This window comes from Schistosoma haematobium, chromosome 4 (genome assembly GCF_000699445.3).
Source record: "Schistosoma haematobium chromosome 4, whole genome shotgun sequence".
NCBI classification, from domain to species: domain Eukaryota; kingdom Metazoa; phylum Platyhelminthes; class Trematoda; order Strigeidida; family Schistosomatidae; genus Schistosoma; species Schistosoma haematobium.
This window is the reverse complement of record NC_067199.1, coordinates 31,456,205-31,600,383: the sequence shown is the minus strand read 5'-3', so window position 1 is coordinate 31,600,383 and position 144,179 is coordinate 31,456,205. Positions and strand designations below refer to the sequence as shown.

Genomic DNA, 144,179 nt, shown 5'->3' with positions numbered 1-144,179 from the left:
CTCTTCTCTCAATACCGGGAAAAGTCTTCAACAAGGTATTGTTAAACAGGATGAAGGACTGCGTAGACGCCCAACTTCGTGACCAACAGGCAGGATTCCGTAAGGATAGATCGTGTACAGATCAAATCGCAACTCTACGGATCATTGTGGAACAATCAATTGAATGGAATTCATCACTCTACATCAACTTCATTGACTACGAAAAGGCATTTGATAGCGTGGACAGAACAACACTATGGAAACTTCTTCGATACTACGGCGTGCCTCAGAAGATAGTCAATATCATACAGAACTCATATGATGGATTACACTGCAAAATCGTGCATGGAGGACAGTTGACAAAGTCGTTCAAAGTGAAGACCGGTGTCAGGCAAGGTTGCTTACTCTCACCCTTTCTCTTTCTCCTGGTGATCGACTGGATCATGAAAACGTCAACGTCCGAAGGAAAGCGCGGGATACAATGGACATCTAAGATGCATTTGGATGATCTAGACTTCGCAGACGATCTGGCCCTTCTATCCCAAACGCAACAACAGATGCAGGAGAAGACGAACAGTGTGGCAGCAGCTTCAGCAGCAGTAGGTCTCAATATACACAAAGGGAAAAGCAGGATTCTCCGATACAACACAGAATGCACCAATCCAATCAAAATTGACGGAGAAGATTTGGAAGATGTAAAAACCTTTACGTATTTGGGCAGCATCATTGATGAACAGGGTGGATCTGATGCAGATGTGAAGGCGCGGATCGGAAAAGCAAGAGCAGCATATTTACAACTGAGGAACATCTGGAACTCAAAACAACTCTCTGTCAACCAACACCAAGGTCAGGATTTTCAATACAAATGTCAAGACAGTTCTACTGTATGGGGCAGAAACCTGGAGAACTACAAAAGCCATCATCAAGAAAATACAGGTGTTTATTAACAATTGTCTACGCAAAATACTTCAGATCCATTGGCCGGACACTATTAGCAACAACGTACTGTGGGAGAGAACAAACCAGATCTCAGTGGAGGAAGAAATCAGGAAGAAGCGCTGGAAGTGGATAGGACACACATTGAGGAAAGCACCCAACTGCGTCACAAGACAAGCCCTCACATGGAATCCTGAAGATCAAAGGAAAAGAGGAAGACCAAAGAACACATTACGCCGAGAAATGTAGATAGACATGAGAAAAATGAACAAGAATTGGATGGAACTAGAGAAGAAGGCCCAGGATAGAGTGGGTTGGAGAATGCTGGTCAGCGGCCTATGCTCCATTGGGAGTAACAGGCGTAAGTAAGTAAGTAAGTAAGGATACAGTAATGGCATTTGGTGTGAGAGGAAAAAGGGTTATTTCAGAATGAATATCAACTCTAATGCAGGCACATCCTGCTGACAAGTCCCAAATAGAACAAAAATGCTTATCCTAAAATTTACTCCCAACCACGTTTCATCTATTCTATACCAACTTATATCATAATGGCTATATTGATATGATAGGCACAGGATGAACATATGCTTAGCGATATTGACCGACTCTCAGTTGGAATATAGGCAAAATGATGATTTATATCATTTCAATTTAAATAAGTGTCGAAAGTTTTAACTCAACTACTCTGAGTAATCTACTATTAGTTTTCTTACTTGTAGTTAAATAAAAAGCGAAGTTTAGTAGATCTTACAGTTTATTATTTCACTCACAACAAAGAATGACTGTAATTAAATATTTTCTAAAAAGTTGAGTAACTAAACTAACTGCTATATAGAAAGTCCATTATGACTTCATATCAGTGAATATCATGTCAAGATGTTACGCACATTGGGATAAGTAACAAGTACCGTTTGCTTCAAGTAAAAAGTGTTTCTACAGTTTTACAAGAAACTACAATTATGTAAATGTACTTACTTCCTGTGCGTTTATTTGGTTAATTACTTCAATTTCTGTTAATTTGGTTAAACCAACAAATGATTTGCATGAAATTGTTGATGCTAATAGATACAATGGTTGAACATTTGGTCTAATTTGTGCAAACATCAAGCAATGTCCTTTTGTATTCAGCAAATGTATCTTTGGTATGTGCACAGATCACGTTGTTCAGGATGACAATGAGGAACACCATAGATGTACCGTGATTCATTTTCTGTCTGCATCATTCAATGTGAAAATATTTAAAAATTGAACCTAAAAGTAGGTTTCCATGTAGTTTTACTCTATTTTATTATTGATGAGAAGCAGAATGGTTAGAATATTACTGTTTGTTCATTTTGTTAATTATTTTCGAAGTCTTATCTACTCTCAAGATTCTACAGTCAACCCAGCTACATAAACCTTTGGTTTCATTAAGACCAGTAGTGGGCGTCATCAGTTCGCTGATGAAAAGCCCTTTCTAGATTATTTAATTGGATGAAAATATGGATATTCTAAAGTGACTGTCTTCAGGAAAGCAACACGCTCAAACAAATATTTAAATTATAAGTCCTTACTCTTCATCAGTGCAAACATACCACCTGTCTCAAATCTTTGAAGGAAAATAGTCGCAATGTTAACAAATGAAAAGGAAAAGAAATGGGAATTAATGAGTTTGATCAAAATTCTTAAAATAAATAACTATCTGAGAAATTTAGTCCACAAAATAGAAAATAACATTCAGTATGACTGCTATATTCGTGTTGCTTAGTACTTATACTTTCAAGAAATCAGGAACCACCACGATTTCTGTGATGTGAAGTAAAAACACGGAAGACTGTTACAAGTGAAAACTTATTCACCTCTAAACATATTGAAGACTATTTGAAAATGCTCTCATTCAAATAGTGATTTATGCACACGTCACATATATGAAATTATGGCAAAATCTCATGTTGTATGTCATGCTTAACATAATTCGCGTTAATTTAACACAAGAATATCAGATCTTGTATAAACATCACACTAAAATAAATCAATGTTACACTAAGTAAATTAGAACACTGAAAATAAGACTATTACAAGGAATAATTAACAGATTGAATTAAAAAATGGAAGTAATGTTAAACAAGAATCATGATGAGTTAAAAATTGTAATTTCACCTTTTCATCCCATTATATAAGTGGCAGATAAAGTACTTTCCATAGATGGATTATAACAATCGTCATCCCATATAGACGATATATATCTAGCCTAAAATCATAATGGTATTGTAAATGCTACATCAATGCATTTTTTTACAATACCTGAAAAGCTACAAAGCAACCTTGTTCAGGCGAAAAACAAAAATACAAGATAATTTACAAGATGAAACACACTCGACAAATCTAGGGAGAAATCAAGTTTGGAAGAAATGAACATTGTAGAGCTTTCGTTAGACTAATGAGGAATTCAGTAGAACTTTATAATATTTGGCCATAGGTTCACACGCTATAAGATTAACCAACATTATTAAATTGTTCAGTAAGACTTTGAAAATCACAAGGAGAATCTCATGGACGAAGTACTTTACATAGAACTGCCTTGGTAGAAGTAAAGGGTTAAGACAAAATTCCACTTGGTTTCGACACACTTCCCTTACAAACTGATATTGTTAACAAAAATGTTATCATAAAAAAATTTTACTATATAAACACATGTTGTTTTTGTACGTTTACCACATCTAACGATCTACACCAATCTGTTTTCTTCAGCAATTCATTCATTTCGTAACGTAGAATCACTTCATACAGAATAACTTTGATCGAGTTACTATGTATGGGCTGATATGTTTATAAATTATGACGTATCATTACTTTCATAAAGTTACTTGAATTAAGTAACGAAACATCAGTTCTATTTACTACTTATCATTTTACTTAGTTTTCTTATATGTAATATCCTTCGAAGCTTTTGGAAAAATTTGTTAATCATCCCAAACTATTCAAAGTCTTACTTGATATTGCCAGTCACTATTAGCTGATTCATTGTATTTAAAGTCAGTTCCTATTGTTTATGTCTCTGTCGTCATGAAACTATAACTACAAAATGATCAAAAGTTTTCATTATGGGATTTTTATTAGTAACCTGGTCATCAAACTAAAACCGTTGTACAAATTTTACTTTAAAATAATGCAAACTTCCCTAGTTTCTTACAATTTTGTAATTAAAACTAATTTATATTACTGAAGACACAAAAGATTGTTGTGTTAGTACGTAAGATTAGAATGAGAAAAAAAAGAAAACTAAGACAAAATCACGATTCTGTATTATATCAGAATATAATACACCAAGTTGTATGTTACTTTCACACAAAATTGTTCTATACAACTTTTACAATAAAAAAAGATGTACGTCTATTTTTGTTATTAACATTGAATATCCATTTCAAGAAAATCTTTTTTTGGTTTTAATTCGAAAGTAATCACTAATTATATTTTTCTTCGATTTCGTGACACAGTACGATTTTTATGTAATTAGGTTTCTCTTCTTTTTTCTTGTTAATGTTCACTGCATCATTGTTTTGCTGACTGATTATTAAACACTAATTTAAATTTCAATGGTTAAGATCATGAATCAGTTGAAGCTAGACTATCATGGAAAACCTGGAAGCACTAGACGGCCGTTTCGTTCTATTGTGGGACTCTTCAGCAGTGCGCATCCACGACATCGCCCACCCCTGAGCCGGCATCCAACGGTGTTAATGTCTAACTTCAACTAATCCACGAAATCGAGTGACACATCCTCCATTGTTTTCAGGGAGTTACTATCTCACAACAGACCTGGTTGAACTCCTCTGGTCAGTGGTCTAGTGATTAAGTGCTCGCGCGAGAAACCACTGGGTCCTGGAATCGAATATCTCAGGGGGCGAGGTCGTGGATGCGCAGTGGTGAGGAGTCCTACAATAGAACGAGACGGCCGTCCAGTGCTTCCAGGTTTTCCATGGTTTTCTAGCTTCAACTGACTCATGATCTTAACCATTGAAATTACTATAATATCCACAAAACCCATCTGATACTAATTTAAATGTTTGATTTGTTTAGAACACGATTATTCTATCATCATTAAATGAAATTTCTTTTCTTTAGATTATGATTTCAATGAATCGTTCTTTCTTACAGAATAAATCTTTATCATACATTGCTTTTAAGTTCAGTAATGCATTATGACAATTTTAAGATGTTATATATATATATATATATATATATATATATATATATATATATATAATAACAATTGTACACAAATTACGGCGAGACTCTAATTTATGGACGAGCCAATCAGAGGCGTTTTAGAGATTTCAAGATTACGCCGCCAACTTCAGTGCTTGATGCTAACGTACGATCGGTTCACATGGAATTTTGTACAAAACTTGATAATTGAGCGGCTATAACAAATAAAACGGCAAGACTATAATTTGTGAACGAATCAATCAGGTATATGGTAATAGATCTCGGATTTTAACGTGAAAGCCTTTCATCCATTTGGCTAAATGAGTTTCTGGCATTATAGCTGATGTCAGTTCGTGATGAAAACCCCACATATATTTCCTAACTAAGGCAAATTACGACGATTATTGCGAACTGGATAATAAAAGCACCAGTAACAGTGGCTGCAGCCAGGTACTACAATGTATACGGATGTTTGGAGAGCGTACAGACTCATACATAGGCTTGTTTATGTGCATCGTGTCGTTATCCACAAGTAGCATTTTGTGCACTCAACAACCGGAGTGCACATAAACAATATTGAAACTATGTGGTCGAGGCTGAAAGAGTTTTTGAGACTTTATCATGGCTCCAGATGACGAATATTCTGTAGCCGTATGGATGATTTCCTCTACTGCATGCATTACGATTTTAGAACCTCTGAACCTCTTTCTAACCTTGACAAGTTTTTGAACCACGTATAAGAAGCGTATCCACTTTATTTCCTTGGTTTTGCATAACATATTTTTACTCTATACTGACTGTTTGCTGATTGGCTAATATTTCTCAAAGTCGCTTAAGATTCGTTCGAAGGTCGCCCATAAATTAGAGTCTCGCCCAAATTTCATAAACGACCAATTCATCCGTAAGAAATATATGCACAAGTTAAAAAGACTAAGTGGGCATGTGAAGTTTGAATCAAACATAGTCACATATAGTACACGCTGTGAAACGTAATCTTTTCAAGCGAATCATTCCCTATAGTTATCTTTGACATGATGGAAAGAAAAGTCAATTTTCGATTGATTTACTCATTATGAATTTAGTTCAAAATTACTTCCGTTTTGATTCAATGTAATAACTACTCAATGTAGTATTTGTTTTCTTTTCTCGTATGATATTTTATTCTGTATAATATACGATATTCTCGTATTCCATTGACATGAACTATGCTCAGTATGTGATTTTTTATAACTGAGTATTTTTTATATATGTGATTTCATCCTAATTATTAATCAAAATGGGTGTACGAATCAATATATAAATGAGTGTACGTTTGACTAGAATCGTCGTCGCCGTATTTTGGGGTTAATAAATCATCACTTATGCCAGTCTTTGTGTTCTTACTTTCGCGTCGTGGGAATCGCAGAGGTCCCTCGTTCCGAGCATAAGTGATAAGCGTTTCTGACATAACAATCAGCGACGACCAGATACAAAATGTAGCATTGAAAGAGCCAAGACGATAAGCATTCAAACTACAAGTTATAACAATCTTAGAGATGAAACTGCAGATAAGTATGTTCAAGTAATGAGGACGTCTACATTTACGGATGTCAGTTCCAACTGTAAAACGTATCTCAGTATTGCGTCGTATTTATTAATTATTTTGCAGAACCTAAAAGAATATTCAGCTTGATTAATTGCTGTCTATGGTAGTAATAAATTCATGATATATGCAAAATGACTGGTTATCTTGTACTACTGTAGCTCCCTATATGCGCTACAAAAGTATACTGAAAATACAATGCGACACTATTAATAATGTTTATTTCCATAGTTACTAACAATCAAATGTAAAATAATGAGTTCACTGTTTGACATAGTTTGAATCTTTTCGGACTCCGAGAGAGATATTTCTTCTCAGTCATCCAACTGACATCTATGTCAGCAATGTTTCACTAAAAAGACTAACCCGTTGAAGGACATTATATATCTGTAGAAAAATGAACATTTACTGAATAAAAGAATCAAATTTCTTCCACATTAGTCTTTTATAGAACTAAATTTGCTAATATGTGACTTCTGTTGTACTTCAATATCTTGGTTATGAGAAATACGCGTAAGTAATTTATCAATTTCCATGACGTGGAATATAAGTTCAATAAACTAGGAAGTCAAATCAATGAATGTAAAATAATTTTTTAGCTCAATAATAATGTTCTACATTCCAAGTTAGTCGCATGCTAAATTGAAATATAAAGCAAGAAGTAATTAAGTATAAGGGCAGTAGTGTTAGTTTTCCAATGTTATATTGAAAGCATATTTTGAATATACAGCCAACAAACTACTAGTTAAGTATTTCGACCTAATTATATCTTTAAAATGAATGAATTGACATTGAAATAATCATGTTTCATTGTCAAACACTTACTTACTTACTTACTTACGCCTGTTACTCCCAATGGAGCATAGGCCGCTGACCAGCATTCTCCAACCCACTCTATCCTGGGCCTTCTTCTCTAGTTCCATCCAATTCTTGTTCATTTTTCTCATGTCTATCTACATTTCTCGGCGTAATGTGTTCTTTGGTCTTCCTCTTTTCCTTTGATCTTCAGGATTCCATGTGAGGGCTTGTCTTGTGACGCAGTTGGGTGCTTTCCTCAATGTGTGTCCTATCCACTTCCAGCGCTTCTTCCTGATTTCTTCCTCCACTGAGATCTGGTTTGTTCTCTCCCACAGTACGTTGTTGCTAATAGTGTCCGGCCAATGGATCTGAAGTATTTTGCGTAGACAATTGTTAATAAACACCTGTATTTTCTTGATGATGGCTTTTGTAGTTCTCCAGGTTTCTGCCCCATACAGTAGAACTGTCTTGACATTTGTATTGAAAATCCTGACCTTGGTGTTGGTTGACAGAGAGTTGTTTTGAGTTCCAGATGTTCCTCAGTTGTAAATATGCTGCTCTTGCTTTTCCGATCCGCGCCTTCACATCTGCATCAGATCCACCCTGTTCATCAATGATGCTGCCCAAATACGTAAAGGTTTTTACATCTTCCAAATCTTCTCCGTCAATTTTGATTGGATTGGTGCATTCTGTGTTGTATCGGAGAATCCTGCTTTTCCCTTTGTGTATATTGAGACCTACTGCTGCTGAAGCTGCTGCCACACTGTTCGTCTTCTCCTGCATCTGTTGTTGCGTTTGGGATAGAAGGGCCAGATCGTCTGCGAAGTCTAGATCATCCAAATGCATCTTAGATGTCCATTGTATCCCGCGCTTTCCTTCGGACGTTGACGTTTTCATGATCCAGTCGATCACCAGGAGAAAGAGAAAGGGTGAGAGTAAGCAACCTTGCCTGACACCGGTCTTCACTTTGAACGACTTTGTCAACTGTCCTCCATGCACGATTTTGCAGTGTAATCCATCATATGAGTTCTGTATGATATTGACTATCTTCTGAGGCACGCCGTAGTATCGAAGAAGTTTCCATAGTGTTGTTCTGTCCACGCTATCAAATGCCTTTTCGTAGTCAATGAAGTTGATGTAGAGTGATGAATTCCATTCAATTGATTGTTCCACAATGATCCGTAGAGTTGCGATTTGATCTGTACACGATCTATCCTTACGGAATCCTGCCTGTTGGTCACGAAGTTGGGCGTCTACGCAGTCCTTCATCCTGTTTAACAATACCTTGTTGAAGACTTTTCCCGGTATTGAGAGAAGAGTGATGCCCCTGTAGTTATCACACTTGCTGAGATCGCCTTTCTTCGGTATTTTGATCAGAAGTCCTTCTTTCCAGTCTGTTGGTACTTGTTCCTCATCCCAAATCTTATTGAAGAGAATGTAGAGCATCCTTGCAGTTGCCGCTACGTCTGCTTTTAGTGCCTCTGCTGGGATGTTGTCCGGTCCTGCCGCTTTGCCACTCTTGATTTGTCTGATGGCCATGCTGATTTCTTCAATTGTTGGTGGGCCAACATTGATTGGGAGGTCCGTGGGTGCTGCTTCGATGTTGTGTGGGTTCAGTGGAGCTGGTCGATTCAAGAGTTCTTTGAAGTGTTCTACCCACCTGTTTTGTTGCTCTTCAATGTTGGTGATTACCTTGCCTTCCTTGCTTTTCACTGGTCGTTCTGGTTTGTGGCGATTTCCAGAGAGTTTCTTTGTCGTGTCATACAACCGTCTCATGTTTCCTTCTCTTGCAGCCTTTTCCGCCGTCGTTGCTAAATCTTCCACATATTTACGTTTGTCGGTTCTGATGCTCCTCTTCACTTGTTTGTTTATTTCCGTGTATTCAGCTTGTGCCTTGGCTTTTTCTGCTCTTGTTCGACTGGTATTGATCGCTTCCTTCTTGTTCCTCCTTTCTTGAATCTTATCCAGTGTACCAACAGTGATCCATTCCTTGTGGTGGTGCTTTTTGTGACCCAGGACCTCATGACATGTTGAAGTGATTGCCTCTTTGATCCCCTTCCAGTTGCTCTCCACAGTAGTTCCTTCTCTATTGAGTAGATCATGAAAGGCCTGGAACTTGTTGCTGAGGACTATCTTGAATTTGTTGAGTTTGTTAGTATCCTGGAGAAAGGCCGTATTGAACTTTTGTGATACTGTCTGCCCCGTTGTCCAGTGCTTCTTGAGTTTCAATTTCATCTTGGCGACCAGTAAGTGATGATCTGATGCTATATCAGCTCCTCTCTTGGTTCTCACGTCCTCTATAGTCCTCCTGAACGTTTTGTTGATGCAAATATGGTCGATTTGGTTTTGTGTAGAGTGATCCGGTGAAGTCCATGTGGTTTTGTGTATGCGTTTATGTGGAAATATGGTGCCGCCTATGACCAGCTTATTGAAGGCACATAGGTTTGCAAATCTCTCACCATTTTCGTTTCTTTCTCCCAGTACGTGTCGTCCCATGATGTCTTCATATCCAGTGTTGTCCGTTCCAACCTTGGCATTGAAATCTCCCATCAGAATGGTCAGGTCCTTTGTTGGGCACTTCTCGATGATTGACTGCAGCCTATTGTAGAATTGATCTTTAGCGTATTCATTGTAGTCATTGGTAGGCGCATAGCATTGGATGATGTTCATTGAAATGCCCTCTTTCTTTGTTTTAAACGAGGCTTTGATGATTCTTGGTCCACGAGATTCCCATCCTATAAGTGCATTTTGCGCTTGTTTGGACAGCATCAATGCAACTCCTTGTGTATGTGGTGCATTTTCTTCTTCATGGCCGGAGTATAACAGGAGCTCTCCTGTAGTTAGTCGTTGTTGTCCAACTTGTGTCCAATGTGTTTCACTGATCCCAAGTACCTCTAGGTTGTATCTTCTCATTTCTGCAGCAATTTGGAAGGCTCTTCCGGTGTCCCACATTGTACGAACATTCCATGTACCTAAATAAATGGTCGCTCTGATTGTCAGAACGGACATCGGCCTCGTAACTTCCGAAGGAATTCGGCTTTCATCATGAGGCGTCATAATTCTTCTAAATGAAGACCTTCTGACTCCCAGGGCAGAGTTTAAAAGGTTTGAATAATTTTTTCTGGTTAGCGTTTTTTAGTGAGTTAGTTTTCTACGGGATGGGGACGCTAACCCCATGCCCAACCCTCCTCCTTTATCCGGGCTTGGGACCGGCAGTAGCCCCCGGAGGGACTCCAGGCGGAGTTATTACTTTGTCCAGTTAGGGAATAATAGTGAGTTCGGATTCTGGAATGAGTATCAACGAGTATGCATATGCATACAGTGACGAGTCTCAAATAGGAACAAAGACGCGTCCTTTATTCTACTACCAGTTGTATCTTATCTATTCTATATCATTACATTTTGTCCGATTAGTGACTCCTTTCAATGCTAAGAACAATTCAAAAATTGTTACACCTGAGATTTTAATTACTTATGAACACATTTCATCACAAATGTAAACAAATGGATATATAATTAGAGAGAAGTATGACTTATGTTGTACCCTTACTTTATTATATATAGGTTATATAAGTTTTAAGAACTTATATAACAAGTATTTGTTTGATAACTATGAGTGGTATTCATACTGTTACATATGAACCTCAAGATAAAAAGAAATAGAGATTAGAAATGTATACAGACTTATAAGAGGAAATAACAGGAAAATCAAAGCATATAGGGATAAGATATATAAAGAGGTCACCTATTCAAGTATAATTCAGTAATTTAGAGATATGCTCAATATATATATCAGTGGGACCAACTTTTTACTCTAATAATATGTTCCATATTATCCATCCATTTGTTTTTGAACTACTTTAATTTTGATTAAATACTTTCAAATGGTGACCTTGTCCTGAATTAGTAGAAATCAATGTAAAAATAAAATTAATATATCAATGAAATAAATTTTGATTTGTATATAAAATAATGCATGTTTTGCTCTATTCAATACAAATAAACGACAAAATGTGTCTTCATGAAGAAAGACCATTTGGGTAAAAGTTTCGAATAAAACCATTAATCACTAATCAATACTAGGCGAATAAGTTTGTTATAGATTGAAAATGTCCAGTGAAATACTAGTTATTTGAAGTGTGACCAAAGATTTGGAAATCAGGTATTCTTTATGTTATAGCTCCGTAATAATTACATAATGTCCACATGAATGGAATATGTACAGTGACATCAACTTTTTATTGACAGTGATAACGAAACGGAACTGAGAACTGACTCAGCATCCATAGTTTTTAAGCGTCAGAAGATCCATTTGTAAACCAATCATTAAAAATCATTCACCCTTATTTTAATTCATCTTCTTTATGAACGACTTTTAGTTGCTTAGATTTTTCTACTTATTCATAGTAAGTAGCTGAAGTGTTTTAAGCAAAATATCATGACTGCTATTATGTGAATTCTCATCAGTATAAGACATGAATAAGGTGTTAGTATTAGTTAAATTCCTTACCCTCAGACTTCCCCTTGATATACATAGTTATACAGGTCAAAAAGTCAATGATAATGAGATGGTAGAAAAGTTGACTATAAAGAGCGATAAGCGGTACAAAGATTTGAGTGTTTGTAGAGTCAGGAGTTAAAAGACTACTAGGTAAAACAGATTTTTAAAAAAATTGAATCGATAACTGAAATTTTTATTATACTACAATGCAAAACTCGTGCTTAAACTGCCTAGCTATATCTGTATTAGATAACAGATACAAATAAAGCTAAAAAGCAATGTCTGAAGACACGTACAAATAAATTTATTTATAATATTCAACAAACCATGGGATGAAAGTCTTGTAAATAAGAAGTGTGAGGCTTCTCAATCTCCTTTCAACAGTCACAGGTTTGTATAAAAATTAATTTTTATATTGAATTATGGGTTAGGTTTAGACGAGATTAATAACGCTTAGTGTATTAATCTTTTAACAAAATGTAACGACACCTAACTGGAATATACTTTATTCTAAGTACTATAATACATATGTGAAAGCGGCTAGCAGTCCACTTACTTAGTTTTTCATTAATATATCCGAATTCTGAAGTTTTTAATAGTAGGCAGGTTGGCATTAGCATGCTTAAATGGGATTGACTGGGTTATAGATTGATTTAGAAAACGAACAAGGAATTATTACTTTAAAACAATTAAAACTCAAAATAATGTATAGTAACAATCATGATTTATTAGAATTTATCATGTTCAGAGTTCATTTACTTATTAAATTTTAATCATCCTTTTGTGATTTTATTTCTTGAAACTATGATCTATACCCTCATATTGTTTACTAATCAATTCCGATTTAATGTAACAACTTTTTTTATTACAAATAGACATCAACTACATACTTATTTAGAGAATATATAACTGTGAACTATTATTACTGGAAGAAATGTAAAATAACAACAAAGCAATAAATATCATTTTGATGGACTTTTGTTCTCCGAGCTGGATAGTTTGGTTGTGAAGCTTTCATCGTTCCTCTGTACGACATCATCAGTACAAACTCCAAGTAGGAGTGAAGTTTTCGAATTTCTCCACATATGATTCACAGGACAAACTGTCGTTCAGAAGATGTAAGCTTCACGACCAAACTATCTAGCTTACAGAACAAAACTCCATCAAAATTATCCATCTGAGCTACAAATTTCCATCATCTCAATAAATATCATTATTTTGTAGACCTTCACAGTTCTTCAGTCAATAAAATATACCAATGAAAGTTACTTCTAAGTCCTTATCTTTGATATATTCATAAAACTTTTATGAATCATTATGTTTTCAAAAATCTATTCTAACAATGAACCCAAGGTGGGTAATCATGTAACGGACGAGACTATAATTTATAGACGCACCAATCAGATTTACGATAACAGGTATGGGATTTCGGTACGAAATTCTTTATCCATTTGGCTAAATAGCGTCTTGACATTTTAACTGATGTCAGTTCGTGATGAAAACTCTAAATCAAATTCTTAACCTTAACCACCAACTGCACATCATAATTCCAATTCCCAACATTAGTTTATAACCCTCATTTAGTCCTAGTTATTAGGTGGACACTCTCAAGGTCACATTATTGTCGCTTAACGATCGTCCATAAATCATAGTCTCATCATAATTTTCAAATTAATAGAATCTATTATTGAAGGTATCAGGCAATTCTATCTGTTTTCCATTTGTTATTATTATTATTATTATTTTCCATTCACAATTTAAAAGTTAGCGTGTAAGATAAAAAACAAAAGAACAAATAGGATAAGATAAATTTTCCAATGTCAAAATGGTCACTTTCATAAATTTTTGTCAATTATTTTGTAAAACTTCATATTTTCATAATAAATTTCATCATGAATAAACAATAGCTAATAACCAATTGAAAACAAAAAAAGAGTGAAAAGTTGTTTGGTTAAGTAGCTTGAAACTTAGTATCATTGATCATTTACAATAAATAATAGTGAGTATTGGATATTGTTGTAACTTTAAGTTGGGTCGATTTTTTACCCTGTGCTAATTGTTGCGTCCTTGACTGAAAGATTAGAGAGCAGCGTATTTATCGACCGATTACAATGACACGTAAACACGTACGGACGGCCTAGAGTCTCGATTGGTCCCGCTTCCCTGTCTAGCCCAGCCAGTTGACTCCAGAATACAAGTCACAACCTCTGAGATATGAATCATTGTATTTCAGACATACTCTGTTTATATACTAACCAAACAGACCACGTCGTACCATAAAAATAGAAAACAACATCTGTACAATATTTAACGAATGAAATAGATAATGGTCAATAGGGAATGTCCATTTAACGTCCAAGGACATCATTAGACTTAACATGATAATGATTGGCACATTATTCTGCATCCATAACAGATATCTTAGATCTTAAGTCAAGCACAATATCATTGCGCAGTATATTCGGATTTCATAATGTACATGAAATATTATTAATGATGAATTATATTCTTTCCTTCCTTAACTATTGCGTAACCTGATATGATAATAAGGGTCTCAAATATATTTATGCTGCAATCTTTTCCATCCTTCTATAGACATATATTTTCCATATAACTATAAATACAAATGATTTCTTCGAAAAGAAAATTTTCTTCGTTGAATTCTCTTTATTTTCTTTCTATACTTTGATTAACAAAACAAATTTTAACTTCATACTTGAATTTCAGAAAATTCATCTTCATGCTGTGGTGGCATTTCAGTCATGCATAATGAAATTTAATTATAATAACTATTTAAATAGAAACTTTTGAGACAAAATAACTTAAATGACAAAGTTATGACTTGAATCTAAGTTTTTTTTTCAAATTCTTAAATACTGAATCCTATTTGAGTTTGAAAGATTTAATGTGTTCATTTCAAACTGTCATTGATTGGCTATTAACTGTTGGAAAACAGAGTTTAGTTAGTAAACGTATTCGTTTAACACAGGTATCTAATGAAAAGCTTTATTCTGACAACTTAGTGCTCATGGTTTATGACTGGAAACAGATTATTCAACTTCCCAATGTAATTGTGTAAAAAATGCAGTAGACACAATTATTTAAGCTGGTTAATTTCATGGTGAATACAATTTGTAATCAAAGTGCGATTAAAATTTCAGCATATTTACTTGAACGTGTTCTTTTGATGATGCTACTTTACCTGAGTGAGTGGATCAAATGTGGGACTTCATTTGCTTTCTAGTACAAGGTTATTCGTATAGTAATATATTTGGTTGGGGTAGATACCGAAATACCTCATAAAAGTCCGGCGCTGTGTACTGATTCGATCAAATATGACTAAATTTCCCAAAAGTAGATCATCTTACATTAATATAGATTAAAACTTTTCCAGAGTCAGTAACTTAATTTGTAATCTAATCAATACTAATAATCCTAGTGAAAACTGGTAAATATGAATGTCGTTTCCTTCAAAAACTTTTGTATCGTTCTTCCGGTTTCCCTTAGCTTTTTCACATTACATATGTGAAATTTTGAGTGAGAAAATATGTCGTTTAGTCTAACATTCTATTACTCTGAGATTATATATTTTCTTTTTCTGTGTACGTTAGTGATTATGATGTCATAAACAATATTGTCTTTCTCTATTGACAGACTATTGAGATTACTTCGAATGCTGAAATAATATACTTGTTATAATTAGTTAGTTTGATTTTTGCACAGGATTATTTATAGCTATCTAGCAAAACAGCATGCTATCATTATTGAACTAAGTAAATTTAGACCTTACCAAACAGTTGATTCTTAAGCGTAGAATTGTTCATAATGAGAAACGAGTTCTCATTTATGCTTCACTATAATAAGTCAATGTAATTTTAATTAATTCGTTGAATCATCACTAGTTGGTTTAAAGTCAGATTCATATTTTTTGACTTCATCTAATTTGTGACATTGATTATTGAGCAACGCATTCGTAAACAGACTATACAAAGATAAAACATAAGTCCGTGAAAGTATTATTATAGTATATAATATATCACTTGTATTACCATATATATGAAATACTATTGGACACCATGAAGATAACACTTATTCAATGTCATTGCTTCCTCCTTTAATTATGCTCTGTTCATCATAACTTTATCTTTCAGTACTTGATGTAGCTAATACCTATGAAGGAATGTTTTTACTTATATTTTAAACTAAATGAATAGTTTGAAACATGTATTTAATGACGGTAATGAAATCATTAGGACTGTGTTATCTTGATTCAATCTTCTTGTGATATGTACCAATAAATTATATATGAAGAAGACGTGATTGATCTAGTTTTGTTGAAAGTACTTGACAGGAGGATTTCGATTTATATTTCATGACAAATGTTACTTGACTTGTCTGAAAATTAAAGGGAATAAATACTGCAATTAGAATTCGAAGAACGTATCGTTATTACCAGGTTCATAATTTAAGAAAAAAATATACGTATATCAATACTTAGTTTAGTTATCTCTTTTTCAATATTCTATTAATTAATTTTTATCAGTTTGACAATGCTTTATCATAAATTCTGTAAAGTTAATTATACTAAATAACATATCGGTACAAACATGTTAAACTTATTCATTTTCTCCATAAACTAGGAATGTATTTAAACTACATTTCTGTGTGTATCAAAGAAATGATATTTTATTATTCTATTTATTATTTTATGTTTGGAAATGTAAAACATTTTGTTATTGAATATAGATTATATAATTCGAAAGTAACATACAAAGATTTATTTCAATGGTTAAGATCATGCGTCAGTTGAAGCTAGATTATCATGGAAAACCTGGAAGCACTGGACGGCCGTTTCGTCTTATTGTGGGACTCCTCAACAGTGCCCATCCACGACCTCGCCCCCTGAGAGATTCGAACCCGGGACTTTCTGGTTTCTCGCGTCTGTCTGTTTCTCGGAGTCTGTTGTGAGATATCAGCTCACTGAAGACAATGGTGTACGGTGGTGCAACTTCATGGATTAGTTGAAGTTAGACATTAACACCTTTGTATGCCGGCTCAGTGGTCTAGTTGGTTAAGCTCCTGGCGCAAGACTGATAGGTCCTAGGTTCGAATCTCGTGGAGTGCGGGATCGTGGATGCGCACTGCTGAGGAGTCCCATACTAGAACGAAACGGCCATCCAGTGCTTCCAGGTTTTCCATGGTAGTCTAGCTTCAATCGACTCATGATTTCAATCTGTGACATATTTGATATTCAATGAAGCCTAAGTAGATTTTATTTGAAACATACTGTAAATATACAAACCAATAAATAAAATAAAATAGAAAAAAAATTTAAAGAGAAAAAAGTTTTTTCCGTTGTATTTAGTTTAATTTTATTTTTAAAGCAAATAAAAAAACAAAATAAAACGAAAAACAAACGAACTTTAAAGAAACATCTAGCAACAAATAATAAGAAAAATTAATCTATAAAATGTATTTCTACTTGCGTGATTCATTTTATTTTTTTTCGTTGCGTTTAAGGTAAATAGGCTAAACTCTATTTCTGTTAGATTTTAATCAAAAAGTAAAGTAAAATATGTAATTTTATTATTGAAAATAGAAATTGTTGATCAAACTACCGTTTAGCATTTGTATTCTAGCGACATTTATTAGTAGTATCTTCAGTAGTCTTTTATTGTATAGTTGGTGTTAAATTCGTTGGTGAACATCAATTATGGGAAATAATTAAAAAGTTAAAGATGATATAGACAAATTAACAAAATTATAGCAAAGTTGAAATCATTTGGTATTGTTTTACTTGTATCTTCCCATTGTTAATTAGAACTGCAATTGATCAGTCTCACGTTGGCATATGTGCATCCTATGCGGACTGCCTCGATATGGACTTAAGTCACAAGATTTTTAAAGCAAAGATGGATAGTGGCTATCAGTGGAATCCAAGACGTGCGTTTCGTCCTATTTGAGACTCTTCAGCTGGATGTACCTGCATCCTAGATTTCATGTTCACTCCGGGACATTTTTGAATTAAAAACAAATTAAGTGATTCCTGAATAATAATTAAACTTTTTCTCCCCAGGAAAACCGGTTTTCTAGAATTGTAATATACGCTGTCACTAGTTGAATTTTAGGAGATTAAAAATAAATTTAGAAACTTTTCATATGAAACACTGATACTATTATACATTTTTCAACCTACTTTTAATTCTCCATATATCTCTATACCTACAAACGTACTATACCATGGAGTTTGGTTGTTTAATTACGATTTTTTAATCGTTACTATCAATAATACCATGATCATGTGCTCTAAATGGATTTAAGATTGCCAAAACTATCCTAAAAGTGTCAAATCAGTTTATCATAATAGTTTTTGTAATCTTCTGATATATTAGTGTGAACTTTGCAAGTTCCGTCTCACTCTTAACAAATGCAGCTTATTTAGTACATAAATAACTAAACCTTTTTGGTCATTGTTTTCAAATAACTAAATATAATTCCTGTCGATAATAATTATTGTGAATAATAATAGTTGTTATATTCAATAATAAAATCTAGAATGATCTTTGATTGGAACAGTATGGTTGTTAGCATTCCGTGTGGATATAATATTTAAATCATAAGAAGTTATCTTTCACTCAATGACCAAATAGTGTAAATATCAAGTAATCATATGTTTACAGATTCATTGTAAGTTAAATTTCATATGTTAAGAATATGGAATATTCAACTTCAACCTTTTTATCGTTGAAGTGATTTGGTAAGCAATGTTAGACTGAAATCAATATATGAAATTGATCGTCTATGACAGGCAATCACATCTTGAAGACCAATTATATGAGTTATTTAATTAATTATTTCTATTGGTTATACATGCTTATTTGTGTGATTTTGTGAATGTTTTCACAACGTACGTTATTGATTAATCGAGTTCAATTTATATAAATATGTATGTTAATCTGACCAGAACTAAATCATATACAAAGTATTGTGTTCATGTATTATTTTTATTTGTTTCGGAAGGCTGAATAAATCCATATTACCAGTCCTTATGTTTTAATTAGACATTATTGGACTTGGAGTTGTGTAGTGAACAAGAACACAAGTAGGGACAACGGAATGTATTTGCATACACAATTACAGAATGTGTTAGTAAAATGTCAGAACCATATAGTAAATACTTCATTAGCGAAATGTTAATCAATCGTCTCAAACTTCATTGTTCTTTCGTTTCCACAGCAATCATTCTGTTTTCGTCCTCTTTTCTTCCAACTTTTTAACTTTCTGCCGCCGAAAATTTCACTTTTGATTGATGATATATACTACTTATATGTGTCGACATCAGTAGCACACACCACAGTTGCAATATCAAGCACAGTTTAGTTAAGCACTCTTCAGAGGTAATATTTCAGGCATAACATGAAAGATGATTAGCTTTCATCACATTTCTAATATATAATGTACATGTTAAACATTAATAAACCTTTTAAATTTTGTATTGCATTTACATATATATTGAACAAAAAAATATATTCCCCAGTGTGTGATAAAATACTACTGATTAAGAAATTGTTAAATTTTGAATATATACCCAAAATTATATACACTCAGAAATCCATAGTTTCATCATTAAATGTAATTGCAACCTTCATGATTGCATACTGTGCGCCACAGTCTTCTCTTAGAATTGAGAAACCGATGAAATTTAAACACGCTTACTTAGTCAATGAAATAGATTAAATATTTAAATGTTACAATCTTATGTAAACAGGTAACATTAAAAAAAGTCTAGAAAATGTGGAATTCAACCTTTAAGCATATGACACTACTTATTTGAATACATGAAGAAACCAAATGAAAAGATGCAACAATAATTAAGAGAAAAATAGATTTATTAGATTTGGTTTTTCTGAGTATAGCAAAGGCCAACAGTCACATTTTTCCGTGTTACAAATTTTAATAATTATAGTTATAAAATTATTAATATTAGACCCCAAAGTACGAAATATAACGGAAAGCTTGGATGCAACTAGACGATTTTCATTTTGCAGATGACCTAGACCTTCTATTCCATACACACCAATAAATGCAGTTGAAGACAAATAGTGTAGCAGCAGCCTATGCATCTGTAGGCCTCAACATACACAAAAGAAAAAGAAAAATCCTCAAATACAACATTGAGAACACCAAACCAATCACACTTGATGGAGAAACTCTGGGTGATGTGGAAACTTTCACATATCTAGCGAGCATCATCGATAAACAGGGAGGATCTGATGTAGATGTAAAGGTAAGGATAGGCAAAACAAGGACAGCATTCTTACAGTTGAAGAGTATACGGAACTCAAAACAACTATCAGCCAACATTAATATCAGAGTCTTCAACACGAACGTCAAGACGGTTAAACTATACGGAGCTGAAATACAGGTATTTATAAACAGTTGTCTACGTAAGATACTCAATGTCCGTTGACTAGAAACCATCAGCAATAGCCTACTGTGGGAGAGAACAGACCAGCTTCCAGATGAGGAGGAAATTAGGGAAAGACGTCGGTGGTGGGTAGGACATGTAGTGCGGTAATCATCAATCTGCATCACAAGGCAAGCGCTAACTTGGAATCCTGAAGGGAAACATAAAAGAAGACCAAAGAACACACTACGTTGGGGGTTGGAAGCAGATATGAAAAGGATGAATAGCAACTGGAAACAAGTAGAAAGGGTTGTCCACGACAGAGTTGGGTAGAGATCGCTGGTGGTCGGTCTATGCTCTTCAATGAAAGGTAACAGGCATAAGTAACTAAGTAAGACTCCAAAGTACCTTAAGTAAATCATGTGAGCTAGTCTATTCAGACTATAAACAATATTAGTCCCTGAAATATTAAAATGTAGATTTCATCTGTTTACAAGTTGGCTACCGACCACTGAATTGTCTCAAACTCAAAAAGGGACATTCATTTATTGTCTATAATTTTTCAATGATTCATTATATGATTTCGACGGGTGATAAAAAAATCAACTTTCAGATACATATTTAGAGAATATAAAATGGTCGGTTGTTATAACGTTTTAAAAAATCAGCATAACGAAATATCATTCTTATGCGTAATAATAAAATTTCGATTATTTAGTTACAATAAAGATTATTGATTAATGCTAGGAATTATATGTCACTTTATTTCGTAACCATGTGTTCTGGAATTAAAAAAATACACATAAATATGAACTTAAACTAGGAAATAAAAAACGTTTTCGTCAAAAATCGAACTGGAACTTCATCAATGAGAATATAAGTTTGTATTTGACAGTATGGAGATTTGTGGAGATTGTAGTAATTTCGAAGTTGAATTCATTAGTCGATATGAGCTAGATCAACATTGAAAATCCGGAGGCAGTGAATGACCATTTCGTCCAAGTTCGGGACTCTTCAGCAGTGCACATCCACAATCTTACATGCAAGAATCGAATCCAGGACTCTCGATCTCAAGCGCGAACACCAAACCTCTAGACCACTGATCCGGCATCCAACATTGTCAATGTCTAACTTTAATCGATCCATGATCTTGTGTAACCCCTCATAAGTTGTCTAAGGTGGATAACTGTCTACCCGACATGAACTAGACTCTACTCACTCTACTCTGGTGAGCACACGATTATTATCAGAATGGGAATTTGTGGAGGTTGTAGTATTTTTAAAGTTTAATTCACGAGTCCATCTAAACTAGACAAAAAAATGGATGACAAAATACTCTTCTGCCTTATCATTTATGTCAGAACTATTGATCAAGCTGCAATTTTTAATGGAGTAGTCAAATAAAGCGACAAATATGCAAAAATAACATTAAGTTTTATAAATCTCTGTTAATAAATTCTCGTTGATAGGTATTATAAGGACTGCTCTTGGGTGAACTCAAGGAAGCTCTGAAAGATCCAAACATATCCCATCCAATCAGTTATTTGGAATAAAATTCTTTCTCATTTTTATTTTGTCTTCTAATTTGTGACTTGGAGGGTTCAAGTGTTCATTTGCTCAAGTTGTACGCTTTATAGCCAAAATCTAATCTCTAGATATAACATAATATGATGTTAACAAAATATTCAAACAAAATCTTAGATTACTAAATAGACGGATGAATAAATTAGTAAAGATTATTCAAATCAGATTATTCGTAAAACCTATTAAAGTTAATTGAGTTGCAAATAAAAACCTTTTTTAATAGTATAAAATTAAATTTTCAAGGAAATTTACTCAAAATTAAAACAAAACAGTTAAGAATTAAAAATTCCACATCAAAACACAAACTAAAGGAAATTGTTTATCAATTTTGGTCATTAGGATGGAGAGTATTCAAAATAGATTATTTCGTATGAGTAAGTATGGTTAAGGAAGTAAGATGTGTAGTGTGCTTTGTTGTGTTTGTCAATAAATTTATGATTATCAAGTTAAATGAGCAAATAAAACAAAATAAACGAATTAAGTAAACTATGTCTAACAAATTTATGCCGAAAATAATATAATCCGTGCAATATATATATGTCCAAGATGAATTATTATGATGCAGGATAGGAAATTTAGTTTGTATTTAGTTATTCTTCTCCTTCACTCGAGAATTGAATATGTAGTTCCAGGCTATTTAAATTTGTGACTATAATTCCGAATTTTTGTTGTTGTTGGTTGAATTGATAATTATCCTCATATTTTAGGTAACTTTTCACTTCACAGCATTTCATAGATTGCTTAGGATATACAATAGATGATAGAAAGATAATAATGATAACCATATAATGTGGTCTCATACATCTTGTTACTTGATAAGTTTAAATATATCAAAAGCAATAAGATTCCCAAGACAAGATCAATTCACTGAATCTTAAAGTTTTCCTTCAGCTGTTGTTTGAATTTCACAAGTTAAATTCAATCACTGACTGTTTCACTTATAATGTAGGTCTGTTGTCGTAAGGATTGTCAAAAAAGTATGTAAATCTTATCAAAGCTCTCGCAACAAACATTTTTCCCCTAAAACAGTAGTTTACATTTTCAAATCTAGTCAGTTTGCATTATAAAGTTGAACTACATTGAATATGATTATTCATTGAGACTTTGAAAATTGTCCTCAAATCTAATATCTACTGCACATAAGAACACTAATTAAATTTGAATGTTTTTGTTAGAATTCATCTTCTTTCCTAGTGTTTTGTATGTAAAGCAAACGATATCTTGCCGCATTCATCAGTATGAGCATTCTTTTTATGAATGTTGCAAGCAATTTTTCAAAGAAGTCAGCTTGTACATTCTTTATACACTTTATGAATAACATTTTTATTGTATAAATTGCTTAAATGTGTTTCATCATCCAAATCATGAGTCGTTTAACCTCTCAACAATGTAATTATAAAGCGACTAAAGCAATTTATTCATCTATATATTTAAGTAGAACCTTATTCAAGTAAATTACTGAAATGTTAGTTCACTTCAATGAAAACATGATTAAACTAATGGAATCTAGACTATGAAAGAAATGACGATTGAATTTAAGCGTTCTTTTTGATATCAGTTATTTTTGTTTGTTTTTAAGTTGAAAATTTATACTTAACTTGACGGCCAGTTTAACTTTTGACAAGATTCACCGAAATCAGTTGATTTATTATACATATAAAACAATGAATAATAAAACTCCTTTATGTATGTATGTATGTATGTATATATATATTTCTTTCTAAATACCCTAGAAAAATAAATAATACCGACAAAAAAGTACACGCAAAGAAGAACGAATTCAATTCATTCGGCTATGCTCTTATTTATTATTTTTTCGCAACACAGTGTTCAGTTGTCAAGGTAACAAGAATATTTTAAACGTAAACCAATTCGATCATGGAAATTAAGTCGTAAAGCAAAATAAATAATTGAATAATGATATGGTGTAAACAAAATTTTTAGGGATTAAAAATTAACTTGATAAGAAATGATCTCTTCTTTCATTCATACAAGTTACTTTGTCAAGTGATCACATGAAAAACGATATGTATGACGTAAGAGATGAGAATATCACATGATACATATATTGTACACTTAGAGTATATGCTAACTGATGAAAACTGTGAGAAAACTTATGTGAAATAGTAGGCAGTTATTTTATTACATTAGAAATAAAGTTTACTTACTCCTGTTAATCCTCGTGGAGGAGCATAGGCTGCTCACTAGAGAAATAACGTTTACTGTAATGTAAAGATTTGATCCTAATGAACAATTGGGGAGTTTATAAATATAGGTTTAAGGTTAATGATTGGTTCTTATTTGTTGAATTTATTCAAGTATTCCAAAGCATGTACCTGATGTATTGGGTTTATCGAATGAACAAATAAAATTGATAAATATTCTAATTTATAACCTCTGTCGTAGGACTTTTATCCATTTCGTTTGATAGATACACGTAAATCGATTTATTTGGTAGAAGGTGATGCAGAATATATATATTTAAAGAATGTTACTGCCAACTTGATATCAAAATATACATCTTTTAACTCCAAACATGACTTTATACATAATCTATAATTACAAATATCTATGACAATACCATATCTATAGGAGCATATTATTTGAAAAAATGAGATGAGGAATTCAAATTCCACTTTACTTGCATTAGGTTGCGCAGCCTCAGCAGCAGTAGGTCTCAATATACACAAAGGGAAAAGCAGGATTCTCCGATACAACACAGAATGCACCAATCCAATCAAAATTGACGGAGAAGATTTGGAAGATGTAAAAACCTTTACGTATTTGGGCAGCATCATTGATGAACAGGGTGGATCTGATGCAGATGTGAAGGCGCGGATCGGAAAAGCAAGAGCAGCATATTTACAACTGAGGAACATCTGGAACTCAAAACAACTCTCTGTCAACCAACACCAAGGTCAGGATTTTCAATACAAATGTCAAGACAGTTCTACTGTATGGGGCAGAAACCTGGAGAACTACGAAAGCCATCATCAAGAAAATACATGTGTTTATTAGCAATTGTCTACGCAAAATACGTCGGATCCGTTGGCCGGACACTATCAGCAACAACGTACTGTGGGAGAGAACAAACCAGATCTCAGTGGAGGAAGAAATCAGGAAGAAGCGCTGGAAGTGGATAGGACACACATTGAGGAAAGCACCCAACTGCATCACAAGACAAGCCCTCACATGGAATCCTGAAGATCAAAGGAAAAGAGGAAGACCAAAGGACACAACACTATGGAAACTTCTTCGACACTACGGCGTGCCTCAGAAGATAGTCAATGTCATACAGAGTTCATATGATGGATTACACTGCAAAATCGTGCATGGAGGACAGTTGACAAAGTCGTTCAAAGTGAAGACCGGTGTCAGGCAAGGTTGCTTACTCTCACCCTTTCTCTTTCTCCTGGTGATCGACTGGATCATGAGAACGTCAACGTCTGAATGGAAGCACGGGTTACAATGGACATCTAAGATGCATTTGGACGATCTAGACTTCGCAGATGATCTGGCCCTTCTATCCCAAACGCAACAACAGATGCAGGAGAAGACGAACAGTGTGGCAGCAGCTTCAGCAGCAGTAGGTCTCAATATACACAAAGGGAAAAGCAGGATTCTCCGATACAACACAGAATGCACCAATCCAATCAAAATTGACGGAGAAGATTTGGAAGATGTAAAAACCTTTACGTATTTGGGCAGCATCATTGATGAACAGAACTAGAAAAGAAGGCCCAGGACAGAGTGGGTTGGAGAATGCTGGTCAGCGGCCTATGCTCCGTTGGGAGTAACAGGCGTAAGTAAGTAAGTAAGGTTGCGCAGACATGCAACAAAAACCTAAACTTGTCAACAATCATCTGATCATGAGTGAGAAGTTATAACTAGTAAATTTTGGTAGACATCCAAGATAAGTGAAGAGATCAGAGTCTTCAATATGTTCTATCGTTAAGATCAAACTAAGCAGTGATCTAGACCAGCCATGTGATAAAACTTCAAGAATCATATGTTAAACACTAATACATTGTTACTTAAGGGATTTAGAAGATACTGTATTTTTGTCAGTGCCCTAATTGGAAAATATTGTGTCGATTGAGCAGTATAAGTCAATAAATGAATGTTCAATGAACAACATCTAAACGATCAGAAGAAGAATAGTTCATCTCTAGAAGAATATTTATTATAAAATTAAATGAAAATTTAACCAACTGGAAAACTATCAATTCAGATCATCTTTTACTGTTTACACAAGCTACATCGAAATTTCGAAAGTAAAGAGTTTCGAAAAGATTTACATACTTTTTTAACAATCCTCATGATAACAGATCTATATTATGAGTGAAACAATGAGTGATTCAACTTGATAAATACAATCTAATTAGAACTAACGAGCAATCAATATGATAGCCATGTATTTCTAGATAATTCAAATATTTGACTTATTCCAAGTATTTTGAAGAAAAGAAAATAACAATGAACCAAATCATCATTATAATGTTTTATTTATATGAGATTTCAAGAAATTAATCAACTACAAATTATTAAAATAAAATAAATTATAATCTTAATTGCATCACAAATGTATTAATAGTAAATGATTATAGTTTTAATTGCCAATTCACAATGACATTCAAAATGAATGCTAATTCATGATATTACTTATTTGTCATTAACTATACAAATGAGAATGTGTCAATTAATATTGAGTTACTTTCTCCTTTACAATATAACTAATGAATAAACTGTGGTATTATCATTTTATGTTGTTTTTCCAACTTTGTATAAGACATATTTTAAAGTTCATAGGTAGAACAGTAGAAAAAAGAAAAAGAAAGAGAAAGCAAATTATGAAAGATTAGAAAACAAGACAAATGTCATCACTAAGATTCAATATAATGAAGTAATGAAGAAGTTTACAGAGAGAAAGAAAAAGTTAACATCAACTTTATTTAAACTAGTATTCTATTAATATTCTATTGATATATGTATTCTTTGTTATCTATTCACAGTATGATAGAAGAATTAAATAAAGAGAAATGTTAGAAAAAATAAGAATTTTTTACAAACACTTATAAGAGTATAAATGATAAATGAAATGAGATACTCTAAATAATTGTTTTGTGAATTTTATAATGAATCTTTATTAACATTTTAGTTGCTTAAAATAATTCTTTTATTAAATGTGTAAACTGGAAAAAACACATTATTGACAAGAAAAATAACACAACCAAAATAATAATAGGACTCCATATGCTAAGAGGTATTATTGATTTTCCATGGAGTATTCGTTGAGAGATTCTTTTTTATCTTTCATAGTTGATGGTTTTGCTATGGTTATAGTAGTAGTAGTAGTAGTAGTAGTAGTAGTAGTAGTAGTAGTAGTAGTAGTAGTAGTAGATGTGGTTTTACAACAGTTATTGAGATTATTTGTTGTTTGACTACGGAATGGTAAACGTAGATTAGAACAAACATCAGCTGCAAAAGATGCAATTTTATCTTTCGGTTCTTTAGGTAAATGTTTATTCACAGTATTTTTCATGGCAGTTGACATAAATATCATTGTGGATTGAATAAAGTCAACTCCTGCAGATCCAGAATTCAATTTACTCTTCAACTGCTTTGTATCCGTTAGTAATGATGATAACGATGAGAACTTTTCAGTTTCTTGTCTAAGTAAATAAAAAAATAAGAAAGTTAAGTGATTAAATACATAGACATTTATGTGCAAACCGTTGAACTACTGACAATCATTGAACATTGTAGTATTACAGATCAGTATTCTTTTGGCAGTTAACTTCACGAGGTTATGGGATATTGCTACCAAGTACATCTAGTCGTTTGTGCCAAGCAGAGCGTCACCGAATTCATTAGGTGTCATTTACTAATTCATATCTATGTAGTTAGTGTTCAACCAGGCTGAAACTTGGTTTGGAGTAAAACTCTCTGCTGTTTTCATTTGTTTAAATGAGGATTTTGTTCAAAATATAACATTAACAACACTTTATATGTAGATCAATTGCTAAGAGACATATAAATAAAACTAAATTTTTCCTTTGATTTTGAACTATACAATTTAACAAGATTTTATGCATCTCAATGATAATAGTAATCCTAGTCCACTCGATTCATTTAACAAAGTAGAAATCTTAAAACTTTGATTATGATTTCAAAAGAGACTATCAGAAGTCACTTTATATCATCAAATGAATTCAGCTGGACATCCAATAAAAGCTAGATGAGAGTTCAGTCATGTTTCAAACGGAACAGGCAGATGGTGTTTATTCATTAACACATTGGCTGGAATTAGGAATATGAATTGATTGGTACGACCTCGACGGATCAAACACTGCTGCACTCTTATACCGTCTAGTCCTATGTCACACCTTAATGGATTAGTCTGACTTTCGAATAGAATGATTAATTTGTTATTTCTATGTCAGTATCCTCACGTACTATCACCTGGTTACCTTTATATAAGCGTGTGTGTACATCACTTAGTGTATTCATCACACATCTTCAACTTATTTTTCTGTCTGATTATAACCAATGTGTGAGGCTTTATCAAATCAAGTTGGTACGCTTACTTTCTCCGTTTCGTTTTGCTTCTCATCTTAACGCCTGTCTGAGTAGACGATTACATGAAATAAATTCACCTAACTTAATTCTTATTGTTCTTCTCACTACCAACGTCGCTCAAACGGAGTCAGCCTAAATATAATAAGCGGAGTCAACCCGAAAATTTCTACCCATGACATGTTCATTTATACGTTCAAATTGGAGCCAGATCACGGGCCACGCTAAAGTGGCGAGCTTGCCAGGATGCAAAGTGTGTGAAATTATTTAGCACTGCGACAGTGCTCTTTGAATACGGGGTAGCTATGTAGTGGGTTAGAAACTTTACGTTATCTTGGTCTGATGTTTGTGTTATTACTTATTGTTGTTAATTGCTTTCGTTATTCAACGTGAATGCATTTTGTGCGCTTGCTGCGTTGTTGGCTCATATTTTCTTAGTTTTTTCTCTTTATCAGCTCTCCTAACACACACTTCATAGCATGCTCCTCTAGTACACGGAGTACCTTCTGACAAGATGCGAACCGCTACACGATCACTAACAAAAGAAGGATTTGGAAAGTGTTGGCTCCAAAATTAGCATACGTGATCCCGTCAGATAGATACCAGGTGTCAGTGGTAGTGCCCTTAAATTGTTAAGCTATTACATATAAAATTACTAATAGGAAGCCCGTTTATGACTTGCCTCAAACAGTCGTCAATCGGGCATTGTGGTCACGCTCTCAGATTACCAAGACCATCCTTAACCGTTTTCTTTGGAGGTACACAAAGAATAAATAAGTTTCTTTGGTGTGGCCAACCGGGAAGTGATAACTATTGTCATTCTTGTGACTGGATTCGAGATCCCTTCGTTCACAGTTAAACGTCAGTAGTTTCATATTAAGCAGAAATAGATGTCTAATAATCATTCGTTGTTAATTATTATTCTTGATTAGAGCGATTTGTCGTAAATATTAAAGTGTACAACAATTACAACCTCACTATTCTTAAAAAAAATTCAGATACTTTTTATGAGCATTTGGTTAAGTTCAATTGGTCGTATCTGAAACACTTGAGATTACCAGATATTTTACAATGAACTACTTCTAACAATTGTATCCCACTCTTCACATAGTAATGATAATTAACACGTAATTAAATTTGTTTTATTATTGTGCTTTAAATATTTCTGTCAAAATGGTAGTTAATCACAGAGCAATCAACACAAGAAATTCTATAACAAGATAATTGACTAACTTCATGAAATTTTAATTACAAACTAGGGAAATGTAGTTTATGAAGGGAAACGGAAAAAAAGACCGAAGAACACACTGCACCGTGAAGTGAAAGCAGACATGAAAAGGATGAATGGAGACTAGAAACAACTGGGAAGGATTGTCTGGGACAGAGTTGGATGGAGAATGCTGGTGGTCCGCCTATGCTCCTCTACGAGGGGTAACAAGCGTAAGTACCGTCTGCAATGTGTGTAGTCTACCATTTTTAACATGAAGTAGACTCCTCATTATGATGTCAGTTCTATCAAGTGTTTAAAAAAAATGCTAAACTAAGGAAACTTTGTTTTTAAACACGCTGGACTTGAAATGAATATGACTGATAATATCATATGTCGATAAAAGAAAAATAATTATTTTCTCATAGAATAAGAAGTTTGAGAATAAAGTTTCTAAATAATTTACTATTTTGACAGGACAGTAGGAAGACGGTTTCAGTCTAAAATATTTGGTCATACATGCTTGTCAATGTATTTTGTACGAAAGCTAATGAAGGTCAGTCAAATGAAAGTCAAAGTAAACATAGCGATAACTGTCAGTGAGAGAAAAAAATTAATATGATATGGGAACAATTGGTAATTTTCACACTAACATAGACCGTGAAAGGACTTAAACATTATTACGACAGATTCGAGAAGGATTTGTGAGTAGCCACGGCATCTACAAACCTTAGGATTTGTCCTTGAAACTTCCTGTCTAACGCTTTAAAAGCTGCATCAATGTCAATCTTATACCCGCTTCAATTATTTAATTCGGAATCAATGAACATGGTTTTCTACTTCCGGAGAATTAGAAAATAAATTTTTATGAAGCCATTATCCATTATCCTAGATTGCAAGATTGCTCGAAACCTAGAGCACAGATACATCATATTTTTCAGATCAAAACCTTTTTCTCATTGTTTTATAAAAATTTATAAATGGGACTAATTGGTTTGTTTCAAATACTGTTTCTAAAAGCGTAATGACAAAAATGTATTGAATAAGAATATTTACAATCAATTTTGGAGTATGTCCATCCATTTTCACAAAACTATTCACTTAGCGTGCCAAAATAAATGACTGAAACTCACTATATAAACAAAATGAGTCAGTAGAATGAAAATGTTTCAGTTAATTCCCATTTAATTATCGATGCAAATTCAACCACAATAATGTAATAGCAATGATGACCGGATGTTCATCATTTCTTTAGCAATAATTGACCAATGTTGGTAATATAATCCACTGGAATCCAATTCATTATTTAAAAAGTATCTTACTGATTGTAAAAAGAAACTAGATTATTATAGATACCAGTTTCTGTAAACTTAAGGTAACGTACTTACCGAGTAGTCTTAATTTAAGGTAAATACAACATTTCAACATCTTTTAATCTACATCTTTTTTACTAACTAATGTCAATTAGGTATACAATTTACTTTGAAACCAATAAATGCACGATAACTGCTACTAAATAAATAACTTTTATTCTAAATAATGGAAAGGATTCAGTAGAATTAATTTACTCTCTCATTCAATTATCCATTGGTTTCATAATTGAATAATTCATCTTAAAATAAATAGAATTTTTTTTTTGCATTGTAAGTTGTTTTTAAAACAGAATGTAACGAAACAGTTCATGAATAAGATTAGACTATATATATATATATATATATATATATATATATATATATATATATATTGATGTTATAAATATAGAACATAGTATTTCAACGAAATGATGATATAACAGTAAAATAAAATTAAGCTTTATAATAAAGCATTTATTAGCCTTTATAATTTGTTAAAATTTCCATCACAATAGAGATGAAAGAAAAAACAATTGCATTCTAATTGACAGTTTTATCAGCATTCTATCTATTCTCTCAATATCATTTTTTTTTCCTATCTTTCTAATTTATTTTTAAATTATGGCATTTATTTTTAGGCTAAGGATTTACTTATTATTATTATTGTTTTAATAGTGAGAGAGGGAAAGGAATATTTTCCCAGTAAATTAAACATTGTTTTCTTTTTCTTTTTAAACAAAAATTCCTGACAAGACGTTCATTCTCTCGCTTCATATTTTTTTTGGCAACAATCTAATTTCGTTTTAAAACAGTTGTGTTTTCTTTTTAAATATGGACGCTTATATATAGATTTCTTTACAGAAAAAAACAAGCAAACTAATTTACCCATAAATCCTATGATAATTCCATTTAAATGTCTATTTGAGATAAAAGAAAACAATGAATAGTGGATGTGAATTCGGTTTGGTTTAAGGTGTACACTAGTATTTGATAAATTTATAGAAAATTTACAGTGTATTATTGTTAATATCATCAGTGAAGATTTCTAATTCCTTGTTGAATTAGCTTTGTATTGCTTGGATGTATAAAAGAATTGTATTTTAAATGGAATACAGATTGTATTTGTCGTCATACTTGGGATTTATCATCCAGCTGTATTTGTATTTTTGTTGACTTTCAGATTCAGACTCTATTAGATTGAAGCAGATATTCAGAGAAGGTGAAATTTTCAGAAATGTTCTAAGGAGAATTGTTACATTTTTATTGTGTAACCAATAAATACTTGAATTATGGTTTTCTGATATTCTTCTAATTATACGCTTTTATTTGATTCAAACATTACTATTATCTACTTTACCGTTTCAGAATTATCAATAATTAATTATTAACCTGATGATTCTGTTTTTTATCATTTATAACTTAGTTATTTACAAATCATGATTTCTGTTTTGTTCTGTTATGCGGATTTGTAATCACTGTATGTAGTTCTGATTTTCTGAGTAAACCTGATAGTAAAGAATAGAGAATAAGAGAATGTTTATTTGTTTACTATGCTCATATTTTGAATAGCTATTTTGGTTAGAATAAGCTGATCAAACCAATTGGATTTAGGCCAATGTTAACATTAATATGTTACTGGTAAAGAGAAAAGTTATTAGTCAGAATGGCATAAAGCGAACTAGTATTTATCAAGTAACCGGATTATGAGTACAATTATAAGAAGCTAAATATAAAATAGACTCCAACTCAGTAGATATACAGTTTAGTTCTCAATGATAACCGTGAGAAAAAATAGTCCTATATTTAGCAAAACTTATACATATATATATAAAGTTTTTGAGAGCTATCGTGAGCCAATAGTATAGCGAATAATATTCTAATGGAAAAGTTGATACGTAATATGTTTCAAGGTTTAGTGGAGATAAAACTTAAATGCAAATGCATTCCAAATAGAACAAAATGTGTGAACTAGATAACATTAATAGTCCCTATACAAAATATAGGTCCTTAATAACTACTCTTGAAATAAATCCTGAATATACACTATGTTATCAGCATTTTTTTAATTAAATGTATCTATATGTACGCAGAAACCTTAAAGATGTTATTAGGAATACTAGGCAGTTTGTAGGCTTATAATAATAAATACTGTCATTTATAGTACAAGAATAATCTACAACATTTGTTCATATACTATTAAATAATGCAAAATTTAAACTTTATACAATAATAAAGCTCTGTAATCGAAAATTCCTGTTAGTCAATTAGGATCTGTTGAGGACGTTAGATCCCTAGGTGAACTCGTAATCGCTTCAAACATAGCAGGATTACTTTTTATCTTTTGAATAAAAAACAATGAATGACTAAAAAAAGTGTATATTTTAAAAGTAAACACAACACATTCTCACTATATTTGATACTTACTCTTGAATAACATTATCTGGTTGATGTTCAGTAAACATTGTACTATGAAAACATTTTAATGAAGATTCACCAGATTGGTTATGAATCTTAATAGATTGATAAATTTCTTGTAATAGGTTTGAAGGCACCTGATTTTGAAATCGTATGATAAGATATTTTTGAATAAATTCATCGTAACTGTAAGATATTTAAAAAAATATATAAGGATTATTGAGACATTATTCAATTAAAGGAGGAAACAATAAAGCAATTATTAATAACCATGTATACTGAATTGAATATTAAAATATGAGGCAAGTGACTGTTGAATATATACGGAGACAATGGAAACATTTTGAATAACAAGATAATAACACGATGAATGGTGTAAAAAATGGACAATTACATTCATTATATCATGTCTAAATCTTTCAGATCTAGATTGATTGTTATCAATAAATAAATAAAATATTTCCTAAATGTCATTTTTTTGTGTAACATGGATGAATTGATTTAGTTCAGCAGTGAATTCTAACAGCAAATGCTTTATATAGTTTAAACAAGTTTAATTCATATACATGAATTAGTTATAAACAGAAATTATAATGGTCTTCCATTAGTAAACTAAATGAATTTATACATAGTGTACAGTCAATTATATTTATAAAACGTTTTTATTTAGTGTTACAAAGTAAAAGGGTATATAGAAGATTTAAAACACAACAAATGAAATGAATTTCTGTCATCCCAACGTGTTTGTTGTACTTGTTGTAATGAATGGACAGAATTATTTGTAGGAAACATTTGGAATGATTGAATAAATAAGATTGTAAAAATCAGTTAATGATACTATATTTCATGATTGATAACAGTTATTTAAATTTTGTTTAACTATAGGTATCAACACCAAGGTTGGACTTGATGGTTTCAAATAAATTGACATTGGGTAGAAAGTTAATAATAAATTTATTTTTTGTTATATCCCAATAGGTGGAGAAAATGCATTTGTGACGTTTCGCGACTTTATGTAAGCTACTTCTTCAGAGTAGATAAACAACTGAATTTCGATTGTACCAAATACATTATGCATTGTTTCATTTGTACCATTTAAACTTGTGTTGATTTAATTCAATTATTTACTTACTCTAAGGAAGAAGCTTATTTTAAGTCACGAAAAGTAGAAAACACAATATTTCTACTCATTCGGATATATATTTATTACTAAGTTTAATTATGAATGATAAAAAATAAAATTTAGAATAGTCACATTTGTTTTAAACAACTCTGCAGAATGAGTAAAAATACGTATTTGAAATCTTGTTTAATTTAATCGACATTATCATTTTCAATTAATCAAAACTTTGAACGCTATAATTGTAACGAAACAATTAATTTATTGTGCTTGGTCGCTTTGTAATTATCTAAACGAAAATAAAACTGTTCAGGAATCCTATGAAAAAACCAAAATGAAAACTAAGTGCGATTTTATTTACAATGGATCGACTGTGGCTAACGGTGGGTATCAGGTTTATCGTTTGATCTGAGTTAGGACTGGTCCTCAGTGTTAACATTCATATCAAGTAAATCTGTCCAGGATGTACGAATTGATTAATTTAAAGAACCGAAAAACTCAAACTCTTTCTAATAATGATGTGAAATAAAATTTTAAATAAATGAAGTGAATGTTCCACAAATAATAAAGATATGTCTATCATAAAATATTTAGTTTAGGAACGCTAAAATAGATTATAATTTTGATAAATCTAGATAATACGGTGAAAATACACAATTTATATAACTGATGTGACATATTATTATTAAAAAAACTAGACATACTGTTATATAATTAGAAAAATAGGTCCCCCTTGATAAATTAGTACATAAGAGAAAACAAAGATAATTAGGAAAAAAACTGCATGAATTTTATCCTTCTGGATATTAAAACTAAACATTCATGTCATAAGTAACAACAATAGGCTTGTTAACTGGTATGGTTTTTACTTATCTAACACCTACCTTCTTGAAATTAGACCCCAGCCTATGTTCAGCTGAATCCTCAACATCAAAAGACATAGAATTGGTTATTTTGTAAAATATAATTAACAACTATGAATAATAGTTTTGAAACTGAAGAAAAATATTATGTTCACTTGAATCCATATGAGATGAGTGGAATTCCGATTGTTGCATGACGTTCTCATAGGTTTAATTTAGGCAACATTTTCCTCGAAATAATTACCATGGCAACTACATAAATAAATAACATAAATGGAATACTCCTCACTGGCCTCAATAAATTATACTATCCCTAAGTATTTCGTTTATATGATGATCTTACGTTTTTTAAAAAAGACATATTCTCTATCCTTCTTGATTAGATGATCAACACTTCGAGACACAGTCATAAACAGGATATGCATAGACAATTTCTGTCGTTCTTGTGTTTGGAAAATTTTTTTCTCATCCTGTTTTTTTCTCATACTTTAATTTAAATAGATTTAGAAAATCAGGCAAAGAATTTCTTACTTCATTTATCATTGTTTTCATTTCTCCACTTTTTTTTCTTTTTTCTTTTATTGTATATCCATGCTCAAAAAAACAAGTTGATTTTAAATAAATGGCAACGTAAATCTTATTAAATTGATGAATTTTAAAGCAAGAATAGGTAACTAAATAATAAATGAATTAGTTTGTTTATGAAATGAAATTTTTAGAAAGAAAACAGTAAATATTTTCTTTTTATCCAATGAAAAACAAACAACAAATGGTTGACTGAACAAATAAGAAAAAGGCATTCATAAATAATTATTCAATACACAATTTATTATACTGAATTAGTATATTCTATGAAATTTTGATAATGTAAATATGGAATAATACGTATATCTGTTAGAAAAGCTTATAATGAATCAGTCAGTCAGTCAGCTACAACGTAGAACCAGGCACATATATGCATCGGTCTAAGTTGTAATACCTCATCAACACAACAAGATGGACACCGGATTCATAAAAGTAGTTAATTCAGAGGTGGTAATATATAAAAGAAAGATTGCAATAAGGATATGGTACAGGAAGAAAAAATTAGTTCATAGAAAGAAAGAATTGAAGCGATTTTAATCTCTTAGTTTAAGGGAAGACAGAGAGTGTATACACCAACGCCATTGTGATTGATTCTGAGCCATGTCACCAAGAGTCTCCAACGATTGGTTAGCACAGTCACGCGGACTCCAACCAAGCAGTCTGCATATCCCAACATGGTTCAGACTAGAAGTTAGTGACTTCAAGTAGATGCCACGTTCTCGTTTGGCCGCCCCTAACTTTCTTCCAACCATCCCCAACTCCGGTTAGCATTGCACGACGTGGTAATCGGTGTTCAGGCATACGTAACACGTGGCCCAACCATCTCAGTCGATGAAGATTCACAACCTCATCAACTGATTTAACATCATTCCCTAATACCCTGCGTCTAACTTCATTATTACTTACCCGGTGATCCCAGCAGACACCAGAAATATTTCTGAGGTATCTGTGGTCAAATACTAATAGCTAACGAGTATCTTCTACTCTTAATGGCCATGTTTATAATGAATAGGATTAAGACAATAGTATTATATTCATTTCTTTTTCGATTTCTAAGATACTTTTGTGTTTTATTATCTTACATAGTTATAGCATTTGTTCTATACACTTCGGCAGTGCCTCCTCCCTGTACATTGGGCTGTCGAACTCCACCATCAACCGCTCCGTGACTGTCTCCCATGTCGTCTTTCCGCCAGCACCGTCCAAGCTGTCATATACAGCCTTTTCCCTGCCTCTCAGCAGCGTCCCCAGCACCACCATCTTCGCCCCCGGCTCCTTCACTCCCGCCAGCCCCGCCACGGCGTCAAACTCCTTCAGGAAGCCCACCACATCTCTGTCCTCAAATTCCTTCGGCCATGGAATCTTCATCCTTAGTGGAGGCGGCGACATCAAATGTAGTGAAGGTGAACACAGGTGAGGACAATCGAATTATATTTAGCACAACATTACAGAATTACTTGGTAAAATAGAAAAACCATACTATAATATCTAATTTGCGAAATGTTCAATAATTGTCTCGAACTTCATTGTTCTTGCATTTCTATACTAATTGCTTTCTATTCTTGTTCTTCCTTTCTTGATCTTCTCAATCTTCTGCTGCCAGAAATTACATTCCTGACCCACGTTATATACTACTTATGTCAATGTAAATAGCACGTACCATACTGTTAGTTTATAGATATGGACTTAAATGATAAGAAATAATGTTTAACTAGAATTAAAATATATAATGTAATATCTAGCTTATGCTAAAATGAAATTATATACGACATATTTTCATGTTATTACATTGTAGAAAGTTGAAAAAGTTGCAGATTCAAAATTCGCACTAAACAGTTAAAAAGTGAACATTATATTGTTCATAGCCATAGAAATGTTTAAACGTTTTATAGTATGTTTAAATGCTTTTAACTTCAAGAGTTCATTAATAGTTAATCTGTGATTAAAACATTTGCTTAACAATCAATTATTTTACTTCTTTTAATATCATGAATCTTTTTCACAATTTAGTAAACACTAGAAAACTATTAATTATCAAAACAGTGTAAAGCGTTAGTTTCTGATATTTTGTCATTAAAATAATACATCTACGAGAGATAATATTAATTATCTATAATATAATTTTAAAGAATTGATGCGTAAACATTTGATGGTAAAAAACACACTGAAATTTAATATTTTCAACTAAAGTAATCAAGCTGACGTGACCATGGAACCGTTTAAAAAGAAATTAAACTAATTTCTTATTTTATAACGATATTTTATATCGACCGTATCCCTCAAAGATTGTTTTTAACCGATTAGTGTCAACAAAAAAGTTTTTTACAGAAACTACATATTAGAGGTAAACAATTGGATGTAGGTAAAAAGGAAAAGATTGGCTAATTTGTTTGTTTTTTTCCTTAAAAGAACCATAGGTTTCTTTCATATTTCAACTTGCTAAAGTGAATCAATATAGTTGCATATTAAACTGATCAATGGTTAATTTTAAGGAAACTGTGGGGACACTATAATTCATGGACGAACTAGTTAAGCATATGATAACAGCTCTAAGATTTTGGCACGAAATTCATTTATCCATTTGGTTAAATAGCTTTCTGTCATTTTAGCTGATGTTGTTTCGTGATGAAAGCCTAAAATCTAGTTCCTAACCCTAACCATCAACTGTGAATCTTAATTCTAATTCCTAACACCACGTGATAAGCCTCATTTAGTCTAAGTAGGCGGTTATTCTCAAGGTTGTTCATAGATTATAGTCTCACCGAAACTTTTATAAGACAAATCTGTCACTAACTAATCAAAAACACATCATTTGTAGCCAATTGCTCAATATTCCAATACAAAAAATGAATCAATTAAAGAATAACACTGATGGAGTCATATGTACGATTCCTTCCTGACATCTCAATATGATTTTTTCCGAACAGTAAATTAACACAAACAGAAATGCAATTAACCATACTCAAATAATATCATGAATGTATACACTTGAATGGTCTAGGTCAATAAGTTTATAATTTTACAACCTTTATGATGTTTGATATTGTAACTTATAATAAATTCATTTCCAACATTCTCTCATATTTAAACGATTAGTACTTTCTGAACTCACTTGTACACTTCAGGTTTATATTCATAAAAATGTAAAATACCTACAAGATTGTTTATTTCATAGATTGTTTCTTATTCCGGAAACAATAACATTTTTATTTCATGTTAACCAGAAACGATTGAACAACTGATTGTATATGGCGACTTTAATTCAATAAATAAATTTTTAGGCAGTTTAAGCAATATTTCATTACTAACTTTTCTCAATAATTTACCAAGATGAAATACAATGATTTCCCATCAGCTTTAATTGCATAGACTAAAACTGACCATAGTGAATTCTAGTCCAATTCATTCAGCTTAGTTCTGAAAACATTTGAATTATAAATTAAAGTAAATCTAGTCTCTGATGTTTAATAAATTATCTAAAGATTTACACACATAATCCATTAGTCTCATTGATTAAATGTCTGTAGAAAAAAATTTTTCAGTTATTATGTGTCATCCCATTATTTAATTTTAATAAGTATTATATGCGTTATATTCTTAATAGTCATTTGTATTATAGATGAATCTTAATGAAAATATATTTTCCATTTATTATTGGACAAATTAGAATAATAGCTGATAAAAACCAATGCTTGATCAATAGAAAAACTGCTAACCGAAAAATTGTTTACTTTGTGGCTGATAAACTATTATAAATGTTAATTTAACAGAAATCGAATATATTTTGCATCATATAGCAATGAGTAAGAATTCGTTTAAAATATAATAACCTTGATGAGTTTATTAGTATACAGGAGCCATGAATACTATTGAATTTGTAGTTCCACATCACGGATTAAATTTAATTAGGCACTTACTGATAACCTGGAAGTAACGAGCAGCTATTTCATTCTAGTATTAGATGGTTTCACAGTGTGTTCACTACCATGACTATTGTTGAACCACCAACCTTTGGAGCTCTCATTTAATTCGCAACATTCAAATCATTGAGTTGGTATTTAATGACGTACACATTTCTAAATTCAGTCTACTAGCAATATCATATGACCGTAATTCAGCAGCATTGATAATACTTGTCTCAAGCTGAATGATTAGGATCTGTGCTCACGTGAATTTATTCACGTAGAAAAGTCAATCACTACATTAGCCAAATTGACTCAGTAGATTCAATCATCTCCAAGAATAAATAACATGAAGGTTCTTGCTGATTAGTGCCTAGCTTGTTAAAATTGAATGAAACGTAAAAAGTTTTATGGGTGGAACAAACATTAGTTGCGTGTAACCATAATGATCGGTGAAATTATAATTAACTAAATTTATAAAGTAAACCTAAAGAGCAGATATTCAGTAAAAAATAGAGTAAGCTAACCTATATACTAATTTATTTGTATTGATTGTTTGAATTTTCTCCTCGATGTTTAGGGATGCAATCGGTATTCGTTCATTCATACAGGTCGCCTCAATAATGTCATTGTTAGATGCATTTTATAAGCAGGTTTAAGTAGTTGCTGGTAGTGAAATCAAGAAAGCGTGTTTTGTTACATTTAGGACCTATCATCTGGATATACCTACAGCTCAGTCGTAAATGTCACACCGGTACTCGAATCCTGGTTGTTTTTCGCTTCAGACGCCCAACGCCTTTTCCACATAACCATTGACTTATGAGATGAAGTGAATTTTAATTCATTTGCATTGGTTGCATGAATGTTCCTGTTGATGTCATGTATATCATTAAAAAAATCATGGTCAAATCGCAGTTCATGCCATTAACAATGAGCCGAGAAAAAAATCTATAATATCCTTTAAAAGATATATTCGTTACAACCAATGCGAAGAGTACACCTACCATCAACTGATAAATCTTAGTTTTCTTAACAAATAATTCGAATTTTATAGGAAGAAAACACACTAAATATTTTAACTTTTAATCAGCAAGCGTTTAACTGAAAAAAGAACCAATCAAAAATTATATTTAAATTGCGATGTTGTTCAATAAAATGATATTTATACTATGCTACACTGATATCATATTTGAATCAGTCAACATTACATATTTTTCGATTGAGATCATGAACCGAATAATTTTAGACCACCATTGAAAACTTGGAAGCACTGAACGGCCGTTTCGTCCTATTGTGGGACTCCTCGGCAGTGCGTCCACGACCCCGCCTGTGGGATTCGAACCCGGGGCCTTCATCCTCGCGCGCGAACGCTCAACCTACTGCACCAGTGAGCCGGTATCCAGTGGTGTTAATGTCTAACCTCAACCAATCCACGAAGTTGCGCGACCATCTTCCATTGTACTGAGGTAGACACCTGTTTCTACCCGACACGAATTAGCTCTACTGGTCACAGCTTCTCACCAGAACTTCAAGAATTTTCTCACGAAGCTAGTCACTGGTGAACACATGATAATTATCAGTGGTCTAACATCAATCGATTCATGATCTCAATCAAAAACTTAACAATCTCCACAACCCCTAAACTGATAATTACATATTTTATTGTGACATGACATTTTCAACAAGATTGATCTAGTCTACAAAGTATAACTGCAAACTAAAAGGTAGAATTAAACAAGAATAGACCCTGTTTGTTTTCTAATATTAATAAAACGTTTGACATTAGATAAAGCAACTACCGAATCAATATTTATTCAGTCAGTCAGTTACAACGTAGGACCAGGCACATACATGCATCGGTTACGATACATTGAACTTTTTGTCATTAAATCTGAAGCGAGTTTTGTCATTTAAATAAGCTTTTCCAAAAAGTTACCCGTTGTTATGTATTCATAGTTGAGTTTGTTGACAACTGAATTCCAATTCATTTATAATTCAATAGGGGTGAGCTTGCCACTTGACTTTATAAATTTCGGCTTCATTTCAAAGCGAGTAGTCGGTGCATAATTCTATGTCCCGCTTTGGAAAAAAACAATTACTCTGTCTTCCTTGATGTGTCCTATTTACTTATCTAAATTTGATATGTGATATAAACTTTTAATGAAAAACTCTTTACAAACCTTCAAAACTAATTATTAAGTATATTCACAAACTTCACAATAATCTTTTTCTAAAATAAATGCTGTGGTGAATGAAAACTCAGGTACTGTAAATCAATTCATTGTTTCATGCAAAAACGCACAGCGCTTTTGTAAAATATGGAAATCATATATTAAATATATAAGTTGAACATCTTCCTTCGGTTATCCTTTACATACTCTAACATTTTTCTAATCCTTCTATTATTCCGATTGCTAGGTGTTTTGCTTGTCGTTCTCTTTATTTCAATATTCTAACGGTAAGCATTTCAATTCCTATTCCTGCAACATGCTACTTTTATCTATATACATAAGTGGTGAAAGACACAATGTCATTATGAATTAAGAACTATATTATTTTCACTTGAAAGATTTTAAGCAATTAATACGAAACACTTCTAAATAACTAGTACTGTTGAATGCTTAAGCAACTTGGCCACATATATTTCACATATTATTTATGAAATTGCTGGACGTTTATTCATTAATAAATAATTATTAACTCGATTAGAATTTCATAGTTGACAAATTTAATTATATTAATGATTATTCTACACTAGGAATTAATTAATTAATTAAAGTAATTAATTTAACAAATTGAATAGGCATAGTTAATTAAATGTTTATTTCTCTTTAAATCATGAAATGATCGGTATTAGACCATCATTGGTAACCTGGAACCAGTGGACGGATATTTCGTCCTAATATAGAAATTTTCGGAGATACGCATCCACGATACCGCACCAAAGGGACTCGAAAACAGGACATTCGATCTCGCACGCGAACACTTAAACTTCAGACCACTGAACCGCAATCCAATGGTGTTATTGTTTAACTTTAGCCAATCCACGATATTGCGCGACCATCCTCCATTAACTTCGGTAACTGCTCCACACCTGACACGGTTGAACTCCAATTGTCACAGCATTTGACTAGGACTCTGAGAACAGTCTCTCGAAGCTAGTCACCAGTGAGCATATAATAATGATCAGATCGTTGAGTTATGATTATGTTCATCAAGCGATCAATGTTAGACCACCATTAAAAACCTGGAAGCACTGAATGACCATTTCGTCCTAGTATGGATGCGCACTGTTGAGAAGTCCTACACTAGGATAAAACGGCTGTCAAGTGCTGGTGGTCTAACATTGATCGGTTCATTATCTGAAATAATACTCAACAATCTTCACAACCCTATACTGAACTTTATTTCTTCCGTTTAAAACATTATACAATTTTAAATAATATATTTTACTTACTTTATAGATGTCTCTTTTAATAATAATGATAATCTATGAAAAAATTGAATAACTGTTGGTTGAATTATATAATAAAACACATTATGATGATATTCACATAATATTGATGAATTTTCAATTGAAATTATTATCTCTGTAGGTGAATTAAAACAAGTTCCAATTGTTTTATTAATTGGTTTAAGAAATATGGTCAATAGATTAATTAAATCATTATTTTCAATTTGGAAATTACATAGTATTTCATTATGATAATTAAGAATGTATTTGTCGATAAGTTTATTCATTATCTGTGGAAATGTTTTTCTTAAAGTTTCTTTCCATTCCTGTAAGGAAACAAAATTTAGGAAATTTGCAATGTTTAGAAAAATTCTAAATTTTTTTCCAAACAAATAATTTATTTAACGATTTTAATGAAGAAATTCATTATCATTGAGTATCTAACGTTTATTTATTTTGAGACACATATATCAAGAATATTAAATCAATAGGTGTTTTAGTGCAAATGATGAGAATAATCATGAATGAAGAGGCTGATAGGTTTTGAGTTCGAATCCCGCAAGGTGTGGTCGTGGATGCGCAACGCTGAAGAGTCCCAGAATAGAACGAAACGGCCGTCCAGTTCTTCCAGGTTTTATATGGTGGTCTAGTATCAATTGACTCATGATCTCAACTGTTGGAAATAAGGAAGTCATTGAACTTATAAATAGGAGCATATGAAAAATATTTTTCTATTTAGCAGTTATTAATTTATGATAATTTAGCAAATATGAAACTTAATAATTACACTTATTCGATGACACTAGCTGAAGAATAGTTACAGGATGACATGAACGTCGTAGAAATGAAGGTGTGGGGAATGGACTATTATACTGTGAGTAAAGTTGTCACTTATCAACGATACAGAATGTTGTATCGTGCTAAATCATGCATTGTTGACCATCAAATCTCAGCCAAATATTTAATAGGTAATTTCTTTTCCCAAACACATCAAAGCGTTGTGATTGATTCAGTGTAGATTTGAGTACTTAGTAAGATAAAAAGATGACGACTGCTTTCCGATTGTCGACCGTTCTACAAATGATACTAGTTTACTGCAAACTGGTGAATGCTGGTGAGCTGCCTATGTTCCTTCATGAGGAGTAACAGGCGTAAGTAAGTAAGTAAGAATTAAGAAACTAATTTGCATTTGATTCACAGGACTGTTTTCTATATTTTCATCAATAAAATTTGTAACAAAAAAACCAATCATTTTTTCTACCGATAAATAAATCAGTTACCATGATTTTTATTTTACTTAAATGCTAAAATAAACATTGAGCATCGCTTTTCTTTTAACTTATATGTTAACAAAAAGCGTATAAAGTCTCGTATAATAGAATTTCACTAGTTACATACTGAAATCATGATTGCTTTGAGTAATAATTCAATCAAACAGTTTTGTTAGTTTGCAGTTATTTCTAATTAATAAGATGATAGAACAAAATATATAAAAATTATATATATATATATATATATCGACACTTTTATGGTTCTATCAGAATAATAGTTTGTTTGTAGCAAGACAGATATCCTGATATATCAATAAAATGTTTCAAAAAATAGTTTATTACCATTACGCATCGATAATAAATGAAAGAATACTGAAAGAAGGAAAAAGTTGATAAATGTTATATTCTAGTTCAAAACTCTTCAGGAAAAATAGTGAATGCATGACTTTACAATGAAAATAGTGAGACCGTAAGTTAACTAAACTGATATTCACAGTGTTGTTGATTTGGGAATTTCAACACTATCATCTGAAGATTATTTGTACAAACAAGTTAAAAAAACATAACATCTGCTTGTTTCTTTAAAGTTCCTGCAACTGGTGTCAGTTCGTGACAAAAACCAACTGATATTTGAACGTACCTTCAGAAAATGCATCATAAAATTACTGTCTTCATTTATTTTCGTGTTAGGATTACGACAAAAAGTACATCAATGTTTTCATGCGTGAGAGATTTTATTCTCCTCATGATATCAAGGGCTGCAACACATTAGTCTTTCTAAGTATTTAAAAGATTTACTTCAAAGCTGCCGTCTATTCACGTTTATTTATTTGAGCTGTGTCCGGGATGCTGTTTTCATTCTACTGTTATTTACACTGAGATTCTAGCAGAGTGTCCTGCTATTTAAACATCGACGCCCTATCCATCGGGCTACTGAGTTCAGATAGTCACTGGCTTGTGCAACTGACATGAATATGATTTATAAGAGTTTGTAAGTTTACTATGCACAAGTATCGCATTTTGAGGAGATAGGTATCCGATTCAAATTTCAGTGCATATATCAACTGTTGGATGTAAATACGTCCATTTGAGCAGTCCTAATTAGAACAAAGCGCGTGTCCTGGATTTCACCAATCGAATTTGTTTTAAACTAGTTTAGTGACATAAGAAATTTTCTGACACAACATAATGATTTTTGTATATAAAAAAGCCACACAAATGATAAAATTATCTCCAATTACAACAAAATATAAATAAACCGCATTATATTACATAACATAGAATTAGGGACGCTGAGTTTAAGAATTAATGTTGGTCACAAAAAATGTATTCCAACATAAATTTACAAACGTGACGTTACTTCTATTCAGAGATCTTTTATTTCTAATAAAGGTACTACTCAAGCAAACTGATCATCTCGGTAGTCTGGTAAACTATGGAACATGATAAATGATTACTTTAAATCTTCAGAAATTTCCCTTTTAAGAATAGCAATCAGTTTATCATGATACTTGGTCGTAAGTTTGAGTGATGAATTATTTACTCCAACAGGTGTCTTTCAAAAAAATTATCCTTTTTCAATTTATGGAGTAATTAGTTTAAGTTACATCAAGAAAAACTAATCATGATAACTTCAAATAAAATGATACTTTAAACTTAGTAGACCTGTACAGAGTTCCAACTACAAACCTTCATATGTTCTTCACATCATAAATGATATTGCAGTCAAATAAACAGTAAAAAAATGAACCGAATCGCCACTCATAGTAACATCCATTTAATTAATAAGATGACCAATGTTACCATTAGACAGTAATTTAGCCTATTTTATGTTTCAAATGTAAAATAACCATCTATGAGTTGTGGGATATGAATATCGGTGATCCTATAAAATAAGATCCATATTTTTTCACATGTTGAAATAGGAACTGAAAACCGTGAAGTCCAATTAATGTTGTGTTTTTTTTCTTCACTTAAATGGTACCGTGAAAACTTTGTTTTCACTTATATACTAGGAAAAATATTTTCCTTCTATCAAGAATAATAACCAGTTTCCATATCCTATTTTAGCGCAATTTAATCCGATGGGAAATTTTAATCGGACAGCAACAGAGAATGATATGAACCTAGTTCATAAATCAAATATTGAAAATATGCTTTGAGTTTGAATGAAAATAACTGAAAGCGAAGAATAACTCTTTACATTTTTTAGTAATTTAAAAAACATTTCTGAGAAAATGACATCGTTTCCTTATAGACTTCAGTAGTTAGTCATCCTTTATAAGCGAAAAATAAGAGAAATGAAAAATTTGTAGATTAAGTGAATGCTTTTAAATGTGTTATGTTCACTGTTTTTAATGGCCTAATTATGAAGCTTTTTATCATTATTCTAAACAATACTATCAGCAAATACTCTACGTAAGATTTGTCCATATTATGTACAGATTCCAGTGATTGTGTTTTCCTGTATAAAATATACTGTGTCATATTATAGCCCATAGTTTTCAATCTCTACTCATAAAATGTTTAAACAACCAATAAAAATGTATACTTCACAAAATCAAACTTACCTTAATATTCTTATCTAATGATATCAATAAATTATTCACTTGACTTAATGTTCCTATTACACGTGCTAACCGTATTAGTACATTTCTGTCTACATTCAATAAGTTTGTTTTAATTTCAATTAGATCATCAAAATTACTATTTGATATTGTGGTTGTTGTTCCTACTGATAATCTTGATGATGGGGTCGATGTTAAATTTGACAGAAAATATGAATTCATTGGATTAAATAATTGTTTGAATTCTTTCAGTATTTCATCATTTACATAATTATTTGTATAACCGAACCAATATAAAATACAATAGATGATATTATTAAAAACAATATCAGTTAAATTTTTAAAACATTTTATAAGATTTTCATAATGAATAAATAATAATTCAATATATATAGATTGTTGATAGTAATATGTAATTTGATTTATATTATTATCAATTATGTTTGTTTGTTGCTGGATAGAATGATTATCATCAGTTTGTTGTAATGTAACATTCCAATTTTTCATACATTTGTTATATTCATTAAAACATATATTTTTTAACATAATGAGAAAACGTATAAAAATGACATCTAAACGTCGTGTATATTCATAAGCTTTGTATAATTTTAATAATAGAGATTTATATGAATCAGGTATGGAAATATCGAAATGGTGTACAATTGATGAGATGCCTGTTGAAATAGAAAAATAAGAAAATAACAGTGGAAAAGGAAATAGTTTGGAAAAAAATATTCATTAATGAATTTAAGAAAATAATATGCTGTAAAATGTTTAGTTTAATTGAGACCAAGGATTATTGAAATAAAATGATAAAGTGGATACGATAATTGTATATAACATTAAATATTCCACCTTTTGAACAAACATTACGTTTATATATTTAACTAACATATTTTTTCAAAAAACACTTATTTAAAATTATAACATATTGTAGAAATCTGAATTATACCGTTGAATGTTTAGTAACATTATCGGTATCATTCACAGGGTTAGACTTGATAATTTCGAACAAATTAAGCACTGGTTAGATCGGGTTGACGAGTCACATACAGGGTGAAACCTGTGTCCTGAATTCCCTTGTTAGTCAGTATCTATCTCTGCTTATAATGATCGAGTAGAATGTTAATAATAAAACAATTATATACTTTTCTTAGTAGGGAAGCATTAAGAGAGCTTTTAGAATCATGATAAATGAATGAATAATAAATCTTCAGATTTGTCTGTAAAGTAGATTAGAGCGAATATAAACTAACAGCTATGATAAATATGTTAGATTCCCATACCATTATATTTGCATTCATAATATTGAACAAGATGCATTATTTATTATAAAATCTAGCTTAAAACGTTTAAAATGTAATTGCTTATAGTGAATTAATTGAATGTCATGTTACATTATTTCGGAAAAATAATTTATTGGCCAGTAATATCTTCTTTATTGTTCATATAAATTTACAACAGTTGCTTTCCATTAAAAATAGGATTAAAATAGCTCTTAGTTATTGACAGATTTAAAGCTTGTTTCCATTGTATTTATCCTAATAAAAGTGTCCAAAGAACACAATCATTTATGTACTCTTAAACAATTCTCTCTACATTTTGACTCATAATTATTTAATTTAGTTTAATCAAATTGTTAAATTGTTTTGTGAAATGAAGAAAGAAACCCCGATTGTCTTCTTAATACATCGCAGTGTCAGTGATTATTTTTCAAAAAGACAAATTGAAATTTATTACATAATTCCAATGTAAAGACAATTTTAACCAACGATTAATTCAATTTTATTAACAAGTGTTATACAACATGAATAAAATTAAAATGAACTTCTTTTGATGATGTGCTTGTTCTTAATTAAATCCTAATTAGTAATTAACCTTTTCAAGATGACGATCAAGAAGTTACTTGAAAATCCAAAACACATTTTACTTGGAAATAAAATTTTATTATTTTTTTCAAACAAATAAGTTTCACTTGTTGAAATCATGAGGCAATTGAAAACAGACCACCATGGAAAACCTGGAAGCACTCCAAGGCCGTTTCGTCCTAGTATGGAACTCCTCAGCAGTGCACACCACGATCCCGCACCCCGCGAGATTCGAACCCAGGACCTATCAGTCTCGGGCCAGGCGCTTAACCAATTAGACCACTGAGCCGACATCCAACGGTGTTAATGTCTAACTTCAACCAATCCACGAAGTTGGGTTTGAATCCCGCGGGGTGCGGGATCGTGAATGCTCACTGCTGAGGGGTCCTATACTGGGACGAAACGGCCTTCCAGTGCTTCCAGGTTTTCCATGGTGGTCTAGCTTTAATTGACCCATGATTTCAACAAGTGAAATTTCTAAAAATCTCCACAAAACCCATCCTGATAAATGAGTAAGTGTTTGATATAACAAAACAATAATGTCTATAAAAATGAATATCATTTGAAAATTATACTTTGAAACTAGTAATCTATTCACAGTTGCCTTAGATATTGTCTGGTAATCGGTAAAATTTAGTTGAATTAAATGATCATTTTGCTACGAGAAACAAATGATCGTCTGTATTGGTTGTTTGAATCTTACCACTGACGTTTAAGCCTGCAATTGATCACTTTCTTCTTGGTATGAGTACATCTGGTGTGGATTGCCTCAATATTGCTAGTGAGTCACAAACATTTTAAGCAGAGATGGATGGTGGCTAGCAATAGAATCAGAGACGAGAGTTTCTTCAAGAGTTGATGTTCACCCTCCGATATGATGGAAAGAAAAGTCAATTTTCGATTGATTTACTCATTATGAGTTTTGTTCAACATTACCTCCCTTCTAATTCAATGTGATGATCAGTCAGTGTAGCGTTTGATTTGTTTTCGCAGTATGATATTTCCTTCTGTATAATATACGATATTCTTGCATTCAGTTGACATGAACTATGCTCAGTAAGTGATTTGTTATAACTGAGTATGTGATTTAATCCTAATTAATAATCAAAATGGGTGTATAATCAATATATAATTCAGTGTATTTTAGACTATTGTGATTCATTATTATTATCATCGTCGTCGTCGTGTTTTGGGGCTAATAAATCTTCACTTATACCAGTCTTTGTGTTCTTACTTTCGCGTAGTGGGAATTGCAGAGGTCCCTCGTTCTGAGTATAAGTGATTAGCAATTGCGACGACCAAATATAACACCCTCTATCCCGACTTATTGGCTAAGAGAATAATGCTATGTCATTTGGAAAGAGCAGTAACAGTTTCGAGTCCCGGATTGGACATCACTTTGGTATTCGGGTACAACCAGCTGATTAGTCACAAACAAGTCTTGGATTCCTCTTCTAGTAAACATCCATCTTGCATTACAAATGATCGTCTGTTCACTTGGTTGTTTATAATGGATAAATGGAGTTTATTAAAGGCTACGCAAACCATTTATTACATTTATTAAAAATTTAGAGAAAAAATAATCACTTTAGCAAATATATTTCATTCAGCAAAACATCTTTAAGATAGTCTCAAGGCACTGAAACCATTGGAAAATAAATTTGATGGTTTTAATGTAAAAATAACGTTCACTTATCTATGGAATAAGATTACGACAGCTGTTCAACTTAAGATAATTTCACAGATATCTATTATATCCACTATACATACAAATAGGCAGTGAAATTACTAGTAATATAACATCTGCTCCGTGATTAGAATGATATCATATCTTGATGATGCAATTAAAGCTGTTATGAAAGTCTGTAATTTTTTTTGAAAAATCCAAACGTCAACAAAATTAAAATGAATCCAGTAGAAATTCATATTCAGAAATATAGAAGGTAACAGTGTTTAGTACAGAATAATAATATAATATGATAAAATAGATAAAGTATGAAGATCTATTTCAATGGAAGTTAGTTTTTGTGACATACTAATATCAACTGAAAAGGTATTAGCAAACAGAAAACGTTGCGAAGAGGGTTGGTTAAAGTTTGTAAATCAGTAACAGTAATCAACTAAATAATTTACTCAAATTCACTTTGTATTGTTTGTTTGAAACTTGTCATTGATGTTTAGGACTGCAATCGATCAGTCTCATATTGGCATATGTGCATCCTGTACGGATTGCCTCGATATTCCATTCAGTCATAAGCATTATAAGCAAACATGGATGACAGCTAGGAATCTAGGACGAGCTTTTCGTGCTACTTGAAGCTATCAGAGCTCAGTAGCAAAGTGGATAACGCGTTGGAGTTTGAAGCGAACGGTATTGATTTCGAGGCCCGGATTGAACATCAACTCTGAGATGCATGTGTGTACGTAACACAAATAATTCGAATTCCATAATTAGTTTTTAATATTAACTGATATTGGTTTCGTCAGAAAAAATATTTATCCAATTATCGACCAATTGGTTTTTATGATGTTAACAAAGCTGTAAATAATTCTTCAATTACTTTCTATATAATTTTTGTGTAATAAGTCAATGAAATACTCTTAATCGTTATTCAGTTGCTAAGTATGTTAGTATATGTCTAAACAACTGAAATGTAAAATATCGATTGGGAATTATAATTTACAATAGCACATTATACGCTGTTAATCCATAGGTAATAGTTGTCTGCAATTTTGATATTTATTACGTAATAGTTCTATGTGTTATTTATCTAAACTGACAAATTATATTTGTAATAATGTTTTAAGCTATTGGAAAAAAGTTTACTTCTGGATGAGAATATTACCTGTCTTTTGGGCATTATAAACAACACACCAGTATATTATTATTGTTCTGATAAAAAAAAATTAGCACAATTCAGAAAGATCAGTAAAAATGAACAAGGTACTTTTCATATGTGACATTACTGTATTGGCATTTAGTTTTCGGTTACCATTTCATAAAATAAACCGATCACGATTTGTTGATACGATAAAAAATATGAATGACGACAAAAGAGTGGGTTGCTTCATATTAGTCGATAAGTGATTTAGCAAATGATTATAATTTTATAACAATTATTAAATAAACGATTCCATGAGTTGCTTCAAAGTTATGATTTTAGGAATTTTTAAAAACGGAGAAATCATAGAAGGAGATAAGTAAAGAATGTTAGTTTTAAGTGCGTTTGGATAATAGCTGGTATTTGTGTTTAGCATACACGTTTCGCCCAATTTGAAACTCATAACTTAGATGTATCTGAATCCTAGCGAATATGTTCATAGTAAAACTCGAACCCCAAAATCTGAAAGCCAATATCAAAACAATCATGACAGAATGCACGTATACTAATACAAATTGGTTAATCCATGTTCTTTATGATAATCATGAAATTTCATATTCTCACAAATATTAAAGAGTTTTGACGTAAGAGTAAAAAAGAGCAAAGGTGTAAAAATTTCAAACAATTTTATTATTGTGTTAAAATGTGGTTTACAACAAGAAATACAATGAACATGTGTTAGTCAAATGCACAAACCATATAGACCAATTAGTGTGGCAAGAACTGAAACACTGATTTTAATTCATTTCTGGTTAAACGAAGTTATTTGTTTTTGTATACTGTAAATGCATACTTGTAAATCCGACTAATATAGAACTAAACACAATGGAAGCATATAAATAGTTAGATGTAAATGTACTGTAAATAAGCATCTAAATATAGAACAAACTGGCAAACTAAAACTGAACAAGGCATGATGTAAAGCATTGAGTATAAATTTGTTTCTCCCTAGTCAGGTTAACATAAATCTGAAGAATTTTGGAACAGTGGATTTGTGGAAGATTTTATCTATTGCACAGTTATTAACTACTGGTTAAGCGTCAATAATTCGTGAGTAAAAAAGTTCGTTACATAAGCTGACATCAGGTAAAGAACAGTGTAAAGTCGAAAGGTGTTGAACACTTGTTTCACTCTGATACGAGGCTATGACTGATAGATTTGAGTTATCTGAGGATCTAAAAAATTATCCGCCAATATTCGTGTATGGTGGAAGCTCTACAAGAAAAACTAATTAAAATGGAATAATATACAATAGACTTATATTCAGTGGTCATAAATTGTTATATTAACTGAGAAAATTGTAGGTCCTGCACTCTTTACATAATTCTGTGGTGGTTACTTTCAAATGTTCAAAGTTAATGCTTCTAGGGTTTTCCATGTGTTTAAATGATTTTCAATCAGTTTCTTTTGTAAAGCAATGTCATATAATTGAATGTTTTAAAGTTTCAATCAAGCTGAATATTGTTTAAGGAATTAACCTGAGAATAATTCACTAATTAGCGAAATCCTGTTAATATGTAGCGTTTCTCATAGACTACTATTCAGTTCACCTGTTATTTGTCTACCTGACTCTCCTGCGCTTACTACTTCAGTATTGGCGTCCAGTTAGTAATTCATGCGCAGCGTAGAACTCGGCACACATATGTTCAAGTTTAAATTGCCATGATAAATCGCGGATTAGTACCAGAGAACATAAAAATAAGTATAGGGGGACTTAGGGACTGAGGTTGCTAGGAAAGATAAAAAAATGACACCTACGCTACTGCGAAAGATTTGGAGTTATATCCCACGAATTCACTAACATTTAGTTACAGCGTTTGTGTGGATAGCAACCAGGTAGTCTTCACCTATATATAAGATCAGTTTAATTCTCAGTCACGTCGTCGACTAGTTCAACCTCTCCCAGCACTACACATCGCATGTCAAGGTAAGTAGTTGTTGTGTATACGTAATAAACGTTCCAGACATGTCCGTTGATAAAGGTTCATTATCTCATCAACCGATTCGCCATCTTTCCTAATTTATCTAGATCAGCTTCGTAAGATCAACAGATTTAAACACTTTAGCGATTGCGTTTGCCTTCAGTGTAACAATAAAAGTGTCACGACACAAAGTAGTTTTGAAGCAAGCTCTTCATTAGTTAGAGTTTTTTAAATCAATTAGTTGTGTGAGTTTAATCTAAATAATAAGAACCAATGAAGCCTATACTAAATTGATGAAGTAAATGTGATCATCCAGACAAAGAATGAACTGTATAGAAATTAGCTAAAACTGTTACAAATAATATGGAGACACTAAACTTTAATGACGTGATTGAATAATTTTTGACCATAACTGACGTTGTATTAAATCTTCATGTAAGTACATTTAATTTGAATTTGGGAACCTCAAATATATGCTGAAAATTTAAACATGCCGTGTATTTAGTTTGCTATCATTTTAAGGTTATCCATTTTCCAACTGCTTAGACATCGATATAATTGTTTAGTATCTAATGTTTGAATTAACCATCAAGTAATGTGTAATAACTGCATTCTTTTCCTACGCTTTTTCATGTAAAGCCAACAATTTATTGTTATGTCAGGGAATTAAAACTTAGATAAATACATCGTAGTGATTAATAGATTTCAATAAAGAGATTATTATTTATTCAACTAGTCAGTAGTCATAAAGAGGTAAACATTAGGATTCTTTTCCATTTTAAACGATCCTATTCTTTTTCTTTCAAATAGAGGAATTGGTATATTTTACCATAGAATATTTATAGCTTATTACATTAAGTCGTTTTATTGAATACCTATCAAAATTTTTCTCATCTACATAAATTATAAAAAGAAATTATTTCCGTTCATTGGAAATTTACAGTACAAACTACAAAGAACCTCTATCTTGTGAATATGATATTGACAATAAACACACATATACATACATTTTACAACCTCTATACATACATCGGATTAAAATGTGCATAACAGATGGAAATATATTCTTTGCAATAAAGGTAATATAATCATTTAATACGATCAAGCAACCTTTCTAGTATTGGCACTAATAAATTTTTAAAAATGACTTTAAGTCTAATCCATCCGATCATTATAATCTCCTATTCAAACAAATATATATTCGCACAAAATAAGATTATTCACGTATCGATTAATATAAGAAGGATGCATGAAGAGGAAAATAAATTAAAAATAATTTATTTCCATTCCTCGTGAGTGGGAATTTAATTTTCACAACGGGGAATAATAAAAAGAAAGATTATTACTTTATTCTTTTTCCTTCAGTTTCTGTTTTAAAACAAAAAAAACATAAGGTAGTGGAAGAAACTTTCATTTTTGCTTTGGTTAGTTAAAACAAACAAAAAATAAGCGAAAGTCTCATTTGCAACATCAGTTAAAAATGAGAAAAAAACTCAACGTACACTTAAACGTTTTTTTCTCGTCTTGTGCTCTTTACTTTTTCCAAAATCAGTATTACACAGATGATCAAACATAAGACCTAAATGTCTTGCAGGAAGAATGTGTGAACGCAAATAAATCTAAGCAAAACCGGAAAACTTAATAAAACGGGATTCATTACGGGATTTGGGTATTAATGGGTGAGGAATGTGATAAATTAGCAAACTAAGGCATAATAGGTACTTAGTAATTCTATTATTGGTCTATGATGACAGCTTTTATTCAGCTACAAAAGTTCTGTTTATTTATTAACCATACAAAATTTTTTTAAAGCATAGTATGTTAGCATGATAACAAATAAGAATGTATGGAACTTAAAACTCGAACAGCTGAATGCGTCAATAACAAAAAAATCAAATTACAACATTCAATGATTAAAACACAAATACAACAAACAATCTCTGGATGTCGTAAAAAAACAGTTCAAAAATTTCAATACAAAACTCATTGAGTTTATACATTGTAAAAGCGGGTAAATATATGCAGGAACCAAAATCATAAGGAGTTATTCAATTTTACCTAAGTATATAAACAATTGTTCAGTTAATTTAAACACTGCTACATTTAAAATAACGTGCATATAGAATATTCAGTCCGTTAACTAACAACCGATAACAAATAATGGGCTGAATAAATTCACAATCGTAGACAAATGTAGCCTTCAATTTGGAATATTCCAAAAGAGCAACTTTAAACAACCACTCAGATATTTTTTTTCGAGAAATTCCTACAGGATTCTTGCACATGTAAATCATTGACCACCAAACTTTTTGTACTATAAAGCAGGTGTATGTTTCGATAATGTAATTGGAAGACGAAGACTATCAGAACTATGTGATATATTAGCGCAGTACATTTCGAACAATCTGATCACACATATACTTGTTAAGGGCATTTATATATAAAAATAAAAGGTCAACTAGACTGGAAACGGGGTAAGAGGAGATAAGGATAATGATAAGAGTAATAATAATAATGTGAACACAATTCGAAACCTAATCACTCTGGATAACAAGCTAATATTACTGGGGAAGGTTTAGGGTGAGAACGAACTCTTTTTGAATACACAAAAGGGGGTGCGAATTTTCGTATAGCTAAGGTTTCAATAAACCTTAGTATACGCTCTTTTACAACATCACTAAAGCTGAGTTAAGATAAATCTTATGGCCTGTTTCGATTATATGTTTAGCAATAGAGGATGATTGATGTTTAACCTCTGCTCTTATTGGGTCACTTGATTGTATTTGTTTCTGCAACCACTTTGGTACATGTTCACACACCCTAATTTAGAGATCACGATTGCTCCTCCCTATGTATGTGTGATCACACACACATTTAAATTGGTAAACACAGGGGGATGTGACACAATCGTTTTCATGTCTTTTAGGTTTTGGATGAAGCATGCATCTTGTTCTTTCTTTGATAATGACCTTTGCTGCGCAATACTTTTTGTTGATAACTGATTTAAGCCTTTGTTTCAATAAAAGGCCATTTGAATCACCTCTGAATGGTAAAGTGATGTAAAAAGACTTCTGTCCTACCAAGGCTACAGTAGGTCTTACTGTACCACGAACTTTCTATCTATTTATGAATTTCAGTGGATAGTCATTTTCCATTAATGTTAAATTTAGCAACCTAACATTATCATCAATGGCGTCATTTGTACAAACACGATTGAGTCTGTTGAAAAATCACCTTATCATACCATGTTTGTATTGCACAGGGCAATAACTATAATAACGAAGATACTAACCTGTCCATGTTGGTTTTCTAAAAATAGATCGCTTGACTGAGCTATCTTCTCGTCTACTCAGAAGTATATCTAGGAAACGAAGCTGATCGTTCTTCCCCTCTTCACATGAGAGACTAATATGGTTTTGGAGAGTGTTAAGTTTATTTAATAAACAGTACATATCCTCTTTTCTCTCACAAACAACTAAGATATCGTCCACATTACTCTTATAAAATGACATGTTTCCGATTAGGTCATCAGTCTGATTTTCAACATGTGCCATGAATACATCTGGTAATAATGGTCCTAGCGGACTACCCATAGCAACTCCATCAATCTGACGAAAGTATTCACCTTCAAAAGTGAACTGAACTTTTTCAGTACATAATAGAAGTAAATCTTTGGAATTTTTAAAGGGACACATAATTTAAGATTGTTTACAGATATGTAATCACATAACATATCAAGGGTTTTTTTCAAAGGTACATTTGTAAACAAGGAATTCACATCAAATGAACACATTGTCTTTTCCTTGATATTAATGTCACCTAAATGATCGACCAGTTCAAAAGAATCCTTTAGAGAATACTTACATAGATGTCTTCGAATAGGGTCCAACAACTTTGTTAACCATTTAGCCAGGTTATGTGTAGGTGATCTGCACATTGATAGAATTGGACGTATACGAACGTTAGGTTTGTGAATTTTAGGTAGTCCATATGTGTATGTGATAAACCTAAGGAATCTTTCAATCCATCTCGTAAATATCATCTAAGAGTGCATATGAGACTAAAATTTCTATATTAACTACATGTCTTTACGATTAAGCAATTAACAGTGCACATAAAGAATAACACAGTAGTAAGAACAAATATACTAGTTGCGATATTTCAATGAGTAGAAAATTGTACTTATGACGTTTCGTATCCTAATGTAAGCCACTTCTTCGAAGTAAATAAAACAATCGAATCTATTACAGTGAGTTTGATCGTAGCATTTTGTTAAACTGAAATTAAAACTTCAGATTTGTTTTTATTGAAACTGTTAGTGATTTTCAAAACACTTATATTTCAGCTCAGTGCACATTAGTTAATTTTTTGATACCGTGAGAGATTGGATTAATTTGCGAATTATGTAAATTGAATCATGGCGTTTCCTAGCTTTTTCATTTTGCAACCAAAAAGTCAATATTCTCTTATGTATAAAAAGATTTATAAATCCGAAAGAAAAACTACCTTAAAATGGATAGAATATGAAAATTAATTCACAGCTAAGGAAATTACCGAAAGCAAATATTGACATAGTAATGATATTATAAAACATTGAGTGAGTAACAGTGAGAAACGAAACTACATACACCAGCTGATGAAAAAAAAACTCTCGGTATTTTTTAGAACATAAACACTGGAGAGGATGAAAAACCAATTGCAAGTAAATAAATCAAAAACAAAGAACTAATGCAAAACGTTTTTTTTTTAAGGAAAAAACCAATTCATGAAATACACCCCATTTATTTGCACTGTTATTTATCTGGTAGACAGGGAACAAAGAAACTATAATCGGAAGTAAGGTTTCGTTAAAAAAAATAAATCACTATAAAATGTGTATGACAGTGGTCAATTTTCTAAATGTGATTTCCCCCTCGTAACAATTTTTCAATGGTATAAATTTTTTACCATTATTGTAAATCATTTTATAAAACTTTGAAAGATCTAATATCTGATCTTTTAAAATAAAAGTATTCTAGAAAAAACTGTATGACGTAAAACAGAAATTAGAGGAGAAAGTAAGTAGGGGAGATGAATCGATATATATATATATATATATATATATATATATATATCAACCCACATACTTATATTTCGGGAGTGGAGAGCGTTGTATAAATAATCCAGTATTATCTTAAAGGCGACTACCAAATACTGAACTTAATAAAAAATAGAATCATTTAAATCAATTACAGTTCTCATTGTTAAAATTAAATTGTTCTACTAAGTCACTACTCAGTACCGTGATAGATGTATACCAGTAAAAGTAGTATACTTGGGAATAGTAACTTTTGAAATAGCTGATAATAAATCATGGTCGTATCTTTTATAAACCATTGAATGTATCACGCCTTAGTGTTGATAAAGTAACTGAAACTATATTTATCAATTACGTAAAGTCTTGATCTGGCGAGACTACAATTTATGGACAAACTAATCAGATCTAAAATGGCGAGTCTCGGATTTCAGCGCAAAATTTTTTCATCTACGTGGCTAAATAGCATTTTGGCAATATAGCTGATGTTAGTCCATGTTGAAAACCTTAACTTTAATTTCTAACCCTATCTTCTTATTTCAAATCTCAATTCTGATTTCTTACACTGATATATAATCCTCTTTAGATACTATTAGGTTAGTCGCTTTTCTCAAGGTCACTTTGGCGTAGCTCAAAATTTCATCTATAAATTATAGTCTCACTCTTGATTTATATGTATATACATAACTAGTCATTTTACTTTCTAGCAGCAAATACTTGTAACACTTTATCGCTTGTTAACTGAATAAAGATTAATTTAATTGAAAAGTAATTTGTCATTGTTAAAAAATATTCACAAGTACAATCCATGAAGATGTCATTGACAATCTAGTAATGCGGTTAACATGGAAAGTCTTCATTGTCGACTACCAGAAAAAGCTATCGAGTGATATATATTAAGATTGTGAATATGATAATTGCTTCATTTGATATCTTTAGGGTAAGAAAGCATACATCTCATTAGTTCCTACTATGTACTGTTTAAAATGCTAGTATTCATCGAGTCCCTGCTTTCATCCATAATATTAATACTGCTAATACTCTTGTACATATTCTGATAATCTCATCTCCTTAGGTTAAACAAAAGCTTAGAAATAGAATATAAAAAGACACCAGTCCAACCGTCTACTGATCATACAATAAAATATAAGTAATAATCCGTCGTATGATAATTCCAAACGTTATACTTCTGCATTATCCGTCCTACCATATCACTTCGCATTTTAAACTAATTACGTTAATAAGTTATTAATTAGCTGACTGAAACAAAAATTCTCTAAGAAAGTGAATATATTCGTAACATAGATATAAATGCCAAGGAAGTGAAAATGAAACTAGCATTCATTTATAAAAGTAATTGATTTTAGTGGTTGCTTACTTACATTAAAAGAAATGATTAGAAAAAATGTAGTTTTACGCATATCCCTTTACCCTCAATGGATGCAATCATTAACTTTACATATAAATCAGTATGCGTGAATGGATCACTGCTGGCATTTAAGAGTGAATATACAAATAGATTAACTGTCAAAGTGAAAATGTAATATTCTGAGTGCATAATATAGAATATAGAGGTTCTTGAATAAGAAAAGTCTTCATAACATTATTACAAAGATCAATAATATTTATATTAAAACTTTTACATATCGACTAATGAGAGCAATTCAACGTTATTATAGCTGGAATTCAACTGCACACGCTGAATCCAAGTTAATCACATTAGGTCGATACTTTAATGTTCAGACATTTCAACATTGAATTATGTGTAACAAGGTTGCTAGAACTTCAATCTTATTACTAAAATATTAATAATGTTGCTAAAGTGTGTTTTGTTAGTGAAACATATCTTTAAAAAGGCTGAAGTATATATAAAGGTGTCATATTCTTCAGGATACGGAAACCCAATCCAATCCAGTCTACTTTTCAATCAAGATATTATTGTTTTGTGACTGAATTATGTCCAAAACAAGACAGATAAATGTCTCTATAGTTAAGACATAGTCATACTTGACACTTTCTGGGACAATAACTAGTATATGTGGCTGACTGATTGTTTTCAAAGAAATTATATGTTACAATATTTTATTTTATTCGATTAAATCAAGTAATATTTTTTGTCACAGAAAAAAACATTTTCTTATGAACTATCCACTAACTGATCAGTCGAAGAATCTTTCTTGTCGTATTGTTATTAAAAAACGTACTTGTTCCGCAAGACACTAAAAAATATTTGTAATTTAAACAATCTGTTAAATGTAAACGAATTATTAATTGGAAGTTTTACGACATTTATTGACAACATCTATTATTGAATTCATTTAGACAACCATTGATAGTCAGGGTACGGTGAGAATTTCTTTCATTTACTTCAGTGACTTCTCATCACTGTTCGCCAACAGTTTCACCGGGATCAGATCGGTTTTTTTCAAATCTTTGTAAAGTCAGAATTACCTTAATATCCTGACCTCAGATGTTTGCACTTTTGAATTCAGTCCGGTTACAGTATTCCTTAGCCGTTACCGATTAGTATAAGTGATCTGATCCTTTTATTCAATATAATTGAACTTTATGAGCAATAATTTTCAAGATTTCAAGTTATCCAGCAAGAATTGATCTAATGTGCAAAAAAATAAACCGAACAATTTTTAAAAACATCTCATTCTAATAGCAATTATATATATATATATATATATATATAACACGTACTTGCATAATTCGAGTCTAATTGAGGTAGAAATTAATTTCAAAGCGGGTATATTTAAAAAAATTACTGGAAGTTCTTATAAACTGACATCTTTCTGTTCTGATACATTTTATTATTGACATGTATATCGAGATAAACATTTATTTATATTGGTTAGTGCCAGATGCCACTGTGGGTGGTGAATGCTTACTTTTTTATTCACTCATTTTCAATAAATGTGAAGTTATTGAAAGCGCTTATTCAAATTCGTGCCTAATAAATTTATGTACTTCATACAAAAATTCACTCAGATTTTGGAGAAACAAACTAAATTTTTTATTGTATGGTAACTAAATAGTGATCACTGCCATGTATGTTAAGTTATTCTTACTGTTGATCGAATTCTATCAATCAACTTCTAATGTGGCTAATAGTTTATGTGAATTAAAATCATTGACACTATGTTGAGATGTAAAGTAGTTATTGGAGAAAGTCTACAAGAAGTCTGTCGAATAACATCACCTTGAAAACTCAATTTAAATAGACGTTTAACACTTTGTTTTATATCATTAATATCATTCTTTGTACCAGTTAACTATTCATTATAATTAAGTAATATATTTCAATATTTCCCACTATAGTTTCTAATCTATATAAGAAATAACTAACTTAATGATTTCCAAAAACAGTATCAAACTATCAGTGCCGATATGTTTTTTTACTTCTCCTGCCAAAAACAGCAAGAATAATTAGTAATGGTTGCACAGTGAATTTCAACTATTCACAAAATTAATTACCTACTATTCATTCGTTATTTCATGTCGTTCATCTCAAATATAATAAAATTATTAAGAGGTCAAATTAAGGTCATTAAGTTGTTTACGTATAAAAACAAGAGTAAGTTATATATACATATATTTATTTATTCACCCATTAACATAATTACTTGAATTGATTATACGTTGTTGACGTTTTGTGATTGCCCTACAAACCAGATAACCGTCATTAAAACACAAATAAATAAATATGGCAGTAAAAATTTTGAATTAGATAATATTGGAGACATATATACAAAATACATGAGTTTAATAAAAATAAGTTTATTTCCATCTATTTGAAAAAGACCAAACCTTGTTCATTCTAATAAATTCAATAGTCATGATTGGTTTAGCACTGAAAAGTGAACAACGTTCTCATTGTCCAGTTCTTTAATGTTGATCGAATTATATTGCAAATGTAATATGCCCACCCATTCTAAGTGACTCCGCATCGTACACACCATGTTGACATATCAGGCGGTATAATATAGTCATCAGGAAATCATAGAGCTAGGTTTCGTGGTATTCGATACTCATCACTAAGGTATACCCCTAGTATCAAGGAGATCGATGACCCCTGCGAGATTCAGACCCACGTTACCTGGCTTCAAAGTTTGAGACGTTAACGTTGGGACAAATAAGTGACCGAGAGACGTACAACTGATTGATCACTGAGTGGTGATCATGGTCATGTTTGGTTATACCGCATTTTAATCCGAAATTCAAATTTTACGCAAATCATAAATCTTTATTTGATGTTTGAAAACTAAGAATGCCGCAAGTGCATCTCATCATCGTAAACCCATGTCATACATTAGAGCGGAGACTGGGCATGCCATACTATACAATTACCAAGTTTTTACCCAGTTACATTAGACTTTCACCAATAATTTAGGTAACAATATATGATAACCAGCATACTGCATTATTAAGTGAATTTTTTAACAGCGACTTGGAAGATTTTAGCATGAGTCATACACAGCTAAAAATAACCCAGGTTTGCTGAATATTCCAAACACATTTAGTGAATGTATGCAAGTGAATTAAATGTAATCTCTCTATCTATTTATCTGATATATAGTTAAATGATATCAGCTTAACAACTTATTCAGTATCATAACACAAAACCTAGAATAAAGTAAATTATTTGCGGAATAAATTTTCTGACATTTTACTAGTCAGAAAAGATTTGTTCGAAAAATCCCACTATATTTTTTCGGATCACTCAAAAATCAATTTTTTTTTACCTGACACTATTATGAAGTCCAAAAAAAAATAAAACAATTTAAGCATGGACTAAAATTTTGAAACGAGTAATTGGTTGAAATTTCCCGTAATTAAATTGTCAAAATTGAACAATGAACGCGGCTGGTTACTAAATAAAAGATAAATGAAACTGATACCAATCAAGAAAAAAGCAATCGACTAGAAGGATTAAAACTCTCCAGGTTCATTTGTATTTCTATTTAACCAATTGATCAAACGAGATGAGTTAAACGTTTTTCTAATCATAAAATTGGTGAATCAAAACCCTTGTTTCATTTTATTGAACAAAAAATCATGAATGAAAGCAAAGTAGGTGATTTAACACTAAAAAAAATGAATTTCAATTATTTAACTTATTTCATTTCATATGTTGTCGAGACTCATCATGAGTATTAAAAGAAACTAATTAACTTAGTAATAATAAATATAACAGTTATACTCATCTTATTCACTATCGTATTTTTGATTTCGGCATAAACTTTGAAAAATTGTGACAGAATTCCAGCTTATAAGTATTTAACTTGTGAATATGCTGAAAAGATGAGTACAATAGTTTGTAAACAGTGATTAACTGCAATTCATAGTCATGAGCAACAATTCATGATATGTTTTGTTTTAATGTCACTGCTTTTCATTGACGAATAAACTTGATATGTAAATTCCATATATAATGGCCTATTTCTTTAATGGACAGAGGAGGAAGTAAATACATGAACTGCCATGAGATTACTTCTTCAGTCCCTCAGTAATTATATTTACGATAGATTGTAAACATTTTATAAAATCGATAATGTACACGCAAATGACATAGATTGAATTAGTGAATTAAAACTATTTGAAATCGGAAAATTTACAATATAAAGTGTATGTTTGAAGAAATGTTGGCCCAAACGTTTGATCAGTCCTCCGGTTTGTGCTCATTTAAAGGTATTAATGCAATTAATTGAAGATGTAAAAATTTTACTATCCGTAAATTATAACTTTATCAACATATATCATGTAAGTAGTAACTCGAGCTAAATAAATTAAATGTGTACTACTTTATCCGCCGAAAATAATTCACCTCAAATAACTGCCCATTTTTGTTAAGAAGTGATATTACCTAACAGACAATAATTTTACTCATACAAATGAATAAACTTAAATACGCATATCTATACATGCACACATGCATATGAAAAATATATCTGCCAAAATACGGTCAACACTATAGCCGTTCAATAATAAAAAAAAATTAAGTAATCTGATATATTTATGGACTAAGGAAGGAGTCGTTATATGAAATAATCAATAAAACTTGAGGTGACAGAGAAAATTTGAGTTTGTATGAAAACACTTATAATTTCTTTATTCTTGCTTTGTCAAGCGCCTACCAACAGCAGAGAGAGAGATTTATTGAGTGAGTGAGTGAAAGATAGGGAATTGCTAGTACAAAATAGTCGTAAAGATGAAAAACTAAAAATTTATGATAAAAATGGTAGAAAGGAACGAAAAAATGACTTGATAAATGACCACAGCTCTAATATCTTTTCATAAGATACATAGTCAAATTATGCAGATTTACAATTAAAACAACCGTGTTGTCTAGTTCGGTTGAATAAGTGATATACAACTTTGTGAGATTAACCGTCTGGTTTATCTTAGATTCAAACAAGCCTTATCTAACTCACAACTAGTAACTCAACCATGATGTACATGTAAGGAAGCGAAATTAAACACTTATGTAAACATGTTTCTTGATACATAAAATATTTAATAATACACAGTGTCTCAATAAGCGACGTAATGTTGATATGTTAAAATAATTTCTGCATTAAAAACATTTTTACAAACAATATATAGTTTCCATAGTAAGGCTTATCGATTAGTTTGACAGAATATGACACGTCTCTCATCTACAGAAGTACATACTAATGACCACTTCATGGATAGAACCCAGGGTTTCTAGGTCGAGTGACGAGGGAGTTATTAATAGACTACTGATTTGAAATTTAATGTCATACGTTCCCAAATTCTACCGCTTTACAATATGGTAGAACATCACCGAATACCATCTGTAGGTTCGTTACGCTTGGTGTAGGTTAGCTTCACAGATTGGGATTCCTGAACTTCATTGGCGAGGGCCTGAATGTGAATGCCACATACTAGAACGAAGTAGATATCCAGTGTGTCTTGGTTTTTAAGAGTTTTCTAGTTGTTGTAAACTACTAATTGAACCATAGTCATCAGTCTTTTATGTTGACTATTTAGTAAATTAACTACTATCCCCTTAGAAATTCGAATTTAACCTCATTACCTGATAAAAAAGACTATTTTAAGCCTAATTATAATTTATTACCCAGTACTGAAATACACTTGACCATTTAGACAAGTCTTTTAATACAAACGCACCAACTTGCTGTAGGAGTAAATTACTGGCTGTCAATTCCGATTCATAATGTCTTAATGTAATTATTCACAACTTAACTAATAAGGTTCCGTTCAAATATAACTAATTATGAACGGTTACACTTCAGCATTTAATATCAAATGCTTGACTACTGTAGTTAGTCTAAAATGAGTAACCTATTCAAGGATTGTTTATGAATGACTAACGCATGATATGCGTAATAAATTACAGACGGGTATTATTTTATAAAATAATCATGTATTAATTACATTATTCAGGGTATCATGCATTTGATTTATTTATAGTAACAAATCCAAAATCACTTACAAATTACAATGTCTATCCAATTTATTCATTTTATAAGTCAAATAGTACAGTTTGTTATACATCTTTTCATCACATTTTTCGTTTGTAAGCACTTTTAATTGTTTTAGAAACAGTCTATCTCTATCGCAAAATTTTTAGTAGCTGAAGTTTTCAAATTGTCTTGTTTCAGAGGTTTTTTATCTGTATTTATCTGAAAGCCAATTTGAAGATTACTTGAGGGCAATCTAAGATTAAATTCTTACCATTTCCGAATTCCATTTTCATACATTCAATAACAATAACTTTAATACTGGTTTCAAGTCATAAATATTCAAATGATTAAAACCGTCAGATTTTATGAGATTTCTTTACTTCAATTAAATACACAAATACAAGAAATCTTTCATTAGTTATGATTATCATGACCAAAGGGAAATAATTTATTTTACTGATAAGCAACGTTTAAAACTTTTGAGATTGTAATATATTTTGAAATACTATTAGTTTTTTTTACAGTGAAATAATTGAACATCTTTCTCCTATCCTAAATGTTGTCATATAATTCAGCAAAAAGAAAACATGGTGAAATTTATGAGTGAAAATACGAAAGTTAACCTCTCTCTCTCTCTCTCTCTATATATATATATATATATATATATATATATATATACAGCATGAAAAAATCAATACTAGGAAATAAGTAAGGTTGACGGTTGTAGAACGACCCGAAATAATTTTTTTCTGTCGTTGAATAAATAATATCATTTATTTCAATAATGATATTTTTCTTGAAAGTAGGTGAGAAAATCAACAGTTACACCCAAAAGTAATATATATATATATATATATATATATATAATATCAAGCAAACAAGATTCTACATATTTCTTTAAGGTAATGTCTAAGTATATGGTCATCCGGTTAAATAATTATCTACTTTTCTGATTTGTATATATTTAAAATACATTTGAAGGATAACTAACATAAGTCAGTTTTAATATGAAATAAATAATAATGACCAAGTTAAGTCATGTATACATACTTACCGACGAGGTTATCAAAATTATTGCACAACTTAATATTAAGATGTTTTCACTTCATAAGTGATTAGTTCGTTCTATAGTCACTAGCTTAAGAATTTTCACATATAGAGTAAATAATGGTATACAGTGTTTTATTATAAAATTGAGACAGCATTAATCATTTTTCATCAATATGATAATGGCAATTCATCACGTTTAACACATTTTATTGAAACTGACAGGCCATTAGTTCTTAAAATGTATTGGCTAAGTATTATAACAATAGTGTTTTTCTTGTTACACATCAGATCTAATGAATTAGATACAATATTTTTATATAATAATGAAGAATATATGATAAAAAGTAGTAGCGTGGTGTATACTGACAAATTTAAGTAGTGTGTAGCATGAATAGGAAGTGGAAAAATTCCCAGCAGAAGATTGAAATAAAGAGAACAAGATGAAAACGATGAGTAATCGGAATAACAATAGAATCAGAAGAATGATGGAATATATAAAGGAATATTAAAGGGAGATGTTCAAAAGATATACTTAATGTATGAGTTTCATATTGTACAAAGGTACTATGTGATTTGGCAGAAAAAAATAAATTGGTTTACCGTACCTAATCTCTCGTTCACTACATTAATACATAGGAAAAGAAATGTAAGCCAATTTAATGTCGCATTTTATTAGTTTAGATTTTGCTTGAATGTTTGAATTTCAGAAATTTAAAACTAATAACAACACCAGAGAAAATAAATAGAACAGTAAGAATGGTAGTAAAAATTACAATTATTCATTAAACAAATATCTTAATCACTTTTCAGTGTAAATTAATTCTTCTATATTGTTCAGTTTTCCAAAACTCTTCTGTTTTTTAGGCTTTCCTCTCATTTAATCGAAGTATTTTCTATGTTGAGAAATATTCGTTTATTTGCATATTATTATTACTTATAAGTTTGTATATAGACAGTCTTCCACCATGGTTACATGAATTCACAAAATAGCATCTGTTAACAACCGATCCTAATCTCCAAGGGTATTTACAAGCTTTCTAATCATTCTTACGCACGAGTGAAACACTATTTGACGACCGAAATAATAATGAAAGGCTGTTTGCATTGAACTTTCTCATAATGGATTTTCTGAAGGGTTATATGAATTATTCAAAAAACCTAATGCAGTAAGGTGAACAAAAAATATTCTTCACTTCTTTTCTTTTACTATACCTTCATTTTCCGATAATTATTTCGTATTTATAGACAATCAAGCGGCCCGTAATTATTTAACATTTTATTAATAAAACAGTATAAACTATCGGTATCGATTTCATTTTATGAGCTATATCCTTGAAATGCCTATCAATAGCCTGACATGTTCGTATAGACAGTATACGTTTTCCGTAATGAGTAAACTCACTAGTTGATTGTTATTTGACTTATTTTTCTCTATAAGTGCTAATTACAAACAATCAGTATGTACGGATAAGTGAGCAGTTAAATACCTTCTGAGCTGATAGTAAAAACGTCTTAGCCATAAACCTATATATTGTTTGTATTACTATTATACAAGGATTCTGACGTTTCAATGAATTTAAAATTAAGCTGCTAAAGTTTGAAAATTTTTAAATCAAGTCTAATTTTATACTGTTAGCCGTATGAACAAGATTATCAGAATATGTGACGAATACAATCTTACTGAACCAAATCTATAGTTTTCTTTGACATCATGAACTGATCTAAGTTAAACAATCACTAAAAAACCTGTAAGCAGTAGGCAGGGATACGATTTAGTAAAGGACTCCTCAACAACACACAGGAATCAAATACAGAACCTTTGGTCTCGAGCACAAACCCTTAAACTCTAGACAAAGTAAGCCGTCATCCAACGGTATATATGTTTAAGCTCAGTCGTCCGAAAAATTAAAAAAACCAAGTTTTTTTTAATAAAGAATATAAAACTGGAAAATATTATCAAGTTATTTCCAAAGGAAGCTTTGAATGAATCCTCGAAAAATAAATCATTCTTTATGTTCTATACAAAATTAAATTCTAAACTTAGAAAAATCTGCACCACTAATTATTTTCTTCTTATTTGCTTCATTCCACACCTAATTTATTTGTTTTATTCCAATTAAATAAAAATCATATTTACATCCCTCCTCCCAAAAAAAAGAGGTAGAAAATGTTTTTTTTTTGCTTTTATCACCACGTATTTATAGAATTTAGTTTATTCAACTTATTTTTGTCCACAAAATAGATTATGAGCAACAAATAAAACTAAAAAAAATTGGAAAAATTTGTTGATCAGTAAGTTCTATATATTATTTTGTATATAGAAATTAATAGGTTGTTTTCATTTTTCCTAATAAATAATTTATTGAATTTAGTGAATATAAACAATATTTAAAAGAATAGATTTATGAGGAAGTTGAATTCAATAATATAATCAACCTATTTTAAGTCTATAAATAAAACTGGGTTGTATCCATAAACTTCTAATAATATAGATATTACTAATGACTAAAGATATTGTTTGAAAGAATTTATTATTATTATTATTCTTGGCTTTATTCAATATCATATTTTTGGTACAATATAGTATTCTCAACACAAAGTATTTCAACAAGTTTCCGTTTCTTACTTCTTGGTCGACCCTGACGATAAATATTGAGTGATCGCCAGTTAGATGTTAGCAGTTCAGTAAATGAATATCTGAATAATGTATATTCTTTTCTCTACATATTGCCAGCGACCACATTATCTCTTATTGGGCTTTTTGTAACTTTGACAACGAAAGGTTGTACACTTTTCGGAAATGCACCAGGATAAGTTATGCGATTAATAGACATAATGATATATTAAAACAAACAAAAATAGATAACTTGTTGAAATGTCTAGATGACAGGAACAGGTAGCCCAGATGCTCAAGCAGGCCGCCTATAATCGATTTGTGTTATTTGTTTCATCTTAAAGGATAAGCAGTTTAGACTAAATGACGTCTACTGAATAGCAACTGAACGATAAATAATTAAATTCAGTTTTATTATATGATTAACATTCACTGAGATTTTTATGCTTTGCAAAAAAAGAAAGATGTTTACTCTAAGATCTTGTCAAACACCGTAGCGTTATTTAGTTAGCATTATCAATTTATTACTCTAGATTGAAATTTGACTGAAAAATGTTTCTCTATCCTTTATTCTCTCATTATTCTTTGATCTGTATGATTCCACACTTTTAAAAATCACCCTGTCATCTGCAGTTTATACCTGTGTAAATTATATATAATAATTATGACCTCGCTTTGATCTCTTTTACCGGAGGCAGAAAGCTTCTCCAGTTCACTCTCGTTTTAGTCATAAGGACTGCTTCAAATCGATTCGGGCTTACAAAGATTTTTAAAACAATTTTCGAAACATCTTAACTTTGTGGACTACCTGACAGTAATAAGTTCTATTTTCTATACTTGTAGTATCTACAAGGAAATGAACATCTACGCAATATTCGTTTACTGTAATGTTCAGTCTAAAGCAATATAATAAAAGTTAAGTTGAAAATATGTTTAGAGAATACAACTATCGAACAGTTTCAAACTGTAAATTTCATACACTGAGGAATTCAGACAGAAGAATATAAACTGTACTCATATTATGAAAAGATAGAGCGGGTGTTCCTCGCCTTTTGTGATAAACTAATTCCAAAATTACGTTTTTATTATATTATATATTCACTTTTTCTTATCAAAATGTTAAAATTGATGGAAAACTTTGGGTGATTAGATCCAGTTTAACAAGTACTCGATCCAAAGCTACATTTTTTGCAAGAGCTACTAAGCAACCCTAAATCGAAAGTTGAAGAGCGACATTCGTACCTACTACGAGTTAAATAAAGCCATTGAATTTAGCCACAAAGTCAACCTTCAACTATACAGCACGTTCAAAGTTTAAACTTCTTACTATGGAATCATTAAAAACAAACAATTCCGAAAATGCACAATGCGAAATTTTTACAAGTTTAACAAAATAGCTTGTTATGATAAAACTGTGTCAGTAAAGGATATATTCCTAAGTATATTTTTGCATTCAAAACTGTAACTAGTATTTAACAAAATCTATACATATAAGTAACAGGTACGTAAAAGTAAGAGTGACATTCGAATCACTTAAAATCATTGAATTACACCCACAGTGACTTGTTCATTGTTTTTCGCACGCTGTCTTGAAAGATTACCTTTTCTTAATGACCAAACTTCTAGTTATTTATTAAAAATTCAAAAAGAAATGGTTAGTAACAAGTATTTATGTATTTCAAATGATGTGATACTTCAGGAGAAAAGAATCTAGATATGAGAATAATCTTCATCATTAATTGATACATAATTTAGAACCATTAAACTTAAAAAGATTAAGATAGAAATCTGTTCCGTCACAGTTTCTGATTTTATAATATCATATACGCGTGACTTCATTACGGATAGAATCTAATGTATCAACACGTAGAAACATTATTAAGCTGACGAGTTGGAGATTACTAGGTTACAATAACAACTACAAACAATTCGTAATACAATAAGAAAATATTCAATAATGATTGTGATACCGTGAGTCAATCAGACATAGACCAAAAGATGAGAACACATAACCGCCCAAGATGTAACGGATACTCAAAAGAATGTCTCCAATTTTTAAGACATAAAAGTGCTTTTTTACGAGTGGATGTACGTTTGTTCTCTATTCGGTTTTGCTAAATAATAATACTCTATCTCGATCTCTTTATTCAAGTAGCTGATCTGGGGTCGAATATAGGTAGCCAATATATCTAGATCAGGCCCGGACGACGGCACAACATAGATGATTATGTCATATTAGTTACAACGAAAAATTTAAACAAATATCACACACTTTTATTAATATACAAATACATAGCTTACCTGATGCTTTTATTTCATTTTGTATCAACGATAAAATATACATCCAAGTTTGTTCATCATTAACAAATAATTTCGTCATATAAGTAATTAATTCAATGATTGAATTTATGTCAGTTATAATTAGAAATGCTTTGGAGCCCCATAACCGCTGTAAATTCATTGTAATACAACAGTTTTGACATTTATCAATATTACGAGGACAAAATGATGATTGCGTGTCAGAAGTATTGACTGTATTTCTTTGAACATATATATTGTAAATTGAATATAATGAATTATGATTTAAGTGATCACATGTTTCATGAGAAACTACATTATTGGAAAATGTAGTCTCTGAGGTATCTTGTAAATTATAGTTATCACCTGTTACAGAAATTGTGTTCTCGTCATTTTTCTTCAATATACACTCGAACATTTGATGTTCTATTTAAAAAATAACAAGAGAAATAGAAATAAACTGAACTGGATAACATCTTTTTAGTAAAACAAGGATAAAAAAGTTTTAATTCACAATGGTATCAGAAAATACCGTGTATTATACCTGTTATAACGTAAAATACAGAAACGCTTGCAGTTTTTCAGTGGAAGACAAATATAAACAAATTTTGATCATTGTTTATAAATATTTACCCTAGCCTATAAAATTAAATATCTTGGTCTTATATGAGATCAAATACTGATTGAGTACCTCGAAATCGGAAGCTGAGTGATCCGAGTTGAACTTCCACAAGATTCATACAAGATTTCAGGTTTATCATGAGAACGTATTTTAACTAGAATGAAAACGAAATCCAGAATTTCCTGTCAAGTATCCTTAATCACCTAACAAAAATGTACAGTTAACGATTTATTTAAGGTTTCAATCAAGTTTCGATGACACAAAACTTTAGCATTATGATACGTTATGTTATAATCTCATTTTCATGATTTAACTGATAAGAAGTTGCATGGACGTTCTAGAAGATTTTCAAAAATAACTGAAGAATATTCTATAATTCATCAATGAAAAACAAGCATAATCTCGAAGAGATAACCTGTTGATGCCAGTCGACAGTGGACTTATAGTATTACGAGTTGATTAGATTTAAAATAGAAACTTTCGAGCTTAATGCTAGGACGGTTTTATTACAACAGCGGTTATATTGCAAGGTACTGATGAGTTCCATATTGGAACTTTCTTGTTCCATTGGTTGTTTACCTAAATTCAGTCCATAATGTAATTTACAAACCGTTTTACAATTCAGATTTTAAATTCTTAATAGATTACAGCATAAAAGTTCATATCTTTATAGCCGAGAGCTAATGTTTGTTCATTTACACAAAAGTATAACTTTAAGATTATTATTATGGTAAAACACTGATGCATAAATTCTGATCATCATGTATTTCAATGAATACCGCCTATACACTGAGAATGGTATAGCCCAGAGTTAATTTTTTATGATGCCATACAAAAATGCCATAAGTAAAAAAAATTGATAACTTTAATCTTATTAGGAAGAGAAATTAAAAGAAAACTAATATATATGTGGCCCTAGACTAAGTTAAATCTAAGCACAGTGAAATAGGCAGTGTTAGATGGTAGCTAGCAGTAGAATCCAGGACTTGTGCTTCGTCTTATTGGGGACTCGTCAACTGAATGTGCCTGTTGATGTCCACTTCGGGACTTGAACCTAGTACCATTCGCTCTAAACGTTATCACATTATCCACTTAGCTACAAAGTTTAGATAGTTGCTAGCTTTTGCATTGAGAAGATTAAAACAGCCAATACAAATGAATTTAAGTGAAATAGATTTCATCGAAATCTAATCAAATTCTGAAAAGTAAAAGAGAGAAAGGAAGTGGATCATAACTTTTAGAGACGTTGAAAAGCTAAATAGTCAATAGACAAGTGTAATGATAAAGAAAAATCAGCTGATTTACTTGGTAAAAAGTGATTTAAGAGTATAATCCAAATATTATTTAAATACGTCTTGAGAATTATATTTATCAAATAATCAAATACTTGAAAAATACTTAATGCACTGTTTATTGATTAGCATAGCATATTATGATAGATAAAAGTTGTAAAATCATGGTTTACATAAATATATTGTTTCACTGTCAACAAAAGAAAACAGTCATTTGCGTTTTTATTGTTGCTGCATATACGAACAGTTATATTTGTTTAGTCAGAATTATTTTGTTGTAAAACAAGGAGAGAATTTACTAATTCATATACACTTAGTTTACTCATTATTATTTTGAGATGGATTTCGTCCTAAAGATTCGACATGTAATAAAGTGTACTTTATAATTGGATAACTTACCTTAATAATCAACGTAACGTTTTGTATACAGAAAAAAATTTCGTTGAATAGCAGTGGTATTATTATCGTTATCTTCATCATCAAAACAATGGCTGTTTTTTTAATATAGATGGTATGTAGAGATCATTCTGATAGTGAGGTAGTTAGCATCATCGACTGATGTCATTGATAAGTTAATTAAAATTTTAGAGAGTCCTGGATAAATATTTCATTTTAGTACGGGACTTATCAGCTGCATCCATCCAGCAAGTGTCGCCTTATAGTGAAGACCACTATGAAATTGAAATAATCTTTATGAAACATCATGCATCAGTATTTATTTACTCACTGGTTGATATCTTTGAAATGAATACTCAAAGAAGCGGTATGATGCTGTGGATGATTGCTTAGAGCCATATCAAAACAAAAACAGTCACTAATAAAGCTTTTGTATAACAGTGGCAGAGTGAATGAAGATTGAACTGTAAGCTACTCGTTTCTAGCTTACTTATTCAAAATAATCATATCCGCTAAGAAACACGAATATTCTGAGTTCAATCGCGTATGAAATCTTTTATCCAAATCGATAATGAATCCTAAATAATGATAAAACAGTAGTCCCTAGTTAATGCCATTTGACGATAAAAATTATAATCAAGTTGACGATATCGTTTTTATCAATACAGCAATCTTTTAATAATAAGATAATTTGTTAAACGAGGAAGTTTTGAAATAAACACTTTTAAAAAAAATTTATTTCTTTGAAAGTTTATGGAAATTATTCTACCGATAAATTTTACCCTTTTTTTAGTTTTATTAAACTCACTGGGTTTTTTTTTCAAGAGGACTAAACAATATTTTATTATTAAAATAATAAATAATTACAAATGTATTAGGTCAGTTCACTTTCATCAATGTCTTTTTGTTTTACTGAAATTGAATGACTTTCAAAGTAATTCAAATAACAATAATAATAGTAAAAATAATAATACAAGAGAAATAATTTTATCTAAGTAAAAATGAAAAATGTATATGAAAGCCAAAAGCAAGAATAATATCAAAATAAATTGTTTTGTTTTTTTGTTTGTATTTAAACAGAGTAATCTAAATGATATCCATGTTAACCGTTCAAATAACTTAAAAAGTAAATTTTTTGTCCTTATCCCTGAAAAGAATAATAATTTGAATATATAGATTAAGAACGAAGAAATTTTTTTTCATAACTATGGATAATTATTGCCCCCAAATACCCTGGTACGGCCAAGAGTGGGGAGAGTCCGCTCTCCCTCTCGAAATGCTCTCACGTGGCCACGCGTATATAGCCTCTGCCAGGGAAGTCCTACTCACTGCCTTCTCGTAGCGGGGGTGTTGTTTACGAAAATGAGAGGACGAAAAGCGAATGTCTGACGCTTTAACCGGATCCCAAACCAATGGTGCACATGGGCTCCAGTATCCTAAAGGAATAAACGGCGTATGAACCAATTGTTGATCACCGCCTACCATGGAACTGCATCTCTTTACGATGCTCCACTGCCTTGTGGGTCAGATATTCAGGTCGAAGGCTTAGAGAGTGGCCCCCTAAGAAACCCACCTGCTTCGGTTTGGGCACCCGGGCAGTACCACAGCCCTCATACATATCGAATGAGATTTGTGTGGTGCATATGTATCTGGTGCCCCCTTGTACCAATATCTATGTGTTAAAATAAATAAATGGATAATTATTAGTTGGTAGAATTGTTTGTTGTTTTTATTTCATCTTCTAGCATTAACATTTATACTAACAAACATGTAAGTATTTAAGTTTGTAATTCATTTTACTAACTGATAGTATGGTTGCAGCAACAACAAAAAATTTGATGAAAAGTGATGAAGAATCGAACGTAGACAACTAAATGATAACGATAGTCAACAAAATAGGGAATTTATATAAACAAACAAATCTCCGTAATGTGTCGCTAAATAGCTAGTTGGCTGGGTAAAACATGATGTAGCTTAGTTAAATGTCAAACATCGATAAATATCCACAATATCTAACATCTGATCTTTAAAGATTAAACATCTACTCGTTAATATCGATTGTCGAAATCAAAGTCTAGATATGTGCATCTGTAACAGTATGAGCATCCATACCGTGAACTTTAGGAAATGTAATATAAGATACAACTGTAGTAAAATAACCTCTGAGCAGCTAGGTTCCCAAACCTGTAACGGACATCTTTCAGCCCGATTGTAATTTATGAGTTTGACTTTAAGAAGGATTGCTGTATAATCGAATTATGTCACACATCTTTCGATCACATATACATTGAAAGTATGTATCATTTGGTCAAATGATAAGATATGACATAGTTTTACTAAATGATTAATTCAAGCATTTCCAGACTTTTTTTCTTGACTATGAAGTTCATTATTCTAATGAGATTCACAATTAATCCTAAAATTGTTGTAGTTTATCCTATTTATATTAAATCTTTTCTCAGTAAAAGTTATGAAATAACGGTAAATCATAATGATTGAAGTAATATTATATTGTGTACGTAAACCTCAAACTATAGTTTTTAATGAGTCTCAACAGGTCAATCTGATGTGGAAGAAATCTTAAAAAATGTACAATTTGCATTAAATAAATGGAATTATATGTATTAAATATTTTAATGCCATCAGCGATAAAATAAAGTTTCTTGATAAATTTACTAAACTGCTATTTTTCCTTATCATGTTTCAGGCTTTGCAAACATATTTGCATTTTTTAAAATTGAATAATATCAGTATAGGGTTGTGCAGACAGTTGAGTTTTGATTGAGATCATAAGTGGATTAATGTTAGACCACAAAGGAAAAACCTAGAGGCACTGGACGGCCGTTCCGTCCTAGTATGAGACTCCTCAGCAGTGCACAACAACGAGCCCGCACGTGATATTCGAACCCACGACCTTCAGTTTCGTGCAAGAACGCTTAACCTCTAGACCACTTAGCCAGCACTCAACGATGTTAATGTCTATCTTCAATCAATCCACGATATTGTTTGACCATCATCCTTCACCAGTGAAGTTCAAGTATGTTTGATGTGAGGCAGTTAACCACTGAAGACAATGAAGGCCAGTCGCGCAATATCGTGAATTGAATAATTTCAAATAAAGGTCAAATTATTCTTTATTTTTTTTTTTAGGAATTTTATTCTCCTAACTATCGTTTGCTAAATTACTGTTCATCTGAAATCAAATGAAATTCTATTATTCTAACAGTATACTTTCACATCTACTAAAAATAGAACACACATAATGCTATCTACTTTATGTTTCCCTATTCATATTACTTTACAATTCATGTGATAATTCTCATTACGAATTTGAGATGTTTAAATAATTCATTTTGATTCTTATTTTTTCAATACATCAGGTGACAATGAATTTGCATATACTATATGGAACATATCTAAGTAGTATTAGATTTGGGAAGAAAGTATTGAGAAAACACTAACTGTATAAAAAATATTCTTGCCTAAAATCAATCTAAATTAAATTTAAGCATAAGTACAAAATAAAGAGGTTTTCTAGATCTATTGATATATACAAAAATGGGTCATATATACTATTTATCTATAACGCTATACGTTTGTATTATACATAATGACAAAATATTCTACTTATCTTAGTTATATAACAATTTTACATATTCAATATTATTTACCATCTGATAAAAAGAAAATAGGAGAAAGAAAAAGAGTTTAGTATGAAATTGACAATATTATTGTAAAAAGTACATTTTCACTGATACGATTTTCTAGATTATCTGACTATTTAAAGACTTTTTACCTTTAAATGAAATAAATTGACTTAATCCTTTTCAATATTATACATAATTTGAAATTAAGTTAATTTGATACGTTATTGATAATTAAGTAGACAAACGATACATCATTGTTTGAACAGTTAAACTTCTCAACTTAAATATGATAATTTGGTATTGATATAAGAGAAAAAGTTGAAAATTTGTTTTTCTTTTATTACAATAACAAAGCAGAGATAAGAATTTTTATTTGGTTAACAAATTAACTTCACTGGTTGAAATCATGAGTCAATTGAAGCTAGGCCACCATGGAAAACCTGGAAGCACTCCAAGGCCGTTTCGTCCTAGTATGGGACTCCTCAGCAGTGCGCATCGACGATCCCGCACCCCGCGAGATTCGAACCTAGGACCTATCAGTCTCGCGCCAGGAGCTTAACCAACTAGACCACTGAGCCGACATCCAACGGTGTTAATGTCTAACTTCAACCAATCCACGAAGTTGTGCCACCTTACACCATTGTAATCAGTGAGTTGATATCTCACAACAGACCTGGTTTAACTCCACTGGTAACGACTTCTCACTGGAACTCCAAGAGTGTCTCCTGAAGTCAGTCACTAGTGAGCAGGTGATTATTATTATCAGAATGGGTTTTGTGGAGATTTTTAGAAATTTCACTGGTTGGAATCATGGTGATCTAGCTTCAACTGACTCATGATTTCAGCCAGTGAAATTTCTAAAGATCTCCACAAAGCCCATTCTGACAAAATTAACTTTAGTTGAAATTACTAGTTTCAGTTGTTATTATTGTAATTTTGTATCAGAAATTTTCTTCGTAAGTAGATTTGAAACCTAGTTACAGGTAACATTAAATATTCAATACAATAAGCAACTTCATATACCAGTCAGTCAGTCAGCAACAGCGTAGAGCTTCGTACGTATGTACATCAATTCAAGTTGCCATACCATATTAGCACAGAGATGTAGTTGTCGATTCAAATCCCGTGGTGGTAGAGGCGACAAGAGTATAAGCAGTAATCGGAAAGACTAGGGTTAGAAGATGTTATTTAAAGAGTATAATCCAGTGAAATAAATTTGGAAAGAGACATGAAGAATTCAGAAGATTAAAATTTGGGAGAACACAAAGAGTGGATGCACTTGCGCCATTGCAAACGATTTCGAACCATGTCATTCAGGGTCACTAACCATCGGTCGCTATCATCTCGCGGTCCCCAACCAGGTAGTCTACACCTACCAACATGGCTCAATCCACTTGTCAGTGACTTCATAAATTTGTGCCATGCTGTAGTCTGGCCACCCCTAGCTTTCTTCCAACCTATTACTACACCATAAAACATCTCACTTCGGGGTAGTCGGTGGTTGGGCATACGTAACACATTTCCGAGCCATCTCAACTGATGAAGTTTCACTACTTCGTCGATTGATTTGCCATCCTTACCTAGTACTCGTTTCCTAACAACTGTATTACTTACTCGATGGTCTCAGGATATACGAGCAATGTTTCGAAAACACCTATGATCGAATACTAGTAACCTACGGATATCCTCTACTCTTACCGGCCACGTTTCACTGCCATAAAGTAGGACGGAACGAACTGTTGCGCAGTAAATCCGTCCTTCGGTTGGTAGATAGATATCTCACCTACGCTACAAATGACCCACGTTGGCAAAAGCTAGTCGATCCTCTTTATTCGTCCTGATATTACGTCACGCACCAGATCCCAGGCTGATGAGACTCCCAAGATTCTTTGATGAAAAGTTTAATTTCATGAACATAAAATTATGACAAAGTGATTTGTTCATATCAAAACCATAAAAAATATTTAAACAGTTGAGTTCACGAGTCGATCTAAGCTAGACCACCGCTGAAAACCTAGAAGCACTGGATGGCCGTTACACCCTAGTATTTTGGATGCGCACTTCTGAGGAGTCCCGTACTAAGACATCCAGTGCTATCAAGTTTTCAGTAGTGGTATAGTTTATATCGACTTATGAATTCAACTGCTAAAATTTATCAGTTAATTTATCTTAAAGTAAACAATTCATTAACAGCTGATGTTTAGTTTACTCTCTCATTGTTGGTATAAGTGACTGAAGTTGAAATTCACTGGCTTTAAACCATATTTGGGTTTCGTTAGCTTACAAAAACTTTCCATTCGTAAAACTACAAAGGAGACAGTCCACTCCAAAGTAATCTACTTTCTTCATTTACAATGATTTATATAATGTCAGAGTCACCTAAAGTGATGATTAGGAGGATTGTCCTAAAGACAGCTAAATAAATAAACTGATTATGATTATCACATGTTGAAAATCATCAATGTTTTGTTGATTCACATTCTCATGTTCATATTGATAAAGTTGACAGAATATCGAATAAATTAAACACTTATTTGTCATTAGATCGCACCTCAATATTACTGAATTTATAAGATCATATGAACGAGTTTTCATAAATAACTTAATTTGGTTTCAGACAAAGAAAACTTGCGTGGTATTTAATTATAAGCCATGTAACATTACTTAATTGATCGTTTTTACTTTAGGAAAACTTTAATTTTTTTGGTTATTCAAGGCTAGTGAAATGCCCACAAACACTACGCATAAAATACAGTTTAAATTAATGCTTGCTTGTTTATTTACGTCATTTCAACTCTAAATTCAGTTTACACAGGGCAAACCGTTTTCTATATAGTTGAACCATAATCAAGTTTTCGTATATAAAAAGTAGGATTGGGAAAAAAGAAAATCATTGTTCATCTTAGCACTTGGCAGTGTTTGAAGTAAAGTAGCTGATTTTACCCAGAAACGTTTCAATTTTCTTTTTACACATAAAGACTTTTATACTTCTGATCAGATATAATTATTTGCTCGTAAACCGAGAAGACTATTTTAGTCTGAGAAATAGATTTTTCATCAATCAGCTTTAATAGCAGTTATAAATCAACTTGATTTAAATTAAATTAAATACTGTCTTGGTATATATTTAGTATAGGAATACGGAATTTTATAAATATAGACACATACCTTCATACCAGTTTCGCCAAATAGCATATTCTTTACACTTCAGTGCTTGCTTTCTAAGCACTGGTAGTAAACCAGTAGGAAAGAAATCTAATATGAAAGCAAAAAAAATTTAAAAAATGTTGATAGACATCAAGAGGTCAACAGACAAAAAATGGATGCATTTTCTATATATTACGGCCAGATTTAATACATTACCTTTCCTCTATGTGAAGAGTATTAATTGAAAGAAACAAAGGACAGTGAGGTCAGCATATCATTCTTTGGAACCTAAGCTTACGTAAAAGAGACGGAAGGTGGTTAATAAGCGGATTCAGGATGAGATTTGTGTCCCCTTTCAAACTTATCGAATAGATTTTTCTGAATCCTAATGTTGACGTTCACTACGGGATTTGAACCTAGTGTCTTTTGCTTCAAACGCCTAAAGAGTTATCTCATTAGCTACTGAGTCCTCAGGTATTGGATTATGATTCCATAGTGGATATCAACTCTGAGATACAGGTATTTCTCCAAATGAAAAAAAGTGCGACCTCGAAGCCACTGCCATACGTGATCCATATATTTTACAAAATATTGTGACATAATATCTATATTGAGGCAATCCACACAGGATGTAAATCTGCGAACAAAGATTCAAATTTATTCTCTAATATCAACAACAGGTTGAATTACAAGTATCTAAGTTCATAATTATTTAGATAATTTACTAATAAAGGGTTATCTATTTTGCTTTGCGATACAGCTTATCTGAGTGACAGCGATACTGTGTGGACAGAAGTTAATGAACAGGTGCTAAAAACTGTGATGTACTAGTTCAGTCCTAAATGCTTCGATCACTAAGCTAAGGATTCTTGTTTCATGCAATTACTGATAAATTTCTCCATTTATCTCCGTGAGAAAATGATTTCAGTAGAATAATTAGATCATTTTATAATAGTTCTTATCTGCTTTTGACAAGTAATTTTTTTTAATTAAGATGTTTCAGAAATATCTCAATATATTACCCTTTATTCAGTCAAAATGAGTTTTTTGGTTATATGAATAAGCAATAACGTTGTATAGTACAAACTTCCTTAAAATATTTGAGAATCTTATTCAACAAAAACAAGGGTATTGTGAAATTTAGAATAAGAGATCAATGAAGAGAATAAATAAGTGGTAATTAGCTGAGTTTAGTTAACTGGATATATTATTTTAGTGTGAACTAATAAGTATTTTCAAAAGATATGAAAGGCGTTGTTAGGAAAGATAGTCGGTTGTTTAATTGCAACGAGAAATGAGGAGTTAGGTTATTTTATTCATTCATTCTTTTTCATGTATCCTACGTTTGCCAGTAACCTAGCAACTTTGTTATTATAAATATTCTTTCTATTTCCAGGATTTCGAAACAAAGACAAGCAGCCCAAAACAAATTTTTCAGTCCTTTGAATATATATATATATATATATATATATATATATATATATATAACCCATTATTCAGGAATCAATAGATACATCGAAAACACAAGGTCTATCGGCCCATACACAAAAGGACAGGCAATTACACTGTCGGAAGACAACCGAAGAAGACAGGTGATGTGAATATAAAGATAAATGAAGACAACAAAGCCTAAGATTATAAGCAACCGCAAACCACTAGGAAAAACCGATTCATTACTCGCGAAATAAGTAAGAGGCTCACTTTCATATGACAAGGGCTCTGGTGGTGTTCAGAACGACAAGGAATGCTCCGCAATGAAACCATCTAGTTCAGTGAACTAAACAACATCAAAACTTCTGTAGTGTGATTTCCTTCTTTCTGATTTGAAATATCGTCTTTAGATCTGAAATTACCTGACCTCTCACGGGGAGTCATATCAGCCTTGGTAGTTCAACCACTGAAAAAATCACCATGAATATAAGACTTCAGTCTGTTCATTGAGGACTATTCATAAAATTATATAAAACCGTCTTTCGTACCAAAAATTCGCTAATTCTTCGCATTAATCTTGATCCTGAGGTTAACTCCACAACATAATTTTTTTTAGAACTAACTGTTTATTTTAAACTTTGATTCCCATTTTATTATTTTCTTCCCAAAGTTTCGTAAATTCATATGTAGACATAATGATATGAATTGTGGTAAATTGGAACAAATAAACAACTGTGTTAATTACTACATTGTTTACGGATACCTGTTTAAGATCCCTGTTGCATGACTTCAGTAAATTATCTGAAACATAATTGGAATGTAAAATTGCGTGAAACAGTCAATATGGCTCAAAGTTCTAAAGGCTTAAATAACTACTCTCAAGTGCTGTCTCAACTACACCCGTATTCAAAATTCAGCCTTGTTTCAAATTACTACTCTTACTAATTAAATGAAGTATACGTTTGTGGTTTCTCAGAAGGATAAAACACATCTTCTTTACTAATATAAGAACTTAATAACACAATGTGATAATTAATTTCTTTCTCAAGCCATTTGTACTTTTAGTAAAATTTCAAGACATTCAGATATCTTCTTACGATTATGTCTGGTGTATTTGTTTAATAAAAAATTACCTGACTATCTTTATATCGATGAGTTTTTCTCCGTAATAGCAAATAGATATCGTAAAGTATCTTGATGAACTGTTTCCCATCCCAATTTCTTATAACAAAATAACTCCATAAGTAAAGTTGATAACAGCTTTGTAATTCAAATCTACAGTATTTGGTGGCTCAGTATCTGACACCAGTAATATAGTATGATTGATTGTTATCGAAATACACATGTCGGCTATCCTTATACATAATTAACGATCTAATCCGAGTTAGTGAATGATGGAGTTAAATAAGCCAAATATGAGAATGGATTTTGAATATATATCTTTCATTCACTCATTGATTTGAACAGGCAACCAGGGAGATGAAACGAAAAGGGAAGAGTGAAGCAGATTGGAGAAGGCGTGTGAGCCAACTCGATTTAATCAAGCGTGAATCGATATTTATGGTCAGACGAAAGTAAGTTGCAGAAATGTGATCACAGTTTTGTAATGTCACTTAAAATTGAATAATTGGATTGTTTATTGAGTAAGTAAACAAATATCACTGACATGTGTCAAAATTTCGATATATTCTTACGATAACGAAACTGTGACTTATGAATCCAATCAAACTTTGAACAAAACATTAATTCACCGATGCAACTGATTGTGGATTGCGTTATCCTGGTACCTGGCGGAGGTTGAACAATGTACACCACTACATTTGGACATAGAATTTCAGTTATATGATACTCGTTGCAAGATCTTAACGACCTGGTTCTCTTACATAGAGAGTCAATGGCCACAGCTTATAAGTCCCAAACCAGGAGAATGTAACTCTCTAGTCCAACCTAATTTACGGAGGTTATCTTGCTAATATCAATTCATTATGGTAGGTCGTTTTGGAATTCTTATAGTGTTACACTTTATATATATATATAACTTCCTAACATGTTAGATTTCAAATACTCTTAAATTTTCAGTAAACTGACAATTGGACTGTTTCTGTAGTATTTAAAAATCATTATACACAGCCAAACTTCTGCCTACTACCCTCTGGTTTTCACTGGTATTACCCTAACATTCTTTAGCTCTGTACAGAGTACATATCCCATGCAACATACATTTTATTAGAATTTATTAGTTTGAAGATAATAAAAATAATACGGAAATAAAACAGTAAATCACGACATTCAATCAACCACGAAATCACCCTAAAAACCCGTTATAATCTAAGTTTTAAATGTTTGTCCAAAAACAAATTTTTAAAAAAATAATTTTAAAACGTTCTAAAACTAATAACCTGATGATTTTTGAATGAGCACTTATGTAAAGAAAAAATATATGCTCTGTCTAAACTAGTTTTTACTCAAATGTTTCCATAGTAATTAAAATTTATCATTTATAAAATTAATAAATAAATAAAACATAAACATGTTTTGATCGTCAGTATTTAAGCTTCATGAATGTTCGTTAAATAGAGATATCTATGAATGTATGATTCAAGTTGAAAAACTGAATTTGTTATTCATTAAATTATAAATTCTATCGTGATATACTAGTAATATGAAGTTAATATTCATCACAATGAGATAGCAGATGGTGAGTAATTTAAAAACTATTAAACTTTTTAGGGATCATAGTAAGATCATCCTCTTACTTGAAGCACATTAGTAAGATAATAAAAAGGGTTAAATTTGCTATATCACAAAGTGTATGCATCACATATATAAATATTGTATTATTTTATTAAAGTGCACGCATAAAAGTATAAAAATATTGGTAATTGTATGTAACTATTCAACTATTAATGTGTAAATGTGATTTTTAGTGTCAAATACTGTAATACAACATATTGCAATTAAACATTGTCATCACATAAATTGTAAACAATCCTAATGGCAAGAAGAATTTATTTCTTTGATCCTTCTGTGTTGGATAACTGGGAAATTTCTATAAATAAACTTACATACCCTAAGAATAAAACAAGTTACGTATCAAGAAGTTCTCATTAATGACTTCAGTTTACGAATAAACGAATAGAGAACACAATATATGTATTATCAGATGAGTTAAAACACTGATCGAGAATTCTCAATAATTCATACAATTGACCATAAAGACCGTAACACAGCTGTTTACCGGTAAGTAACAGATGAGTCTATATAATCGAATTCATTGTAGATTCAACAACATTCTAAAGGGTCCTAAAGTTATGTTGGTAAATTTCACACTAATGAAAACAAATTTTGAGAGTACATTTCCATAAATATCAACATTCAGCTGACTAGTTTCAAATCGGACAAAACGCGTATTATTGATTCAGTGGTCAGAAATCATCAAATTCCGTAAACTTTTCCCTATTATTAAGCTTAATTAAGCAAGAACAATAAACGTAGCAGAATAACATGAATTTTCGATATTATGATATAGGTATCTAAGCTGATTTTTAAATATTAACACTATTATGTTTAGGATGTTAGCAGCTGACAAGAAACTGCAAAACAAAATGAATTCACGTTATTCTGCAGCATATATTGTTTATGCTTAAGTCAATCTTGCTTAACAATTCTTATGTCTTTACAGTACAGGTTAGATAATTCGTACAGTATGAACATATGCCTAAAGAGACTGAACAACCGTAATCCTTAAAATCGAAAAAAGAGGAGATTTAAATTTAGTTTATACAAAAAACATTACCAGTTAGTCAGTTAGCTACAACGTAGGACCAGGCACATATATGCATTGGTCCAAGTTGCCATACCTCATTACCACAACAAGATGAACACCGGAATTATAAAAGTAGTTAATTCAGACGTGGTAATATATAAAAGAAATATTGCATACCTCTTTCAAGTTGTAACTGAACTTTAACAAAAAATATTAAGATTATTCTAATAAACACTTTGATTTGATCACGATGACAATTAATAACCAATAATGTGCAAAATTACAGAATCAATCCGATTTTTTTTATAAAAAGAATACTTCACTTAGAACAGATTAAATTGAGGATAATAACAGTGAAAATTAGCGGAAATAATTACAAAGAAAATAGTCACGATGATGATCATAATAACAATAGCAAGAATAACACGTGATAATAATACTAACCTTGTTAAAAGATTATATACATATTTATTGAATGAAAAATTCTTTGCCTAAAATAAACAAGAAAATATTGAACTATTTTCATTAACCTACTTTCTACTTCTCTTCTATACTTCATATTACCGTGAATATTATGTTAGTTTAATGATGAAAATCATTGGGTTAATGCTGAAATCAATTAACTAATGTTTTTCTCTTTTTCTCGTACAATTTAAAATTATGATGTTTTTATGTTACTGACTGAAATAAGTAGTAATTTAGAAAAATAGATAAATGAATTAAAAAACAAATAAATTAAACAATAACTATTTCTTTTTTCGTTATCTAAATACTAATCAGCATGAATTCAAGACTATAATCAAAGATATGGATAATGTATTCTCATAATAGGATTATATGAGCTAGGGAAATATTTCAAAAGTAAGGCATACTAGATATACATTCTGTACAAGTGTGCAGTTATTTACTTGAGATTTGAAATTATAATCATGTCTTGTGAGAATTATCACAAAATAAAATTTACGTAAATTTTAACATCGTCGTATTAGGTAATAATGAACTATATAACCCAGTTCAGATTGATTGATTTCTACGGTAAACAGTTACTAATTAAATTTACAAATAAAACTGAAATTCGGAGACTTGATAAGTACGTTTGCTGAAAAAGATATGTGAGTTAACAAATGACTTCCATTTGAAGCATTACTGTATGGTGTTATATAACGTAATTTGGATAAAAGTTTAATTTTTTTGCCATTCCATGATAAGTTATTTGTCCCTTTGAAACAAAGACTGTGTATTACAAAGTACAATAATTTTTAAACAATGAATGAGTTATTAAGATCATTTTTAGTAATCTTTATATCCGCCTAAGAAAAACAACCTGTACATAGCTAACTGATTTCCGCACGACTTTCTATATTGAACGGTCGGTCAATGATGATTCTTTCTTATATTCTGAAATTTAGTAGATAGAATTGAGCTTCTGGCTTTAGTCTGAATTTGAAATTACTATCACAAATGAACTTTTAACCAAGAATTAGGTCAAGGTGAGTGACAATCAAAATAAATGTGCAAACAATGACAGCACAAACGGTAAAATTAGCCAGTCAAATTCATTTTCGACAGAACAAGCTGTCGAAAATCCCGAGGTTTGGCCCAAAGATACTTCTTATAATTATAATAAAAAGATATATGATTATGGCACTAAGTTCAGACCACGCAAATTTATAAAAAAGTAACACTCATTGTTGAATCACTTGATACAGTCCAAAAGTTCACATTTTACAGAAGTTGAATTATTATCCAGCCTAATATCCCTATAATATGACACCCTAGTAGCTGTAAAATTGAAATGATACTTATTGAAAGGAGAAGAAAGGTGAATTGTGGATTATATTAAACATATTTATGTTACTGCAGTTTGGAATTAAATGGGAGAGTTGATGAATGTACAAAGTTGATCAAGTGGTTAAATGAGGGATTATATTACTGTTCATGTTTATACATGAGTTTAAAAGCATCCAGTCAAAGAACTTTCTACAACTGAGGAAAATGTACCAATAGTAGTAAATAATATCTATTAAGAACAATAAACTATTAACGGGACCTAAATATGTGAATACGCATTGGCACTGAAGTCTCTGTCTTTACCTACTTGTGAACCTAGATCATAAGGATCTTTAGGAAAAGTATCCGAGATATTTAAATTTATGTGCTACATCTACCAATTACCGAGTTGCGTATTCATATAGCAAGATTGGTAGCTCGACTTATTTTAATCCAACAAAATATTGTATTCTACCAACCCAATCTGTTTCCGAGATAATTTAATTTACACATATTCAATTGTAAATAAACAACCAGATATTTCAACAATTCGACTTTTTTAGCGCTAAATTAGAACTTCTTTATTCATAATTCTTTGATGTTTCATTCAATTACGTCATTCTTTAAACTACAAGATATATTCAGGTGGACTGTGATCAGAAATACCTTTTTGATTATTCCCTTGTTTGCCTATCTTAAATCATTCTGTTGCAAGATTTTGAAAATTAAAACTAAATGTAATATGCATTCGCTTATTTTACCAATACTCAACTGTCTATCTAACATCCATATCACTCTCCGTCACAAAAAAACAAAACAAAAAACGCTTATAGAAATACAGACACGTATGAAAATTTCTGGGAAATAAACAATCTACAGTAAGTGATTCATCACTTAAAATCGAAATACAGTTTTCTTTAAAAAACATTTTTGAAAAGGAAAGTTAAACATTCACTACGTTAGTGTTTTCTATGTTTAATCGATTAACAATATCTTAATACTGTCTCGAATCATCAAACCGCTAGTTTCTCTAAGAATTAACACGTGTAATATAACCAGGATATATTAAAGTGAAATTCACTGTCTTGAAAAAAACATTTCAGTCAAATAATTACATGTTGTTCGATAAAGTTTCAATTAATTTGGAAAAGGCTGAAAACGTGAGACAATGAAGTCGTTTAGTTTTGACTCTTGGAAAATTTCCATCACATTATTAACGCTGATTAAATTTGAATGGTACATCTTATCCTGTCACTAATATTCAAGGTTACTTATTGGTCATTTTTTTGGTATATATGTCGCATATGTTGCCCGACTTAATATAACCTTTCTGTTGCAAATTTCAATATTTTTGGATCCCTACTACTAGTAGTAGGATTAAGATACGTCCATTAGAAGAGTCACAAACAGGACAAAACGAGTGTTCCAAATTCAACTCTTACACTCAATCCAAATATATCAAAACCCGTGTTTGCTTTAGTTAACAGGAAAGTGTTATTGTTTACTTTTGTTTCGCATTTTTAGTTGCATTCTCATAGTTAACAGATGATTCATCTAATCTGTACGAAAAAAATATTCTACTGTGCCCTTAGCACATGAAAATACTTGTCTAATTAAATAGATTTTGTATATTAATCTGTAATAAAACCATCTTACAAGAGAAATAATTACTTAAAGTTAATTACTGAGTTAAAACGTAATATCTAAATTAAGATGTTAAATTTAAATGCCTTCTATTAAACTATATTTCCTCCTTGAAAGCGTTTATTTTAAGTCAATATAAAAGAAAATAACCTGTATCTTAAAGTTAACTGACAGATGAAAAGTTAATAAATAATTTTGAAAGCAATAAGGTATCCGAATCTACAATAAAAACAGTTGTCCACATTATTCTGTATTTCAGTGATTAACCGCTTAATATTAGTTTGCATAGAAAGTTATTTTTAACTTATATAAAACCTCGATAAAACTACCTAAATTAACAAAATTTAATAGATTACATTCAGTGGAATTAAAGTTTTTTATGCGTATCTAAGCTTAGTTCGGAGATATATTCTCTTAAATAAATCTTAAAAAATAAAACAATTTTTGTTCACAGGTTGTAGTGTTGATTGTTTTGTGTTAAACGTGAAGTATGTCTATTCTGTAATAAAAAGTTACATGACTTCAATTTTGTCTAAATGTATAAGTGATAAAACCGTGAATTTATTGTTTTTTAATGTACTTAAAAGTAATTATTAGGTTACTAAGTGTAGGACAGAAATTAATCAACTTTATTAATACAATACTACTTCACACAACTTGATACATGAAAATGAATGAAGAAAGAATATACAGACAATCGTTTTCATTACTAAATGGTTGAAGAATGTAATAATCGTTTATAACATTTCCTCTTTAATACTATTGTCATTATCGATAAATTTGAAGAATTCTTTAGATAATTAACATTAGATATTTAACTGAGAAAGCATGTATCAGTTTACAGACTCAACTTTAAGAAACTTAGTGTTACAGATTAATCATAGTAACTAAATGCCTAAAACTTATTAGATGAAACGAAACATGAATATGCATTGCAAAAGTGAACCACTACTGAATGTATAAAATATAAATCTTTGTTTATTTAGCTAACTAATCCTAAAAAATGATGTTTTCATTAAAACAGCTGATATTCAATCAAATCCGTAACAGCCTCTAAGCATTTCTAGTTTTCCGGCCGAATTCTGTACGGCTTGTACCAATCTGGGCTATCTTTGGCGCTTTCGTTATGTTAGTCTGGCTGTAAAAGGTCGGATCTACCACGCGAGCAGTTGTGCTCTATGCTTGTGAAACCTGGCCTCTCCAAGTTGATGTTAGACGACTCTTTGTTTGATCATCGTTGTCTCTGAAGGAGTCCTGACATCCAGTGGCAACGCCATGTTTGTAATTCAAAGGTTCGTCATCGCGTGTTCGGGCACAGCGACGACAAGTCAATTGGTGTCACTATCTTGAGACACTGACCTCGGTGGCTTGAACATGTCCTACGAATGTCGTCTTAGCGAGTTCCACATCGTGCATTATTTGCCAACTCTGGGACGGGTTGGAAAAAGCGGACAGGCAATCGGCGTATGACATGGTGTCGTGTTATGAAAGGAAGCTGTACTCAAAATCAAAATGACTAATAAACCTTTGTTCAATTTTTTATCACATAATGGTCTTGGCCAGAAAAGTGTTGAAAACTAGGAATTACCAGACAGTTGTTTAGTCCTTGGACAAGACTCCTCAGCTCTGGGTATTAGCAACCTCACCAAGAATCCAACCCAGGATCTTCAAGTCTCGCAATAAGCGCTTAACCTCTAAACCACTGTCTAGGTAAGTAAAGGCTGACATTTCTAACTGGGATCGATTCGTAACACTGATCAACCATCTTTAAATGCCTTTGATGGAGAACTGTTTCAAATCCAACATTATTGAACTCCTTATTATCTGGTCAATTTTGATTAAACCAAGTTAAGCAAATATTGATTTATTTGTTATAATGACACTACTTCAGATTTAGTGATTTATCAGGACATATTACTGCCAACAACCGCACATAATTTCTATTTTCTGTCAGTCAGTATGAAGAACGTGTTTGTTGAAACGAATCCACAAGAATGATTTTAGGTGAATTAAAGAAATTATTACATAATAGTAATGAAATATTAGTTCACTATTAAATCTTATCTAAGGTTCTATATGGTTACGAATAACAGAAAATTAGTAGTAGTAATAATAGTAGTAAAAGTAATTGATTAACCAAAATCATTTGAAAATTACCTGATGTGATCGTCAATTGACAAATATTATTTCCCAATCTTAAAAGTTCCACTGATGGCATAGTTAAAGTAGATTTGCACAATTTAGGTTCATTTACAGTTATATTATTACTGTTACCGTTCCTCTGTTTAATAATCGTGCTCGATGTGGATAGGAATAAGCTTGTTAGCGTATTCTCTGAATACTTCCATGTCATCTCCAAATACCGACCTATAATTTGATGTCGTGTACTAACTTCACGATGATCACTCCACTGTACACCTTTTTTAGAATTAACTCTATGTTTACTTTGTTCCTTTTCCTTATCACTAGTGATACTACTACTTTCAGTTGCAGTATAAATAGTAGAATCATTCTTGTCTTTTTTGTAATTATGATCGTCTGATTTTGTTTGATTATCCGATCGTAATTTAGTAAAATCAGTACCAAGTGTATGATTACTGATTGATGAATAAGGTGAAACAGCTGATCCAGTGGCCACATATCGATCTAATGTGCTAGAACGATGCAACGCATCCTGATAACGTGAAATATAGTTAGGTAAAATGTTAGTTCTATGATGAATATCTGTTTTTCGAGGTGTTTTAGAAACTATCTCTTTTGTCTCTGTCATATTTGGATGATTTGTTGAAGTAGCACGCACTAACACACCATGTTTACCTTCAACACTTACAGCATGTGATATAGATGAAGACGGCAAGGAGGTAGGAGAGGAGATAGAACAGGGATCCAAATTATTGGTGTTACTAAAAGTTTTTAATCGTTGTTCGGCTTCGACTTGTCTTATTTGTGCTGTAGCGGCAGCTGATGTATACACAAGTTGTAATTTCTGTACTTGATATAATAGATCAGTTGATTGAGATAGTATATCTAAGAAATTTGATATAAATTCATATTCATTTCGAAGATAGTCTGAAGCTAACAAACCGTGATTATCTTGAATGAATTTCTGAAATTCTTGTTGTAATAAATTTTTGTTTGATAAATTATGATTATAATCGATAGTAGTATGATTGTTATCAGGTTCACTAAAGAACAGTTTTGGAAACTTATATATGTGTAAATAGATTAGATGAGCAAGACGCAAGGAACGTTGTTTAGCGAAGAGTGAAAATAAACATCCAACAGATATCGAAAATACAACATCAACAGGATCATTTAATAAGTTATATGAAATAAGTTGTGATAATGGTTTAAAAGTACTACTAATACTAGTAGTATCGGTAGTTGGTGATAAAATTTGAGCAGAATGAAATATATTTTCGTCGTTACATATTAATTTATACAAATGTGTGTTACGATATATTTGAAATGTATTATGTAAATGCCCTCGTAAAATATTTAACTCTTCAATACCACGTGTCATTTCCCATAGTTCATCATGTGTAAAACGTGATAATTCCATATAACCTAATAATGATACACCAGAATAGATTAAATATTGAGCAGAATTAATAATAGCTAATGTTAGTAATTTACTGTACATGGAATTAATTCTATATGCATCTAAAAAGATTTTTGTTAAAATTGTATCACAGTTATTTGAAGCATTAATTTGATTTAAACGATATTGCATATTTCGTTGTTCATTAGCTAAACGTTTCATCTGTGTCCAACATTGTCTTAAACTTTCGCACAAAATTCTAAGTTCACCTAATTGTGAGGAATAATCATAATGTGTTGTTGTATAACCGGTAATAGGTGTGTCATTACTATTATCATCAATATCATCATCTCCACTTTCATCATTAAAATGTAATAATGTAGTTAATAAAAACTCATGATAATCATTTAATATATTACAAGAATTTTTCTCATAAAGAGCTTGAAAAGAATAAATATTATTGCTTGATATAGAAAATTTTGATAAAATACAGTCTAATAGATTGGTTTCTTTAATGAGAACAGTTTCTGAATGAGCCAGTAATGCAAGCAAACCTAAACTTAACTCTTTTACAGTATTGTTCAGTGTATCGAGATGTACAACGTTCAATAGTTTTAAATAGAAACGATGCAAATAAGTTAAGTGGTTTAAATCATCTGCTTTACTTCTGGAAGTATTGGAAGAAGTATGTACACATATAATGGGGTCGTTAATTGTTGATGAGTTGATATGTTCATCCAATGCTGATGATGGTTGGTTTTTATTGTTGTCATATTTATCTGTATTAAGTATCTGTAATAGAAGTTAAAATACAAAACTGAATTAAGTGAAAAACCTATCATTGATACGATATGGAGTTATAAGCACAAAATGTACAAGCGCACTAAGTTCTCGTCAATCTACATTTTGAGATATCTTAATAAATATACCACAAAGTGAAAACGCAGTGGTGAACAACTTCAATGAGTTTCTATGCTCAAAGGTTTTTTAGTTTGCTTCACACTTACAACTTGTAAGTCAAGCGAGATGTTATTGACTGTTTGTATTTAGCTCTACGTAAATAAATTCTCATGTATTCACAATTGACAGGGCCAAAAATCACCGACGACTATGTTTATACAAATATGTTAGGTGTGTTAGATTACAGGCAGTTTCATTAATCAGAACTTCACATATATTTAGGCCGTACAACATGTTTAATCATTTCTTACAAGCATAATTTGAAATGTTTGAAAAATAATGTATCTCTTGTTAAATTAAGAAATTTGAAGTTTTTTACCTAAGCTATATGCTAGTTATGCGTGAAGAAACAAAATAATCTCGAAACAAGATAAGGACGTTTCAGAAGTTGTGAAGTCCTGTTTATCAATAATTTTACTTGTGGCAGTCTATAATAAAATGAAGTGTCGCACCCTTAAGTAAAAATCACCGAAGACGCTTGTAAACGATTTATTAAAACTACCCGGATTCCATAGTTAAAAATCTTCACAAACTCGAGTTTAAAATATTGATTCCTAAATACCGAAATTGTTATAATTGGAAATTTTCCTCCTCATTTGAAATATTTTGGCTTGTCAGTTTTTAAACTTTGTTAGCGATTTTAAAATCAATTTTTGTTCCGAAATTTCCATTTTCCATAGTTAAAACATTTAGACACAGAATGTGTTTCCATAACCAAATGTTTTTCTGTGTGAATAGATTAAACTGAGTCACAGTAATTTTCGCAAAAACTAAGATGTAAATGACCGTTACGTATTATTGCAACTTAACAGGATTTTGAAGTGTTTACTATTGAATCTCGACCTAGTAATCTGAAGGTGTCTTTGTTCTTCCGAACCTCCACGTTCATTATGACTGACTGGTCGGTTTTCGGTCGTTTTGGAATTCAAATGTCCTTGGATTGATCACTCTCAAGCTCGTACGTACAAACTGTCAAAAAGCTTCACAGTAGAAAAAAGTGGTTTATTTGTGTTCCATGATTTTTCGTGATTTCCCATCTGATACCATTCACTGTCTGAACTGAACACCTTGAGTTAATGATTTTCAGTAGTTGTGCATGAACTGACATAAGCATTAAAAATGTATGATAAACTTAGGGTTTATAGTGTAAAATATCTCAGTTTTTGAGTTTTTGACTTAAGCGAATGTAATTTCTGATAAAAAGTCAACGTTGATCAGATGTACGGGAAACTTTCATCCACTGTAACTGAGACACGCATTATTTCTTACGTAATTAATAATAAAATGTATTGAGTAAGCATAAAGACGAATAAATGGCCTTACCGAATCACTCTGTTTGATTCCACAAGGATGTTCTTGTAAAACGATCTTATTAAAATTTGGTAGTATTTTAATCGAATGGCATAATGATAATGCGAGTGTGACTAACTCATCCACTGAAGACGTACATGATCTTAAGCTTTGTTCAATGTAATCAACTTGTTGCATGTCGAATGAACTCTCCAAAGATGTAGCCGGCGGATCTTCATCTTCTTGGATTGTACAAGCCCTGCCGATAGAAGCTAATGACGCATGCATTTACAAACTAAAAATGGATTACAACCTGGGAAATAAATATACAATTAAAAAATATGTATGTGACTTGAATATTTGATAAAATTACTTGTGAATTTAATTAGTTTTCATCTGAATAATTTTGTTACGCATATAAAATATATATAAAAGATATCAATTTAATTCCACTTGATGTATCTCATCTACCAGTACTGCATTGTATAAATAACTTTATGCCAATGTCTAAGTATGAAAATTCCTAATACTGCCCAACTCCACAAACTAAACTAGGTGAGTGTGGGAGTTGAACATGAAATTTATTAATTGTAAGTCAACCGCTTTAGCTATCATGGGACTGGTCTTTCCATATTTTCTACTACATTACAATATTTAGATGAAAATTTCACATCAATTCAACAAACAACATTTTCGCCTAAAAATACCATTTGCTTATATATTGATAGATAATAGTATCGTATTGCTACCAAAATTTAACATACCATATTTTCACTTTTTTTAAAATTCATCTAAAGGTAATGAACAAGCAGTGCATGTTTTAAAGTCGTTTAAATATTTATAGACCCTTTAGTAAGATAAGTGAAACAGTTATGTTGAAAATTCCTGATGTATATTGCGATATGAATTCCGATAACGTTAGATATTTGTTTAAAGTAATCTTTGAGACTTAAAATAATGAATGACCAATAACCTTATAATTGTATAAGGCGCGCATTAGATTTCATATGGCTGGCCGAAAAAATAGTATTTTAACCACAACACAGTTTGGTATAATTGGTCAGCACTACACTAATTCATATTGCCATATTATTGACGATATAGCAGTAATCATCCAAATAACTCAAGTTTACGTTCTCTAGAATCACATAACCAACACTCACTTAAAATCAAAGCTTATACTTTACTTATAAGTTCAAAAGCCTTTTCTAATTGTTTTGGTTCATTGAGAACAAATAATCCAAAATGTCAGTTAGGCCAAACGTACTGATGTACATTTGACTATTCATAGAACTCACATTTAGTTTGTAAAGCAAATGTGTGAACTGAGGTGGTGAAAATTTTATTTTACAAGATGTCGGACGCACTAATATTATTTCTTTCAAAATGCTTTATAGATTGAAATGCATTCTTCCTACATCCACCGTTTGACACATCCTCGACGGTACTCAAATTGACAGCTTTACAGTTTCCTCATATTTGACAAATTTTCTGAAATCATGCTAACAAGGATATTCTCCAAGTTAAGCTTTGTAGAAATTGTCCGGGTGGTGAATCAACGATCAGAAATTACAAATTTATGTCCACGTTCGATTTTAATATCAATAGAGGAGGTCAGTAGTCGTTTAAACCTTGATCTAACTTACAGTTTCTGCGACTCTCTCTGAAACCTCTGATCCACTTGGAAAGTATTTTTCATCATACATTATACCCACAGAATTTCACAAGTTCTTTGAGAGTTCACAGTTTTCATCAGTAAAATTATTAATTCACCATATTTACCAAACCGCTTACGTAACAGGCAAAATACGGTCTGATAAATTTATTGCCTAATCCCATTTATTGACATAGATCTTCCGTGTGCAGATACATAGATCACCGTTTGTTCTAATGATAATAAAGATAAATAATTTAGGGATGTGACAAATTGACTGACGGGGCTGGTGATGATTATTTGTGCATAAATACCCGCAGCAGTTACTCAGAAGTCAAGTGAGAATTCAGAACATTTTGATAAACGCTTTTTAAATGGACTGAGAGTTACAAAAATCTAACAAAGCTATACACAAGTGAGTACAGTTACATGTGGTTTTCCTATGAACAGTCGTTTCAGAAAAGCTCCTTTTTCAGTTGTATATTTTTAGTCAGGTATATTTGTGGCCCTCATTCATAAACTGAAGCATTTTTGTTTGCTTGATAAGCTTATTTTTACACAATCACAAATGATGTGTTAAAACAAGGTTTCAATTAAAAGCCTCGAGGAAAAAAACAACAAATGACTAAAAATAATTCATACTATAGAAAAATGTATGTTTGATACAAAAATAAAGTTCACTGAATGGAAAGAGAAAATCATCGTTATTTGTCTTTCATCACGACTTTGTGTTATGATTATAAACTTGACTGGAAAAAACATCCATGTAAAGCATAGATAAAACATATTTAACGTTGATGTTATTTATGAATTAGTGGTTTTGCTGTTCAATTAGCTTAGTTTCGAACTCGAAAGCTGAGTTCTAACAGAGATGATATAACTGTCAACCAATGGATACTCGATAGTTTGTGTATGACATTGAAAAAATATATTGTTACTTTAGTACTGAGGTCAGAAACCTTGTGCTGATTTATTCTTTGTGTATACTTTAACGTTATAAGTTCAAAGAGTATTTTGAATCTTAAAAAATTAGGAGTTCAAACAAAGGAATAATTGTTTTTGACTTTTTAAAATGCATATTTTATCTCAAAAATGATTGCTACCAGTTGGCATCCTCTAACGATAAAATGATCTTGTTCGGCTAAAAGATGTAGCAAAAGCGCGTTTGCGTTTGAAAACTTAATTTTTACACTTTTTACACTTTTAGAACTTTTATGTTTTATGTTTCATAGATAACAAAGAACGATATGAGTTAATACTTCCTTCAAACCATATCTCGACGTTACACATATATTCTTAGAAGTAAGAATGTTTTTAAAAAATGCAAAACTTATACGAAATCGCACCTTAGAAATGAGTTTCAGATATATCTTCTACCTTCCACCCAATCATTTACAAATTCCTCATCATAACTAAAACTGGTGATTGCTTCACCCATATATATATATATATATATATATATATATATATATATATACAAAAGCTAAAGCTGTTATGTGTTTACTTAATGATATTGTATTAGACATGATAGCATTTTTCGCTCCCAGTATGCAGTTCAAACGCCGACTAATACAAATAGGATTACGTCAAAATCTAAAAAATGAATATTTATCCCTGATATGTCACAGAATGTAGTGTCAGTCTAAAGTATCCATGTCGATTTACGAATAAGGAACAGAAATGACCTCTAATAATTGCTATCAACCAAAGAAAGCGCATTTAAATATCCTTGGAATTCACGGTCTGAATGTGTTGCGCAAATACACAATTTAATGTGTTATCGTTTACTAGATAGATGTATTTTTGTCAAAGTGAAAGGATATGGGTCCTATTTATTTCGCGTAATTGGCTCGAGTAACTTGAATAAAAATACTGTGAGTTCTAATAAGCCTCATTTCATTTGACATCCAGGTTTTATACTTAGATCCACTCAAGTGGCTTCGTTCTGACATTACTTGAAATCCATTTCTGAACGTTCCTTAATAACATTAACTCAAAATAAATGAATCTGTTTATTTGCGCTGAGTTTGATTTTGATGGGTTACTAAATAATATCTTGATGACTTCAGTTATCCACATGATAAAGTATATTCAGTGTTAACAACCCCTATGAAAAGTTACAGCTGGTTTTACCATCATCAGTTTATGCACAACACATTTATTTCCTGAGTAAATCACCTAATATTCTAACCACGGTTTTATGCTTATCTGCATATATTTCAGTGAGTACTATACACTTGCAACAGACCCAATGCAATGTATGATGATAAGGTAGCATATATATGCACATTTTCAACTAAAACGTTAAGTTACGTATGCAAATAGACACGATGTTGCAACAGGTGAACATAGTGCAATAAATAAACAGCATTCTTCGTTTTACGTTTTGCAGTCCATAAAATCTAACAGCAATGTGTTTCAAATCTGGATTTACAAAGACGAAAATAAAATTTTATCATCTGATATACAGAACAGTGATAAAGTATTTTGATTAAGTCATAAAGACTCTAAAACAAATATTTATTTTGTTCTCAAGAAATATTTTCCAAAGAAATAAAGTCTTATGCAGTTAGCACAGAATAAAATATGTTTGCGACAGGGAAAAACTAATGAGTCACCTTTATCCCAATAAGGTTTTCGATGATTGTTTGCAAACAACTTGTGTAATTAACAACATTCAGTAAGTCCTTTGAATTGACGGTAGTAGATATACTCGGTAAATGAAGTAAACAAAGAAGTCACCATTGAATGAATTCGTCATATCAAATCAAAAACTCTTAACTACTGAATTCTTGCCTTTTTCAACTTAATAAAACTAAATAAATATAATTTTTTGTGCATTTATATCAACCAAACAGGTGCTCCAAATTACTCAGTTTCAGTGGGTACTCTGTAATTCAACCACAGCGTTTGCGTAGAATTGTAAATCCATGAAAAATTGTGCGCTTATATTATAAGCTTAAATACGTTCACATATGCCTCTGGTCTTGAGTGATTTCGAGTCTGTACTTGACTGATGACGTTTATATTATGAAATCGTGTGGCGATCAAGAAATAACGATAACTGTAGATGGTTCCGAAAAGTAAATGTTTCCATTAGCATTCGACAACAATTTTGTCCGTGTTATTTTTAATGAACATACTTCTAGATGAATGTATTCAGAAAATCATTCTCACCACTACAATTACCACCCTGTCATGGAACTCAAATGCTATTGTGACTAAAAAGCCTAAAAAGTGACATATTATGATACACTTGCATACTAGCTAAACCTATCTTCTCTACTGAACAACTATCAACTTCTTCTTTGGGTGTCTTGAGAATATTTTAATCGAAAAGGCTCGTATGCCGGAAAACTTAAAAGACAAAACTATTTTTCCGAAAATCAATCTCATTAAAGCATATAACCGAATCCCTATGAATGTAGACGAGATTTTTAGAACCGCTATCATGACTACCTTTAGACTCCACAAATTTTCATGCATAAATTACGGTTCAAGAAATGCTGCACAAACGTTTAAGAGATTCATCTGTGACACTCAGAAGTCTCAACCTCATGCACACATATACTTATGACTCATTGAGGGTGCTTGAGAATCTCATGCATCCGAGCCTTGTTTCCGAATGGTCCAGTAACGTGGCACTACAGTAAGTACTTAGAAACGTCCGATCAAAGCTAACCTCCTGGACTTTCTCGTGCACGTTATTAACACTCAAGGCATTCGCGGTTAGTGAAGCAAAAGACGACAATTCTGTATTTCCCAGAAGCAACCATAGTCAATTAATAAAGAACGTTTAGCGGATAAGTTTTCTAATCCGATTCGGATTGAGTTGAGCGTCCCCTATGAGGCACAACAGACCAACTCCACGAAATCGCAAAAAACATTGATTAGCGCGTGAAAATCGTTTTCGACATTCAGAGGAATTGTCGCAAAAGTAACCGTACTCTCATACTAGGATATCAAAGCATCCATTGGTATTGCCGTAGACGTATACGACTTGATAATCGGAAGAATCTTAAAGCAATGAGTACACAACACCCATCAACCTTTGTCATTCTTCATGGGACGGTTGCAAGACGCTGAAGTGAGGGATAGCACCCTCGGCAACGAACTCCCAGTTGTGTAACGTGCTGCGCGACACTTTCAGCACCATGTAGAATAACGAGACCTCATTCTGTTTACCAACCTCTCATATTTTTCTTAGCCCATCTTTAAACAAATAATCCTCTGCAGTTTCGACAACTGGACTTCACCTCTCGGTTTATGCAGTGTGTTTCTGGAGTAAACAATTTAGTTGCACACCCCTTGTTATGGCCGAGCGAAGATTAAATCACCAATAACTTCTGAGACATATTAATTGACTAATATTATCTATATATTCTTATGGTATAACTATTCAATAATTAGATTATGTATATTTATATTCCTTTTATTATAAGCTTCACTTTGACCTATAATTTATTGTTGTACGAGTTACTGTTCTTAAGCTATGTTCAGTTTACTGACTACTGCCTCTCATGTTCGCGGTCACTTTTTGGCTTTATTGTGTACAAATGTTATTTCCTATTTTATGGTGCGTTGCGGTATGTTTGTTTGATATATAAACCCAGTATGTCTGGAATGATTCGATTCGATTCTCATAGTGGAAGCTGGCATTGGTGTTCTGGACTCAAGTGGGCGGGCTTGGCGGACACAGGACCAATAAGGACGCTAGGATGCCCATACCAGTCGAACGTCATTGGTTTGGCACAGTGCGAAGATTGTACAAGTCTTACTTTGGTTGGTGGATAAATCACGTGACAAAAAGCCGGACATAAAGTCACAACAACCCTGTCTCGTATGATTTCTCTGAACAATTACCAAAGAATAGACCTTTTTAATATCACCCAGCTTAAAAAGACGCTGGTCTTCAGTACGAGTTATCTTCAACAATCCTGAAACAATGAATCGAATAGATGTTAGCGCGAATCGTCGAATTGCGCCGTAATAGTAACAGGGCAAAGTCTTTGATACGTTGAACAAAACATCTCATCCAGGTGTTTTAACAGTCATCAAGCTCATAGCAGGAAGATTTGGCTGGCCTGTTGTAAAGAAAAATGTGAGGGAATGTGTACATTCTGGTATAAGATGTCTGAAATCTAAGGTACTTAAACACAAAGTATGTCCCTCAGGCTCGTCCGCAAATCCTGACGCGCGTTTCGAACATGTTCATCTTGGTCTGGCAGGACTACTACTGAATTTAAATTAAAACTCTTACCTCTTAACACGTAGGGACCGCTTACCAAGATCGCTAGAAGCAGTCTACATCAAGGACATTGACCTTGTCTGTAAACTGGCATGCCTCATGTAAAAAACCGTTATTGGAGAAAAGATTATTATTGTTGTTATTGCTGCAGTAACAGAGGCCCGTGACTTCGCTGAAAGATGAGTGTCAAAGTTTGACTGCCCTTTAAGTGTTGCTATGAATCATAGAGGCTAGATCAATTCTAAACTTTTTCGTTGCCTTACCACGTTCCTAGAAATCATATAATTCCAAACGACCGCCTACAACTCACAAGCTGACGAACTGAAGATAAGATTTCATAAATAGTTAAAAGTTTCACCCCCTTATATACATATATGTTCATATTATTTATTTGTATATAAATCCAAAGGAATTTTCAATACCTAAACTTTCTCACTGTTTCTCAGTATTTATACGCGTATATACCGCTTCCTTAAACAAGTACTAGTGCATACGTACATTGACTTACACTTCTAAATGTGAAGGATTGACAGAATGTACGATGGACCATGATTTCCAGCGTACTTATTTCTACTACTTTGTTATACCAAATAACTTCCTATAATAGGGTTATCAAACCAAATACGCCTGGACACAGCAAGTTGTCAGAAGTATCTGCCAGCAGCAAGCCTCTTTGGGTTCAAACGTCCGGTTGATCACGTCGTGGGACCAGCACTACCTCACGGAGGCGAGGTGATAATTCTGTAGATCTGCAACATTTATTCTGACCTTGCTAATTACACTGAACATACACTAACTGAAGGCTCTTGGACATAAATAGGCACCACATCATGAGTGGATTCGCCGTGCTACATATCTCTTGCGACAACTAAGTAGATTAAATAAAACATTCCTCAACACATTGGCAATTTCCAAATGTATCTTTAAATGCAATCATCCTGATTTCTGGTTTACCTGAGTCGGTATTTTTGAAGTGGAAATATTTCATGAACTAAAACATTATAAAACCCTGATTTTCCGTGGCATCTTCAACATATTGTTCTCAACAGCTCTTTAAGCCCACTCAATTAGTCGCATCTTAATCATACAGGAACTAACATACGCACTCCATGCAACTGATAACCAGCTCAGACCAAACGCTTCCCGACATATGGATAGTCTATCAGAAATATCTTCGGATCCCTTCATTTCAGAAATCTGATGAGTTCATAAATAAAACTGACCAATCATAAAGAAACCAAGGAATAAGTAGTGATAAATTGTGTAAGAAATTTTAGCTACGTAAATCGTGTAGGAGTCGAAAGTAGAAAACTGAGCAACTGCACGAGGATGTCGCGAAGTGAAGGTCAAAAGTTTTCGAGAGTAATCGCTGCTCAAACTAAATGGGGAAAAGCTAATAAACGTTAGGTTTTCTTCTAGGCTGACATAAATATAGGATCCATCAACATGGAAACATGAATGGAGAAAAGCTTCCATTTGGTGGTTTGATAAATTCGTAGGTTTGAATTTCTTTGATTTTGAAGCTAAATTGATGAGAGTCCCACAATCTTCAAATGTTCACGTGAAAAAGGAACGGTCAGCAATTAAGGTGCGTAGCGTAAATAGCAGTGGGAATTGCAAAAAGAAGTATGTCGTTGGCTAATACGAATGATTTTATCAAACCACATCAGAGCTATCAACTGGACAATTCGTTCGATGGAAATAACATATAGGTGAAGTGGTGCAAAAAATATTAATCTCTTCAGTTCACTTAAATAGTACTGCGTCCTATGGAAATAGTAGATCAATAAAAATGTGTCTTTACCCTGAAAAGTTTATCACTGTGTGCCTTGACCACGAAAGACGAGCATGAACAGATTTACCAATACAATGGAGATGTGGTGTGAATGAGTTAGATGACAATTCGTACAGCTCTGTTACCATGTTCTTCAAATGAATCATCTGCGTGGCAAGATGTCTGTCCATTCACTGTGTTATGAAACCACGAGAGCCCTAGACAACAGGTACGATTGTGAAAAGATAGTAGGTTATTGAGAATTGCGACTTTGACTTAAGACCATGTAACACTGTTCTAGTTGAGTTCTAGTAAATGGAAACTAATAATAAAATTACAGAGGTGAGTGTATTACACTGATAAAAGTCTCATGCATATAAGTTCAACAGACATTCGTCTTCGAACAATTTCAACATCTGCACGAGTTTAAAAACAAAACTATAGTTTAAAGAATTTCTACTAAGTATAAGTCCTGCCTCTCATATTTATATCTAATAGCAAATTATTACTTCAGTAAGTGTCAACTAGTGACATTCGAGGCATTATGGACAAAATTCATGAGTTTCTCCTAGTTTGGTTTGTTCATAGGTCTAAAATATGACTTTGGATTTGTCAGAGTAGCCAATGAAGATTTTCTGATTAGGTCAAAGATATTGTTATCATTCAACTATTATCAGTAGATTTCATGTTCATAAACAAACCACATATTGAAAAGTCCGAAAATATTGAATTGCGTCACAGCTAACAGTGACCAGGTCTAGATGAATCCATTGCAAATAATACGCATGTTGATATAGAGGTTTTGTCGATTTTGAGAATCATGTTTTCGTCATTCAGTGTAGTTGGACTAAAACAATGTTGCTGCGTGGTTTTATTAGAATTACTTCACTGTCTGACAATTATCTAGACTGGTTCGCCCTGACATGGAGGGCAAGCTATCTTGAATCCTTAGTGCACTTAGGAAAATCAAAAGAGTTTACTTTATGATCGTTTTTCTTAGACGAAGAAATAAAATAAAAGCGCAAGAGTAAGTTGGTGAGCCACTATTGATCCTATGCAAAATGTCTTGTCCATCAGAAATATGTGATGAACAAATTGCAACTGAATTTGTCTACGGTGCAATCATTCAGATCTCGGGAGAAATAGCAGCTCTCAGCTCAACTGTATACGCTTAAGCTCCCGAGTGAGCTAAGCCACAAATTCCACGAGTTTGGTTATGTATGACTTTACTGGACGTCAGTCAACAGATATACGTAACGAACTGACATGGTGGTATGGTACTCGGCTGCAATTAAACGCAACTCAATTTCGTAAATGTGCCTTTCAGTTTAGCAACCAATCAGAATGAGGCGGGAATTATTATATCTCCCATCTTTGTAAGCAATGGCGGTCGGCTTTCTTCGTTCTGCGCTTCTTTCAGCTATTTCTTTTGTGTAGCTATGTAATTTAATGTTTCGGTGTGCTAAAATGCCTCAGTTAGTGTAATGTTCTATATTTTGGTGTGAAATTTATTTCGAATCAGCGATTTTTTTCTGGGTTTTTTGCTGCTTCTACTCAAGCCAATGTATTTCTTCAGGCAATCTGGCTAATCTTGTGTTATAAAATGTTAATGCGTTTTGTTCTGAGTTCTTTTTTTCAGATATCTGAAGCCAAGGTTAGTTGCGTTAGCTTAAATAAGTGTTGCGGCTATATGGAACTCGAAATGTCGGCATAATCGTTCCTAACTGGCAGGCAAGCTCGTTTTTCTTATGTCATAAAATCTTAATCCGTTATATTTTGAGCATTGCTTTTTAGATATGGAGAACGGAAGTTAGTTTTCTTTAGCTAAAATAATTGTTGCTGCTTCATGTAACCGTAACTGGCCCCATATTCGTTCCTAACTGTTATTTATTGTTAGCAGGCAGAATGAAAGATTTGTTCTTTTCTGCAGTATTACGGATCACGCTACTCCATCAACCAGTCAGACTAATACTGAGTGTCCAGTGGCTGTGGATACCAGTGATGTCTCCAAAATGCTCATGAGACCCAGGCACCTGACAAGCTGTGACCATTTCAGAGAAGCTATCGATCTGTTTCAAAAGGTTTGTTACTGATAATACACCATCTAAAAAGTAATAGATGACTTGGACTCATTATGTTGTACGTGACAGCAGGCTGAACATAGAAAAGCCGGAAATTCGCTATGAGTATGTAGTGCATGTATGTTCTTTTGGACATAAAAAGAAGCCGGAGGGCTATGTTCAGAGAGTAAAAGGGTAAATGATCATTATTATTGTTTTCAATTTTCATAGATCAAAGTTTGGTGGTTGCAAGGCCATGTTTCGTTTACGGTATGCTGTGAACCAGTTCGTCATATCATCGTCGAGGATGATACATAACCATCCTTGTGATGAAAAGTGCTTGAAAAATGATCCTTGGTTCAGAAAACTAAGTGAAGATCAGTTGAAGGCTGTTCTACCGATGGTTAAGACTGGAAGTAGTGCTGAATCTATTGTTAAGTATGCAGAAGAAAATTACGAAAAGACAATAACAGTGCATTATGTCAATAGTTTAAAATATAAATTTGTCGAACGTAAGCTTATCCCATATATCTACGGTTTTTTAGGTTGTGGAAGTTTAAACGATGTAATTGCAACCTTACGGAACAACGGAAAATTGTTCGTTTCTTATGGGGGTGTGGCTAACCAGGTCACAAAGATAGCATTTAGCACACACGAGCAAATTGTAACGTACAAACGGTTCCCTGAAGTTGTGTGTTTGGATTCAACATACAGGGGGGAGTAAGTAAGTAAAATTTTTCTACGTACTAATTGTCTTTAGTTATAGACCTTTCCAGTTGGTTTGTACAGATAACTGCGAGCATGGAGTCCCAGCTATGTTTGCTTGGACCGAGGAAGAGAAGAAGGTTGATGTAGTATGGATACTGGATCATTTTAAAAAGATCATGAACGGGACCAGTCAAACGGAAACGTTTGTGATGGATTGTGCAAGGTCCATCATATCCGCTGTTGAATTAACGCACCGTACTGCTCACATAGCTCTATGCTCTTTTCACATGTGTAGAGCTATATGTAAGAAGACCCGCAATCCAATAACCAAGCAGTACTTATGTCAACTGGTGCGTGAACAAACAGTGACTAAGTTTAATGAGACAAGTCGCATAATCAGTGTACGCAGCAGACGCATCGCAGCCTACTTAAACAAGAACTGGATGAGTGGGAAAGAAACTTGGGCCGCAGCTTTCAATAGCAATGTCGTTACGTTGGGTAACAACACGAACAACCGGGTTGAAAGTGCGCACAGACAACTGAAGAAAAAGTTGTCTAACCGAGATGCGTTGAGTAAATGTATATGGAAAACATTTACATGGCAGAGGCAATTAGACAAACGTAGGTCACTACAATCAAGCTTACACTGTAGTCACAAAAGCAGATACATAGCTAAAGATTGCTTACTGCCTCTACTAAGCAAGCCAACCACCTATGCCGGCTTTATAGTCCTTAAAGACTATAAAAACGGAGACTGATGTACATCAATAATAGCCAGTCACCCTCTGTGTTCTTCGTAGACGGTCATCAATGTCCGGTAGCGGATATAAGCAACGGCACTTGCACCTGCAGTTTATTTAAAATCTGTCGATTTCCATGTAAGCACATGGTTTTTGCTCATCTACAAATGCCAGAGTTCACAGGTATGTTATGTTCATCTTTGTATCATGAAGTAGTTAATTTAGTTTTGAAGCTCTGTTGCAGATGGACTTGACAGGCTGTCCGAGATGTAGATGGAAACATACCAGCTATTCCGTCTCCCGATTATAATGAAACGAACAGACTTTATCGCACTCTACGCAGTAAAATCCACACACTCAGTACACTTTTCGGACAGACGACGGTGCAGGACACACTAAGGCAATTGATAGATCAAGTTGATGAATTAATATGCATGAGGCGTCTGTCTACAGTTTCCGAACATGGCAAGTCCACTGGTTCTTCAGAAACCAAAATCTAAGTATTTATAAATGCATCTATTAGGCTAATACTCGTAATCTCTATTTCAGATAATCAATGAACACAAATCTCGTCATGTGCGTCTGCTGCGTTGCCAGTTTTTGTTAATACATTTTGTTTAATTACGGCTCCTTATGGTTTAGTGGGATGTCACGAACTTATGGTATTGATGCTGATTTATCACGCAAAATACCTCTTTAAATCGTGTTACGAAAGTTGAATCGGTTTCACTTCCTACCCAGAAATCCTATTACAAGCAAACTAGACAATTCGCTAATATACGAAGCCTACTCAAGACCCTATAATACCTGAAAAAAAATAATACAAAAAAAAACGAAAGGGGCTCTAATAGCTTCGATAATAAAAGGAAGACAGCCAATTGTATATCACAATACTGTTTCTAGCACTATATTTTATTTTATAATCACACATAATCCCATACTCTCAGCTCCTTCCCGAATCGCCTCCATTTGTCAGTTGTATGTCCACTCACACCTTGTTAACACTTATTTTCTTTAACCTATTAAAATGCTCTTTCTTAACAAATACCTTAATAAAAGAAAATTAAAGTGGGTAACCATACCTTAAACATTCCTTCATGAATATTGGCTACTCTGCCCCTCGTGTTTTCTTTTACTTGCTCCCTCTTTCAGCCCCCTTGTGATAAGGAACGAAAGATTTTATCCTGCACCATCCTCAAAGCCTTAGACATTCCAAAGGGACATAAGGTTGCGACATTTAGAAGCTCCCACCTTCAATGGACCTAACCTTGATAACCAGTTGCACATTCGCAACGCAACTTTCATGAAGCGCGCCAGCTGTAGTACTGGTTTAAACCATCTACATTCATGTCTTATAGATCATCAACCCAGCTATGTAATTTACTACAGTGGATATTGTATCGTTTGTATCAGTTTGATCTTGCCTGTAAACTGGTATGCCTCATGTAACAAACTGTTATTTGAGAATAAATTATTATTATTATTATTATTATTATTAAATAAAAGTCTTGTATTCACTAAATACAGAGTTTCTTGCTATATTTCGTATAAGGGGGTGAAGACATTGAATGGGCCTGTAGTTGTGTTTTGACGAGCGCGTACCCACACGACACTTAGTGACCCGTCAGTGTAACTCAGGTATTGATTGGAAATCCGACGGCATCCCAATAAACAACTATGGCTTAAACGCGTACCCATCAACGTACTACTGCAACACATCATGTCGGCCGAAATAGGTTATAAGAAGGCCCGGACTTAGGGGTTTCCCGTTGCTTGCTTATCATATGATATTTCAATCACAAACTAAGATAACAGGCAGGGACTGTTGGGATGTGTAACTGAGTCAACTGTCTTAGCTTGAAATTACTACATATCAACTAGGTACTGACAGGCTTGCATTTCACCAGTTTTTTACAACGATTAACTAGATGAAACCAAATAGCATCAAGTCTATAAATTTATTCACGAACTTTAATTAACAATGGAATGCGAAACAAATATTTACACCAGGTTCCAAATTACATTGTAGCATTGGTAAAGTGAAGCTGCAGTAGTTGTTTCTTTTCAAACGACAGGGTATAAGAAGTAACTACAAAACACTGGAAGTGGTTGTGAGACTAAAGTGGACGTCCGATATGCTGTTACTTGGGTCTCCCATAAAGTTTCATAGGGCCATAGTTATAAAGATGAATGACTTTGTCAGATCTATGACGGCTCATTCCTGTTACTTTTATATTAAAGATCGGATGTTTACTAATTCTAAATATTAGTTGATATTACTTACTAATACCTGTTACTCGTCGTGAAGGAGCATAGGCCGCTTAACAGAATTCTCCATCCAACCCTGTCTTCGGCAATCCTTTCCAGCTCATTCCAGTTGTTATTCATCCTTTTCATATCTCATTCTATTTTCCGACGTAATGTGTTCTTTGATCTTCCGCTTTTCCGCTTCTCTTCAGGACTCCAAATTAGGACTTACCTCGTGATGAAGTTTGATGATTTGCGTAATGTATGTCCTACCCATTGCCATCGTCCTTTCCTAATTTCCTCTTCAGCTAGAAGCCGGTTCGTTATCTCTCACAGAAGGCTGTTGCTGGTGATATCCGATCAATGGATGTTGAGTATCTTGAGTCGACAACCATTTATAAATACTTGTATCTTCTTGATGATGATTGTTGTAGTTCTCCAAGTTTCAGCTCCGTACAATAGAACTGCCTTGACGTTGGTATTGAAGATTGTGATTTTGATATTGGTTGAAAGTTGTTTTGAGTTCCATGTGTTCTTCAAGTGTTGGAATGCGGCCCTTGCTTTGCCAATCCTTGCCTTTACATCTGCATCTGAGCCCCCTTGTTCGTCGATGATGTTTCCCAGGTAAATGAAGGACTCTACACCTTCCAGAGTTTCGCCATCAAGTGTGATTGGATTGCTGTTTTCCGCTTTGAATTTGAAGACCTTGGTTTTCCCTTTGTGTATGCTGAGACCTACTGATGCAGAGACTGCTGCCACACTGGCTGTCTTTATCTGCATCTGTTCGTGTGTATGCGATAGGAGGGCTAGGTCATATACGAAGTCCAAATCGTCTAATTGATTCTGAGCTGTCCATTGTATGCCGTGTTTTCCCCCAGATGTCGAGGTCTTCATGATCCAGTCAACCACCAAAAGAAAGAGGAAGGGAGAGAGTAAACAGCCTTGTCTGACTCCGGTCCTTACTTGGAATGCATCTGTCAGCTGTCCTCCATGAATGACCTTGCACTGTAGTCCGTCGTATGAGTTCCGGATAATAATGACAATCTTCTCAGGAACTCTGTAGTGTCGAAGAAGTTTCCATAACGTCTTCCTATTTACACTGTCAAATGCCTTTTCATAATCAATGAAGTTGATGTATAGTGATGAGTTCCACTCAACTGATTGTTCGAAGATGATCCGTAGTGTTGCAATTTAGTCTGTGCATGATCGATCCTTAAAATTTATAATCCCTCTATACCTTGTGTAATGAAGTATTTTTACATTGAACCAGTAATTATTATCACATAGATCTTGATCAAATAATATTTGAATTATAGTCATGTAAACCAGTGCCTTTTCATAATCAATGAAGTTGATGTATAGTGACGAGTTCCACTCAAACGCTTACCAGAAAAAATAATTCATTCCTGTTACATTCTAAATAAAAGGTAGTAATGGATTTAGTCAAGAATGTTGAAAAGGTAAATAAAAAAATTACATGTTTCTAAGGAAAGAATTTATGCAGTTGTGATTTACCTCGACTTAATAAATATCAGATCACGCCAGCTACTAAAACTTGTGCAAAGTACAGCATCACACAGCCTTTATTATTTTGCTTCCATTTAAGTATTCTCATCCATCTGCGTCTGGCTTTACAGGGAGATACACAAGTTGATTTAGTATCTAGTAAACTAAAATTTTCAGTTGTCAAAAAGACTCTTAACACTTGTCCACAGCCAGCACCATTTAATTAAGACAAAACACTCCCCATATAAGACTGTATACTGCTGTTTTGCGGGCAACAAAAAGCTCAGACACATAGCTATCCTGCTACCGATGTTATTGCTGGGGAAATCATTTAATGACAGCAGTCTTGAAATATGAACAGCGTTGGACGTACTGTCTACAAATAAACACCAAACGTACTTAAAGCTGTCTTATAATGTATGAGGGCAACAGTACTAAAAGCTTTTTTTCCCTATTTTTACATGGTTGCGTTACGGATAAATTCGCCCATGGTACTCGAGTCCTTGTGAATTTTTGAATGAATTGGCCGGTTGATATGGCCAAAGAAGGTCATTTTCATGTTTCAAACCGCGAATCCAAGCGTTGTATCTCTGAAAACACGGGACCGAGGTAACCGAGGGATTGATAGTATAGAACAGGGATACGTAGAAGATAAACGTTTTTCCATGATGTTCTTATTTGCACCACTAAACAATTGCGTCCAGTTTACATTGTAACAACCAACAGTATTGAGCGTAAGAAAACAGTTCTACTTTACAACAGCTGGTGAAATAAGCGTTGTCCTTCAAAAATAAAAGTCCCACAAAACCCACTAAAGATTCCCGCGTTAGGAAAGTTTCGTTCTCTTTCTCTTTCCTTCTTCACATTGCTCTTATCTTTTTGCATTCTAGTCGTAACTTTAACCTTCATTAGGCACCAAACGAAAAATGTAGTTCTGTAAATGTGACGGTATATTCCTTCGTTTTATGAAATACAAATATATACAAAATTTGTGTAGTCTTCTTACATTATGGCCTGCTCAAAGCAATACTTTTCACAGTAAGAAAAGATAATCAAATATTGCTGAACATAGCAACTTATAACGAAGTGCTCAATAATAGCAAGTCTGCTAGTTTGGAATTTCTGGTTGATAGATTCTTTGGAACTTCATTATCACTATAAGTCAGTGTGAGTTTTTAAGGTAAATAATTCTTTTTCGCACTGATCTAATAAGCAGAGACGCACTATGTCAGTATGATGAATTATTTTTGCAGTTAATGTCTACAGTGAATATACGCTAATACCGCCGTAAATATGAATTAGTTTCTAGAACTTAGGTTAGGGAAGTCGTGGCGCAGCTTACGATAGGTGCGCTACTAATCGACATGATTTCTAGTTGTTTTGTGTAGTGCTTGAACCCGTAATCTCTGTTACACTGCAACTATAGCAAGTTATACAAACTTTTTAATTCTTTCTTATGCAGCTTTGCGTCCTTTTTTTATAACTTTCGCAGTTGACTTAGCTAACGCTTATTGCACAAGCTTGTTGACTAACTCATAACGCCAATTCCTACTCGTCTTGCAGTATTTGCACAATGTCTTTGCTCGTCTCTCATTTGTCTCGGGGTAAATTCTAGGTCAGATCACTCATTTTCCGGAATAGTTTCATATTTCTTCGGCTACTGACGTAGGGTTTCCTCGAGCTCTCAAATTTGAGGAAACTCCCGAAGTCAAATGAACTTGACCAGTGTTAAAGAGGAATATTGAGGAAATATTGGAGAATTTCACCAATTCTCTGGAGATTTGGGGGTCTTAGTGCCATTTCCCCAAAGTTTACTATAGCGGCTTCCCTAAAATGGGTCAAATTTTCCCCAAAATCGGGAGCTCGGGTTTATCACCAAATCTTCAACTGTTTAACCAGTTATTTAGTGAATAATAGACGTGGCTGAACCCAATAACTAAGGAGAACATCGATTATTGTCTGTTGTGATCAAATAGAATTTCTCTGGTCAACTAGACAGCTCCAATCACTTGATGACTGGGGACTCGCAAATCTCTACTCGCAACGTTATCTTCTCTGACTCTGAACTAGTATATACTTCTTAGTGAGCTACGGGCATAAATCTTATTTCAAAATGTCGCACTATGACTATTTCTAACATAATTAACCTTTCTTTTATCGTTGCTAAATAATACTTTGCGTTATTTCACTACGAAATGCGTTCAAGACTGACCCTGTTTCTGCGGTCATGTTTAATAGTTGTGAATTAATTCAAGGAAAGTTTACGCACAACAACCATTTTTTCAATTCTCATATATCTTACCAAGTGATGAAGGTTTCTGGTCTATCAACTTCCGAGATAAAGCTCATCACTAAAGTTTACTATATTTTACAAAGTCCATGGGGATTCACATCCTTATCTGGTGAAATTTATTTTCCTAACGTAATGCTTCTCTATACCCCCTTGCTTCAACCTACTAGGCCTGTCCTCCACAAGTCCCCCCAAGCCCTCACATTACTAATCTAGATTGAGGTTAGATGTTTAACGTGATACTAAAATTGCTTAACGTTATAGGAGTCAGTCGGTTGTGTAATAGGACGGTTTCTAGCTCATACATAGCTGTTAACTGCATTGTAAGCCAGTGAAAGTTTCAGAGAGAATAATTTATCAACTGATGAAAGCAAGAAAACCTTTCACACAGACTTTGTTTCTGATTCCTTACAATCCTTTTACAGTATCCAAGATGTCGACGCTATAAATGTTGCAGATATTTAATCAAAGAGATGAATTGAGATTACTGGTTGTGAAATAGTTAGGATTCAATACAGCTTTGTTTCTAGATTCAAAATTACGCAAAGAATATGAATATTATTTTACAAAATCGCGATCATGGTTTTGCTTACTGTTGTATTGTTAAGCCCGGTTCAACATCACGTGATTTTTTCGCCAATCGAGATGCGACTCATACAATCCATGGGGTTCGACCGGTATGAGCAGCCTAGCGTCCTTATTGGTCCATTTTCTTCCTAGCCCTACCAGTTGAGTCCGGAACGCCAATATGCAAATCCATTATGCGAATCATTTATTCCAAATATACTTGGTTTATATACTAGCCAAACAGACCGTATCACACCATAGAATAGGAGGTAACATCTACACAAGACCAAGCTAGAAAGTGGCTGTGAACGTGGGAGACTGTAACTAATAAACTGAGTATAATTTAAGAACAGTAAATCGTATAACAATAATATATAGGTCAAAATAAAGCTTGTAATAAGGGGAGTATAGATATACATAATCTATTTACTGAGTAGATATACAATAAGAATATATATAATGTTGATCTACTAATAGTTCTCAGAAGTTACCCGTAATTTAATCTTCACTAAGATGTAACACTTACTATGTTCCTTTTATTTCGCTATTTTCTGTCAATATTATCCACCTTCATACATATACTACACATGATTCGTCTTTTATTTCTGATACATTACACTTCAGGCTAACATGTTTCTTGTTTCTACTCTAGGTTTTGTGTTGAGAAGCAGAACTTTCAAATAATTGAGCTTAAATCTCAATAAATCTACTCTGATATGTTATGAAATGGAAGGGAATTACTTCGATCTTGATATTCCTTTTGAAGCAATGAACGCGCACCTCCTTGCACGCTTGCTTGATTGTGGATATTACTATGTGGCGGTCAGTCAGTCTGTATCAGTAGATGACTTCAATTTCGAAGTTAAATCAGATTCCACTACTAGGAAGAAAAACAAAGAAGAAAGACAAGCTATGCGTCAGAACCTCACTGCTAAGTTAGAACCCCCTTCTCCAGATGTTCTTCAAGCTTATATTAATGAAAGTAGTATGTTCAGAGCTTCCGTGTCGCCTTCCGCTATATTATGTAAACCACGAATATTCACACGTTTGACTATATATTGCAATAATGCTGAAAATGCCGGTTTATTCTTCCGTCAATTTGAGGATAAACTTGGTGCCTTCGACGTTGTGAGTTTCTGTCCTACTTCCAATAGCGCTTTTGCATATGCATGTGAAAAGGCTGTGAATATTGACCTTATATCTTTAGACCTTACAAAATCAAGTGAAATTCGACTGTTAAGTAAACAATGCAATTTGATGATGTCACGAGGTATTCACTTAGAATTCCAACTTGCTCCAGTACTTCGCTCTTCCTCTGGAACCTATAGCGCACGTACAGTCTTATCACAGTATTTCAGCAGCTTACTCTGCATAGCACGGAAGTCATTTACAAATATGATAGTCGTCAGTTCCGGGGCGTCAAGCGGGTGGGAAGTCCGTCGACCAGTGGCTGTATCTGCAATGCTTGGTTGTCTAGGTCTGCAACCTCAGGAGGCAACTCACTCTTGTCTTACCAAGGCGCCTTTCGCAGTAGTGACTCATGGTCTTATACGAAGCAAAACAGTACATGGTGCAGCTGCACTGCTTAAACTTTTGTCTATGCCGAATGTATCTTCTATCGTTGTTAAACCTACTGTAAATAAACAAACTACAGACGAAGCTAGTTGTGTAGAAGATCAATTACCTTGTAAGAAGATAAAACTGACGCAGTGATCCCTGTTTATTATTTTATTACTTACATAGGACGTATATTTCTTTATGAGAAAAACACTGACAGATTTTATTCCAAAAATATCTTTCTTCTACTAATTCTATCATTTTTCCAAAATAAATTAGGCACAGATGTCAGTCGCTGAGAAATAGGGTCGAATAATTCAATACATGTAAATGTGGAATTGGTTATGGTGAAGCTCGTTTAGAGTAATGGGTTTTTTTGGTGCTTATACGTGACTTTGAATTTGAAAGCTACTAGTTGGTGTCCATAACGGTTTATGGTCTTAAATAAATCCACTAAACCGGACCACTAAGATAATCAAACATGTAAATCGATTGTATTTAGTAAGATAAATTCTTTAATAGGAACATACTATACATATTGTTGTTGAGATGTTAAGTGGATTAAGTAAATTAGTATTTCGATTTCTTGAGCAAGCCCGGGCGCCAGTACAGTGGGTGTGTTTCTTCCGTCTAAAAAATAAAACATGTGATTGATTAATCCACAAAGTAAATGCTGATGGTGAGGAATGAAGCTTAGTTAAGAAAAGCTTTTAGATCTCGTTTTGTAGACGTTAAGCAGCAGCTGCGCACGTGTAAAGCGTGTTCTGACTACCTCAGTCGACTAAATTTCAGCTTCACCTGATTTCCTGTTTTGAAACAACATTTAACTGTAACATAACTCACTTGGTAATTCAACTATATAAAGCAAGTGTTCAGAAGACAGCGTTGGAGTGACCTGTTTGCACAGTGTATACTCGCACTTCGGCAAAGGTCGAGCGGTCGTCTTTATCCAACTAGTCTGTTAAAAGCAATACAGAACATGTCCCCCCCCCAATTAATCAACCACAGGGATGAATACCAAGTTAGTTATGTAGCGTCCCCTTTGTAAGGTTGTCAGTGTATGAAATGTGTTTTCTCATCGTATACAATCGCACCAACAATTTAGAAATGTATATTTTTTCATTCCACTCAGTTATTCTCAAAGCTATGAAGACTGCTACATGACAGTAAGTATAGGATGTTGCAAAAATAGAATCCTCACCACTTCGAGCTGTGTTGACATTCGTAACCAATCCACTGAAACGTATATTACAGATGCCCTATTTCGATAATCGATTATACTGTGATGCTTAGTGACTGCAAGTTAGATATTTCCACTGTTTGATTAAGAACCTTGATTAGAAATTACTCAAATATCGTGATGAAAGATTTCACGGAAGTAGTCACATCTGAAGTGCTTATTGAAAACAGTTACAGACAACTTGAAGTGGAGTGTAAATTTTATCTGCAACTTTTGTGTATATATATTAATGATTAACTACTGTCTCCGCGTCTGTATACACTACTTTCATTCTAGTCTCTCAAATTCAGTATAACTTTAGTCCAGTAGTATGTAGATTAGGTTATTATGAGGTAGTTCAGATAACAACAAAAAGCCCAATTACCGCCGATTCATCTTCTTTGAAGATCTTTATTGATTTGTCTGCTTCACAGGACACCAAGCGAGATCCACTACGATCAAATGCTAAAGCAAATATCCCAGCTTCAGAATCAATACTGCCAGGCTGAACTTGAGCTTGAAGACGCTGAAAGTTATACCCAGATTTCCAATCCCAAAAGTGAACACTGCCATTATCGCCTAAAATAAGTAGGAAAACCAATGGCAGAGATCAATCTCTTGACAGACAAATATTTGAAATAGACCGTACGAACTATTTAAATGGTCAATACGTACATTATAACCCTTAATTTTAATAAATTACTGGAATAAAGACATGCATATGTAAACTAGTAAATACCTCCACTGACGACCACATTATCTTGGTTAACAGTGATGGCATTAATGATAGCATTATGTCCAGATAGATTCTGAAGAAAGACACCACTGGGGAGTTTCCATTGTTTTATATTATCCGGTGATCCAGAAACAAATGCATTCCTGAAAGATAAGAAGGCATGCAAACATCAAATAAAACTTAGGTGATAAAATAATTGAACTATAATCATCACCAGAAAAACTATTTTCTATCTAGAAGATTACTAATTTACGAACGCGGCAAAAAGATACGGATGTTCTGGTTGTTGTCAAGTTACTTATTGTAACTCAGCCCCCAAACGCCCTGGTACGGCCGAGAGTGGGGAGATCCCGCTCTCCCTCTCGAAATGCTCTCACATGGCCACGCGTATATAGTTTATCAGGGAAGTCCTACTCACTGCCTTCTCGTGGCGGGGGTGTTGTTTACAAAATTGGGAGGACGAAAAGCGAACGTCCGGCGCTTCAACCGGGTTGGTGGACATGGAGAGACCACCTAGGGGAGTTGGAAAACCCTGATTTTAAACCAATGGTGCACATGGGCTCCAGTATCCTAAAGGAATAAATGGCGTATGAATCAATCGTTGGTCACCGGCTACCATGGGAATGCATCTCCTTTGTAAGAAAGAAAACTATAGCAAACAATTTTAATGCGACCCTGTCTTTAGTCTCATGTTATATCAGTGACCACTAAATTTGCGTTTAAATGAATAGAGAATTAAAAGTCAAACTTCTAGGAAACTTACTGAGTTGGATGGATACATACAGCTCGGACAGATTTCTTGTGATTTGTCAAACAGGCTATGGTACGTCCTGCTGCCAAGTCCCAAAGGCGGACAGTTGCATCATGTGATCCAGTAATCACTTGAGGATCAGATTCTTGACAACGTACTGTCGCTACTGTGTTCGAATGTCCTGTTAGAGTATGAACATTAACCTGAAATAGAAGTTAACGGTTAACGACTTATTACACAAAGGAAGGAAATTATTTTTCAAGTGTGAAACTATTTAAAATCCATTAGTAGTAAGATATAATCTCAAGTCGATTGATAAGAAGAATATCTTTTCAGCTGGTTAACTTCCATTACAAAACTAATTGTAGCGACTTTCCACAGCATTTATAACCCGTTGCGTAAAGAAAAAGATTACAGAAGTATGCATTACCAAAACGAAGACTATAGAGTGAAGTTTCCCAAAAATAATATAATTACCTAGTGCGTACAAACTAGGGGTGTTTTTTCGACAGAACATTGTCCTTTTACAAAGACTTTGTGTTCTAGCGATGAAATTGTAAAAGACAGACCTAATACTATGTAACCTTGGAAGTTACAAAAAGGCTGTGTGTGATCAACTTCACCAGTTGTTTCTTGAACTCCGCAATCATTTTTCAATGTACACACCATCGAATTTTTTTTCTACCGCATGTTAGAGAAATTAGTACTTACCACCAACAACTGACGTTCACTAACAAACCCTTCTTCTATTCCTTAGATTACCTTGTACTACAGTTACCAACCTTCCTCTTTGACCATGAGACCGCAGTCACTAAGTGCTTTCAAAATTTTATCTTTCATATTTCAAAATTACACTCCAAACTACTTGTTAAACTTCAGATGTTTTAGCGGATGTAGTAGAAATGCCTCAAAACTATAAAATCTTGTGTATGTCTTGTCTTTAAAATGAGCCGACATAGGACCCAATTCTGATTATTCATGTGACTACATTCAGCCAATGTAAGAACCAGCACAGTTCCCTCTTACATTACCTGGGTCCTCGATAGTAATGTCTAGTGATATCGTACTTGTAGGTAGAGCATTACATTCCAAGAATAGAACAGTACACATTTGTTTGTGCTCTGCAGAATTAATCAGAAAGACATGAACTAGGAAGGAGGAATAAAAGATGTTATATTTTTGGAGTCTCTGTTTGTGCCGAATAACTGGTATTGGGGAAAACTGATGACTCATTACTTTCACAGCATATGTCCGGATTCCTAATTTTCTTGAATTTAATTACGTGTTTGTGTAAACACGGACTAATGCAATAATTAATTTTAGCTCAGAGATAAGAATGCACACAAGAACTTATCTAAGCATTTAATGAGACGCGAAGATTTTCGTCCAAAGATTGCCAGGTACGATTTACAGGTTTTCGTAAAGACTAAAGTAGAGTCTGATGACCACACAAAACAAAACGTTAGGGACTGCAAAAGTATACCTAGAGATTTTGCTCCATTAATGTGTGTTTTGAAACACCCTTGTGGATTTAAATATACAAAAGGAACTTACAACCACAGTGGAAAAAGTGTACACCATGTCCGTGGGTGCTAGTCAACTAGACTATACGAAAATGAGTAAAACAATGGTGATAAAGAGCAGTGGAAAGTTTTTCAGTCAGTCAGTCAGTTACAAAGTAGGACCAGACACATATATGCATCGGTCCAAGTTGCCATACCTCATTAACACAACAAGTTGAACACCGGATTCATAAAAGTAGTTAATTCAGAGGTGGTAATATATAAAAGAAAGATTGCAATAAGGATATAGCATAGGAAGAAAGATATGAAGCGATCTTAATCTCTTAGTTTAAGGGAAGACAGAGAGTGTATACACCGACGCCATTGTGATCGATTCTCAGCCATGTCACCAAGTCTCCAACCATTGATTACGATAGTCACGCGGACCCCAACCAAGTAGTCTGCATCTACCAACATGGCTCAGACTAGAAGTTAGTGACTTCAAGCACTGATGCCATGTTTTGGTTTGGCCGCCCCTAACTTTCTTCCAACCATTCCCAACACTAGTCAACGTTGCGCGTCGTGGTAATCGGTGTTCAGGCATACGTAACACGTGGCCCAACCATCTCAGTCGATAAAGATTGACAACCTCATTAACTGATTTACCATCATTCCCTAATACCCTGCATCTGGAAAATTTTTACGAATAATAAAGCGAATTATTGGCAAAACTGCTATAAAAACGGCTAATTTACTCTCACACCAGGTGATGAAAAAAGAAAGCGACGAAATTTAAGGAATAAACCATTCTTCAGCTATTTTACGGTTCGAATGATCTGCTGGAATTTTCGAAAGGTTGACTGATCCCAGCTTCCACCCATCTGAAGGGGCTAAAAAGTACTTGGTGGGAAAAAGAAGTAAGCCTATATAGGTTAGCTCTGCATATTTTCAAGGGGGTTAATTACGACATTAATTAAAACGACTACGGTATTCATTGGAGTTTGAGAATCAAACAGTTTTAGCCAGAGGAATTTGGTCCTTAAAGTTTATAAGAGACATCTTTTTAATAACCGTCATGGAGTTAGTTTTATCGGTACTTTATTCAAAAGACCAATTGCTTAATCATTATCAATGATTCATTTGATCATAAAAAATGAAGCAATTATTATGTTGATTACTTCGCTTATTTTAGGAGTCCTACTTGCCCTGACACATTGGTGGCTAGTAAAATCTTGCTAGAACAAAAAGAGAGAATTATCATATAAAAATTGATCCTAAAGTTAAATCTGTATTCAGACAACAAACAACAATGTTAATTTGAAGGAAAGATCAAACTCCTTACAATTTATCAACTTACTTTGGTTCGCATGTCCCATACTCGTGCAGTTGCATCCCGACCACAAGTAAGGACTACATCGATTGTTGGATGGATATCAATATCGTAAACAGCAGACATATGACCATGGTAATGACGAATAACCTTTATATGTAAGTATATATTAAAAAACTCATGGGTACCTTATTTTGCTCCAAATCCCAACAACGAACTGTTTTATCTTCTCCACATGAAAATAAGTAAGGATGACGAGCACTGACAACGACACCTCTAACAGTACTTATGTGACCTGTCAGTGTCAGTTTTAATGTCCCACTAGCAAAGTCCCAAACCTAGATAAATAAATAAAAGCGAACTAGATGAACTTTATACCTTGATCATCCGATCTGCCGCACCAGTAACAAAGAAATCATTAGTAGGATCAAAAGCCACACAGCGCACCCATCCTGTGTGACCGCTAACAACCTAAAAGTTTTTGGATATAGTAGGTAGTACTAAATTACTCGACATAGTTTCCATGGTGGATGCCATGTGGGCTTGGGCATAGTCGGAGCTTTCTTTGGAAGTAGTAATTTTTCATTACCTATTTGAACTATAGAAGCGTTTTGTTCAAGTGCAGACCTTCAAAAATATTTATCGCATAAACTTTAGACTAACTTTGGTTTGACCTTTTCAGATAGGACAATAGCTCCCGATTGTGACGTGTCAGAGACATCTAAAATAGATAGGACAGAAATTCACTTACTTTCTTTAGGCCTTAGTGGATTGTGACCAGGCTCCTTAAGTACAGGTCCATACTGATCTTTTGCTTTGATGGCGACTTTTAATGAATTACTAAGCAGAATAGTAAACAATATTAGTTATTTACCTTTTCTCATCAACTTCCGGAAGACGACTTTGATCGGCTTCAAACATATCATGTGTTCTTTTGAGAGAGCGGAAAACAAGTGTGTGTACAGAGTGGCGCTGAACCACCTAAATTTTCAACTTATTGTCTTTTTTTATAAAAACTAACCTCCATTTTGCAGAATCAAGCTATTAATGAAGATAAGCAGTTTTTTAGTGATTAAAACTTATAAAACAATCTACTGAATTACTAAATGGTACAAAGATTCCAAGTAATGGTAAAATAGTTGGGACACAGTTGTAAAAACCTGCGAATTGTTACACGCATTGTGATGCTTATTGTTAGTATTGAGTGCAAAATCAATTTGAATACTGGTTTTATTCTATATCAATTACTAGATGTATTGAAATCCGCACTTTTAAACAGTTATTGTCGAGAACTTGAAATAGTTGTCTTAGACTAGCATACCAGAAGACTCTAAATCTGACATGTTTTATTAAATCGCAGAAGTTTAATAGAAAGGCTTTACCAAGTTGAGTAACACACTAAAAGAAACTTGAATTAAGTGAATGAAAGCAAATTTTTCAAGAACTGGAGGAAAAATATGTCACTAAAATTTTAATGTGGCCCAGTTGGATCGTTTGTTGATTGCTATAGAAACATACATCTTGGCTACTCTCGTATATAATCATTGACTTAACTGGCGTTAGTGAATAATGGGATTAAAATAAGTCAAACACGAGGATGGATTTTGAATACGTATATTTCATGTAATCGTTTACGCGAACAGACAGTCAGGAAAACGCAGAGAAGGAAGTGGATAGAGCGGAGCGAAATGGATAAGAGAAGGCATGTGAGCCAACTCCATTTGACTAAGAGTAACTCAATATTTATAGCCAGATCAAAAATAAATCACAGATATGTGATAAGTAGGATAAGCATTACGCACACAAACGCTCACATAAGAACAGATACGGTTGGTAAGCGAATAATTAACAAGGTCAAAATGTAACTGTAGAAGAATGGATAAATTAGTCTGTCCGAAAGCTAGAATAACCCATGTGGGATCGACAGAGTGCTAGACACTACAACATCACTATGACTACAAAAAGATAGGATTTTCATGCCACTAAAATATATTAACTGATGAACCCAATACGAAAGTCTACCACAGAGTTTATATTAGAAAGCAGTGACTCTAAACTTAAATGTTTTACTTCAATTTAAAAATTCGAAGGTTTTAGCTTATCATGAATGATATGGAGTTTGTCTCAATCAGTTGTTGCATTTGGAGGTTTACACGACCCTCAGTAATGATAACGAACACATCTTGAAATGATACTTCGAGAACAAACAAAACTTTTGTAAATCGATAACCTATTATAAACATACCACGATATTTGAAATATGTCGAAGGTGAAAATCTCAATTGATAAATGGTTTTACAATGCCACTTTCTAGAATTAGATGTAGCATCTGGTTTAGTTTTTGCGTACTAATGTTGACATGACGGTGATCAACTTAAAGAACTCTTCAGAAGACTAGAAAACCAGAGAGCATCGATTGGAGTGACGTACAGAAGCTTTCAAAAGATATATAACTAAGTAACACAAATGTTCATACGTTGGATCGTTCAAAAAACATACGAAGTTTAAGGCTTACTGAGACTGGACATAAAAAACTGAAAATTCGCTGGTAATCCTGATACATTTGATAAGAGAGAACTCCACGAGTATATTTACTTTCACAATCTGAAAATCCAGAAACAACAAGAATGCATCACAGGATTTTAACCTTAATTATCGAAGCTAGTGGGTTTTTTGTTGGGGATCATCAGAAGGTTCTACAATTCGGTTTTGAACAGCATGGTGATTAAGATGGACATTAGCAAAGTAAAGCAGTAACACATTCCCCACCGTTCACGCAGCCTTAGAGGGATAAAATAAGAGAAATATGTACGCACTACATACACGCACTTGGAGATAGTACATAGGTTTAATACTCTTGCAATATTAGATGCTTTGTATAAATCACAATGAGTGGCTTAAAAAGCCAAACTCACATAAATATCTGGGAAAACGTCGAGAGCACAATTTATAGACGAACTAATCAGATTTACAATAACAGGTCTTGGATTTCGGTGCGAAATTCCTTATTCATTTGGCTAAATAACGTCCTGGCAATTTAGCTGGCGTTAGTTCGTGATGAAAACCCAAAATCTAACTTCTAACCATAAAAATCAAATGTAAATCACAATCCTTATCGTTCAGATAGGTTTAAAACCCTTAAAAGAGATAACAAAGCCTCTAATGTTATTTTTACAGTACAAATCTACATCACTATCTCCAGCATATGTGCAACAATTAAGTATTGACCAGTAACGTAAGAAAATTATAGATTACAAAATTTCTTAGAGTTATTAATTCGTTAAGTAACCCATCAATGCTCACCTGGATGAGAAGCTTTAGACACAGTAGCGTTAAAAATGAACTGTGAGCCGCAAAAAGTCTCAATTTCCAATATTTAGCTATTTGTGACCAGCGCGTGTAGACCATTCTGTTTTCCGAATCAAGTCATCCGTTTTGGAGTACAGCTTAAGATCTTTCATGTCTTCCATCAGAATCGAAAGGAAGTATGTGAGGTCAAAATTCATGTAATATCCTTCCAAATATGTCTTCGGACCTCTTCGTTTTCTGATTTGTGATTTGACTGGGTCGACATATTTCGATTACAAAGATGTTGCATGTGACAGTGTTGTCAAGCCCCGAATACTTGTGGCAAATTAAGGTATAACACCTTTAAGTTGAAAGTACAAATAGCTGGTCAAACCAGGAGTCGGTAATGAAGTGTTTCGAAGATAAGTTCGGAAGATGGTTAATTTGCTGAGAATAAAGTGATCTTCCCCTGATCAGGTTTGCCACAGTGCATTCGGTTGGGATCTGATATAAATGCTTGAGGTTTGCTTTATACAGCTAATGAGGTCAGCATCAACGTCGAGAATGTACAGAACTGTTCTTCTGATGTTTATTTAATGACATGCGTCTTTTGCTGTGAATGAACATATTTTACTTGTTTTCCTAAGGAAGACTCTGAGCTACGGGTGTGCACATGAAATCCTATACTCCTCGAAAAACTCCTCACCAAAAGAAGTAAGTCTACACATTCTGCAACTGAGTAAAATGTATGCCTGATTAGTGATAATAAAAGGCGTGACTTCACTTGTCTGTTAACTGTTTGGTGTGAAGTTCCTCGACGGTTACCCAAGGAATAGTAATAATAATGTTCAGATAGAACATTTTTAACTCAGAATATATTGTGGAGGTTTGATTCCAATCAAAATGCTTTGGTGTACTAGGGAAGTATGTGTTTTAGCATAATTAGGGTCGGAAAGGAGACGAACTAGAGAAGTGGTGAATAAATGATCCAAAGAGCGTACACAACTCACTTATATTTTTTATAAGGGAAGTATACGACAATAAACAACAATAACGCATCCCTCAGGTCAATATAATCTAGTAGTCGGGAGTAGAGCCACATAGTATAACCGGTTAAAGTAAATCTCGCATACTTTTTTGAATTCCAATGTTAGTAAATGCGACTGCACTTGTAACTATGTTATAAGAAATACACTTATTTTGTTATGTGATGGCAGAAATAGGTTATATTGACCACTTTGTTCTAAACAGTCAGGTTAAATTTAGCTACTATTGAATTTTAGCACGGTATCCGGAACACGATGATGGTTAGCTATAGCTTGTCTTAGTTATGTAGTATTCAGCAAAAGTCACCCATATTTCTGGCTAAACGTCGAGGAGCAAGGAAGATGACGGGATAAATGATGAGAAATTAATTTGAATGATTATACGAATGACGACGAGAGATGAAATACTTTCAGATAAATCTGATTGAAAACAAGTTGTTAGAATTTTTAATTCGGTCTGAAAGTTCTTGAGATTTTACCTCAAGATATAAATCTATCAGAAATTGTTGCCTGCAAGAAACTCACCAATCCATATTTTGAAAATGCCTTATTCATGAGTCACGTTGCCGGTATACTGAGAAACAAGTGTTGTGGTAAAAAAATTGTGTAAGCCTCTGAGAGTAACGCTAACTTTTTAAATTCTACTTTACAAACCCTTTCTTTGTAGACGATTGGCCGAGAATCCGTACCAGATCATGTCCCAGTAGATAACAACATTTTCTTTCAAAGTTCTAACACCCTCTGGGTAAGAGAAGTATGAACTGATGTTCAAATGTCTAATGGAAGAAAGAGAAACATTTGGTCATACTATATAATTTAATTTTAAATAAACTTTTACAATTCTTATTATTTTCTCGATTATTTTAAACTATGAATAAGCAGTGCATATATTAGTGAATATACCTGGGTTATGAAGTTCGAATGGCTTCATTGATGTATTATTTTGTTGAACATGTTAGTTGCATGAAAAAGGGTATCAAATCGCTTGAACTGCCTTTAAGTAACACACGATTTATCTGTTGATCACCTTATTCGGCCGTCAGGATATTTAACACGACAGTAGTCCTGAATATTTCATGTAGCTCAGCTGAAAATATGTAATACAAAACACAAACATAAACAATTTACAGCTGAGTTGATAAATCGTATAGAGCTTTTTAAATAACGTACTTATTCTAATCAAGATGGGAGAAAAACCATCGGCCCTTATTTTTACATAGCAACGGAAAACTCATACGTGAGGAATAATTCAGCCTTTTTCGCTCACAATCAAATCTTCACTTATTGATAACAAATACAATAATTTGATCCGCTTGTAACAACTTCTGTAGAAAGTTATTCAACCAAGATGTCATTTTTTTCAGGAAACGTTCTTCCATGGAATGTATATCACATCTGGCTGGGAAAATGGAACTTATGTATTCGGTGCTCAACATCTTGCCGGAGAGCCTTGACAAACCAGTTAACTGCTGTTGCTTTGCAACGTAACGCGACCGAACTGCATCAGGCTGTTAAGTTAATATAGTAAGAGATATTTACCTGTTTTGCTGCAATACACCTAGTGGTTTCGTGAAATAGTTGATGGTCGATAGACCTTAAATACTTTCAACAGCATTTATCTTGGCCATCGTTTACTAAGTTTTCTTCATAGTTGCTTCTACTGCAACATACGTTCATTTCGTTGCAAATACAAGACATGTGGATAAGTTACTGGAACGAAGTGAATTTACTGGTTTGGATAGCCTAAGGTAACGTTGCAATTCAAAGCCTCTCAGTTCCTAGTTTTGTGTAGCATATATTTACTTATGTCTATCGTTTTTCTCATTCGGAATTTTGTTTTGCGTGCTTCCTCCTTAAATGGCTTTACATTTTACTCTTTTGATCTGTTAAATAGCATGGACAGTGATAGCTCTGTCACCAATACTTATGCTATGAATACGATAACGGCTAGAAGATGTAGAGGTCCTTTTTCAGAGGTCATGAATAAACCAAAAATCTCCGTTTCAAGCAACAGGATCACATGAAAGCTCAGTGTGACACCAGAAAACGAAGATCCTAGTAACGTAGACAAAGTGGATCACTCAACTCAAAACTTGAAACTGAATTTTCTGCAAAGTAATCGGGGTCACACTCTTACGCAGCTTTCTACTCCTAGTAAGACTAGAAGCAAAATAGAAAATGTATCACAAGCCCGTGTTGACAATTGGTAATGAGGTGAGACAACACAATAACGATAACTGTATCGCATGATCGTTTCTCGTTAAAACCAGTGACTCGATATTTGCATGTGATTGCCATAACGTCTGGGTTCACTGTCTCTGAGATTTATAGTACGTAAACCATACAACGGGTTCGTGTTACGTCACAGCACGTCTCCCCAAAATGCTGAGAAAGCAGACTAATGGATCAAGAGGTAAACTAGGAGAAGTCAGAAGCATGTGTTTTCAGTTATATTTGAAGGTCACAGTCCCGGCGGAAACATACTTATCGCTAAACATCATAGATGAAGAAGTAAGCTTTTGGACATGGCAATTTTTCGATACTCCAGGGTGCACAAAATAAGAGCTGGGGTGGCATTAACTGCCACTTCAATGCCGTAACACCACATAGTACTCAGTCGGCCGAGTTGACGGACCCATCGTGGCGTTGCTAAAGTGTGAACGCTACGAAGTTCTTGAATGGAGGAATTTACCGACCCCGTAAAGTTTCTAAAACATAAAAGGGTGGGATAAGAGATAGTATACCAAAGTCACCGCACCTGCGTTTTGACTAAATATCATTGGCTAGAGACTTCAAAGCTTACCGGCAAATGATCAGCTTCTAGTTGAGAATGTCCATCACCACTTTTTAATAGGAAGTAGTGGCCAGGCTACATTCATGTTCGACGTGATCACAAACAAAATAAATTGGCAGGATGAAAATGCTTCTTATCTTGGAAAAACCAGAGCAGACTACTGAGCTATGAGTGAGTATCCTCAAATGTCCCATGGCTACGAGAGTGTTGGAGACCAACAATGAGGTACCGCTCGGAGTTATTGAGGAATGTCAGTGAAAATGCTATTCAACATAATGTATCTTGGGGTAAGCGCACATTCGGGAAGCGAAGATTCTGGGTTAAGTGAGGATCGAAACGCTTGCTACGGGTCAAACAGAGGTCCTAGAACAAGTGGAAGGTCTCCTTGACAATCTTATTGTCGCACTTACTCGGTGTTGCGAGATGGATGCAATAGTAAAGTGTGAAGTCAAGCTAGTAGCCAAAACACAAGTTAACGCAGAACATCGATATAGATTCATGGTCAGGAGAAATCCCACAAACCTAGGAATTTGATATCTTAAGTGGATCAGTGGCAAATATCTCACTAACTTAGAGGTGGCAGAGATCTTTAATGTCACTTTTGTAGACCAAATTAGACAGGAGCCTGATACTACAGAAAGCCCCTCAACTCTAAAGGGTCTGGGAAATACCGAGCTAACTGGCAAGCTTATACTATAGAGACTAAAATCCTTTCCCTTAGGAAAGTCGCCAGGATGGGACAACATGCGACCTACAATCCCGAAACAATCAGCAGAAACCATCAGCATACCGGTGTCTGACCTGTTCAAGAGCTCACTAGATTTGCAACAAGTCCCCAGAGAACGGCAGCAGGCCGCTGTCACTACAATCTTCGAAATGGGAGATAGAAAAAATCCAGCTTGTTATTGATCAGTCGCGTTACTCCCAATACATTGGGTGGTAATGAAACTACTGATGAATGAAGAAATGAGCAAATACATGAATAGAAACAACACTATGCACGAAGATCAACACAGGTTAAAAAAACAGGTCATATGCATCTAAACTCCTCACAGAATAGGAAAGCTAGACGACCTAATCGGACCATAAGGTACCGATTTACGTAATTTTCATCGATTTCACAAAAGTGTTTAGTGCAGTACGTCGTCTGATTTTTATATAAATGGTTGTAAAGATGAGTCTCACTTACTCATTTCTGTCCTGGCTCCGAAACTACCTAGAGAATAGTATGTTCCGTAACGAGGTAAGTCCCAGCGTCAGGAGTTTCACAAGTAACGACCTTAGGTCCACTCCTGTTTCTAATCGTTATTAACCATCTGCAGATGAAATAAGCTCAGCTGCATTAATCTGTGCAGACAACGCAAATATTTAGAAATCCACAAATAGCGAAAAGTATTTGCTTGGATGTTGAAAAAGGCCTTACAACAATCGAGGAATGAGTAGTAGACACTGTAATAAAACTTAACCTGTTAAAATGTCATATCATAAACATTCTGCCTCATTTAACACAAAGCACTCAAACCCTTCACAGAAATGCGCCCTCATTTTTCTTCTCAGAGGGTGATCTGGAGCTTCGGAAGAAGTATAAATTTCTTAGACCAAGTACATAGACAAATAGCAGACTGGGTGATAAGTCGAAAACATAAATCTAACATAAACAGACTCCAAAAACCTGGGATTACGTTTGTTGAGCTGCAGAAGAATGAGAGGTGATATGATAATGGCGTGCAGCATATTAAGTATGCCATACTCCCTCAACAGCATATTATCAGCACTTCATCACCATGCTCCTCCAGGCAATTCCAGAAGGGTTTCATATCATAGAGCAGCCTGATAAGCTCGCACTTTCTTTCATTACGAGTTGCTCCCATTTGAAATGATTTCCCGGCTGAAGTGATTCCAGATCCATCAGTGGATAGCTTTAAGAGGATGCTTGACAAACATACGTGCACCGCTCCTCTTGGACTGATTGTGTCTGATGCATGTCTCATCAATTACCGCTGTTATCCTTAAAATATGACCAGTAACTGCTTCCTATCTCTCTTGCTATTATCTCCGTTCCCCTCTTATTCTTTCAGTTCTATCTTATTACACATTTTCAACTAATAAGAATAATTATTCATTCTTGATACAAATATTTTTCCTTAGCACTTAAATTATCACTTAATCAAGTTTTTCATTGCATCACGCGCGCTTTTCGAACGGGAAGTTTAGTCCCAACGTGATTTGCATTTATCAAACTTTTGCTGTGTTCCTAAGCAACAAAATTACCATTTCAGTTCTAAAGAATCTATCCTGAGCTATACGTTCGGAAGGGTACTTATTTTTTGAGTTTCACCATATTTAATAGTTAACTGTGGTTTTGCCTGGGCTTACTATCCGGTATTTTTTTGTTTTTCACGTAAAGACTAATTCATTTTGTCTCACTCGTTTTTATCCATTTTTGTCCGTTCTCTGTGTACGTTTTAGTGTATTTTTACATGGTTTGCTTCAACATAGTCACGAAAACTCATGCAAACGTCCGGGATGCCGTTTTGCTGTTACAACTGGCATGCAATGAGACAACTGCAAAGGTTGGTTCCACGAAGCGTGCACAGGTCTGACGGCAACTGTTTATAATAGACTCAGTTAGTCGGACCAAAAGTGGGTATGCGTCACATGCATCACGGACGCTGTAGTCTTGCTGAGTAACATCATCGTCCTACTGGCAGGTCTGCGGAACAATTTGTCAGCAAACTTGGATCACGCCAGTAAAAAAACGGGTAAACAAACAAGATCGCGCATTGAGCACAAGATTAGAGATGTCGATAGGTATACCATCGATGGAGCATTCATTAGCACTAATGATAACGTGTTGAAGCTCAGCACCGTCATTACGTCGACGGTATTAGACTCCCTAAGTAAACTCAGGTCTCCCAGATCAGGGTCCCTGAACACAACAGTGGTTCCCAAAAACCCTGTGGGTGATTCGACCCACGTTAGCGGAGCCAAAAAGAACCAGGTGTCACCGCCTGAGCTGAGCATCCCAAGTGTTGTTGCACTGAAAATAACTGGTGATTTTGTCGCACAGTCAGCCCTCAAGAATGTTCGTCCGGTTATCAAAGAGCCCAAGATTCTAAAACGTGCCTTGACCTCCAAACAACAAGGTAGTAAACCTGAACCAATCGGGAAACCTGGCAAATCAACAACAGTTCGTGACGATTCTCTCATAATCATGTCTCATTGACAATCCTGACCTTCCTCTCAGTCTGCAGGACAAAACTGATAGGATATACTTGCGCTCTAGTTTCAAAAGGGGCAGTGATTTTTGTACTTGTTGTGATTATACTTGCTTTTGGTACTTATTGCACTAAAAAGCATTCTTGGTCTACTTTAACTAAGAGTTCTTTGGTTAAAGTTTGAAATTTTTTACTAAATTTTGTCTTGAGTACCTGTTTTTAGTCCTTGACTAACACTTGTGTTCACATTGTTATCATTTTTTGTTTTTAAACCTTTTAAATCGAATTACAATGGTTGGTAAGACTCACAAATGTGGGCAACCAAATTGTTTGTTCTCCGTTGAGGAGAGAATGCAGTATGACGACTGTAAAAAGTGGTATCACAAAATGTGTACACGACTAAGTCCGACGGCTTACAAAAGATGCTCGAAGCCTAACTCGCATTGGCTTTGTATGTTCTGCTGTACGGATAAAAAGGTACTAATACAGGAGGCTATGGGCCTATTGGCTTTGGCCTGCAAGAAAAATGATGGCGGAAGCACTGATAACGGGAGCACTGACGATGAAGAATGTGTCAGTGTAGTAAGTGCTGCTACTGGACCCATTAAACACCTGACTGCGGTTGACGGGAACGTGAAATCTCCGTTGACATTAACGAGAAATGAAGTGTCGCTTGATAATGACATCGGCAGTCATACACCACTAGTCGAAATAGAAGATCCGGATAAAACTGTCACCGTTCCATATAGTCCAGGTGTGGCTGTTCTGAGTGGTGACAAATGGACTTCGGTAAGAAGAAAAAAAATAAGAAGGAAAAGGCTGTAGGCAAAACGCAGCTGGTCAGCAAAACATTGGAAAAGATGTTATCAGAAGAAAAATCCCCACCACGTGAAAAGTCAGATCTCTCTGATAGATCAGTCATTTTTCATAAGATAAGAGAATCTTCAGATACTGAACCAAAGGCAAGATTTGAACATGATCTCAATCATATTAAGACATCAATAAGTAAACTACTCCCAGATACAGTTTCAGGAGTTAGTATTTGTAAGCTTGTAGAACTATGGTCCACTACGATATTAGTACTGCTCTAATAATAGACCTAATCCTAAATTTGTAGATTTGTCATGATATAACTGCCTAATCTATAAGATCTTACGTGGAAGTCACACCATCGACTACACCAACTCACTGTATCGCATCAATTACCAATACATGATGTAGAACAAGGTTAGGCTAGAGAAAGAACAATATATTTAATATGAATAGAAGATATAAGGTGACATTCAGATGGACCACGCCTGCGTGGTCGAGCCATGCCACTCGATCAACTCCAGTCCATTCAATTCATTCTCCGCGCCTTCTCCATTGTTAGGTATTTCTCCGCGTTAAATATTGAATATCTATTTTCTGAGTAGTCTCGTGTTCACAGCTTTGTGGATTGTGTGGCTATTGTCCAATGCCACTACACTACTCTCCCACCAGAATCAACGTGATGTTGGTTCGATACCAAATTGGATAGGATCGTCGCGCTCCGGAGGTTACCAAGAATAGTAAGAATCCTCCGGGTATTGGTAAGCTGAAAGATAAATCAAAAAGAAAGCGGCAGCATCTGGTCGGGAAATACATGTAATAATTTTAAAATATCTGCCTTCATGCCTAAAACGCTTGAAATGAAAATTTGGGTGAAGATTATTTGAGCTATAAAAAATGGGGTTACAATAATAATAATAATAAAATGATGCGTGTTAATAGCCGCTGGTTAATAACTTAACGTATAGGTAGTAAGTATTTTGTGTTTAGAAATATTAAAGTAATGAATATTGTAGAAATGTTAATATTGGTATTAGTTTTGGTTTAAATTATGAAATCAAATAACGATTATACGGGTCAGCTGTCCATATGAGTTGAATTCCAATCGCATCTGTATTAGTAGGCTAACTGAAGGAACAAAAGTATACCGTGAAGAAGAATTCCAACTAGTGTTCTAGTTAGTTTGATACGGTTTATTTAGTTACGGGGAGATTTTCTCAACCTCATTTTTACTTGACCGTGATAGAATTTAGTAATACTACTAATACACATGAATGGTTATCAAAATTTAAATACATGAGTGATAATCATATGAATTTTGGACAGATAGCTAGGAACAAATCGTTAAACATGAGTGTATTCGTAAGAGACATGTTCTAGACTCAATGTTCTGATCTGCGGCAGACTATTTGTTTATATTTATACTTGCTGGCTGATTGGGCATACAAGTTAGTTGCAAGTATGCAGTTTATTATAAGGCGGAATACGATTTAATTGAGATATAGTGGTTATAAGTTATTAAAATCAGTTAGGCCTGTGTCATATTACGAAGTGATGTGGTGCTGCAAGATGTATTTAGCTAAATAAGTTTTTACAAGATGATTAATAGTGAGTGATGCTCATGTGATTATCAGAGAGAACATAAGTTGTAACCAGGGGGAGTACACTCCCAACTCATGTCTATGATAATGGCTTGAACCTTAGTCAGTGTTGGGGTAAATTCGACATTGATGTTTTCAGTTTGCAGGAGATTTGCTCGACTGCTTATACTGATTATTTGCATGCATGATTGTGTCGCTAAACCATCAATTAGACTGACAAGGTTTCGAGATATTTACTGAATGAGCATCTGATAGAGAAACATACTGTAATCATCTGTGATGGATGAAGATAACAAGAAAACAACACCATTTAATGGTAATTATAAGTCAATTTGTTGACCGATTTCGTTAATAGTTTCATTAATTTTATCAGTCATATTACGTGATTGTCAAGTTATGACAATGTTTTATGACGATATCCTGAAACTATTAAATTTAACTAGTTATAGTGTTGATTGAAGATTAGTCAGTGGAAAAATAGGTATTGTTGCTTTAGGTGATTCGAAATCATCAGAAATTTATAACGTTAAAGAATTCGAGACGCCTAATTTAATTATAAATTTCAATTCAGAAAGACTCGTTTAGTGTTAATTCTAGTAGGCTACGGAGTTTTGATTTTAAACGTTTGTTTAGCCAACAGCTACCTGAGGATTTAGTTATTTTACTAGTGCAGTTGATAGTTACTAAATTTTTAATCTTATTATCTAAACTATGTTCGCATTTTAGGCTGGTAATATGATAAACCAATTCATAAACCCAAATACGATTAGCAACAACGACTATGATGGATTTACTGATAAATATTAAAGACGATTCAGATGATTTCTAAATTTAGAAGACATGAAGATATAGTGCAACGCGTGTGTGGGTGAGGTTAACATGCAGGTTCTTGACGTATATGACAATTTAAAAATAATGAACATGACCAGGAAAAGTAATTTTAAAGTCAAGACTGCTTATGAAACTTCAAGCAGGAATGTAACGCATTATAAACTTTTCATGAGAAATTCCTGCATTTAGCCTAGAGACACTGACAAATATATGGCACAAGCAACTGGAAAACATATACATGTTAAGTACAAAAAAAAATCGTCCAGTAAAATAGTTAAACTCGCCTGGATTATTTTTGAAAATTATATTATTCAGTGGACGACATATATAACGCCATTCGTGAGGAGTAGTAATGATCCAAAAGTATCCAGAATAAAACATGCAGTATGGCAATTAATTCCAGGGTGCTTGATGCTGTTGAGGTTTTTGTCACTTGCTCGGATCAGAACAATTGAATGAATCCAGATAATTATGTAGTTGTTATTGAACGAGCCATCTGAAACTCACCGTATGTTTTTGCAGTTGTTTGGCAATGGAACTCGAAAATATGAAATTAGGCAGGCAGTGGTCGGAAGAAAAGATATTGCAGGATAGTGCATAGTTTAAAACAGAATGAGGTGTTAAGTGAGGAAACACTGAGAATTAGGTTCATATAACTATTTATTCCTTGATCGCAGTTAGTCAATGTATATTTACGCTATTTACAGGTCATATTTGCTAGAGCTTGATGTTTAAACAAGACTATGTCGCTGAAGCATGTAAATGCTATTAAAGCTTGTTAACGAACCATCAAAGCTCATTAGTTGATATAGATGATCAACTTTTATTATCGATTGAGCTAGTAAGTTATGTGAACTAATAGATATAACATTACGATAATATATGTGACCATTAATCAAAGGACTATTAGAATAGTGGGTTTACAAAAATAAAATCCGATTGAGAAGGTTAAGGTGGAAATAAGGATTAACAATAATAGGTTGCGTTTCTTTAGTTGGGCTCACCAATGTAGAATTATGGTCTACTATGATATTAGTACTGCTCTAATAATAGACCTAATCCTAAATTTGTAGATTTGTCATGATATAACTGCCTAATCTATAAGATCTTACGTGGAAGTCACACCATCGACTACACCAACTCACTGTATCGCATCAATTACCAATACATGATGTAGAACAAGGTTAGGCTAGAGAAAGAACAATATATTTAATATGAATAGAAGATATAAGGTGACATTCAGATGGACCACGCCTGCGTGGTCGAGCCATGCCACTCGATCAACTCCAGTCCATTCAATTCATTGTTCGCGCCTTCTCCATTGTTAGGTATTTCTCCGCGTTAAATATTGAATATCTATTTTCTGAGTAGTCTCGTGTTCACAGCTTTGTGGATTGTGTGGCTATTGTCCAATGCCACTACAAGCTTTATAGAATAGGAAAAAAGGTGGATTCCGAAAGTCCTCAGAAAAACCGCCTCCTAAAGGTTACATTCAACACGGTGGAAGAAAGGGACCTGATTCTAAGTAATTTACGTAAACTGATTGGATCCGGAATATATGTCCGTGAGGACCTCAGCCTAGCTGATCGTATTAAGAGAAGAGCTGCAGAAGCGGAAATAAACGAGCGTCGCCGAAACGGTGAAAGAAACCTCGTTCTTAAGGGTTTTCAGATTGTAAAAGTTCGGAGCAAAACGATCCCCAAGCCACTCTGGGTGGCAAGGGAAAGCTCTCCACAGACTTAAAAGTGTGCTACACAAATGCTCGCAGCCTACTAAATAAAATGACGGAGCTGAAGTCAGTGGTGGGCAAAGAAAAACCGGACGTTATCGCTGTCTCGGAAACTTGATCAACGTCAGGAGTATTAGATAGTGAAATCCAATTGACTGGTTTCATAACCAGTAGGGCTGATAGATTAAACCGAAGGGGAGGCGGGGTTATTCTGTACACCAAAAGTACCCTAACCATAAGATTAGCTGAGACAGTAGCACATGTTTCAGGGACATGTGAACTGGTGAGATGTAAGTTGAAATGCCGAAGGCAAGATATTGAAGTAGTTGTAGTTTGTCGCAGTCCAGAATGTGTAGCAGATGATTTCCTCCTTAGTAAACTTAAGTCCTGGTGTAACAACGGTAAAAGCCTTGTAGTAGACGACTTTAATGCACCATATATAAACTGGGTTAACTTAGAAGTAGGGTCATCCATATCGTCGTTCGACTCCAAACTGTTAGAAACCTCGATTGGACTAGCATTATTCCAACACATTACAGATCCCACAAGATACGACTTAAGAAACTCTTCTCTTTTAGATTTAGTCTTCACACACGGTGATGACGTTGGTCAAACGGCTTTTCTCCCACCACTTGAGAGAAGTGACCATGCAGTCATCTTATTCAAATTCATGGCTGAGATTGCTTGTCAAACAATTGCGCCGGCCCGTCCTAACATATGGAAGGCAGGTATGCAGGCAATTAACTCCGCAGCATCGGCTGAGAACTGGGAAATCGACTCGAAGGCATCAGTACAAGAGGCATGGACTCTATTCAGGCAGTTATACAATCGGGTAACTCAACCATACATACCCTGGACTGTCCCAAAGAAAAAGAAGCACGGACATCCCTGGATAGGGCGGGATATTCGACGCTTACTAAGACAAAAGAAGAAATGCTGGGATGTTGCCACCCGCCTTGGCACAGCGGGTACGATGGAACGCTACAGATCGATAAGAAACGAGTGTATAACTAAAATTCGGGAGGCGCAAAGAAAATATGAAATGCAGCTGGCAGAATCTGCACTCAAGCAGCCCAAGAGGATATTCTCGTACATAAACTACAGAACAAGGATTCATCATTGGATTCCCAACCTAATTAAAGTAGGAAGTGAATCTGAAATGATAGAGGAAGATCAGGAAAAAGCTGAGGTTATGGCTGACTACTTTGGGGCAGTTTTCACTCAGGAACCTCCTCTAGAGAAAGAACCAGACCCAATTACAGAGTCAACAAACCAGCTGCTCACCGTGGACTTCGACCAAAAGGATGTGCTTAAGGCTCTTAGCACCCTAAACATGGAGAAGTCAACAGGACCAGATGAACTACACCCTAAAATCTTGAGACATATTGCCCAATATATCGCAGCCCCATTGACTGTGATATTCAAAATGTCACTTGACCAAGGTGTGTTACCTACGGACTGGAAGGACGCAATCGTCACTCCCATACATAAAACAGGTCTACGACAAGTTCCATCAAATTACAGACCCGTAAGCCTCACCAGTGTTGTAATTAAAATACTGGAAAGAATAATCAAACGGACCATAACAGCATTTATGGAAACCAATAACTTGCTGAACATGGCACAACATGGTTTTAGAAAGGGTCTATCCTGTACAACGAACCTCCTTATAGCTAGGGAGCTCTGGATTAATGCGCTAGACAACGGAAACTCAGTGGATGTTGTCTACATAGACTTCAGTAAGGCTTTTGACAAGGTGCCAACTAATAGACTGCTATTGAAGTTGGCAAACCTTGGTATTGCCGGACCTCTTTTAAAATGGATTAAGGATTTCCTAGTAGGTCGTAGGCAAAAAGTAAGAATAAATTCCAAGTGCTCCATCTGGAGACCAGTACTTAGTGGAGTACCCCAAGGTTCCGTCTTAGGTCCTTTACTTTTTATAATGTACGTTAATGATCTTACAAGCATAGTACAGTCTCCAATGTTATTATACACTGACGATGTAAAAATTTGGCGAGTAATAACTGGAGACAAAGACGCATTTACTCTTCAGGCGGACTTAAATAATATGATAAACTGGTCTAAAGAGTGGCTAATGCCTATCAACTCGGAAAAGTGTGTCTACATGCACTTGGGGGATTCAAAGGTTAATACGTACAACATAGGGGATGTGTCATTACCCGTAGTCCGGTCTCATAAGGACCTAGGGGTGACAGTGAGCAATGATCTTAAGACAACGGCCCATTGCCGGGAGGTCGCAGTTAAGGGGTTTCGAACCCTCTGGGCTTTAAAAAGGACATTCACTAAACTTGATACTACCATGTTCACCACATTATACACATCCTTAGTGAGAACTAAGTTAGAGAACTGTGTTCAGGCTGCAAGCCCCTGTTTAAAAGGTGACTCGGACATAATAGAAAAGGTACAGAGGGCAGCTACGCGTGCAATTCCGGAACTCCGGGGTTTGTCATATAAAGAGCGGCTTGAAAAACTGAACCTCTTTACTCTATCCTATCGCAGACTAAGAAGAGATCTAATATTGATGTACAGAATACTGAGAAATGATTTCGGACCTAACTTATTCTCTCTCTTTCTTCCCACTAGATCGGGACACCTCAGAGGACATAGCAGGCGAGTAGAAAAGCCAAGAACGAACAAAATACCCGTGGCATACAGGTTTTCACACCGAGTCATCAATACTTGGAACCTGCTGCCTGAAGCAGTGGTGTCCGCACCTTCAATTGACTCTTTCAAGAGAAGACTGGACACTCACAGAAGCATACTGGAAAAGGAATAACATAGGCCGTAGGCCTTCTCTCCTTACTACACAAATCTGAATCTGAATGCTGTGGGGTGAACTGGACAAGAAGCTCGAAATGTCCAGAATAGAGCCTTTGACGGTCACCCGGCTCACTCGAGGAAAGGATTCTAAGCATCTAAATCACCCGAGGCTTCTTCGAGTAACAATTAAGGATGCTACCGACGTAGAGGATGTCTTGCTAGCTAGTCACTTGCTGAAATCCGATGGGGACGTACGAATATTGCCCGACATACTGTACTCTGAGCGCTGTATCATACGAAACACTCATAAAGAATCTCGCGAGAAGTTTTTCCGCGGAAGAAACATAATTGTGCAAGGTATATCGAAAAATACGGACCATACTCAATCAAACTCTGACATTAGGGAATGGAAATTCATTGAACAGTCCTTGAGGCTCAAACACATGCTAACTCAGCATATGACGAGACTAGCCAAGAAGGAGGTGACCCTAGACCCCGTCTATTGAAGACAACCTTCCCATCCTCCCACATGGCGGCTGCAATTCTGGAAACATTTCGTGCACACAGACGTCGTTTGCCACCTGGAATTCGCATGCACTCGGATAGGCCATACGAAGCTAGGACCAAACACAAAGGCAAGATGGAGCTGACCATTCCACTTGTGGACTGTCTAGACGATAAAAAACGTGTAAAGGACAGGGCCTACCACCTCGGCAAACCTCATATAGGTGGACTACCTGTCCATTCACGTAAGGCTCATACAGACAAACAGGACGAAGCTCACGCGTTCCAATTTGAAAGCATAAACTACTTATATATGAACGCCGCGAGTCTACCAAACAAATTGGATGAATTACGTGAACTTAGCAACGCTAACAAGGCCCATCTGATAGGAATATCTGAAACCTGGATATCTTCTAAGTTCTCGAACCAAGAGTTAGCATTACCTGGGATGTCTTTGTTCCGCAACGACAGAAAATCAGGAATTGGGGGCGGAGCAGCTCTATACATAAGTTCTTGCTTGGAGATGCAACAAGTTCATAACCTCGAGTTTAACAATCTTGAGGAGTTCATATGGTGCTCTGTAAGATTGTCTAGTACTTCGAGGTATCTAGTCGGAGTCATTTACAGGAATCCAACTGCCAACATCGAGTACAATAGTCGTATTCTGGAAGGGCTATCCCGCTCTACTCGTCTCGGTTTCACACACATCCTGATTCTAGGGGACTTTAATCTCCCTAGAGTCAACTTCGCAGATCACACATTTACTGGAGGCGATAACTCAATTGAACCTCGGTTCTTCAACCTCATCGACGACTTGGGATTATGCGAAAATGTGAGGTCGGCAACTCGTTGGAGAAACAGTCAGACACCATCGCGCTTAGACTGTGTATTCACAAACGAAGAATTCTTAGTTGACAACCTCTCAATCCTGGCTACACTGGGAAAAAGCGATCATGCAGTCATAGCTTTCAGTTTTGTCATCAAAACTAAGCTAAGGTATCCCAACAACAATTTGCGTTGGAATTTTAAACGGCTGAATGTGTCAGCTCTACATGACTATCTACAACAGGTGGTTTGGGATGTTCACCCTCAACTCGACGTGGACGGTCATTGTGACTTCTTACTGCACACGCTCCTATGTGCTACAAACCATTCAGTTCCTCAAACGGTTCCCAAAAGCTGCAAGCCACCTACAGTAATCAAGAACCGTACCCTTCGCCTGCTAAGCCGCAAAAGGCACTGTTGGGCAGAATACAAACGGACTGATAACGACGGAGCGTATAGGCAATATAAACATATAAGGAACATATGCACGAAGGCTATAAGAGAAGACAGGTTTCAGTACCAGACAAAGCTTATCAACAAATTCGCCTTTAATCCTAAAAGCTTATTCCGTTATGCAGCCTCTCTTCGTCAAGCCAAAACTGGAGTTTCCCAACTGGTAGGTCTTAACGGCCCGAGCAACAACGATGGCGACGCCGCTAACCTTCTGGCTGAACATTACTACCAGACATTTCGACCGACCGACATCAACTTTACTGGTGACAGTTTCATCTGCGATTCCATAGGACTTTCCGAAGTGAACCTGAGCGCTGACTTGGTGTTCCGGAAATTGCAGCACTTGAGACTAGGCACTTCTCCTGGCCCGGATATGGTCCATTCTGCCATACTGAGGGAAGCAGCCTCAATCCTGGCAATGCCGCTTAGTGTGATGTTCTCACACTCGCTAAGCCGAGGGAAACTACTGGAAAATTGGAAGTTGGCTCACATCACACCAATTTTCAAAGGAGGTAGACTCAATGAACCTTCAAGTTATCGGCCGGTGGCTCTTCTGTCATTACCTTCAAAACTCATGGAGTCCCTGATATGCGACGGTTTAAACGACTATCTACTGTCCTTAAATTTCTTCTCACCCCAACAGCATGGTTTCAGGAAGGGTTACTCTTGTATAACCAACCTGCTGACTGCGGTGGACAGATGGACAAGCATCCTCGATCGCAAAGGAAAGGCTGACATCATCTACCTAGATTTCTCAAAATCTTTTGGTAAGGTTAACCATTTATGTCTTATCAATAAGCTCAAACGACTAGGTATCAGACCACCTCTAATCGATTGGCTTACTTCATACCTGAAAAATCGACACTTTAAGGTTAGGGTTAATTTCACTTTGTCTCAGGCTATGGAATGTCCTAGTGGGGTCCCCCAGGGCTCAGTACTAGGACCTATTCTCTTCTTGATCTACATAAATGATCTTCCTCAACAGGTAACGTCAGAATTGTTACTCTTTGCTGATGATGTTAAACTTTGGAGAGAGATACGCAACCAAGACGATATACAGGCACTTCAAAGTTGGGCAGATAATAATGGACTTGCTTTTAACACTTCAAAGTGTAAAGTAGTCTATCTGCGACATGTCGCAGACTACAGTTATAACTTAGGAAGCTCCTCTCTAGTAGTATCTCAAGTAGAAAAAGATTTAGGAGTCCTGGTGCCCCATGATTTATGCTAACTGTGACAAAAATGCCTTCCGAGCAAACCTTGCACTGGTAACGTCTAAGCGCATTTTTGGACAGTTTGACGGGAGAACTTTCCATATAATTTTCAATAGTTTCATCCGTCCCCACTTACAGTACGGAAACATAGTACTTCCCCCCTCACTCCAAAAGGATAAGGACACTTTGGAGCGTATCCAACGGTGAGCCACGAAATCAGTTCGAGGACTCAAATCTAAACCTTATTAAGAGCGCTTCCATTCACTAGCCCGCCGAGCTAGTCCAAGTGACTTCCCAGGAGTCCTTCAAGATGCAACTTGACCTATTCTTAAGGACCAAGGACAGCATCATACTATGATTTACCAATTTCTTTTCCTCTTTTATCGTTAACATACCTAGGTTCCTGCCTGGAGGATTTGGTGATCCCCTGCTACTAGACACGGAAGCCTGTTAAGCGAAAGCTTCTTCTATTCCGTCCACAACCATTTGAACCATTTGAACCTGGATGGTAACGTCATAGTCGCTAGTATGGTGAAGCCTTATTATCCTGGGACAAACACACTCATTCAAACTACAAGATATGCAAATTCACAAATAACTACCACATTGACTAGAATTAGTGCAGTTGATATTTGTCATAAAACTCTTAGTTCTAATGGTCATTACTACCTAAATTACTATCTAAATCATAGTAACATTCTTTCTTGTTAGTCATCGGTGTAATGGTTGAAAGACACCTCGTTGCAGTTATTGTCTACTTCTCTTGTATCCAATGTACCTTTAGCTGACATGAAAGTTGTTTTGAGAATTTAGTCTATTGGTTAAGTATATTTTAGGAAGCTATGTTTAGATCCGATTTATACAGTTCACTTATAACAAAATATTATTAAACCAAATATATTTCTGAATGAGTGTATTTTAGTATTCCTATGGAACCGTACAATTTTGTAAGAAACTAGCACTAATGATATTTGTAGAAAAAACTAATAATCTAGCACAAGCTTTTACAGTTAAACAAGAAGAAATAAACGAATTCATGACAAGTCAACAAAAAGTGTGAAGTATGATTGTTTGAACTTTTGCGTGTATATAAGTGGTTTGCTATGCAATCACAAGCTTATATAGAATGAATTTACACTTAACTATAATATGTACCCATAATTAAGTAACAATAAAGAATTATCTGTTAACATATTCGCAGAAGTAAAATCTGTAACCTTCTATGATATTATATTAATCAT

At 33.5% G+C, this 144,179-nt stretch overlaps 4 protein-coding genes across 5 annotated transcripts; 2 read left to right on the top strand and 2 right to left on the bottom strand.

The window, feature by feature from the left end:
• Window positions 1–26,479: 26,479 nt before the first annotated feature.
• MS3_00007857 (uncharacterized protein) lies at window positions 26,480–100,425 on the bottom strand. Its single transcript, XM_051216205.1, has 9 exons — window positions 100,228–100,425; window positions 95,989–96,268; window positions 92,322–94,497; window positions 81,575–81,661; window positions 72,453–72,875; window positions 47,291–47,961; window positions 43,453–43,775; window positions 33,535–33,711; window positions 26,480–27,647 (listed from the first exon to the last, which is right to left on the bottom strand). The coding sequence occupies exons 2-9, from the start codon at window positions 96,241–96,243 to the stop codon at window positions 27,242–27,244; spliced, it is 4,518 nt and encodes a 1,505-aa protein (XP_051066771.1). The 5' UTR covers window positions 96,244–96,268; window positions 100,228–100,425; the 3' UTR covers window positions 26,480–27,241.
• Window positions 100,426–100,639: 214 nt separating this feature from the next.
• ZSWIM3_5 (Zinc finger, SWIM-type containing 3) lies at window positions 100,640–108,157 on the top strand (the record flags this gene model as incomplete). The annotated part of the gene is made up of 7 exons (XM_035732939.2): window positions 100,640–100,692; window positions 102,223–102,391; window positions 104,293–104,483; window positions 106,532–106,712; window positions 106,750–106,886; window positions 106,923–107,411; window positions 107,452–108,157. 7 exons carry the CDS (start codon window positions 100,640–100,642, stop codon window positions 108,155–108,157), a joined length of 1,926 nt encoding a protein of 641 aa, XP_035589925.2.
• Window positions 108,158–113,007: 4,850 nt separating this feature from the next.
• Window positions 113,008–116,462, top strand: RPP30 (Ribonuclease P protein subunit p30; the record flags this gene model as incomplete). Its single annotated transcript, XM_012936327.3, has 2 exons — window positions 113,008–113,317; window positions 115,402–116,462. Exon 2 carries the CDS (start codon window positions 115,476–115,478, stop codon window positions 116,460–116,462), a length of 987 nt encoding a protein of 328 aa, XP_012791781.1. The 5' UTR covers window positions 113,008–113,317; window positions 115,402–115,475.
• A 341-nt stretch (window positions 116,463–116,803) lies between these two features.
• On the bottom strand, window positions 116,804–125,231 carry MS3_00007854 (uncharacterized protein). 2 transcript variants are annotated; one of them, XM_051216203.1, is made up of 14 exons: window positions 125,148–125,231; window positions 124,360–124,448; window positions 122,866–122,885; window positions 122,719–122,825; window positions 122,596–122,684; window positions 122,508–122,565; window positions 122,354–122,471; window positions 122,223–122,315; window positions 122,033–122,182; window positions 121,872–121,994; window positions 119,025–119,215; window positions 118,265–118,404; window positions 117,911–118,104; window positions 116,804–116,936 (listed from the first exon to the last, which is right to left on the bottom strand). In XM_051216203.1, exons 3-14 carry the CDS (start codon window positions 122,869–122,871, stop codon window positions 116,877–116,879), a joined length of 1,329 nt encoding a protein of 442 aa, XP_051066769.1. In that variant the 5' UTR covers window positions 122,872–122,885; window positions 124,360–124,448; window positions 125,148–125,231; the 3' UTR covers window positions 116,804–116,876. The 2 variants fall into 2 exon arrangements, with proteins under 2 accessions (XP_051066769.1, XP_051066770.1); XM_051216204.1 differs by lacking the exons at window positions 122,866–122,885; window positions 124,360–124,448 and having other exon boundaries at window positions 122,354–122,684; window positions 125,148–125,191.
• Window positions 125,232–144,179: the final 18,948 nt, after the last annotated feature.

Coding starts and splice junctions, on each gene's coding strand:
- MS3_00007857 (XM_051216205.1), bottom strand. CDS start 96,243: ATGCATGCGTCATTAGCTTCTATCGGCAGGGCTTGTACAATCCAAGAA. Junction 81,662..92,321: donor TCAATTGACGATCACATCAG/GTAATTTTCAAA, acceptor CTTTCATATTAG/ATTTCTTTCCTACTGGTTTA. Junction 33,712..43,452: donor TTAAAAGAGACATCTATAAA/GTAAGTAAAATA, acceptor AATATCTTACAG/TTACGATGAATTTATTCAAA.
- MS3_00007854 (XM_051216203.1), bottom strand. Junction 122,183..122,222: donor CGGCAGATCGGATGATCAAG/GTATAAAGTTCA, acceptor TTATTTATCTAG/GTTTGGGACTTTGCTAGTGG. Junction 119,216..121,871: donor TATGGGACATGCGAACCAAA/GTAAGTTGATAA, acceptor CTTCTATTTCAG/GTTAATGTTCATACTCTAAC.